General features: G+C 38.2%; 1 protein-coding gene and 4 pseudogenes across 1 annotated transcript; 3 read left to right on the forward strand and 2 right to left on the reverse strand.

Annotated features, from left to right (window-relative positions):
• Window positions 1–1485: 1485 nt before the first annotated feature.
• Window positions 1486–102022, reverse strand: LOC143674124 (uncharacterized). The gene is made up of 6 exons (XM_077149449.1): window positions 101515–102022; window positions 23186–23270; window positions 21454–21580; window positions 19430–19525; window positions 18843–18925; window positions 1486–18410 (listed from the first exon to the last, which is right to left on the reverse strand). Exons 2-6 carry the CDS (start codon window positions 23195–23197, stop codon window positions 17049–17051), a joined length of 1680 nt encoding a protein of 559 aa, XP_077005564.1. The 5' UTR covers window positions 23198–23270; window positions 101515–102022; the 3' UTR covers window positions 1486–17048.
• On the reverse strand, window positions 69121–75314 carry LOC143657701 (putative monooxygenase p33MONOX pseudogene; annotated as a pseudogene).
• LOC143657710 (forkhead box protein I3 pseudogene) lies at window positions 90045–102916 on the forward strand (annotated as a pseudogene).
• A 21675-nt stretch (window positions 102917–124591) lies between these two features.
• LOC143654370 (BAR/IMD domain-containing adapter protein 2-like 1) lies at window positions 124592–126172 on the forward strand (annotated as a pseudogene).
• A 15505-nt stretch (window positions 126173–141677) lies between these two features.
• LOC143654378 (transcriptional coactivator YAP1-like) lies at window positions 141678–143794 on the forward strand (annotated as a pseudogene).
• The last annotated feature ends 385 nt before the right edge of the window (window positions 143795–144179 follow it).

The raw sequence follows: 144179 nt of genomic DNA on the forward strand, positions 1-144179 counted from the left end.
GGCAACTTGGCATTAGCTTCTGTACACTTATCCATCTTTTGGCAGACAAAGACGAAACAATTGAGATGAAATAAGCCCAGACTAAAAGTACTAAGCATGCGATTTTGTTGCTTTAGTCTACAAAATATAATTCCATGTGTAGGTGTGATTTTCTTATGGCCTTCATGATTTGAACACAAGTTTTTCTATTCTTTGATTTGATCTCTACTGATGGTCAGAAGGACCTGCATGTGGGTCATATGCTTCTGGAACAAAATGACAGGGGTTGTAAGTGACTGGCTGCTATTTGCTTGAGTACTGCTACTTAGAAATGATGTTGGGGAAGACGTAGAATTCTCAGATATTATAGAAATGTTCTGCTTGGCTGCATGTTTCTGTTTTCTGCTGAATATGAAGTTTTAGTGGCATGTAAAATAATATTATTCCTCTTAATGTTTGTAATTAAGAAGAAGGTTTCAAATGAAATAGATTTTAAACTGGCTTCCCATGATTGCTAATTGTTACATCTGCACAAACATCTTAGATGAGATGGTGTTTAAGTTCACCACACTACCAACAGCCCATATTTTGAGGTACTTGACTTTCCATACATTTTGGTGCTTGGAAAATGACAGTTCCCAAAATGTTTTAGAGCTCTTAGGAGAACATATTGCAGCCTCAGCCCCTGAGGGGATTTTTCTTTTCTTAGTTTTTGTTCTAGTTTGCAAGCTGCCAGAATGTGATATACCTGAAATGGAATGGCTTTTTTAAAAGGGAATTTATTAAGTTGCAAGTTTACAGTTATAAATCTGTGAAAATGACCAAATTAAGGCAAAGCTATGGAAATGTCCAAGTTAAGGTATTGAGGGAAAGATACCTTGGTTTGCAAATGCCAATGACTTTCAGGGTTACTTTCTCAGCTGGAAAGGCACATGGTGATGTCTGCTAGATTTCTCTCCAGGAATTTTCAATGGCTTCCCTTGGGCTCTGTCCATTCTGTTGACTCTGTTGGTTCTGGTGGCTCTCATGGCTCTCTATCTTTTTCCAAAGTAGTTCCCTCTTAAAGGGCTCTAGTAAGCAACCCCACCTTGAATGGGGTAAGACACATTTCCATGGAAACCATCTAATCAAAAGTTACCACACACAACTGGTGAGTCATATCTCCATGGAAACAATCAAAAAGTTCCCACCCAGCAATACTGAATTAATATTAAAGAGCTTGGATTTTCTGGGGGTACACATCAGATTCAAACCAGCAGTTTTATACTAGTATAGATGACTTAAATTTATAAGTACAAGTGACCTCTGCCTGAGAAGATCCCAATTTAAGGCCTGTATTTCTTATCATCTTAGCATGAACTGAAAACAATACTATGAGAAGTCTAATTATACTATATAATTAGAAATAAATAGTTTTATTTCTAATATCTCATCAAACAAAAACCAGTTCCTTCTTGCTAAGAGAAATGTTAAACAACTGGAAAGTGTGTGAGACATCGCAGGAAAATTACTTTCCTAGCTTTAAAAATGGAAAAGAAGAAGTGCATTTCAAGAAAGCATTCATTTTGATTTTGACATAAAGGAACTATACCTTCTTCCCAGAAAGACTGGATTTTTTTGAAAGCCAATTCTCAAATGTGCCAAAGGCTATATTAACCACAATCACATCATTTACAACACAAAGAAATTTACCATAAGAAGTGGCATTTGGAGACTTTAAAGTATGACTATATCAATATCCTGGGGAATTCACCAACCATGCCTACCTTATGTTGAAGAATGCCTAGACATAAGATATGCTCAGTAAAAAATGTTGAATGAGTGCACATGTATTGTTGGGAAAATCCCAACTATTATTCAAGCAATTACATGGGATATGTTATGTATGGTGGAATAGAGCTTTGAAAAGATACTTGGCAAATTTCCTATCTTTGTCAGTGTTGTAAGTTTTTGAAGTTCCTAATTTACAACCATTATCTTGTGTGTCATAATTTTAAAAATTAAATTTTTATTAAAAAAAATCTGTTTTAAGATATATTCACATACCATACAATCCTTCCAAAGTATACAATCATTGGCTTTTATAATATTCACAGAATTGTGCATTCAGCACCACTATCAATTTTAGAACATTTTTATAACTCCAGAAAGAAAAACCCCATACTCCTTAGTAGTCACTTCTCAATCCCTTTATCCTTTTCTAGCCCTACATGACTACTAATCTATTTCTATCTGAACAAACACTTTTTTCCCATCTCTATAATTTTTTTCATATTTATGAAGTCAAACAATATGCAGTGTTTTGTGTCTGGTTTCATTCACTTAGCATAATGTATTTTTTGCAATTGATGGAAGAATATTCATGTATTACTATTCACTACAATCCATAGTTTGTTTTAGGTGTATTTTTACACATTAATATTTTACCATTATTTTTACCCACCCTGTTATTAGCCCCTTGTATTAGTATAATAGATTTGTTCTAATTTATAGAAGAACATTATTATATTTGTACTACTGATCACACTTATCAACCACAAGAGGGTTTACTATGTTATACAGTCCCATCTTTCATCCTCTACCTTTACTTCTATTGATGTGCACAACCCTAAACTTTCCCTTTTACCACAATCACATCCACATATCATTGTACAAACAAACATGTCATGGGTGTTCAAGAAGGAGAAAAGAAGGAAAATGGGAAAAAAGACTATTTGAGGAAAATAATAGTCAAAGGTTTTCCAACTCTTATGAAAAGCATAGATATCCATGCCTAAGAAACACAGCATACTCTGAACCAAATAAATCTGAATAGACATACTTCAAGACATATACTAATCAGTATATATATATTTTAGAATACTGAGAGAATTCTAAAAGCAGCAAGAGAAAAGTGATTCATCACATACAAGGGATGTCCAGTATGTCTTAGTGCAGATTTCTTATCAGAAACTATGGAGGCAAGAAGGCAGTGGTATGATATACTTAAGATACTGAAAGAGAAAAACTGCCAGTCAAGAATTCTCTATACAGGTAAACTGTCCTCCAAAAATGAGGGAGAGTTTAAGATATTCACAGATAAGCAGAAACAGAGAGTATTTGTTAGCAGTTGACCTGCCCTACAAAAAACACTACAGGGAGCTCTGCAGGCTGAAAGGTAAAGACAGGAGTGAGAGCTTTGGAGGAGATGTAGAAATGAAGATTATCACTAAAGGTAATTAAAAGGGTTAAATAAGAGACAAAGATGAGATATGACATATAAAATCCAAAGGATAAAATGGTTGTTGTAAGTATTGCCCTTACAGTAATAACATTGAATGTTAATGAATTAAACTCCTTAATCAAAAGACACAGATTGGCAGACTGGATATAAAAGTATTACCCAACTCTACGCTGTCTACAAGAGACTCACTTTAGACCCAATTTTATTCCTTCTGATTAAGTTTTAAAGGCTAGAGGCCAAAAGTCAATATGTCAGTAAAGCAATTCTTAATCCTGTGAACATGGCATTGTGGTAATGACAATCTTTTGTTATGTGGTAATGCCCTAGAATCCTCCTGTGGCTTTCTCCTACTGACTGTGGCCAAACTTCTAGTTATATGGGACACAGAAAATGGATTCAGGACCCCCCACCCTGATTCATTCTGGTGGTACCTAAGCAGGATCTTAGAAAATCCTGTTCACAAATGGTCTGCACTTAACTGATAATACATCCTTAATGGATTCTATATACAAATAGGTTCACATGCACAAGAACAGCAATGAAGGATAAGAATGTGTCTCTTTTGTGCATATGTAATTCAGTCTACTGAAAACATGTCTTTCAAAAAATCTTAAAGCTAGTATTTCAAAATGAAAAGAAATTACTCCAGACAGGGACCCAAATCCACCAGAAGAAATGGAGAGCAGCAGAAATGATAATATTTGGGTTAATATAAGAGGTTGTACAGTTTTACCTTTTCTAATTTCTTGTCTTAATTTCTTTAAAGGACACAAGATTGTATAAAGTAATAATTATAACATTATATGATGGATTTATGTCATACAGAGATTTAACATATAATGACAACATGAAGAAAAGGGGTAAGACATGCATGGAACTTCATTGGAGCAAAATTTCTATATTTTTCTGATTTTAAGTTAACATTGATCTGATGTATACTATGATAAATTGAGAGATATATATTATAATCTTTCAACTACTAACCATAAAGAATAACTAAAGAGCAATCTGAGTCATACAAGTAGCTACGTCCTCCCTAAGGGAGGGTATCCCAAACCCTTGGTTGCCACAGTCCACTACCACACAGCTGTTTGTGTTGACTATAGGGCAGACACTGCATCCATACCATATCTGTCCATACCATAGATAAAAGGAGCATCAGACACAGATTTTCAAAATCACACAGTCATATTGTAAAAGCTATATAGTTATACAGTCTCCTTTAAGAATCAAGGTTATTGGAACACAGTTCAACAGTTTCAAGTACTTCCCTCTAGCCGCTCCAATAAATTATAAATTAAAAATGGATATCCACATAATGCATAAGAATAACCTTAAGGATAACCCCCAAACTCTGTTTGAAATCTCTCATCCACTGAAAGTTTATTTTGTCTCATTTCCATCTTTCCCCTTTTTAACAAGAAGCCTTTCTCATTTCCATGATGCCAGGTCCCAGCTTATCCCTGGGAGTCAGGTCCCATGTTGCCAGGGAGATTTAAAATCCTGGGAGTCATGTCCCATGTAGGGGGAAGGGCAGTGAGTTCACCTGCCAAGTTTGCTTAGAGAGAGAGGGAGGCCACAACTAAGCAATGAAAGAGGCCCTCCAGAGGTGACTCTTAGGCATAATTATCAGTAGGCTTTGCCTCTCCTTTGCAGGAATAAGCTTCATTGAGGTCAGCCCCAGGATTGAGAGCTCAGCCTATTGAATCTGTTGTCCACATTGCTTGTGAGAATATCAGAGTGGAAGTTGACTATTTCCTCCTTTCTCCCAAATTACCTATTCAAGGTTCAAGATTCAAGATTGCATGTAATTATGGTGTTCAAGTAAACTGACCATACTAAATTAGATACTGTGCTACCCAAAATATAAATTTTGCAAAAAATAAACATCTCTCCCCTATGGTCTCACACAGAGGTTGAAGTTTGAAAATATGGGCCATATCATCTTTTATAGTGTGGGACATTTTGATTAACTTGTTTACATGGAGATGCGACCCACCCAATTGTGGGTGGGACCTTGTGATTAGGTGAGTTCCACTGAGATTTATTTCCACCCATTTAAGGTGGGTCTTAATCATTTACTGAAGTCCACTAAAAGGGAACCATTTTGGGATAAATATAGGAACAACATAGAAGCAGACATTTGGAGTCACCTGGACTGCTGACAGTGATGCTTGGATAACCAATACAGAGAAAGCTGAAATGCAGATGTTTGGGAATGCAGAAGTCCCGGGAGATGCATCCAGGTCTAAGCTCTCTCTTCTGATTCCTCCTTTTAAGGCTCACTCATTGCAGAAGGCTCTCCCCCTAGCCAACCACAGATGGAATCAGCCACAGAGGAATTGCACATGCTCATGATTTAAGTCCACAACAACAGAAAAATTGGACACCATCACCTGGTCAAGTTGACATCTAAACTTAACTACTATATATGTATATATACTCCTCTAATATTGTACATACAAATGCACATTACATATATGTTAACGTTTTGACAAAATCAAGTTAATATTTGGAAAGTGGGATGTTCTTTTAAATTAGGGCATTTGAAACCATGTATTTGTGTCTAAAATTAGATATAGCACATGTAGTACTTTAAACTGTTGATCTGTGTTCCAATAGCCTTGAATTGGGTCTTCAGAAGACCATTCCATTGTTCTATCAATCCACCTGCTTCAGGGAGATGGGAAATATGGTAAGATCAGAGAATTCCATGAGCATATGCCCATTCCCACACTTCATTTGCTGTGAAATGTGTTCCTTGATCAGAAACAATGCTGTGTGGGATACCATGACAGTGGATAAGACATTATGTAACTCCATGGATGATAGCTTTGGCAGAAGCATTGCATGCAAGGAAGGCAAACCTACAGGTAAAGTATGTGTCTATACCAGTTAGAACAAATCACTGTCACTTCCATGATGGAAAGTGGTCCAATGTAATCAACCTACCATCATGTGGCAGGCTGATTACCTTGAGGAATGGTGACATATGGTGGGTTGAGTGTGCATCTCTACTTCTGGCATACTGGGCACTCAGCAGTGGCTGTAGCCAGGTTGGCCTTCATGAGTGGAAGCCCATGTTGCTGAGCCCATGAATAACTTCCATCCCTACCACCATGACCACTTTGTTCATGAGCTCATTGGGCAAAAACAGGAGCTGCTGAGGAAAGAGGCTGAGTAGTATCCACAGAATGGGTCAACTTATCCACTTGATTATTAAAATCTTGCATTGCTGAAGTCACCCTCTGGTACACATTCACATGGGACACAAAGAAGTATCATCATGTTTTTTTCCCACTCAAAAAGGTTATCCATATACCTCTTTCTCAAACCTCTTTGATACCAATCCTCCAGTCAAGCTCCTTCCAAGTCCCTGACCATCCAGCCAAACCATTAACAGCAACCCATGAGTCAGTATACAGATGCACATCCTGCCAGTTCTCCTTCCAAGCAAGATGAACAACCAGGGGCACTTCTCAAAAGTCCATACACTGGGAGGATTTCCTCTCATCACTGCCCTTCAGGGACATCTTAAAAAGTAGTTGCAGTGCTGCAGTTGTCCATTTTCAGGAGGTACTTGCATATTGTATGGAATCTCTGTAAACCAAGCCCAAGTTTTCTTTTCCTCAGTCAACTGACTGTAAGGAACTCTCCAAGAGACCATAAGAGAAAGAGAAGGTAATGTGGCAGGAGTGGGGACAATAGGCATTTGGGCCACTTCCTCATGTAACTTAATTGTGCCTTCAGCCCTATATAATATATACCATATTCATTTTATTATGGAGTGCTGCCATGCATACCCAACTTTATGGCTTCTTGGGTCAGACAACACCCAGCTCAGGATCATTAACTCAGGTCTAAAGGTAACTTGTGGCCCATGGTGAAGCATTCAGTATGTACTAAGGCCCAGTAGTTTCCCAAAAGCTGTTCTCAAAAGGGGAGTAGTTATCTGTAGATGATGGCAAGGCCTTACTCTAAAATCCTAAGGGCCTGCATTGCAGTTCTCCTGCAGAGGCCTGCCAAAGGCCCTAGACCACATCTCTACTTGCCACTGACACTTCCAGCATTACTGGATCTGCTGGATCACATAGTCCAAGTGGCAGAGCAGCTTCTACAGCAGCCAGGACCTGCCATAGTACGTCCTTTTGTCTAGGTCTCCACACAGTATTAACTGCTCTTCTGGTCACTCGGTAAATGGGCTTTAGTAGTACACCCAAATGGGGAATATGGTGTCTTCAAAATTCAAAGAGACCATCTAGTCATTGTGCTTCTTTTTGGTCTTAGGAGGGGCCAGATGGGATAGTTATCCTTTACCTTAGAAGGGATATCTCAACATGACCCACACCTTTGGACACCTAGAAACTTCACTGAGGTGGAAGACCCCTGTACTTTTGTTGGATTTATTTCCCATCTCCTGACATGCAAATGCCTTACCAATAAGTATAGAGTAGTTACTATTTCTTGCTCACTAGGTCCAATCAACATGATATCATCAATATAATGGACTAATATGATATCTTGTGGGAGGGAGAAATGATCAAGTTCCTTGCAGACAAAATGTGACTTAGGGCTGGAGAGTTGATAAATGTGCTGGTTTGAAAGGATGCATGTATCCTAGAAAAGCCATGTTTTAATCCTAATACCATTTGGTAAAGGCGGCAGTTTCTTCTAATTCCAATTCAGTATTGCATGTTTGAAACTAATTCGATTATCTCCCTGGAGATGTGATTTAACCAAGAGTGGTTGTTAAGCTGGATTAGGTAGAGGCATGTCTCCACCCATTTGGGTGGGTCTTGATTAGTTTCTGAGGTCCTATAAAAAAGGGAACATTTTGGAGAATGAGAGAGATTTGGAGAGAGCAGAATGACATAGCCATGAGAAGCAGAGAGTCCATCAGCCAGCAACCTTTGGAAATGAAGTAGGAAAACGCCTCCTGGAGAGCTTCATGAAGGGAAGCCAGGAGAGAGAGCTATCAGATGATGCCATGCTTGCCACATGCCTTTCCAAATGAGAGAGAAACCCTGACCCTGTTTGCCATGTGCCTTCTCACTTGAGAGAGAAACCCTGAACTTCATCAGCCTTCTTGAACCAAGGTATCTTTCCCTGGGTGCCTTAGATTGGACATTTCTATGGACTTGCTTTAGTTGGGACATTTTCTCAGCCTTAGAACTGTAAACTAGCAACTTACTAAATTCCCCTTTTAAAAACCCATCCCATCCCTGGTATACTACATTCAGGCAGCTAGCAAACTAGAGCAATAAACCCCTGAGGCAGGACAGTGAAGGTATGCTGCTGGCCTTGCCAGCTGAATGCATATTTTCTGGTGGTCCCTACTGACAGCTATTGAGAAAAAAGCATTTGCCAGATCAATAGCTTACCAGGTACCAGGCAATATGTTGATTTTCTCAAGCAATGATACCACAACTGGAACAGCAGCTGCATTGGAGTCACAAACTGGTTAAGTTTACAATAATTCACTGTCATCCTCCAAGCCCCAGCTGTTTTCTGCACAGGCCAAATAGGAGAGTTAAATGTGGATGTGGTGGGAATCATCACCCCTGCATCCTTCCAACTCTTAAGAGCAGCACTAATCTCTGCAGTCCCTCCAGGAATACAGTATTGCTTCTGAGTCACTATTTTGCTAGGTAGGGGAACTTTTAGTGGCTTCCACCTGGTCTTTCTACCATTATAGCCCTCACTCCACAAGTGAGATAACCAATGTGGGGATTATGCTAGTTGCTGAATATGTCAATTCCAATGATAAATTCTGGAACTTGGGAAATGAACATAGAATGGGTCTGGGGACCCATTGGACCCACTGTGAAATGAACCAATGCTAAAAATCCATTGATCATCTGATCTCCATAAGCACCTACTTTGACTGGTCGACCAGAGTAACATTTTGGGTCTCCTGGAATTAGTGTCATTTTTGAGCCAGCGTCCAATAATCCCTGAAATAGCTGATCATTTCCTTTTCCCCAGTTCACAGCCACTCTGGTAAAATGGTGTAGGTTTCCTTGGGGAAGGCTGGGAGGGAGATTAGCAGTGCAAATTTTGGGTAGTGCAAAAGAGTCCTTGCCCAAAGTTACCCAGCCCTCCTCTCATTCAAGGGTCTCTGGGTCTGTAAACTGTCTCATGTCTGGGAATTGATTAGGGGCCATGGCTCTCAGTTTTTGTAATTTAAGTTAGACTTCTGTTCAATTGATCTAGAATTATGCTTATATAGCTCGAACAAGAATTTAGTTGACTGCCTATCTATTTTACTTCTAGGTACCCAATGATCTACCAGCCAGTGCCACAAGTCTCCGTGAGTCAGATTATTTTGACTGCTGCTTTGAGTCTGCTGTCCATTATGGTGGCCATGCCAATTTTGGGTATGGTGATTAACTGTCGCCACATGGCTTCTGCCATATAGGGATCCAATCACCCCTATTGTGTTTAAGGATTCCAGCTCAGCAACAGCAGTTCCCACAGTAATATCTGATGTACAGAGAAGGGTGACTACAGAGCTCTTCAGGGAAGATGGATCTAATGAATTTATTTCTCAAGGTTCTGGTGAAATGTGGGTCCTCTGGACATTCCTGGGGTGTGTGAGAAGCTCTTACATGATAAATCCACTTTAATATTCCAATCTCTTTAAGCCTTTGGATCCCCTCATCTGCATGACACCAGGGCAGTTTGGTATTTTAACCTCAGGTAATGCTGGCCCCCTTTAGATCCATGTTTCAGCCACTCATTCAAACTGTCAATGCCCTTTCTAACTCCTCAAGCTAAAACATTGAATGCAGAATTTGTTTAGTGGGCCCATATCAATACATTCCACATATTCCAACTTTGTATTCCTTCCAGCATTATTCCACACACTTAATATGCATTCTCACACACATTCCCCTGATTTCTATCAAGGGGTTGGAAAACTCATGCAGTTATTTTGGAGTATAGTGTACCTTCTCATGGGCCACACTTTATACCTCATATTTCAGGGCCTGTTGGGACTTTAGTTATAGGTCTTGAAGAAAAGTGGGGCAGTGGAGGTGGTTCATGAAAAGAAATAGTGTCTTTTAAGCCAACTACCTCAGGGCATTCATTGCAGTTTCATCTGGTGAAACAGGATTAGTCACTCCAGACAGGAATGAGGGCTGTTTCTCCAGGGGAAGTGGCTACAGGGTTAGCAGGCACTGAAGGGTTAATCTTGCTTGGTGGAGGTTGGATGTCAGACTCCTCTGGGGAGACTGGAGGTCGGAAAGCTGTTTCCTTAAGTCAGGCTGGAGGTCAGGAAGATCTTTACTCAGCACAGTTTATTACATGTTTATCTAGGAAAGGCTCAGCAGATTTCAGGGATCCTATTTCCCCATTAACATCAAGCCATATACCACCATCTCATGTTTTGGGATTCCATTCTTTTTCAATCAAAGCCCTTACTCCAACAGCAGACACCCTGCAAGGTTGAGAGTTTGGTTTACATTGTAAATCTGCTTTTTGCACAAAGAGGCTTTGTGTCAGGTTTTCAGAGATCTCAAGTCTGTGACTACAGAAAATAAGATTTTCTTTCAGGGCAAACATAGAAAGTTTTCCATCATTTATATGTACTTAAGGTGCAAATTTAAAGTCCTTAGCTCATCCCTCTCCCTCATCACTGTATCCAGCAAATCTAACAATGAGCCAATATTATTATACCTCTCAATTCCATAAAACTACATAAGTTTCAAAAACGTTCTCACCCAGACCCTTGCCTCATACAAGTGTTCAATTGGCAGAATCTAATGATGATATTTTGAGTATCTCTTCTACCAACTCACCCCATGGACTATCACTGCCATCTTGATTTTTGGAAACAGAGTCGTTAGTGCCTTTGAGTCTAATCAGAGTAGAAAACCAATTTAAAAAAAAAACATTTTTAAGATTCTGTTTCTCAAGAACCACTCATGGTACCAAGTTGTGTTATTTAGGGTTCTTTAGAGAAACAGAACCAAGAGATGAGATGTGTAAATATGAGATTTATAAAAGCATCTCACACAACAATGGGAAAAGAAGAGTCTAAAATCTGTAGGGAAGGTTGTAAAGCTGGCAGCTCTGATGAAGGGTCTGAATGAACTCAAGAGAGGCTTACTGGCTGAAGAAGCAGTGAAAAAGTCTCTTTTCTCCCTTAAAAGCCTTCAATGGATTGGATTATCTCATTGTGGGAGACATGCACAGGGGATTGCAGATGTAACCAGCCACAGATACAATCAACTGATGATTTAATCCACCAGCCTTACAGTTTATCAACCAGCCACAAATATATATTTACAGCAATGGTCAAGCCGGTTCTTGCCTGACCAGACAACTGGGCATAATCACTTGGCCAAGTTGACACCAGAACCTAACCATCACACAATGCATACCACAAACAACTGCAAGTTGGGCAATCATCCCATACAAGTTCCAGGTTAGTACCCAACAGGAGCAGTTTTTAGTAGCCACTTCTGCTGGAAATCAGAGGTGCATACCAAGGTCAAATACAAGCCATTGTCATTAGCAACTCCCATTACCAAGAGTAGGAATTGTCCCACATCTTGGCATTCTTTTGGGTCTTCTAGTTAATGTTATTGTTATTGTTCGCTAAAGCTAAAGCTTCTGGAATGCAATATACCAGGATTGGCTTTTTCAATGGGGATTTATTAGCTTACAAATTTACAGTTCTAAGGCTATGAAAATATCCAAATTTTACCAAGAGTAAAATGCCTTCTCTGGGTAAAAGCTGCTAGCATCCAGGGTTTCTCTGTTACATGGGAAAGCACATGGATACATCTGCTGGCCCTTCTTGCCTGGTTCTGGTTTCAATGGATCTCTCCAAAATGTCTCTGGGGGTTTCCTTCTCTCTTGATACTCTCCCAGTTCTCTGAATTTCATCTGTCTTTTATCCTCTCATAAGACTACAGCACAGGGACTAAGACCTACCTTGAATGGGTTGGTTCACATCACCATGGAAACAGCCTAACTAAAAGGTCCCATCCAGAATAGGTCTGCCCAAGACTAGGTTTGAAGAACATGACTTTTCTGGGATGCTAACAGATTCAAACCAGCAAAGTCAACCATAAGGTGTCCACCTCTGAATGGGATTCCCAACAAGAGTAGGCTTTAGAGGCCAGGCCCTGGGGGTGATTTTTAATCTAGGTGGTAGTGGGGATACTACTGCAAGGACTCTCCCCTAATTCCAAGCTGGAGGTGATGAAGATGCATCCCTCCTGTGAAGTTCCAGTGTAACTTGGGTAGGGGCAAACAATGCCAAGGCAGTATGCTTCTCTTGTTGCACCTGGGACTCCTTTCAGTACAGGTAGGCCATATCATTGGCTGTAACAAATTTGTTCATGATAAGACTTCCCCTCCAAGATTTGAAGATCAGGGCTGGGAAATCTAGGTTAAACAACAGAGGTAATGGGTTCCTGAAAAAACCATGCTTCAAATCTCTGGCAGATGACCCAAGTGGCCATTCTTGGCAATGCACTGGGCAACAGTATTGTGGACCACAGGAATGGGGAGAGGTTAAATGATATTGTCCCTATGTCCCCACGTTATTTCACAGTGATGGATAAACTCCATATTCAATGGCCTCAAAGATACAGGCTTTTGCTGGAGCCACCAACCTATGCAACCTTGTCAGTTCTGTCAGCATTTATCCATTACACCACATCCTACAAACCAAATTGTCAACATGGTGGACCACAATGACCTATTGGATGTATGGCCATTTCAAACGAAACCACTCTATAGACAAGTAGAGTAGACTTCATTGGCCATGGGAGATATCTTTTGGAGGCAAAGCGCTCCCCATAGAGTGCCCCATCCTTAAGGGAGAACTGCTCCCCTGTATAGAAACACTGTTACCAGGCCATCCATGGAATAAATTACTAATGACTACTGTAACAAAAGTGGTGTGGTTTGAGTGTGAATTTTGTTTCTTTTGAGCCCAAATTTAATGTTGCTATTGGCAAAAACACAATTGTAGGATATGACAAAGTAGACCAATGTACAATAACTCATGCCTACAATGGGCACACTGGAGAAATTAATATGCTCAGTAAGTCAGGAATACACTAGAGGTCACCTCTCAGAATTTGCCTCTGTCACCTTGCTTTCTATTGTGTGAAGATGCCTCAGTATCATCCACAATCCCATAGAAATGTTAGGCCTAATGGAAAGACCAGACCACAATTTAAATCCAGACATTGGGAACATGCAGCCCCACCTGCTTATCAGGGTGAGAATTTTCAGTGGCAGGTCTCCATCCTGCTGGCAGATATAAATACTCAACACTCAAACAGCACAGAGTCTGTCCTCTCTGATGAGAAGGTCTACATGCTATGTTGTAATCTACCAACAATGGCCAAGCAGCCAACCTCACTGGTAGACCAGCCATGATGGAATCTTTTCCTCTGCTCTTTTGAACTATTTGTGCTGTGCATGTAATAAAGTGTTCATTAATCGAAAGTTTTTGTTCTGCATGAGCATGTGTTCCCATAATGCATTATACAGCAACTTGCCTCACAGATTTGGGCACTGCAAGCGGAGTGCATGGCAAAGAATGGAGTAGAGTAGGTTCATTTTTTGGTCATTCTTTTCATCACTCTTGCATTCCATTTGTGCAAGAGCATCTTGAGCAAAACAGGACTGATGGCTTTGTGAACTAAACTGAAGTCTTGCCCCTGACCTACCAGCTTGGGTACTGGGAACAGCCTACAGGTGGGGGACCTAAGGCATCCTGCCTCCATCCTCTATGGAAAAGTAGCAATAAATGGACTTTGAGAATCCCATGATTTCAGGGAGTTGGCTAGCTGGTTCTGTGCTGAGATCAATGAGGTTGGGGCTTCCACTACTTGGCATACACCCCCCTGAAACATAGCTTCTTATTTCTGTTCTCATTCTGGAACCCAGCATACCCACAATCAGGCCACCCAGACTGACCTTGTAGTTAGTGTGAGGCCAGTCATTATTCAGCAGACTATTAGAATTGAAGATGGAGAAAATGAAACCATGAGGTTTTACATAGGAGATATAGGATATTAAAGGGAGATGTGGACAGATGCCTAAAAGGGATCTTCCCTCTTGGTTGTCCTGATGACACCACTACCACCCTAATCAACCAGACAGATGAAAAAGTCTTAGCTACTTCACATCCAACACTGTCCTCCAACAAACCCTGTTGCAGTTAAGATAGGTGGGGCCTGGGGAGGGAGGAGTTAGCAAAGTGGCAGCAGACTCTATTAACTGAATCTGTCAGGGAGTCATACAAGAATATTCCACTCAGGGTGACTTCACCTGAATTCCAACTAGGGCTTGCAGTAGTAAGGTGAAGCTGTGGTCATGCTGAGAAAACTTTTAGCACATGGATACTCCACCCTACCCTGGTGAGGGATTTAACCTCTCACCAGATTCCCAGTTTGTGGTGGGATATTCATTATTTTATTAGAAAGTCTCCTCCTGAGTAGGCTGCAAGCTGGTTCTGATCCTTACCAAGAGGTGCTATTGAACATGTATACCAGATCCTTCCTGCTCCAAAGAATGAGGGTGGCTGCTAAGGAAACTGACAAAAGATCCAGATTGATGGGCAGTAGGCACATGCCTAGTAATCCAATAAATACTGAGATTCACAGGATGCATCAGCAGCTACCCCTTCCTCAGAGCCCACATGTACCAAACTATGTTCTTGTGACTACTATACCAAGGGGTCCCAAATGCCATCATATATGGGATCTCCAATGGAGAGCCTTGAGAAAATATAAGTTAGGAGATCATGAGCTCGATAGGGATAATAAACCCATTCTTGTTCTGCCACCCTCCCTCAATCCCCAGATATAGACAATAGAGGAGGAGGAACTTGACAATCTCCCACCTCTCCCTTTGGCTGCGACTGAGGCTGGTCCATGGGAAAGACCTTTTTACCAAGAAGTGATAAATTGAAAATTGCCTAAGGTGGCGCCAAGGACCCTGATATCTTCCCCACCCAGGCCCCATAGGCGATATGTCCCAGTGTGTGTACTATTTGGGAGCATTGAACAAAACTTTATAGCATTTTTGATACAGGCACCAAGGTCACTATCATTTCAGGAGATGCAGAGGGGAGGGGGTGATTAATAGCATAGTGAAATTTTGGGCCTCTCACACAGGTATAGGGATGGAGGTTACTGCTACCCTGTGTGTTGGTCCTTTGGTACTCTGGCCTACCTCTGTGATCATCCTTCCTACCAGGGAATACATTGTAGGAAATTGTATGTTGCACCACTGTATATCCAAATGGTGACTACAAGTATATGCTCACCCCATACCAATAAATTCTGGCTATCATGGTTGGGGGAGAACAGACTGCGCACACCCTGTGCTCCCATCTCCTTGCATTATTGAACAATACTGCCTACTTGGTGGAGTAAAAGTACAGAACTTATAAAGGAGAGTCTATCTGCAGCTGTCATCCACTCCACCATCTCTGCATATAATAACCTGGTGTGGCCAGTGGAAAATGCAAGTGGAGCATGGTGGCTAATTACAGAGGTGTTTAAATGCAGAAGTGACCCTTTTGGCACCAGCAGTCCATGACACTGTGATTCATGGAGCCATTATGGCCTCCACCAGGGCAAAGACAATGATTGGACATCTGCATTGCTCAGTAAACTACTGTGTGTAAGACCCTTCCACCAACTGATAAAGATTCTAGTCACTGAGATGAAGTATTGTTTCCTCCAAGATCAGAAACAAAGCAAACATATCTGTTGCCACCCTTTGGGTACTTGATTACTGACCCCCAAAATGTCAATCACTAACAAATTAGAGGTAACTACAGAGCCATATTCATCAACCCTAGATGACTCCCAAATCACAGAGTTCACACTTTCTCCTATCCACAAACCTACAGCACTTCCGCCATTGATCTCCATACCTCAGCTCTTAAATAACCAATAATTTACCCAAACTCCTTAAACATTATCCCTTACAGAGACACAATAACGATGCCCATAACCTTCCCAATCTCTGAATAAATGATTTCTCACGATTTTCCCTTTGAACACATTTTCCATCATCAATTTTCAGGAATTCCTTAAGGGAGTTCATCCTCCTAGTAAGAATTTTTCCCTCTTATTTCATATTTTCATAGTTAATCCTAAACTAAATTTTCCTTATTTAGCATGTATTTAGCTAAATGATAGTGCATAATAATACAGCCCTAATGCTTCACCCTTATGGAGTTCCCTCATTTTATTTAAAGAATAAATTATCAATTAAGGCACTCCCCACATTAAGTACAGACACAGAATTTCTCACATGCAATTTATCTAGTTTGCTTATCAGAATGGTAGGTGAGGACTCCCCCCTTCCCTTAGATTTATTTTGTGAGTTCTCTCATATGGTATATCATTCAAACCATCTCCTTTCAGGCTTTGCTATATAGATGACATTCATATGAATTCTCTCATATGTGATCTTCCTTAGATTAACTGAAGTAGTATGAATGACTAAAGGCACTTCCATACTGATTAAAAACATAGTGTTTCTTCAGTATGTGAGTTCTCTGGTGCATCTAAAGATTAAAGCTATGGCTGAAGTCTTTTCCATATAACATTTATAATGTGAGTTCTCTCAATCCATCCAAGGTCAGAATATTGACTGAAGGCTTTCCCAAATTGATGGCATTCATAGGATTTCTTTTCAGTTTGAATAATCTCACATTGTCTAAGGTTAGAAAATGTAATGTTTCTCCATGTAAATAATATTATTACACTTTATGTCTAGTGTCTGTTCTCTCGTATTGCCAGAGAGCAGAACTATGAGTGAAAACTTTCCCAACTGGATGATATTCATGGGATTTCTCTCAAATGTGAGTTCTCTTATGTCGTCTGAGATTACCATTTTGACTGAAAGCTTTCCCACATATATGGCATTTATAGGGTTTCTCCCCAGTATGAGTTCTGTCATGTTGTCGAAGATAAGACCTTTGACTAAAAGCTTTTCCACATAGATGACATTCATAGGGCTTCTCTCCACTGTGAGTTTTCTCATGTTCTCTAAGATATGAATATCGCCCAAAGGCTTTCCCACATAGGTGGCATTCATGGGGTTTCTCTCCAGTGTGAGTTCTCTCATGTTGTCTAAGGATATACTGTTTAATGAAGGCTTTCCCACATAGATGGCATTCAAAGGGTTTCTCTCCTGTATGGTTTCTCTCATGTTGTCGGAGATAAGAATTTTGACTGAAGGTTTTCCCACACAGATGACATTCATAGGGCTTCTCTCCAGTGTGAGTTCTCTCATGTCGTCTAAGGATGAAATATTGACTGAAGCTTTTTCCACATAGATGGCATTCGTGAGGCTTCTCTCCAGTGTGAGTTCTCTCATGTTGTCGCAGGATATACCGTTTAATGAAGGCTTTCCCACATAGAAGGCATTCATAGGGTTTCACTCCTCTGTGATTTCTATCATGTTGTCGAAGATATGAACTTTGACTGAAGGCTTTTCCACATAGATGACATTCATATGGTTTCTCTCCAGTGTGAACTCTCTCATGCTGTTGAAGATAAGATCTTTGACTGAAGGCTTTTCCACATAGATGACATGCATACCGCTTCTCTCCAGTGTGAGTTCTCATATGTTCTCTAAGATTAGAATATTGACTACAGGTTTTCCCACATAGATGACAGTCATAGGATTTCTCTCCAGTGTGTGTTCTCTCATGTTCTCTAAGATAGGAATATCGACTGAAGGCTTTCCCACATAGATGACATTCATGGGGTTTCACCCCAGTGTGAGTTCTCTCATGTCGTCGGAGGCTAGAGCATTGACTGAAGGCTTTCCCACATAGATGACATTCATAAGGTTTCTCTCCAGTATGAGTTCTCTCATGTCTCCTGAGCGTAGAGCATTGACTGAAGGCTTTTCCACATAACTGGCATTCATATGGTTTCTCTCCAATGTGAGTTCTATTGTATTGTCTGAGGTCAGCACTTTCCAAAAAGGCATTAGCACTTTGATGACATTCATCTGATTTACTTCTAGAGTGGTTCTGCTTATGTTGATTAAAAGATAATGGATCACTGAGGACTTTTGCAAGTGGTTTGCAGAAATATGTTTTTTTCATCATGTGAATTAATGCATGTTGAGACACTATCGATCTGTGAGTGGAATCTTCTTGCAAATAATTACACTTAAAGGAATTCTTTTGAGTGTGACATCTCTGCTGTGGAGAATAAGATGAGAGACTATAAAACTTTGGGCAGATACATAAACTTTTTCATTTCCCTACAATATGAAATCTAGACTAACCATACAGTGCTGGTCTCCAATTAAAACCTATCCCATGTTAGTTTCACATACATATGATTCTACTTCATGACCAGACATTTTATCTCTTATAGTATCCCAATTACAGAGCTATCTAATCAATTTCAAAATTCATGCTGTTTCAGAGATTATATATATGAATCTTTTTATAAGTTCAGGTAAGAGTCTTGTGTTGCAGTTAATTTTTCCATAACTTCAAACTATCACATTTTTTTATTAACATTTAATCCTAACATTAATTACAGTCACATAATTGTACTGAATTCCTAGTTTATTACATTACCAAGTGTCTATTTGGAAAACCAGGGTTCACACCAAAGAAGCTTACCAATGACATGAAGTTAGAAGTGTCTTTCTTGCAGATAGGTTGCATGAATATCATTTTTTCTTTTTTAAAGGCCCTTTTCCTGTCTGTAATAATTAGAAAAAACACAATAAATTGTTAGATTAGCATGAAGGAAATGAAAATGTTGGAAAGCCCCAAACATCCCTGTTAGTATATTTCAAAAATTGACATTAGCTGGGAAAGAATATCTAATTAATGAATACTCTGGGCAGAAAAAATCATTACAGGACTTTAAAATCAGAAATGCTTTCAGGATTGAAATAAAAGAAAAATAAAAAGTTGGGATGTCAGGGAATTAAGGAAGGAAAATTTTCAAGGACAAGTACAACAATCATTATATGAAAGTTTAATTCCAATAGTACACAAATATCCCTTTATCCAAGTAAAAGACCCTTGAATAGAGCTAGATACATATACTGAATAATGACCACATATGAAAAAAATTTCCCTAATATTCTCATCTACATTTCAGAAACCTTAATTCACTTATCTGAAATTGACATTTCCAAGGACCTATTCCTAACTGACCAGGACCCTCCTCTATTGATGCACAGGTCCCTAGAGCTCACCTGGACTCTGGTTTTGGAGAAACCCTATTTCTTCTCTCCACACTTCCTCTTCTAGTGGCATATGGGAAAGTGCATCTAATTTGGAGACCTGATATCCTGTTTGTAGGAAAAAAGATATGTGGATTTTAGTTGGATTGATAACCATGAACTAACATCAAGTCCATGGCAAGCTACTAAAGAATAAAGTCTGCACTGAAAGTCAGCAAGGCAAAAGTACTTTGAAAATATTTTTACCAGCAACAGGGTAATTCTGGTTGTTGCAGCCCAGGAATAGTTTCAGAGACTGTAAGCTCTTCCAAATTCTAAATGGGGAGTAGTTCTGTTTCCACAGTGTTTGATAATTATTTTTAAAAATAATACAATAAACATAAACTCCACAAGAACAATATAAATTCCATGCAGAAAACAACACATGATAGTTTTACTACTGTGTTCTGAAGATTCAGCATAGCCCATGGAATAGAGTAATTATTTTAAAATATTTAGCCAGTTACTTATCCACACAATTACTCATGGAGTTCACAGCACTACTACAACAGATGGAGATTGAGGTTCAAAAAGATAATGTTTTGCTCAAGATTACATTCTATTAGGGTGAACTAGATATAAGTAAGATGTAAGGAAGCAGAAATTCTGTACAAATGTGAACTCATATTTGTTAGAAATTCACAGAATTAGAATTTAGAATGCAGTTTACCAAGGAATGATTTGGGCATAGAGAATGGGGAGTGAATGCTTAATAAGTAAAGAATTTCTATTAGGTTCATTGTGAAGACTTGAAATGAATGACGGCGGTGGTAGTACATTATTGCAAATGTAATTAACAGCACTGAATTTACATGAATGAGGTTAAAAGGGGCTAAAAGGGGAAAAGTGTAGGTCATATATTACTAAAATAAAAATTAAAAGTTAAAACAGGATTGTTTAATACAGAAATTCCTGTTATAGTTGATGGAATATAATAAATAGTATAAGAATGTTTTTTCATGAATTATAATAAATATATGACATTAATACAAGATGTTAATAATAGGGTGATATCATGGTCAGGTTCATGTGTCTACTCAGCCAGGTGGTGGTACCCAGTTTCCTGGTCAGACAAGTAATAGTCTTTCTGTTGCTATGAGGACATTTCATGGATTTAAATCATGACCATGTTGGCTGCATCCACAGCTGATTAAATTTGTAATCAGCTAAGGGGAGTGTTTCTACAATGAGTGATGCTTAATATAATCTATAATCACTGGAAGGCTTTTAAGGAGGATTCAGAAGAGACAATCACTCTTCCTGCTTCAGCTAGCCAGCCTCTCCTAAGGGTTCACTGAGGACCTTTATTGGAGCTGCCAGCTTGTAGCCTCCCCTACAGATCTTGGATTCTTACACCCCCATGGTTGCCCAACCAGCCTCTACTGAGAGTTTGTTGAGGACCCTCATTGGAGCTGCCAGCTCACAGCCTGCCCTACAGATCTTGGACCTATATCCCCATGGTTACATGAGACACTTTTATAAATTTTATATGCTGATTCTGTTTCTCTAGAGAATCCTAGCTAATAAGGTGGTATATGGGAAAATACATCAAATGCATGATATTTAATAGTACTATTTTAATAATATTTCATCAAATTTAATAAAGGTAGCTGCCATTAAAAGAGTATAATTATTAAAAAGTGTTATTGGTTGTAATAAATGTCCACACCACCACATGGTGTTGGTGGTGGGGTGGTGTATGAGAATCTTGTATATTATGCATGACCATTTGGTAAACCCACAACTTCTCTAATAATTTATTCAACAAGTAAGGAAACAAATTTCTTTTAGATGCATGTTATAAATTGACATAAAATAACAAATATATTAAAAATGCAAATGAATAAACAAAGATTATACAACTGTACAGAGAACCTGAAGTAGATATTTGAATAAATAATTAGATGATATACAATCAATACATAGGTATTTGGTAGATATATTAGATACATGATAGAGAGTTAGACATTGATGTTAGAAAATTTTCTGATACTCACCCACTGAGAACAGATGATTGATATTCTCCACCATCACTTCTCTAAACAGCTTTCTTTGGGATGTGTCTAGCAGGGCCCATTCTTCCTGGGTGAAGTCTACAGCTACATCTTTTAAGGTCACCAGTTCCTAAATCACAGTAATTTGGATTCACATAGGGTCATCCTTACCAAAGTCCTGAATGTGAGCCTCAAAATGAAAGCACTGAGGAAGCAGAGATGTTATATAGATAAAGCTCCAAAATGTGCTTGGAGTTGCAGTAAGATCTGAACTGCCATCTGCCTTTCAGACACTCAGACACACACACAGCCTGAATATATAAAACTCCATTGAAAGGAACATCACATAATATGTGGTAGGATATTCACTTTGAAATTTCCCATTACTAGTAATACGAACTTTCTGGTGCTGATTATAAAACTTGGACTTGAGCATTCATAACTAAAACATTCTTTTACACCAATTTCAAGTAAATCTACAGACTCACCAGAATGCAAGCAATATCCATAATGTGCCATTTTCAGCAATGACCATGGTTAGATTATTATCCTATATAGATGACCTCATTTGTCTCTCATTTACAAAATTGTTTAATAATACTTAGGGGCTTTGACAGATCCAATTAAGTAATGTATGAAATGTTTGCTATAGAAACTCCATCCACATATATGTTTATTCATTAAAAAGGCAAGGAATTTGAAGCAATATCCAGAATTCTGCAAAACTGAACAGGGTTCACACAGAACTCTGGATCAGTAAGTGCTGCCTCCCTGAATCCTAGATAAATTATGTATTCATTACAGTGTATAAGTAGAGATGACTCAAGATAACAAGTAGGGAAACTTGAGATAGTTGTTCTGAAAGACAGCCCTAGCCTGATCATTGCTGTGAGGGAGACTCCCATTCTCACCTTTATCTGGGGCCTATGAACACTAGTTTCATTGTCAGTCTTGTATATTCACTTCATCTGTCTGCTCAAGATTAAAAGAAGCCCCTTCATTGCTTCTGACCTCTCAAAACCTTGAAAAGTTTTCAGAAGGGTATAAATTTTATTCTACTAAATATATTCCTTAACAACACACAGCCAAAATTAAGGAAACAGTTGCATCCATTTATAAAATTTGAATAAAATTGATATTCAGAAATTGAGGTTGGGTAATTGGGAACAACATTGGTAAGGAGAATTTTAGTTTTCCTATTTTGAGTCTTTCAAAATATATGCATATATTCTGTCATAACTTTAAGGAATTTATAACTGGGGAAATCAATAAACAATTTCTTCTTTCTGTTAATTTGCAAACTTACTTTCTTGTTTTCCTGTCAATAATGCACAGCCCTACACCCAAGCAACTTTAACACTGAATGCACCTGCTGAAACAACAGCCCGCCTACTAGTAGTTAATTTCAGGCACTAAACATAAGCCTGCCTACTGATAGTTAACTTCAGGCACTAAACATCAGCCTGCCTACTGAGGGTTAATTTCAGGCACTAAAATGATCCATGAGTATATGACTCTCCAATAAGGTTACAGGTTGCATGAGAAAAAGAAATACTATTTTACTGTTATCTTATTGATGAGTGCCAAAATGATGATAACTATTCTAGAATCCTGGGTAAACTCAGACCCTTGAATAATTGAAGAAGGTACATGGAATATCCATCTAATAGGAGAAACATGCTTATGTGCTGGCAACAGAGGTGTAATTTCAATTAAAAAAGAATTCTCTACTCACGTATGGTTGCATTGTCAAAAGCTCAGCTGACAAGTGCTTTCTCTGGGTTATCTCTCACAACCTGACCAACAGTAGAGGAGCCAACCTGAGAATGAAGAAAGAAGCATTCAGATTCAAGTCTTGACATAATTTCCAGACCTAGTTGTTATGAATTCCAAACCCTTCCCCTGGGAGTAACTCCAGCCCAATCAAAAGGAACATGAAGTGTGCTTCATGAGAAGTTGGGGTAGTACTCACCTCTCCCAGACTCGAAAGGTAGGAATTCGTAGATTTTCTACATAAAAAATTATGAAAACTGCTCTTGTACAGATTAAAAAAAAACATTGTAATGTATGTATTAATTAGCCAATGGCATTGAGAGATTTTTCAATATCTTCCCTGGTTCCAAATTAAGAATCCTTCACTCATGTCACATGTGGAGTTGGGTGTCCACCAGAGAAAGCAGTCCAGATTTGTTCATAAATAATTATTATTGGTTTATGCATTAGCACTTGTTGTACAACATCTACTCCTGTCCTATGGACTCCACTCACTTCCTGCTCTACCCTGCACCTGCCCTTCAGAGTGCACTTGTCCTAAATCATCTTGGTTCTTCCACATACGATGTCTAATAATTTAACTCCCTCAACATCAAGTTCTACATTGCATGCTAATGGACTTGGATATAAACCAAGAACCTTAAAAATGTTTTATTATGGGGTTGATTAATTCAAGTTCCTGGTCAATTTAGAAGAATCAGTAGCTTCAATCATGCAAAACTATCATGAAAATATCCTGCTTCATATATGAAAAGCCAAGACTTAACATTTTAATGGTTGAAGATTAACAGGTTACCCTCTAAGATCAGGAGCAAGACAAGGATGCCCACTGCCACTACTTTTATTCAACATTGTACTGGAAGTTCTGGCTAGAGCAATTAGGCAAGAGAAAGAAATAAATGGCATACAGATTGGACAGGGAGAAGTGAAACTTTCTCAATTTGAAGAAAATATGATGCTATACACAGAAAATTCTGAAAAAAAAGTACAAAGCTCCTAGAACTGAGAAGTGAATTCAGCAAAGTAGAGGGTTACAAGATCTAAATCCAAAATACAACAGTGTTTCTATACAGCAATGAACAGGAGAAGAGATCAAGAAAACAATTTTGTTATAAGTGTAATTAAAAATTCAAATATCTAGAAATAAATCTAATCAATGATATAAGGAATTGTAAGCAGAAAACTACAAAACATTGCTAAGAGAAATTAAAGATGACATAAATAAATGGAAGGACATTCAATGTCCATGGATTATAAAACTAAATATCAATATCTCAGTACCACCCAAAGTTATTTTTAGATTCAATTCAATCCCAATTATAATTCCACCAAACTTCTTTACAGAAATGGAAATGCCAGCCATTAAATTTATATGGAAGGAGGGTGTAAGGGTAGTTGAATGGTAGAATTCTTGCCTGCCACGCAGAAAATCCAGATTTGATTCCTGGCCCATACAGTTCCCCCAAACAAACAAGCAAGCAAACAAAAGAAAAAAAAAACAAACAAAAATTCAACAAATGGTGCTGCAATGACAAGATACTCACATGGAAAAAGAATGAAATGTGATTCCCTACCATACAGCATGCAAAAAAATATATATGGAAGGATAAGGGGACTGAATTAGCTAAAGCCCTCCTGAAAAAGGAAATGATGTTGGAGGACTCACACTTCTGGATCTTAAAACTTATTACAAAGACAGTATAAAAGCAGCATTATGGGAGAGGTGAGAAAAATGGCAGCATAGTGAGGTGTGGAATTTAGTTTGTCCTCTAGAGTAGATAGTAAATTTTTTTTAGAGTAGATAGTAAATAGCCAGGACTACATGGAAAAACTGCTGGGGCAACATCAGTGACTTGACACAAACAGTACACAAGTAAAAGAAAGTATTGTCTTTACAGTAATAATATTAAATATGAATGGATTAGGGAGAGTGCCAAGATGGCAGCATAGTAAGGTGTCGGATTTAGTTCATCCACCAGAACAGCTACTAAATAGACAGGAACAGTACAGAACAACTGCTGGGGCCATGTCAGTGACTGAAAACACAGTGTACCCCAGTCAGGACCAGCTGGACCGGCTGTGAGCACCCCCAGAACTGTGAGTGCCCCAAGCTGCAGAACCCAGTGTCCCTCCCCCACATGTTACTTCCCAGAGGGGAAAGGAAAGGGACTTTACCAGCAGCAGGGGCTGAGCTGAACTAAGCTTCAAATGTAGAATTAATTCACAAATTTTGACTACTAAAAATAGGCCCCCAGCTCTACTGAACCTGGTCAAAGCGGAAGAACTAATTTTTGCTCCGGTGGTGAGGGGGCAGGGCTGATGGAAAAATAAAAAAAAAAAGAAACATATGTTTTTTGGATTGGATAGCACACAATACTTGAAAGGGTATGGCCATGAAGGAAAGGAGGGGGTGCATAAGATCTGAAAGTACACAAAGCAACATACCAACTTATGCTCTTGATTGGCAAACCTGAGGAACAGGGATCCTGCTCTGAGAAGGATTTTTCTTTCTTTTTTATGGCTGTTTCTACATAGGCTTGGATGACTTTGGATACAGTGGCAGGGCTTTTCAAGCTGCACCTGCCCCAGGCATAGGCAAAAACAAGTGTGTTTGAGAGCTTCTGTGGTGCCTGTGCCATCCCCAGGGGAGGGGACAGGCCCAACTCATGTGGATTCACATTCTCAAGGAATTCAGACCCCAGGGCTTGGAAATTTGAAGCCATTAATGCTAGCCTACAAACTCTCCTCTGTCTCTACCACACCTCCAGCAGGGAAAGTCTCCAAAGTTAAAGGTACTGCATCATCTTATGCTGGTGGGACCCACAGGCAGAAAAGTGCCACATACTGGGCAGGATAGGATAATCACAGAGTCCAGAGACTTCATAACAAAGTCTTTCAACCTGCTGGGTCTCACCCTCAGGGACAAGAGGCCAGTTGGTCTGGGAAAACCTATCTGGGGTCTATAATACCTAAGTAGACCCTCTAAGGCGGGGGTGGGGGGTGGGGGTGGGGAAGGCACCATACAGGCAGGGCAAGACCAAGAAAACAAGAACTGAAAAATACTGCTCTGTTAAACAAAACCCAAGATAGCAGTCCAGAATAAGCTGAACTGAATGTCGAAGAAAAGATAGACAACAAAGACATCCAGCAAGAAAATCCTAGGTAAAAGAAGTGAAAACAACCTCCAGAATAAACTAATTAATGTAACTAAATGCCTAGACACCATAAAAAAATAATGAATCACACTAGGAAAATTGAAGCTATGGTTTCCAGTCAAAGGAACAAACCAAGAATTCAAATGAGATACAGGAGTTGAAACAATTAATTCAGAATGTTCAAACAGACATTGAAAACCTCATCAAAAATCAAATCAATGACTTGAGGGAGGATATAAAGAAGGTAAGGAAAGAACAAAAAGAAGAAATAGAAAGTCTGAAAAAACAAATCATAGAACTTATGGGAATGAAAGGCACAGTAGAAGAGATGGAAAAAACAATGGAAACCTACAATGTTAGATTTCAAGAAGCAGAAGATAGGACTAGTGAACTGGAATGGAACAACTGAAAAGAAAACACAGGGAAAAGAGTGGAAAAATATGAGCAGGGACTCAGGGAATTGAATGACAGCATGAAGCACATGAATATACGTGTTCTGGGTGTCCCAGAAGGAGAAGAGAAGGGAAAAGGAGGAGAAAAACTAATGGAGGAAATTATCACTGAAAATTTCCCACCTTTTATGAAAGTCAAAATGACAGATCCAAGAAGTGCAGTGCACCCTGAACAGAATAGATCCAAACAGATGTACTCCAAGGCACTTACTAATCAGAATGTCAGATGCCAAAGAGAGAGAGAATCTTGAAAACAGCAAGAGAAAAGCAATCCATCACATAAAAGGGAAGGATAATAATACTATGTGTACATTTCTCAGCAGAAACCATGGAGGCAAGTAGACAGTGAGTCAATATATTTAAATTACTAAAAGAGAAAAACTGGCAACCAAGAATTCTATATCCAGCAAAACGGTCCTTCAAAAATTAGGGGGGAAATTAAAGCAATTTCAGACAAAAAATTATTGAGAGAATTTGTGACCAAGAGACCACTTCTGCAAGAAATACTAAAGGGAGCACTAGAGGCAGATACTAAAAGACAGGAGACAGAAGTGTGGAGAAGAGGGTAGAAATGAAGACTATTAGTAAAGGTAAAAAGAAGAAAAATTAGATATGACATATAAAATCCAAAAGACAAAATGGTAGAAGAAAGTACTACTTGTACAGTAATAATACTAAATGTTACTGGATTAAATTCCCCAATCAAAAGACATAGACTGGCAGAATGAATTAAGAAACAGGACCCATCTATATGCTGTCTACAAGAAACACATCTTAGACCCAAGGATACACATAGGTGGAAAGTGAAAGCTTGGTAAAAGTTATTTCATGCAAATAAAAATCAGAAAAGTGCAGGAGTAGCTATACTGATATCGAACAAATTAGACTTCAAACATAAAACTGTTAAAAGAGACAAAGAAGGACACCATGTATTAATAAAATGAACAATTCAACAAGGAGACATAACACTCACAAATATTTATGCACTGAACAGAATGCTCAAAAATACATGAGGCAGAGGAGGTTCCAAGATGGCAGCTTAGTAAGGTACATGCGTCTTAGTTCCTCTGACTCCAAATCAACTAATAGGTGAACAGAAACAGTGCAGAACAGCTCCCGGGGCTACGGCAGGGAATGGATACACAGCGTAACCCAGTCTGGACTGGCTAGTCTGACTGCGAGACTCGGCTGCGGTGAGATACCCGAGCGGCGCGCGATTTCCCGAGCAGCGGTAGCTGCGGCGGTTGGAGCTACTCCCTCCCTCCTTCCCGGGCCGGCGGAGAGTCTCGGAGAGGCAAGTTTCCCAAGCCGAGGCGGCCGGCGCCCCTCTTTTGCGGGCGGCTTCGAGTCTCGGCTTCGAGTCCGCAGCTACGAGTCTCGGATCAGAGAGCTATCCAAAGTCTGGACTGGCTAGTCTGACTGCGAGACTCGGCAGCGGTGAGATCCCCGAGTGGCGCGCGATTTCCCAATCAGCGGCAGCTGCGGCGGTTGGAGCTACTCCCTCCCTCCTACCCGGGCCGGCTGAGAGTCTCGGAGAGGCAAGTTTCCCAAGCCGAGGCGGCCGGCACCCCTCTTTTGCGGGCGGCTTCGAGTCTCGGCTTCGAGTCCGCGGCTACGAGTCTCGGATCAGAGGGTTATTCAAGCCACGGTGGCCCACCCCCCCCCGCGGGAGTCTTCCTGGTCCGGTGGGGAATTCCCCAGGCCCGCTGCGGCCGGCGACCAGCCACAGGGTCCCCTCAAGCTGCGGCAGCTGACGCCCGAACCATGCACGGCCCCTGAACCAATGGAGAGAATTGGATCGGAAATCCCCAGGCTGCAGAGATCGGTGACCGGGGGGGACCCATTCCAAACACTTGAGACAAACGTGTGCCACGTGTGCCACCTACTGGGCAGGATAAGAAAAACAGAACCCAGAGATTTCACAGAAAAATCTTACAACCTTGCTGGATCCGACACCCAGAGAAATCTGAATAAATGCCCAGATGCCAGAAGCAGAAGATAACTGTCCATGCTCAAAAGATTGAGAATATGGCCCAGTCAAAGGAACAAACCAATAGCTCAAATGAGATACAAGAGCTGAGACAACTAATGCTGAATATACGAACAGAAATGGAAAACCTCTTCAGAAATGAAATCGATAAATTGAGGGAGGACATGAAGAGGACATGGGCTGAAAAAAAGAAGAAATAGAAAAACTGAAAAAACAAATCACAGAACTTATGGAAGTGAAGGATAAAGTAGCAAAGATGGAAAAAATAATGGATACCTACAATGATAGATTTAAAGAGACAGAAGATAGAATTAGTGATTTGGAGGATGGAACATCTGAATTCCAAAAAGAAACAGAAACTATCGGGAAAAGAATGGAAAAATTTGAACAGGGTATCAGGAAACTCAAGGACAATATGAACCGAACAAATATACATGTTGTGGGTGTCCCAGAAGGAGAAGAGAAGGGAAAAGGAGGAGAAAAACTAATGGAAGAAATTATCACTGAAAATTTCCCAACTCTTATGAAAGACCTAAAATTACAGATCCAAGAAGTGCAGTGCACCGCAAAGAGATTAGACCCAAATAGGCATTCTCCAAGACACTTACCAGTTAGAATGTCAGAGGTCAAAGAGAAAGAGACGATCTTGAAAGCAGCAAGAGAAAAACAATCCATCACATACAAGGGAAACCCAATAAGACTATGTGTAGATTTCTCAGCAGAAACCATGGAAGCTAGAAGACAGTGGGATGATATATTTAAATTACTAAAAGAGAAAAACTGCCAAGCAAGACTCCTATATCCAGCAAAATTGTCCTTCAAAAATGAGGGAGAAATTAAAACATTCTCAGACAAAAAGTCACTGAGAGAATTTGTGACCAAGAGACCAGCTCTGCAAGAAATACTAAAGGGAGCACTAGAGTCAGAAACGAAAAGACAGAAGAGAGAGGTATGGAGAAGAGTGTAGAAAGAAGGAAAGTCAGATACAATATATATAATACAAAAGGCAAAATTTTAGAGGAAAATATTATCCAAACAGTAATAACACTAAATGTCAATGGACTGAATTCCCCAATCAAAAGACATAGATTGGCAGAATGGATTAAAAAACAGGATCCTTCTATATGCTGTCTACAGGAAACACATCTTAGACCCAAAGATAAACATAGGTTGAAAGTGAAAGATTGGGAAAAGATGTTTCATGCAAATAACAACCAGAAAAGAGCAGGAGTGGCTATACTAATATCCAACAAATTAGACTTCAAATGTAAGACAGTTAAAAGAGACAAAGGACACTATATACTAATAAAAGGAACAATTAAACAAGAAGACATAACAATCATAAATATTTACGCACCGAACCAGAATGCCCCAAAATACGTGAGGAATACACTGCAAACACTGAAAAGGGAAATAGACTCATATACCATAATAGTTGGAGACTTCAATTCACCACTCTCATCAGTGGACAGAACATCTAGACAGAGGATCAATAAAGAAATAGAGAATCTGAATATTACTATAAATGAGCTAGACTTAACAGACATTTATAGGACATTACATCCCACAACAGCAGGATACACCGTTTTCTCAAGTTCTCATGGATCATTCTCAAAGATAGACCATATGCTGGGTCACAAAGCAAGTCTTAAAAAATTTAAAAAGATTGAAATCATACACAACAATTTCTCCGATCATAAAGGAATGAAGTTGGAAATCAATAATAGGTGGAGTGCCAGAAAATTCACAAATACGTGGAGGCTCAACAACACACTCCTAAACAACGAGTGGGTCAAAGAAGAAATTGCTAGAGGAATTAGCAAATACCTCGAGGCGAATGAAAATGAAAACACAACATATCAAAACTTATGGGATGCAGCAAAGGCAGTGCTAAGAGGGAAATTTATTGCTCTAAATGCCTATATCAGAAAAGAAGAAAAGGCAAAAATTCAGGAATTAACTATCCATTTGGAAGAACTGGAGAAAGAACAGCAAACTAATCCCAAAGCAAGCAAAAGGAAAGAAATAACAAAGATTAGAGCAGAAATAAATGAAATTGAAAACATGAAAACAATAGAGAAAATCAATAAGGCCAGAAGTTGGTTCTATGAGAAAATCAATAAGATTGATGGGCCCTTAGCAAGATTGACAAAAAGAAGAAGAGAGAGGATGCAAATAAATAAGATCAGAAATGGAAGAGGAGACATAACTACTGACCTCACAGAAATAAAGGAGGTAATAACAGGATACTATGAACAACTTTACGCTAATAAATACAACAATTTAGAGGAAATGGACGGGTTCCTGGAAAGACATGAACAACCAACTCTGACTCAAGAAGACATAGATGACCTCAACAAACCAATCACAAGTAAAGAAATTGAATCAGTCATTCAAAAGCTTCCTAAAAAGAAAAGTCCAGGACCTGATGGCTTCACATGTGAATTCTATCAAACATTCCAGAAAGAATTAGTACCAACTCTCCTCAAACTCTTCAAAAAAATCAAAGCGGAGGGAAAACTACCTAATTCATTCTATGAAGCCAACATTACCCTCATACCAAAACCAGGCAAAGATATTACAAGAAAAGAAAACTACAGGCCGATCTCTCTAATGGATATAGATGCAAAAATCCTCAATAAAATTCTAGCAAATTATATCCAACAACGCATTAGAGAATTATTCATCATGACCAAGTAGGATTCATCCCAGGTATGCAAGGATGGTTCAACATAAGAAAATCAATTAATGTAATACACCATATCAACAAATCAAAGCAGAAAAATCACATGATCATCTCAATTGATGCAGAGAAGGCATTTGACAAGATTCAACATCCTTTCCTGTTGAAAACACTTCAAAGGATAGGAATACAAGGGAACTTCCTTAAAATGATAGAGGGAATATATGAAAAACCCACAGCTAATATCATCCTCAATGGGGAAAAACTGAAAACTTTCCCCCTAAGATCAGGAACAAGACAAGGATGTCCATTATCACCACTATTATTCAACATCGTGTTGGAGGTTCTAGCCAGAGCAATTAGACAAGAAAAAGAAATACAAGGCATCAAAATTGGAAAGGAAGAAGTAAAACTATCACTGTTTGCAGACGATATGATACTATACGTCGAAAACCCAGAAAAATCCACAACAAAACTACTAGAGCTAATAAATGAGTACAGCAAAGTAGCAGGTTACAAGATCAACATTCAAAACTCTTTAGCATTTCTATACACTAGCAATGAACAAGCGGAGGGGGAAATCAAGAAACGAATGCCATTTACAATTGCAAATAAAAGAATAAAATACCTAGGAATAAGTTTAACTAAAGAGACAAAAAACTTGTATAAAGAAAACTACAAAAAACTGCTAAAAGAAATCACAGAAGACCTAAATAGATGGAAGGGCATACCGTGTTCATGGATTGGAAGACTAAATATAGTTAAGATGTCAATCCTACCTAAATTGATTTACAGATTCAACGCAATACCAATCAAAATCCCAACAACTAATTTTTCAGAAATAGAAAAACAAATAAGCAAATTTATCTGGAAGGGCAGGGTGCCCCGAATTGCTAAAAACATCTTGAGGAAAAAAAAACGAAGCTGGAGGTCTTGCACTGCCTGACTTTGGGCATATTATGAAGCCACAGTGGTCAAAACAGCATGGTATTGGCATAAAGATAGATATATCGACCAATGGAATAGAATAGAGTGCTCAGATATAGATCCTCTCATCTATGGACAGTTGATCTTTGATAAGGCAGTCAAGCCAACTCACCTGGGACAGAACAGTCTCTTCAATAAATGGTGCCTAGAGAACTGGATATCCATATGCAGAAGAATGAAAGAAGACCCATATCTCACACTCTACACAAAAGTTAACTCAAAATGGATCAAAGATCTAAACATTAGGTCTAAGACCATAAAACAGAGGAAAACGTAGGGAGATATCTTATGAATCTTACAATTGGAGGCGGTTTTATGGACCTTACACCTAAAGCAAGAGCACTGAAGAAGGAAATAAATAAATGGGAACTCCTCAAAATTAAACACTTTTGTGCATCAAAGAACTTCATCAAGAAAGTAGAAAGACAGCCTACACAATGGGAATCAATATTTGGAAACGACATATCAGATAAAGGTCTAGTATCCAGAATTTATAATGAGATTGTTCAACTCAACAACAAAAAGACAGCCAACCCAATTACAAAATGGGAAAAAGACTTGAATAGACACCTCTCAGAGGAGGAAATACAAATGGCCAAAAGGCACATGAAGAGATGCTCAATGTCCCTGGCCATTAGAGAAATGCAAATCAAAACCACAATGAGATATCATCTCACACCCACCAGAATGGCCATTATCAACAAAACAGAAAATGACAAGTGCTGGAGAGGATGCGGTAAAAGAGGCACACTTATCCACTGTTGGTGGGAATGTCAAATGGTGCAACCACTGTGGAAGGCAGTTTGGCGGTTCCTCAAAAAGCTGAATATAGAATTGCCATACGACCCAGCAATACCATTGCTGGGAATCTACTCAAAGGAATTAAGGGCAAAAACTCTAATGGACATTTGCACACCAATGTTTATAGCAGCGTTATTTACAATTGCAAAGAGATGGAAACAGCCAAAATGTCCATCAACAGACGAGTGGCTAAACAAACTGTGGTATATACATACGATGGAATATTATGCAGCTTTAAGGCAGGATAAACTTATGAAGCATGTAATAACATGGATGGACCTAGAGAACATTATGCTGAGTGAGTCTAGCCAAAAACTAAAAGACAAATACTGTATGGTCCCAATGATGTGAATCGACACTTGAGAATAAACTTGGAATATGTCATTGGTAACAGAGTTCAGCAGGAGTTAGAAACAGGGTAAGATAATAGGTAATTGGAGCTGATGGGATACAGAGTGCGCAATAGGACTAGATACAAAAACTCAAAAATGGACAGCACAATAATACCTAATTGTAAAGTAATCATGTTAAAACACTGAATGAAGCTGCATCCGAGTTATAGGTTTTTGTTTTGTTTTGTTTCGTTTTGTTCTTACTATTATTACTTTTTTTTTCTCTATATTAACATTCTATATCTTTTTTGGTTATATTGCTAGTTCTTCTAAACCGATGCAAATGTACTAAGAAAGGATGATCATGCATCTATGTGATGATGTTAAGAATTACTGATTGCATTTGCATATGTAGAATGGTATGATTTCTAAAAAAAAAAATGATCAGCACAATACTACCTAATTTTAATGTAATTATGTTAAAACACTGAATGAAGCTGCATCTGAGCTATAGTTTTTTTCTTTCTTATATATTTTTTTACTTTTTATTTTTATTTTTATTTTCTCTCTGTATTATCATTTTATTTCTTTTTCTGTTGTCTTGCTATTTCTTTCTCTAAATCGATGCATATGTCCTAAGAAATGATGACCATACACCTATGTGATGATATTAAGAATTACTGATTGCATATGTAGAATGGAATGATTTCTAAATGTTGTGTTAGTTAATTTTTTTAATTAATAAAAAAATAATAAAATTAAAAAATTAAAAAAAAAGAAAGAACCTCAGTGGAAAGTTAGCTGCCTTTCCTCTGAAGAACCAACAAAATAAATCCCCTTTTATTAAAAGCCAAAAAAAAAAAATACATGAGGCAAACACTGAAGAGAGAAATAGACACATCTACCATAATAGTTGGAGACTTCAATTCCACACTCTCATCAATGGACAGAACATCTAGACAGAGGATCAATAAAGAAACAGAGAACTTGAATAATACAAGAAATGAGCTAGACTTAACAGACACTTATAGAACATTACACCCCACAACAGCAGGATACACCTTTTTCTCATGTGCTCATGGATCATTCTTAAGGATAGACCATTTTCTGGGCCACAAAGCAAGACTCAATAAATTTAAAAAGACTGAAGTCATACAAAACACTCTCTCAGATCATAAAGGAATGACACTAGATCAATAATAGGCAGAGTGCCAAAAAAATTCACAAATATGTGGAGGCTCAAGAACACAGTCTTAAACAGCCAGTGCATCAAGGAAGAAAATTAAAAGAGAAATCAGTAAATGTCATGAGGCAAATGAAAATGAAAACACAATGTATGCAAATTTATGGGATGCAGCAAAGGCCGTGCTAAGAGGGAAATTTATTGCCCTAAACGCCTATATCAAAACAGAAGGAAGGGCAAAAATTGAGGAATTAACTCTACACTTGGAAGAACTAGAAACAGAACAGGAAACTAACACCAAAGCAAGCAAAGGGAAAGAAATAATGAAGATTAGAGCTGAAATAAATGAAATTGAGAACATGAAAACAATTGAGAAAATGAACAAAATCAGAAGTTGGTTCTATGAGAAAATCAATAAGACTGATGAACCCTTAGCGAGATTGACAAAAAGAAGAGAGAGGATGCAAATAAATAAAATTCAGAAATGGAAGAGGAGACATAACTACTGATCCTACAGAAATAAAGGAAGTAATGAGAGGATACTATGAACAAATTTATGCTAATAAATATGACAATGTAGATAAAATTGACAACTTTCTAGAAAGGCATGAACAAAAAAAGACTTGAACAGACACTTCTTAGAAGAGGAAATACAAATGGCCAAAAGGCCCATGAAAAGATGCTCAACTTCCCTGGCTATTAGAGAAATGCAAATTAAAACCACAATGAGATATCATCTCACACCCACCAGAATGGCCATTATCAATAAAACAGAAAATGACAAGTGCTGGACAGGATGTGGAGAAAGAGGCACACTTATCCACTGTTGGTGGGAATGTCAAATAGTACAACCGCTGTGGAAGGCAGGAAGAAGTTAAAGGAAAAATCAATAAATAACTCAAGGCAAATGAAAATGACAGCACAACATATCAAAATTTATGGGATGCAGCAAAGCCTAAGAGGGAAATTTATTGCCTTAAATGCTTATATAAAAGAGAAGAACAAAATTGAAAGAGTTAAATGTTTACTTAAACTAGAGAAAGAACAGCAAACTAGCCCCAAAGCAAACAAAAGGAAAGGAATAATGAAGATCAGAGCAGAAATGGATGCAACAGAACATGAAAACAATTGAGAAAATCAACAAAACTAGAATTTAGTTCTTTGAGAAAATCGATAAAATCTGTGGACCCTTAGCTAAGTTGACAAAAAGAAAAGAAGAGGATGGAAATAAATAAAATCAGAAATGGAGGAGAACCATAACCACTGATACTGCAGAAATAAAGGAGGCAATGAGAGGATACTATGAGCAACTATGTGCTAATAAAATAGACATCAGAGATGAAATACACAAGTTTGTAGAAAGGTATGAACAACCAACACTGACTCAAGAAGAAATAGATGACCTCAAAACACTAATCACAAGTAAAGAGATTGAATCAGTCATTAGGAAAAGTTCAGGACTAAATGACTTCACATGTGAATTCTACCAAGCATTCAAGAAAAAATTAGTACCAATTCTGCTCAAATTCTTAAAAAAGAACTGAATAGGAGGGAAAGCTAACTAACTCATACTAAGAAGCCAAGATCACCCTAATACTAAAACCAGACAAAGATACTACAAGAAAAAAAAAAAAGATTACAGGATAATATCTCTAATGAATATAGATGCAAAAATTCTGAACAAAATATTTGCAAATCAAATCCAGCAGCACATTACAAGAATCATACACATGACCAAGTGGGATTTATTCTAGGTATATTAGTTATGGGTCTCTAGAGAAACAGAATCAACAGGAAATACTTGCAAATATAAAATTTATAAAAGTGTCTCACATAACTGTGGGAATACAGTCCAAAATCGGCAGGGCATGCTGTGAAGCCAGTGATTCCAATGGAGGATCTAGATGAATTCCACAAGAGAGGCTCACCAGCTGAAGCAGAAAAGAGCCTGTCTTTTCTGAATCCACCTTAAAAGGATTCCAGTGATTAGATTAAGCCTCACTCACTGCAGAAGACACTCCCCTTGGCTGATTACAAATGGAATCAGATGTGGATGCAGCTAAGGAGATCATGATGTAATTCTATGAAATGTCCTCATCACAACAGGTAGGCCAGCACTGCTCAGCCAGACAAACAGGTACCACCACTTGGCCAAGTTGACACGTGAACCTGACCATGACACATGAACCTGACCATGACAGTCCACCCCTTCACAACTTGGCAGCCATACATATCACCTTAAACTATACCTAATTTCTAAATAAAAAAAACAGTAAAACACACAATTTTTTCTTTCACCTAACAATACTCAACTATCCTGCATATAACTGGAAACACATTAACTCCCTCCAGAATAGGGTGCAAGTCCTTGGGTAATATTCATCCTTAAACTTGGTATCTTACAACTTAAATAGTATAACATGAACAAAACATCATTACCGTCCTCATTTCTGTAACTGATCAAGTGGTCATAGTTCATATTTATCACTATATTTTTCCACTATCCATGCCATGTTCCCTTTACCCTCATCAAACAATTCAGCTGGCCATGGTTCTTTGCCTTGTGGGGTTCTTTGGCCTTGAGCCAAACCTTCATTCTTGACATTTCAGAGCCATTGGTAGTCCTGCCTGGATTGAGTTGTTGTGGTTTTCCATTGATTTTAATCACAGGGCATGGTAGTATTAAAAGATGCCCTAGGGGATCTACTATGTTCCAGAAAAACTCTTTTTTTTACCTCCATTGTGTAGTTGCAGTCTTATTTCCCCCTGATAGTCAGGGTCAATCCCCCCCACCCAGTAATGTAATCCCCTTCTTGGCTTGTTGAACCAGGGGCATGAGTAGCCGAAAGTGACCAGACAGCAGTCTTAGATTCCAGTTCAAAGTAAGCACTGTTGTTTCTCCTGGTGGAAGCACTTCCCCTTTTGGAATTAAAACCTGTAGACCAGCAGAGCTCAATGTTGCAGGGACAGGGAGCAAAAATTTTCCTAGTGGATCACTGGAGATAATAGTGAGTGGTACCACTCCCATTTCCACCCCTTGGATCCTGGCTATGGGAGAAACAACATGATACAGTGGACGTTGATTCAGAGCATACACAGCTTCCTGGAGAATATTACCCCAGACTTTCAAGGTATTGCCACCTAGTTGGCACTGTAATTGGGTGTTCAAAAGGCCATTCCACCGCTCTACAAATCCAGGTGCTTCTGGATGATAGAGAACATGGTAAGACCAGAGAATTCCAAGAGTATGTGCCCATTCCCACACTTCAATTGCTGTGAAGTGTTTCCTGATCAGAAGCATTGCTGTGTGGAATACCATGATGATGGATAAGGGATTCTGTAAGCCCACGGATGGTAGTTTGGCAGAAGCATTGCATGCAGGGAAAGCAAACCCATATCCAGAGTATGTGTCTATTCCAGTTAGAACAAATCACTGCCCCTTCCATGAAGGGAGTGGTCCAATGTAATCAACCTCCTATCATGTAGCTGGCTGGTCACCTTGGGGAATGGTACCATATTGGGGGCTAAGTGTGGGCCTCTGCTGCTGGCAGATTGGGCCATCAGTGACTGTAGCCAGGCCAGCCTTGGTGAGTGGAAGTCCATGTTGCTGAGCCAATGCATAACCTTCATTCCTAGCACCAAGACCACTTTGTTCATGAGCCCATTGGGAAATGACAGGAATTGCTGGGAAAAAAAGGCTGACTGGTATCCACAGAACAGGCCATCTAATCCACTTGATTATTAAAATCTTCCTCTGCAGAAGTCACCTTTTGGTGCATTCACATGGGACACAAATATCTTCATGTTTTTAGTCCACTCAGGAAGGTCTATCCACATACCTCTTCCCAAGACCTCTTTGTCACCAATTTTCAAATTATAGCCTTTCCAAGTCCCTGACCATCCAGCCAAACATTAGCAACAGCCTATGAGTCAATATACAAACGCACCTCTGAGCAGTTCTCCTTCCAAGCAAAATGAACAACCAGGTGCACTGCTCGAAGTTCTGCCCACTGTCCTTCAAGGACATCCCAGAAAGGGGTTGTAGTGCTGCAGCTGTTCACTTTTGGGTCTAATTGCATATCATACTGAACCATCTGTAAATCAGGCCCGAGTTTTCTCTTCCTCAGTCAATTCACTATAAGGAATTCCCCAAGAGGCCATAGCTCTGGTCTGGGAAAGAGAAGGGAATGTGGCAGGAGTGGAGACCATGGGTATTTGGACCACTTCTTCATGGAACTTAATTGTGCCTTCAGGACCTGCTCTGGCCTACCTTGTATGTGCCATTTACAATTTATGATGGAGTGCTGCTGGGCACGCCCAACTTTATGGCTTGGTGGCTCAGACAATAACCAGCTCATGATAGGCAACTCAGGTCTCATGGGAACTTGGTGACCCAAGGTTAAGCATTCAATTTCTACTAAGGCCCAGTAGCAGGCCAAAAGTATTTCTCAAAAGGAGAGTATTTATCTGCAGCAGATGTTAAGGCTTTGCTCCAAAATCCTAAGGGTCTGTGTTGTGATTCTCATATAGGGGCCTGCTAAAGGCTCCGAACAGCATCTCTATTTGCCACTGACACTTCCAGCACCATTGGATCTGCTGAATCATAAGGTCCAAGTGGCAGAGCAGCTTGTACAGCAGCCAGGACCTGTCACAGAGCCTCCTCTTGTTAAGGTACCCACTCAAAATTAGCAGCTTTTCTGGTCACTTGATAAATAGGCTGCAGTAGCACACCCAAACGAGGAACATGTTGTCTCCAAAACCCAAAGAGACCAACTAGGCATTGTGCCTCTTTTTTGATTGTAGGAGGGGCCAGATTCAGCAAATTATCTTTCACATTAGAAGGAATATCTCAACATCCCCCACACCACTGGATACCTAGAAATTTCACTGAGGTGGAAGGGCCAATGTATTTTTGTTGGATTTATCTCCCATCCTCTGACACACAAATGTCTTACCAGTAAGTCTAGAGTAGTTGCTATTCTTGTTCACTAAGTTCAATCCACATGATGTCATCAATATAATGGACCAGTGTGATGTCTTGTGGGAGGGAGAAATGATCAAGTTCTGTGCGGACAAGATTATGACATAGGGCTGGAGGGTTCATATACCCCTGAGATAGGACAGTGAAAGTATATTGCTGACCCTGCCAGATGAAATAAAATTGTTTCTGGTTGTCCTTACTAACAGCTGTTAAGAAAAAAAAGCATTTGCCAAATCAATGGCTGCATATCAGGTACCAAGGGATGTATTGATTTGCTCAAGCAATTATACCATATCTGGAACAGCAGCTGCAATTGGGGTTACCACCTGGTTGAGCTTATGATAATCCACTGTCATCCTCCAAGACCCATCTGTTTTCTGCACAGGCCAAATAAGAGTTGAATGGGGATGTGGGGGGAATCACCACCCCTGCATCCTTCAATTCCTTAAGAGTGGCAGTAATCTCTGCAATCCCTCTAGGAATCTGGTATTGCTTCTGATTTACTATTTTGCTAAGTATGGGTATTTCTAATGGCTTCCACTTGGCCTTTCCCACCATAATAGCCCTCACTGAACAAGTTAGAGAGCCAATGTGGGGATTCTGCCAGTTCTTCAGTATGTTTATTCCAATTATGCATTCTGGAACTGGGGAAATAACTACAGAATGGGTCTGGGGGCCCACTGGACCCACTGTGAGACAGACCTGAGCTAAAACTACATTGATCACCTTACTTCTATGAACCTCCACTCTGACTGGTGTACCAGAGTGACATTTTGTGTCCTGTGGCATGAATGTCACTTCTGAACCAGTGTCTAATATTCCCCATAATATCTGATCATTTCCTTTTCCCCAATGCACAGTCACCCTGGTAAAAAGCCATCAGTCTCCTTAGGGAAGGCTTGGAGGAAGATTAATAGTATAAATTTTTGGCACTGCAACAGGGTCCTCACCCAAAGGGACCTGTCCTCCCATTCATTCAAGGGGTTCTAGGTCTGTAAACTGTCTCAAGTCTGGAAATCGGTTAAGGGGCAGTGGCTCTGTTTTTGTGATTCAAGTTAGACTTCTGTTCACTTGACATAGAACTCTTTTGTTTATACAGCTCAAATAAGAATTTAGTAGACTGCCCACCTATTGTACCCCATGATTTACTAGCCAATGCCACAAATCTCTGCAAGTCAGATTATTTTGACTTCTGCTTTGAGTTTGCTGTCTATTATAATAGCCACATCCACCTGTCTTTGGCAATTAAGTGCTACCACCTGGCTTCTGACAACTCAGGATCCAGTCATCCCCATTGTGTTTAAGGATTCCAGTTCAGTGACAGCAGTTCCTACAGTAATATCTGACCTACAGAGAAGTGCAACTACAGAGCTCTTCAGGGATGATGGCACTAGTCTCACAAATTTATTTCTCACTGTTCTGGTAGAAGGTGCATACTCCAAATATTACTGGGGTGTAAAAGCAGGCTTTGCATGATAAATCCACTCTAACATTTCAATCTCTCTAAGCCTCTGGATCCCTTCTTCTACGTTATACCAGGACAGTGCTGGCATTTCAACCTCAGGTCATGTTGGCCATATTTTGATCCATGTTTCGGCCGATCATCCAAACAAACTATTAATGCCTTTTCTAGCCCCTTGAGCTATAACACTGAATGCAGAATCTCTGGTTAATGGGCCCATATAAATAAATTCAGCCTGATCTAACCTTATATTCCTCCCACATTATCCCACACCCTTAAAATCCATTGCCACACATATTCCCCTGATTTCTATCTATATAAATTGGAAAACTCACACAGTTCTTTTGGAGTGTGATACTTTGTACCTAACATTTTGGGGCATGTTGGGACTTTAGTCTAGTTATAGATCTGGAAGAAATGAGGGGTGGTGGGGGTAGGCCATGAAAAGAATTAGAAATACCTTCCAAGCCATTTGCTTCAGAGCATTCATTTGCAGTTTCATCTGGTGAAACAGGATTAATTACTCTCAGGTTAATCCCTTCAGGAGGAGGTTGGGTGGCCAACATCTCAAGGGAGGCTGGAAGTGCAGCAGCTATGTCCTCAGGGCTGATGATTAAAGGGTTATCCAGAGAAGACTCAGCATGACCTAGGGTTTTAACCTCACCACAGACATCATTATCCATCTATATGTCATCATCCAATTTCTCAGGGTCCCACTCCTTTCCAAGCAATGCCCTCACTTTAACAGCAGACACCATGCAAGATTGAGATTTCAGTTTATGTTGTAAAGTTGCTACACTAACAACAAGGTTCTGAGTCTGATTTTGGTCAGACAAGACTTGGTCAGAGACCTCAAGTCTACAGCTACAGGAAATAAGATTTTCCTTCAGGACACTCATAGAAATATTTACATCTGTCAGTTGGTGCTTAAGCTTCTCATTTCAAGTCTTAAGCCCATCCCTTTCACTCATTAATGTATACAGCATATCTAACACTAACCAGCCAACATCTCTATACCTCCTATTTCCACAAAACTCATTAAAGGTGTCAAAACATTACCCACCAGAGTCTGGCTTTGTACAAGCAAAGCATTACAAGAATCGAATGATATCTTGACTATCCTTCTTGCCAACTGACCCCATGGATTGGCAGCATCCTTCTGAATATGGGAATCAGAATCCTTAGTTCCTTTGAGTCCAGTAAGAGCAGAAAACCATTCCTAAAAACCCATTTTTAAGATTCTTTTAAGAACCACTCCTGGTACCAAGCATATTAGCTGGGTTCTCTAGAGGAACATAATCAACAAGAAACATTCATAAACATAAAATTTATAAAAGTGTCTATGTAACCATGGGAACATAGAGCACAAAATCCATAGGGCAGGTTGTGAAGCTGATGACTCTGATGGAGGGTTTGGATGACCTCCACAGGACAGATTCACCAGCCAAAGCAGAAAGAGAGACTGTCTCATCTGAATTCTCCTTAAAAGACTTCCAGTGATTAGTTTAAGCATCACTCATTGCAGAAGACACTCCCCTTGGCTGATTACAAATGGAATCAGCTATGCATGTAGCCAACACGATCATGATTTAATTCTATGAAATGTCCTCATGGCAACAGACAGGCCAGCAGTTGCTCAACCAGACAAACAGGTACCACCACCTGGCCAAATTGACATATGAATCTGACCATGACAGTAAGGTGATGAGATATAAAATCAATGTACAAAAATCAGCACTGGTTCTGTATAAGCAAAGACCTAGCTGAGGAGTCTAGTCCTGACTGAGGAGTCACTTATGGAAAAAATTCCATTCAAAATAGCAACTAAAAGAATCAAGTACCTAAGAATGAACAGAAAACTACATAATGTTGTTAAAAGAAATCAAAGGAGATATAAATAGGTGGAAAGACATTCCTTGCTCATGGATAGAAAGGTTAAATGTAATTAAGATGCCAATTCTACCAAAATTGATCTACAGATTCAACACAGTACCAATCAAAATTCCAACAACCTACTTTGAAGACTTGGAAAAGCTAATAACAAAATTCATCTGCAAGGGAAAGAGACTTTGAATAGCTAAAAGCATCCTAAAAAAGAATGAAGTAGGAGGATCAATACTCCTTGACTTTAAAACCTATTATAAAGCCACAGTGGTCAAAACAGCATGATACTGGCACAAAGATAGAAGCATTGACCAATGGAATTGAACCAAGAGGGCAGAAATAGACCACAAATTTATGGTCAACTGATTTTTGAAAAATCCTCTGAACTGGGACAAAATATTTTCAATAATATGGCATGGAAGAACTGGATATCAATAGTCAAAAGAACAAAAGAGGACCCCTATCTAACACCCTATACAAAAATTAACTCAAAGTAGATCAAATGCCTAAACATAAGAACTAGCACCATAAAGCTTTTAGAAGAAAATGTAGGGAAACATTTTCAAGACCTATAATAAGAGGTAGCTTCCTAAATTTTACACCCAAAGCACAAGCAACAAAAGAAAAAAATAGATAAATGGGAAATCCTCAAAATTAAAGTCTTCTACACCTCAAAAGACGTTGTCAAAAAGGTGAAGAGGCAACCAATTAAACAGGAGAAAATATTTGGAAATCACATATTGGACAAAGATTTGATATACTGTATATACAAAAAAATCATATAACTCAACAACAAAAGAACAAATAACCCAATTATAAAATGGGCTAAAGATATGAATAGGCATTTTTCTGAAGAGCAAATACAGACGGCTCAAAAGCACATGAAGAGATGCTCATCTTCATTGGCTATAACAGCAATGCACATCAAGACTACAATGATGGGCGGGCCGCGGTGGCTCAGCGGGCAAAGTGCTTGCCTGCTATGCCGGAGGACCTCGGTTCGATTCCCGGCCCCAGCCCATGTAACAAAAACGGAGAAACAGAATACAATAAAACAAGAAAATGTTTAAAAATGTTTCCCTTTCTTCCTTCCTTCCTTCCTTCTATCCTTCCTTCCTTCTCTCTGTCTTTCCTTTAAAAAAAAAAAAAAAAAGACTACAATGAGATACCACCTCACATCTATAAGAATGGCTGCTATTAAACAGAAAACTATAAATGTTATAGAGGATGTGGAGAAATTGGGACTCTTATGCACTGCTGGTGGGAATGTATAACAGTGCAGTCATTATAGAAGACTGTTTGGTGGTTCCTTAGGAAACTAAAAACCTAGCTGCCCTATGACCCAACAATAGCTTGGTATATACCCAGAAGAGTTGAAGGCAATGACATAAACAGACATTTTCACACTGATGTTCATAGCAGCACTATTCTAATTGCCGAAAGATGGAAACAAACTAAATGCCCATCAACAGATGGTGGATCAACAAATTGGGGTATATACATACAATGGAATATTATGCAGCAGTAAGATGAAATGATGTCCTGAAGCCCATGACAAGATGTATGAGACTTAAGGACATAATGCTGAGTGCAATAAGCCAGACACAAAAGGATACTGTATGGGCGGGCCGCGGTGGCTCAGCGGGCAAAGTGCTTGCCTGCTATGCCGGAGGACCTCGGTTCGATTCCCGGCCCCAGCCCATGTAACAAAAAACGGAAAAACAAAATACAATAAAACAAGAAAATGTTTAAAAGATGTTTCCCTTTCTTCCTTCCTTCCTTCCTTCTATCCTTCCTTCCTTCTCTCTGTCTTTCCTTTAAAAAAAAAAAAAAAAAAAAGGATACTGTATGATTCCACTTTTAGGACCACCGTAAAATTAGAATCAGAGGCTTATAAAGTACAATATAGGGGACTTAGAGGTACATAGAAGTTAGAGATGGGTGAATGGTTAGATAATGAGATTGAACTACAATGTAATGGAATAGATAGAAGTGAAGATGGTTCTCTATGGGTCTATAAGTAATGTTACCATATTGAGATGAACAAGATTGAAAGGGGTTGTATAGACCTACATGTCCCACTGATTACCACTAAAAATATGAATTAGTTCTTGGAAGAATTACTTCAAAGATATGATTATTGTACAAAGAGTATTTAAGTCCAGGGTACAGGGAGAAACCTGCTATTGCATGCTGTGGCTATGTTCAAAAGTAAAACATCAGCACTAACACAGCAACAGCAGAGGTAACTAATGGGGGGAGGGACAAGAGTTAAGAGGAGGTTTAGATTTCCTATTTGGCAAGGGTGTGTTTATTGGTTTTCTTTCTCTTAGAAACAATAAAATTACTTAAAATTGAGAATGTTGATGGACTGTGGACTTTGGGTATTATACATGATGCCTGATGAATGCAGGTGGTTGAAAGATGCACTGGCTGAGAAGTAGATTGGTGGTGTATGATGGTGTATACTTATGAACAAAGGTTGTGCTGCTAGAAAAAGGAACTAAGTTATGAGACATGCAATGATATGAATAAACACGTGGGACATTTGGTGAGGAAAAATAAGCCAGAAATGAAAGAACAATTATTGTATGGTCTTCTTTAGAAAATGATTATAAGGAAACAGGGGCCTAGATAGTACACTTTTATAGCAAACATATTAAGTCTGGAGTGGTGATTAATATTTCTGGATTTTGAGGGGCTGTTATATATATAAGCTTTAGGGACACCCAAATCAATAGGCCATGGCCTTGATCCTGAGGTTTACTCTTGTGAAGTCTGTGTAGGTAGCAGAAAAGCTTAAGCATATAAGTATACCTAAGAGTTACTTTGGAGGACCACTTTTGTTGCTCAGATGTGGCCTAACTCTCTCTAAGCCCAACTTTGCATTGAAATCATTGCCCTACCCCTACATGGGACATGACATCCAGGGGTGAAAGTCCCCCTGGTGACATGGGAGATGACTCCCAGGGATAAATCTGGCACTGGCACTGTGTGATCAACAATTCCATCCCGACCAAAAGGCAGGAAAGAAGTGTACCTAATAAAGTATCAGTGGCAGAGAGTGTTCAAATAGTCAAGAGGCTACTCTGGAGGTTGCTTTTATACAAGCTTCAGTTAGAAGCTGCTACCTATCATAACTTGTCAAACCCCAACCAAGACCACTCCAGCCAATCCTAAAGAACACCTAGGGCAATATATAAGATTCCATGTGCTCCATGCAGTAGAGTAATTTTCCAGAAACCTATAACCTCTAGATGAGTGTCTGGTCCAGATAAGTCTTGAAACCTAGAGTGCCCAGCCTCTCTGGAACATCAGATAGTTCCATCTCCCTACCCCATATTAGTGACAGACCCTTCCAATATGGAAAAGTTAGAATGACCATAGCCCTAATATTCCTAAAGAGAGGAATGGAAAGATCAAAGGTGATGGTGGAGTTATATAGTGAATATAGGATTTAACAAATGAATATTAATGCTAGATATTAAATTGATATCTCTTTTAGTCTCCAGTATCTCAGAGCAGCTAGAAGTAAAAACCTAAAATTGTGGAATTGTAACCTATGTCAAAGTCTGAACTAATTGTGGTGCTGTGTTTTGAAATTTATTGCTTTTTTTGTATATATGTATATATGTTATTTTTCACAAAAAAAGAAGAAAAAAAGTCACTTGTAATGATGTAAAAATATTTAAACCTTCTAGCCTCATATATTCTGGAGCAGCTAGAAGGAAAAATCTGAGAGGGTCGTATGGCAGCCCATGACAAACTCTGGGATCTGTTCTGTAACTACTTGTTAAAGAGGGCTTTGAAAACTTGCTTTTTCATTGCTTTGCTTTGTATATGTTTTATACTGTACAATAAAAAAAGTTCTTTTAAAAAAGGGAAAAATACATGAATAGACACTTCTCAGAAGAAGAAATACAAATAGCTAAAAGGTACATGAAAAGATGCTCAATTTCCCTGGCCATTAGGGAAATGCAAATCAAAACCATAATGAGATATCACCTGACACCCACTAGATGGCCATTATCACAGAAACAGAAAATAATAAGTGCTGGAAAGGATGTAGGGAAAAAGGCACATTTATCCACTGCTGGGAATGTAAAATGGTACAAGTGCTCTGGAAGGCAGTTTGGCAGTTTCTCAGGAAGCTAAGTATAGAATTGCCGTATGATTCATCAATCCCATTACTAGGTATATATTCACAGGAACTGAAGGCAAGGTCACAAATGGAGATTTGCACACCAATGTCTATAACAGCAAGAGATGGAAACAGCCCAAAATGTCCATCAATGGATGAGTGGCTACACAAGCTGTGGTATACATACTATGAAATATTATGCAGCTGTAAGACACAATAAAATCATGAAGCATTTAACAATATGGATTAACCCTGAAGACATTAGGCTTAGTGAAATTAGCCAGAAACAAAAGGACAAATACTATATGGTCTCATTAATATGAACTAACATTAATGAGTAAACTTTGAGACTTAAAGTTAAGAACACAGGCTATTAGTGGGCAAGGTGGTGACTTACTGAGGTGTGAAATTTAGTTCATCCTACAGAGCAGCTAGTAAAATGCCAGCAAAAGTACAGAACAAATGCTGGGCTATATCAGTGACTGGACACCTGACATACAGCAGTCTGTACCAAGTGGAATAGCTAAGACCCCACACAGAACTAAGCCTCTAAGCCATGGAGGCTGGTGCCCCCACCCATGGACACAGCAGACTGGTTCCCTGAGGGGAAAGGAAACAGACTTCAGTAGCAGCAAGAATTAGCTCAATCAAGCTTCACATGTGAATTAATTAACAAATTGTGACCACTGAAAAAGTCCTCCAATACAGATTAACCTGGAATAAGCACTAAAGTTACTAGGAGTTTTTGTCCCAAAAGAGAGGAGTGAGGCTGATGGAAAAAAAAAAAAAGGCTTTGTGAGTCAGACAGCACAAAAGACTGCAAAGGGGCTGGGCCCCAAGAAAAGGGGGCAAATACAGTCTAGAGATACACAGAACAAGTACCAATGTAAGCTCTTGATTGACAAACACAAGGAACAGGGGTCCCACCCTGAAAAGGCTTTTTTGTTTGTTGGTTTTTGCTTTACCTCTAGCTCTTAATATCTCATCAGCTAGAACTGGAAGCCTTCTCAGCCTCCACCAGTGCCTGAGGAAAGGGTGAATTAAGCTTGTCTGTGAGACAAAGTAACTAGTCAGGCGAAAGGTATTAGTTCTCTAAAGGGTGTATCTTCCCCAAGAGAAAGCTAGGACCCAGGTCAAGTGGAATTCCTCCTTTAAGGAACTCAGGCCCCAGGAATTGGAAAACAAAGCCATGCTACAACCTCACCTCCATTTCAACCATGACTCTGGCAGGGGGAGTCTGCTGAAATTAAAGGCCCCACATCACTTTAAGCTAATGGAGAGCTGCAGGCAGACAAGGCCACATGCTGGACAGGATAGGAAAAGCACAGAGTCAACTGACATCTTAGGAAAGTGTGAAAATCTCTTGGGTCTCACCCTCAGGGAAAACTAATGCTGACAACTCTTTCCTTCTGAGATGTGGGCAGCCCAGTTTGGGAAAATCTGACTGGGGACTATTATACCTGAAAAGACCCTCCTGAAAAAAAAAAGCTCTAAATAGGCAGGGCAAGAAAAATATAAACAAGAACTGAAAAATTCTGATCAGTTAAATAGAACCTATGCTAGAGGTCTGAATGTCAAAGACAGACAGAGAACAAAGCCATCCAGCAAGAAAATCCTATGTAAAAGAGTTAAAACAACCCTCAGAATAAAGTAATTAAGTAAATCAAATGCCTAGATGCCAGCAAAAAACAATGAGTCATACCAGGAAAATCAAAGATATGGCCCAGTTGAAAGAAAAAAACAATTCAAATGAGATACAGGAGTGGAAATAACTAATTCAAGACATTCAAACAGATGTGGAAAATCTCATAAAAAGTCAAATCAATGAGTTAAGGGAGAATATTAAGAAGACATTGGATGGACAAAAAGAAGAAATAGAAAGTTTGAAAAAACAAATCACAGAACTTATGGGAATGAAAGGCACAATACAAGAGGATAAAAAAAAAACAATGGAAACCTACAATAGATTTCAAGATTAGTATCTAGAGGACTGGACATCTGAAATCTGAAACACAAAAGAAACTATAGGGACAAGAATTGAACAATGTGAGCAGGGCCTCAGGGAATTGAATGACAATATGAAGCACATGACTACTCATATTGTGGGTGTCCCAGAAGGAGAACAGAAAGGAAAAGGAGGAGAAAGATTAATGGAAGAAATTATTCCTGCAAATTTCCCATCTCTTATGAAAGATAAAAATTACACATCCAGGAAGTACAGTGTACCCCAAACTAAATAGATCCAAATAGACATACTCCAAGACACTATCTAATCAGACTGTCAGATGTCAAAGACAGAGAATTTTGAACGCAGCAAGAGAAAAGCAATCCATCACATACAAGGGAATTCCAATAATTCTGTGTGGATCTCTCAGCAGAAACCATGGAAATGAGAAGGCAGTAGTATGATAAATTTAAGATTCTAAAACAGAAAAACTACCAACCAAGAATTCTATATCCATCAAAGTCATACTTCAAAAATGAAATGAGGGGTAAGTCAAAATATTTTCAGACAAATAATCACTGATAGAATTTGTCACCAAGAGACCAGCTCTGCAAGAAATACTAAAGGGAACACTACAGGCAGATAGGAAAATGCTGGAGAGAGAAGTCTGGAGAAGAGTGAAGAAATGAAGACTATAAGGAAAAGTAAAGAGAGAGAGAAAAAAATTAGATATGTCATATAAAACTATATGCAGTCTACAGGAGACTCATTTTAGACCCATGGACAAAAATAGGTTGAAAGTGAAAGGTTTAGAAAAGATATTTCATGCAGAAAACAGCAGGAGTAGCTATACTAATATCCAACAAATTAGACTTCAAATGTAAAACAGTTAAAAGAGACAAAGAAGGATACTATGTATTAATAAAAAGAACAATTCAAAAAGAAATAAAAAGGCAGCCTATGCAATGGGAGATAATATTTGGAAACCACATATAAGATAAGGGTGTACCATCCACAGTATATAAAGAGATTCTACAACTCAACAACAAAAAGACAAAGAAACCAATTTAAAAATGGGTAGAATACACAGACACTCTACAGAAGAGGACACACAAATGACTAAAAGGCACATGAACAGATGCCCAACTTCACTGGCTATTAGGGAAATGCAAATCAAAACCACAATGAGACATCATCTCACACCCACCAGAATGGCCACTATCAAGAAAACAGAAAACGACAAGTGCTGGAGAGGATGTGGAGAAAGAGTCACCCTTATTCACTGTTGGTGGGAATGCAAAATTGTACAACCACTTGGAAGGCATTTTGGCAGTTCCTCCGGAAGCTAAGTATAGAATTGCCATATGACCTGGCAATACCATTGCTAGCTAGGTATCTCTTCAAAGGACATGAGGGCAAGGACACAAGTGAACATTTGCACACCAATGTTTGTAGAAGGGTTATTTACAATTGCCAAGAGATGGAAACAGCCAAAATGTCCATCAACAGATGAGTGGCTAAACAAACTGTGGTATATACATATGATGGAATATTACACAGCTGTAAGACAGACTAAAGTTATGAAGTACATAACAATGTGGATGGACCTTGGGGTCATTATGCTGAGTGAGATTAGTCAGAAACAAAAGAATAAATACTGTATGATCTCACTGATATGAACTAACATTAATGAGTGAACTTCGAGAATTTCAGTTAAGGACAGAGGTCATCAGGGGATAGAAATAGGGTAGATATTGGGTAATTGGAGCTGAAGGGATACAGATTGTGCAACAGGACTGATTGTAAAAACTCAGAAATAGATAGCACAATACTACTTCATTGGTGTAGGTACACTGAATGAAGCTGAATGTGAGAAGGATAGAGGGAGGAGGACTGGGGGCACATATGAAACCAGAAGGAAAGATAAATAACAAAGACCAAGATGGTATTATCTAGGAATGCCTAGAGTGTACAATGATAGTGACTAAATGTACAAAGTAAACAATGTTTTTGCATGAGGAAGAACAAAGGAATGTCAATGTTGCAAGGTGTTGAAACTAGAGGGCCATTCATATTTTAAAAATAAATTCTGTGTGAGACTAGAGCAAAAAAATGTTTATTTGCTACAAAATTTTTATTTTGACTAGTGCATTTCCTAATATACATTATATGGGCAGGTTACTTGAACACCATAAGTACATGGAACCTTGAATAGGGCATGAGGTTTTGTAGGTTCATCCAGTGTGATGCCCTGATAAATTCCAGAGTCATTTGAACAGTGAATAAAGAAGTATTTGCAAAGTCCCCTTGGGGGAATGGGGAGAAAGGGGGAAAATTCAACTTCCCCATTTGGAGAATCCCTGATATTCTCACAAGCAGTAGGGACAACCAAATCAATAGAGTGAGCCCTCAATCTTGGGGTTTGTTCTTATAAATATTATCTCTGCAAAGGATAGGTTAAGCCAACTTAAAATTAGGCCTAAGAGTCACTCCCAAGAGAACCTATTTTGTTGCTCAGATGCGGTCTATCTCTTGCTAAGCCAACATGGCAAGCAAACTCACTGCCTGCCCCCTCTCTACATGGGACCTGACTCCCAGAGGTATAAACCTCCCTGGCAATGTGGGACATAAATCCTAGTAGGAGCTGGGACTCAGCATCAAGGAATTGAGAAAACCTTCTAGACCAAAAGGGGAAAGAGAGAAATGAGACAAAATAAAATATCAGTGGCTGAGAGAATTCAGAGTCAAGAGGTTAGCCTAGAGGTTTTTCTTATGCATTATAGAGGTATCTCCTTTTTAGTTTAAGATGTATTAGAAAGGCTAGAGGAAGTGCCTGAAACTGTAGAGCTGTGTTCCAGTAACCATTTTTCTTGAAGAAGATTATATAATGATATAGCTTTCACAATGTGACTGTGTGATTATGAAAACCTTGAGTTTGGTGCTCCTTTCATCTATGGTATGGACAGATGAGTAAAATATATGGACTAAAAATAAACAAATAATAAGGAGAACAAATGTTATAATAAATTGAGCAGATTGAAATACTAGTGATCAATGAAAGGGAGTGGTAAGGGTTATAGAAACAAAAATAGGGGGATCAAAGGTTAAAATGTATTGGATAGTTGGAAATCCTAGTGTTCAATGAGAGGGAATTGTAAGGGGTATGGCATGTATGAGTTTTTTCTTTTTCTTTTTATTTCTTTTTCTGGAGTGATGCAAATGTTCTAAGAAATGATCATGGTGATGAATATACAACTATGTAATGGTATATATCACTGATTATACACCAAGAATTGGAATGTTCATATGTTAAGAATGTTCATTTTTATATGTTATGTTTTTTCAAATAAATATAAAAAGAAAATGCTCTGCACTCTGAAATCACCTGGGACCTTTCATAAATTCTAATGCCTGGGTCCTATCATCAGAGATACTGATTTCACTGTTCCTGCATGTGGCCTGTGTTGAGAGTTTGAGAACTCCATGTGTGATTCCAATAGGCATGATAGTTTGAGAACAAATTCTCTAAGGAACATGAGAGCTCAAACAGGGCCTTGGTACTCACAGCATGTGGTAAGTGGATCTGCAGCATTAGCATGTCTGGAAGCTTGATAGAAAAACAGAATGAAAGGTCTCACCCTAGGCCTATGGAATCAGATCTGTGGAGAATAAAAAGTATTTGCAAAGTCCCCTTGGAGGATTGGGGAGAAAGGAGGAAATATTCAACTTCCCCATTCATAGAAGTACTGATATTCTCACAAGCAGTGGGGACAACCAAACTGAAAAGCCTGAGCCCTCAATCTTGGAGTTTGCCCCTATTAAACTTATTCCTGCAAAGGATAGGCTAAGCCTATGTATAATTATGCCTAAGAGTCACCCCCAGAGAACCTCTTTTGTTGCTCAGTTGTGGCCTCTCTCTCGCTAAGCCAACTCAACAGGTGAACTCACTGTCCTCCTCCCTCCTATATGGGACATAAATTCTGAGGGGCATAAATATCCCTGGCAATATGATAGAACTCCCAGGATTTGACAGGACCCAGCATCATGGGATTGAGAAAGCCTTCTTGACCAAAAAGGGGGAGTGAAAACTGAGATGAAATAAAGTCTCAGTGGCTGAGAGATTTCAAAGTCAAGAGGTTATCCTGATGCATTATACAGATATCTCTTTTTAGTTTATGGTGTATTGGAGTGGCTAGAGGGAAGTACCTGAAACTGTTGAGTTGTGTTCCAGTAGCCTTGATTTTTAAAGAAGACAGCATAATTATATAGCTTTTATGATGTGACTTTTTGATTGGAGAAACCTTGTGTCTGATGCTCCTTTTATCCAATGTATGGATAGATAAGCAAAAAATAATAATAAAGATAAAAATAAATAATAGGGAGATAAAAGGTAAAAAATTAGGTAAATTGAAATACTGTGGGTCAATGAGAGGATGGATGTATGAGTTCTTTTTTTTTTCTTTTCCTGGACTGAAGTAAATATTATAAAAATGGTCATAGCGAGGAATACACAACTATGTGATGATATTGTGAGTCACTAATTATATAATATGGTTGGACTGTACAGGTATGGATATTTCTCAAGAAAATATTTTAAAAAAATTATGGGACTGGAAGCTGTGCTGATCTAACGAATGGCATATCTCACCAGAGACAACCTAGGATTTCAATGTCCATTATGAGGAATGTCCAATTAGACAAAATTACTTATCACAAAAATGTACTGCAGAAAAATAACATTCAAACTGAATAGCTAATTGGAATGCCTATTTTATTTGGTACTCAGAGTTTCCTAAGAAATTAAAAGATTCAAGTATAGCTTATTAAAGGATTCTTTGCAAAAGGCAAATGAGAAGTTGTCAGCTCAGGAGAAATCAATATTTTCTTTATTCCTATGATTATATGTATGAAAACTGGCTAACTTTTTATAAGCTCTATATTTGATGTATATTTTCCTACCACTGAATGGTGTTATCAACATTTTCAGGCACTTCCCTCCAGTCTCTCCATTACAACTTGACTAACAAGGTGATATCTATTTAATGCATATGAATAACCTACAGAATAACCTCTCACCTCTGTAATCTCTCAGCCATTGACACTTTATTTTGTCTCATTTTGCTCTTCCCCCTTTTGGTCAAGAAGGCTTTCTCAATCGCTTGATGCTGAGTCCCAACTCATTCTATGATTTCTGTCCCACATTGCTAGGGAGGTCCACACCCCTGGGAGTCATGTCCCACATAGACAGGGGGAGGACGGTGAGTTTGTTTGTTGTGTTGGCTGGGAGAGAGAGGCCACATCTGAGCAACAAAAGAGGTTCTCTTGGGAGTGACTCTTAGGCCTAATTTTAAGCAGGCCTGACCTAACCTTTGTGGGGTTAAGTTTCATATGAGCAACCCCCAAGATTGGGGGCTCAGCCTATTGCTTTGGTTGTCTCCACTGCTTGTGAGAATATCAAGAATTCTCCACTTGGGAAAGTTGAATTTTCCCCTTTTCTCACCATTTTCCCAAGAGGACTTTGCAAATACTTTTTTATTCACTGTTCAGATCACTCTGAGATTTACTGGGGCATCACTCTGGACAAACCAACAAAATCTCATATCATACTCAAGGTTCCATGTACTTATGGTGTTCACTTAAGCTGTTCACATAAGTTATATTAGGAACTGCACAAGTCAAAATATAAATTTTGCACCAAATAAACATTTTTTTGCCTTAGTCTCACACATAAGTTAAGATTTTTAAATACTGATTACCATCTATTTTCAACACCCTGCAGTACTGACATTCCTTTGTTCTTCCTCATGCAAAAACATTTCTAAATTTGTACATTTAGTCACTATCACCATACACCCTAGGCATTCCTAGATTATAACATCTCAGTCTTTATGATCTATCTTTCTTTCTGATTTCATTTGTGCCCCCAGCCCTCCTCCCTCTATCATTCTCACATTCAGCTTCATTCAGTGTTCTAACATAATTTTGTTACACTTAGGTAGTATTGTGGTATCCATTTCTGAGTTTTTACAATCAGTCCTGTTGCACAATCTATATCCCTTCAGCTCCAATTATGCAATATCTTAACCTATTTCTATCTCCTGATGGTCTCTGTTACCAATGAAATTCTCCAAGTTTATTCACTGACATCAGTTCATATCAGTGAGACCATACAGTATTTGTCCTTTTGTTTCTGGCTAATCATTCTCAGCATAATGTCCTTAAGGCCCATCCATGTTGTTACATACTTCATAACTTTATTCTATCTTACAGCTGCATAATATTCCATCGTATGTATATACCACAGCTTGTTTAGCCACTCATCTGTTGATGGACATTTTGACTGCTTCCACCTCTTTAAAATTGTAAATAATGCTGCTATAAACACTGGTGTGCAAATGTCCATCTGTGTCCTTGCCCTCATGTCCTCTGAGTAGATACCTAGGAATGGTATTGCTGGGTCATATGGCAATCCTATACTTAGCTTCCTGAAGAACTACCAAACTGCCTTCCACAGCAGTTGTACCATTTTACATTCCCACCAACAGAGGAAAAGGGTGGCTCTTTCTTCACATTCTCTACAGCACTTGTTGTTTCCTGTTTTATTGATAATGGCCATTCTGGTGGGTGTGAGATGATATCTCATTGTGGTTTTGATTTGCATTTCCTATTTTTTTTTTTTTTACATGGGTAGGCACCGGGAATTGAACCTGGGTCCTCTGGCATGGCAGGCAAGCATTCTTGCCTGCTGAGTCACCGTGGCCCGCCCAGTTGATCATCTTTTCACATGCCTTTTGGCCATTTGTATTTCCTCTTCTGAGAAATCTCTGTTCATGTCTTTTGCCCAATTTGTAATTGGGTTGTCTGTCTTTTGTTGTTGAGTTGAACAATTTCTTTATATATTCTGGATACTAGACCTTTATCTGATATATCGTTTCCAAATATTGTCTCCCATTGTGTAGGCTGCCTTTCTACTTTCTTGATGAAGTTCTGTGATGCACAAAAGTGTTTAATTTTGAGGTGTTCCCATTTATTTACTTATTTATTCAATGCTCGTGTTTTGGGTGGAAGGTCTAGGAAAACACCTCCTATTATAAGATTTGTAAGATATTTCCCTACATTTTCTTCTAACAGTTTTATGGTCTTAGCTCTAATGTTTAGGTGGTTTGGTTCATTTTGAGTTAATTTTTTTATAGGGTGTGAGATACAGATCCTCTTTCATTCTTTTGCATAGAGATATCCATTCTCCAAGCACAATTTATTGAAGAGACTGTTCTGTCCCTCTTCATAAAGACTGAGATGTTATAATCTAGGAATGCCTAGGGTGTATGGTGATAGTGACTAAATGTACAAATTTAGAAATGTTTTTGCATGAGGAAGAACAAAGGAATGTCAGTACTGCAGGGTGTTGAAAATAGATGGTAATCAGTATTTAAAAATCTTAACTTATGTGTGAGACTTATGTTGGTTTGACCACCTTATGAAAAAATCAATTGTCCATAGATGAGAGGGTCTGTATCTGAACACTCTATTCAATTCCATTGGTCAGTACATCTATCTTTATGCCAGTACCATGCTGTTTTGACCACTGTAGCTTCATAATATACCTTAAAGTCAGGTAGAATGAGACCTCTGACTTCATTTTTCTTTTCCCCTCAGGATACTTTTAGCTATTTGGGGCACCCTGCCCTTCCAGATAAATTTGGTTATTGGTTTTTCTATTTCTGAAAAGTAAGTTGCTGGGATTTTAATTAGTATTGCATTGAATCTGTAAATCAATTTAGGTAGAATTGACATCTTAACTATATTTAGTCTTCCAACCCATGAACATGGTATGCCCTTCCATCTATTTAGGTCTTCTGTGATTTCTTTTAACAATTTCTTATAGTTTTCATTGTATAGTTCTTTTGTCTCTTTAGTTAAATTTCTTCATAAGTATTTTATTCTTTTGGTTGCTACTGTAAATGGGATTTTTTTTTTATTCCCCCCTCAGGTTGTTCATTACTAGTATACAGAAACAATACAGATTTTTGAGTGTTGATCTTGTAACCTGCCTCTTTGCTGTACTCATTTATGAGCTCTAGTAGTTTTGCTGTGGAATTTTCAGGGCTTTCAAAGTATAGTATCATATCATCTGCAAACAGTGAGCTTTACTTCTTTCTTTCCAACTCTGATGCCTTGTATTTCTTTTTCTTGTATAATTGCTCTGGCTAGAACTTCCAACACAGTGTTGAATAAAAATGGTGATAGTGGATCCTTGTCTTGTTCCTGATCTTAGGGGGAAAGTTTCCAGTTTTTCCCCATTGAAGATGATGGTAGGTTTTTCATATATTCCATTCATCATGCTGAGGAAGTTCCTTTCTATTCCTATCCTTTCAAGTGTTTTCAAGAGGAAAGGATGTTGAATTTTGTCAAATGCTTTTTCTGCATCAATCGAGATGATCATGTGGTTTTTCTGCTTTGATTTGTTGATATGATGTATTACATTAATTGGTTTTCTTATGTTGAACCATCCTTGTATACCTGAAATGAATCCTACTTGGTCATGATGTATAATTCTTTTAATGTGCTGCTCGATTCAATTGCTAGAATTTTGTTGAGGATTTTTGCATCTATATTAATTAGAGGGATTGATCTGTAGTTTTCTTTTTTTGCAATATATTTGTCTGGCTTTGGTATGAGGGTGATGTTGGCTTCATAGAATGAGTTATGTTGCTTTCCCTCCTCTTCAATTTTTTTGAAGAGTTTGAGCAGGATTGGTACTAATTCTTGAATGTTTGGAAGAATTCACATGTGAAGCCATCTGGTCCTGAACTTTTCTTTTTGGGGAGCTTCCTAATGACTGATTCAGTTTCTTTACTTGTGATTGGGTTGTTGAGGTCATCTATTTCTTCTTGAGGCAATGTTGGTTGTTCATGCTTTTCTAGAAAGTTGTCCATTTCATCTACATTGTTGAGTTTATTAGCATGAAGTTGTTCATAGTATCCTCTCATTACTTCCTTTATTTCTGTGGGGTCAGTGTTTATGTCTCCTCTTCTATTTCTGATTTTATTGATTTGCATCCTCTCTCTTCTTTTTGTCAACCTTGCTAATCTTATTGATTTTCTCATAGAGCCAAATTCTGGTTTTGTTGATTTTCTCAATTGTTTTCACGTCCTCAATTTCATTTATTTCTGCTCTAATCGTCATTATTGCTTGCTTTGAGGTTAGTTTCCTGTTCTTTCTCTAGTTCTTCCAAGTGGACAGTAAATTCCTCAATTTTTACCCTTTCTTCTTTTTTGATATAGGTATTTAGGGCAATAAATTTTCCCTCTTAACAGTGCCTTTGCTGCACCCCATGAATTTTGATATGTTGTATTTTCACTTTCATTGGACTTGAGATATTTACTGATTTCTCTTGTAACTTCTTCCTTGATGCACTGGCTGTTTAAGAGTGTGTTGCTGAGGCTCCACATATTTGTGAATTTTCTGGCACTCTGCGTATTATTAATTTCCAGCTTCATTCCTTTATGATCTGAGAAAGGATGTCTAAGATGTGTTTCCTGTAGACAGCATATACATGGGTCCTGTTTTTTAATCCATTCTGCCAGTCTATGTCTTTTGATTGGGGAGTTTAATCCAGTAAGATTTACTGTTATTACCGTATGGGTAGTACTTTCTTCTACCATTTTGCCTTTGGATTTTATATTTCATAGGTAATTTTTCTTCTTTTTACCTTTACTGATAGTCTTCATTTTTCTCCATACCTCTCTCTCCTGTCTTTTTGTATCTGCCTCTAGTGTTCCCTTTAGTATTTCTTGCAGAAGTGGTCTCTTGGTCACAAATTCCCTCAGTAATTTTTTTTGTCTAAAATTGCTTTAATTTCCCCCTCATTTTTGAAGGACAGTTTTGGTGGATATAGAATTCTTGGTTGGCAGTTGTTCTCTAATTTTAGTAATTTAAATATATTATCCCACTGTCTACTTGCCTTCCTGGTTTCTGCTGAGAAATTTATGCATAGCCTTATTGGACTTCCCTTGTATGTGATGGACTGCTTTTCTCTTGCAGCTTTCAAGATTCTCTCTTTCTCTTTGGCATCTGATATTCTGATTAGGAAGTGTCCTTGGAGTATGTCTATTTGGATCTATTCTCCTTGGTGTATGCTGTACTTCTTGGAACTGTAATTTTGAGTCTTTCATAAGAGTTGGGAAATGTTCAGTGATAATTTCTTCCATTAGTTTTTCTCCTCCTTTTCCCTTCTCTTCTCTTTCTGGGACACCTACAACACGTATATTCATGTGCTTCATGTTGTCACTCAATTCCCTGAGTCCCTGCTCACATTTTTCCATTCTTTTCCCTATATTTTCATTAGCTTGTTGGATTTTAGATGTTCCATCCTCCAGTTCACTAATCCTATCTTCTGCCTCTTGAAATCTAACATTGTAGGTTTCCATTGTTTTTTCCATCTCTTCTACTGTGCCTTTAATTCCCATAAGTTCTGTGATTTGTTTTTTCAGACTTTCAATTTCTTCTTTTTGTTCACTTCTTGTCTTCTTTATATCATCCTTCAATTCATTGATTTGATTTTTGATGAGGTTTTCCATGTCTGTTTGAGCATTCTGAATTAATTGTTTCAACTCCCGTATCTCATTTGAATTCTTGGCTTGTTCCTTTGACTGGGCCATAGCTTCAATTTTCCTTTCATTATTTTTGCTGGTGTCTAGGCATTTAGTTACATTAATTAGTTTATTCTGGAGATTGTTTTCACTTCTTTTACCTAGGATTTTCTTGCTGGATGACTTTGATGTCTATCTGTTCTTTGACATTCAGTTCAGCTTATACTGGACCACTAGTTTAGGTTTTGTTTAACAGAGCAGATTTTTTAAGTTCTTGTTTTCTTGTTTCTTGCCCTGCCTGTATGATGCCTTTCTCTCCCCACCCTTAGGAGGGTCTACTTAGGTATTATAGACCCCAGCCAGATTTTCCCAGACCAAACTGGCCTCCTGTCAAGAGGAAACAGTCACCTGCATCAGTTTTCCCCGAGGGTGAGACCCAGCAGGTTGAAAGGCCTTCTTATGAAGTCTTTGGGCTCCATGTCTTTCTTATCCTGCCCAGTATGTCATGCCTTCCTGCCTGAAGGTCCCACCAGCATAAGGTGATGTGGTACCTTTAACTTCAGCAGACTCTCCCTGCTGGGGGCAGGGAGATAGGAGAGATTGTAGGCTGGCTTTAATCATTTCCATTTTCCAAACCCTGGGGTCTGAATTCCTTGAGGGAGGGATTCCACCTGAGCTGGGTCCCACAGCTTTGCTGGGGAAGGCACAGGCTCCAGACAAACTCTCAAACAAGTTTGTTTCTGCCTATTCCTGGGGCAGTTGTAGTCTGAGAAGCCCTGCCACTGTATCCAAAGACACTCAAACCTTTGTAAAAACACAGTCACAAAAAAGAAAGAGAAAAAACAATTCTTCTCACAGCAGGACCCCCATTCTTCAGGTTTGCCAATCAAGAACATAAGTTGGTATGTTGCTTTGTGTACGTTCAGATCCTATATGCCTCCTCCTTTCCTTCAAGGCCCAGACCCTTTCAAATATTATGTGCTATATGATCCAAAAAACCTCTGCTTCTTTTTTTCTTTCTTCTTTTTCTGTCAGTCCTGCCCCCTCAGCACTGGGGCAAAAATCAGCAACCTCTGCTTTGACCAGGTTCAGTAGACATGGGGGCCTATTTTTAGTAGTCTGAATTTGTAAATGAATTCCACAATTGGAACTTAGTTACACTCAGCCCCTGCTGGTGGTAAACTCTCTTTTCTTTCCCCTCTGGGAAGCAGCCTGTGAGGGAGAGGTGCTGGCTGCCATGGCTTGGGGCATTAATGGTTCTGGGTGGGTTTGCAGCTGACCCAGCTGGTCCAAACTGGGGTACACTGTGTGTCTGGTCACTGATGTGGCCCCAGAAGTTGTTCTCTACTGCCCCTGGCTATTTAGTAACTGCTGTAAACTAAATCCCACACCTTGCTAAGCCACCATCTTGGCACCATCTCATATATGTCTTCTTGATTTCAAGTACTCATTTGGGATTTTCCCAAAAATTGCAAAGAATTTTCTCTTTCACCTTATAAAAGCAGTTGGTTTTATTTGATAATTTTATCAGTTGAATGGGAAATGTTATCAAATAAAGAAGGATTTTTGTAACTTTTTGTTGGTTAAATTTACAGAATAAAATGTTATTAAAATAAAGATTTCAGAAATTGTATCTTAGAGATTTGTCAACATCTTCACTGCCCATGATATGTCTAAGTACTGATGTGAGATGCCTGATATTGGAAAACAATAGTATTATTGGTCATAAGTTCAGGTGTTCTTAAAATGTTTCATGAGCACTCAACAGACAGTTCATATTTGTAAACCAGGAATAAATGGCCATTTACAGTGTTTTTGTCATCCTCAGTTTTTTATTCTGATGCTTTCTTGAACACACTTGAGTCAGCTACAAGCCAGTGCACTTCATCTTCAATGAAAAGGACTGTCTCAGAGACCTATGGAAAAAAAGAGACTAAGCTAAGTTCTCTGAAGCACCAGCTTCTAAGCACATTGCTTAAAAAACTTTGAGAGCATACCATTTGACTGAGTCAAGATCCTGAGAATTCTAGTGAAGAAGCTGATGGGTTCATGAGATTGCAAACAGAAGATAAAATAATACAAAGATTAATTACCTAGGGTTATATGAACTGATAAAGAATGATTATAGTTTTGCCTGGATTATTGCTAATATTTTACTGCCAATGGGTCCAGAATAACTGTCAGCTGGAAAGGCACATTGTTGGCTTTTACTGATTAACTGACTTCTGGTTTCAAACAGCTTCCCTGGGGCCATTTTTTTTCCTGCCTCTCCAAAGTTCTCTGTTTTTGTCAGCTCTGAAACTTATTCCAAAATGGTTCCCTCTTAAAGGACTCCAGTAGGCAGATTAAGAATCACCTTGAATGGGTGAAGATACAGCTCCATGAAAACAACCTAATCAGAAGGTCCCGCCCACAAATGGATAGGTCACATCTCCATGGAAACAACATAATCAAAAAGATCCTGCCTTTCAACATTGAGTCAGGATTAAAGGACATGGCTTTTCTGGGGTATACAACACTGTCAAAACAGCACAGTACACCAGTAATGAATGGTGGACAAGTAAATTATCTTCTTTCTGCCATTTTCACCCATCTATAGTTGTCATCATTACAGAGGCACGCACAAAAAGAACTGTCTGAATATTTTTTAAATGTTCTTGCAGATTCTCATATGAAAACAGACACTACCATAGCTAAGATAATAGACATAAGTTAAACTATTTAAATTATCTGAAGAAACTGCCCTTCCCTGGGCCACAATTTTACCTTTAGACCTGATGATCACTCATAGCATTCCCTTTGGGAAACAAACTCTCTCCATATGAACTGTTACTTCTAAACTTATCTCTTGGAATAAAATTGACAACTGGTCACTTATTTTTGTCACAACATGACATTACCCAGTTTGCAAATTCTTACTGCATTATATCAAAGATTATCTTCAATAAGTAAAGAATACCTTTCCTGAACAACATGACAGACACCCCTTTAATCATAATCTGGCACCAGGATACTGGCTCTACAGGAAATGTCACCAATGAAAGACAGCCTTAGATCCTTATTACAAGGAACCCTGACAAGTGCTTCTAACTTCTGACACTGCAACTTGATTACAGGGTATTGAACCATGGATTCACAACACAACCAAGAAAGGCTCCATCAGACTCCTAGACTTACTCTAACTCTGGTGACTTAAAAATCAAACTAGCCAGTTAGTGAACTAGATGATGTCATGAGGTAGACTACTTATTCCCAAGGTGACAGATCAAGTTCTCAAACAGACTTTATCTTACTAACACCTATAATACATAAAATCTTATATATCCACATTTTGCCCCTGCACTGGCCTGGAAAGACAATGTTATTGCTCACTTTTCCCAGGTCATGTAAAAAGGAGATAACCTTTCAGAATGTTGGATTTGTCACCATAAATCCCAATATATGCACATTGCAGGTCCCTATTGCTCTACCCATAACATGTTTATTTCTTAACCCAAATGCTTCCATCTCTTTGGATCAAACTGCACCATTTCTTTCATGTCAAACACCAAAACTAGACTCAAGGTCCTCTTTTTGCTGCTTTAAGCTTCCTTGGACACATAACTTCATTCTAGATATAACTGGTCTTGACAATTATTCAGATATCATTGGAAAGTTTGTTGACCTTACTGTAATAGCCCACATACCTCCTTAGACTACAGCTTACCTTAACAATGCATGTCTACTCTCAGGTGCAAGACTCTAGCTCTATGAAACATTCGTAACACAAATAAATCTTGGGCAGTTCATCATTTGTACTCTCAATACCACAGACCCTTGGTTACTGAGAACAAATAATAATATTCTTAGTAACAAATGAATATATTCTTAGTAATATTGTAATATTCTATAAACAACAGCACTTGGGTCAATTTATATTGCTCTTCCAGGCCATATTTTTATTGTGAAGATATTGCCTGTGCACTAAATTGCCTTAATTGCTGGCAAATGTCTGGACATGTGTACTTGGTCTCTTCACTGTTCCCTTAGGGTTTATAATCAGTCTGAAACTTCCCACTGGACTACTCCCATCAGTCTACATTCAAAGGCAAAGCAGGATTTACCCAGGGAGTTTATGATTCTAGGCTTGCCTCCTTGGACAGATTGTTGCTACCTTGGCTTTGGATTAACATAAATGAAAACACAGTTAGAAATCAATCACTCACAAGAGGAGAAATCACTTAATTGATTGCTAGTATGATAACAGTCATTAGATTTATTAGTTAAACTTGTTTTAAACAATATCATCGCCAAATTTGATTACTTACTGGCTGAACAAGGAGTCATTTTTGTCATTGCCAACAGCACTTATCATACTTTTGGGTGAACACTTCTAAGAAAGTCAAGAAACAATTGCCTGAAATAATTAAACAAACCACATGGTTTAAACAGGTAAGACCTTCCTCTTAGGGCCCCTTTCTGACCACTTTGATTTTAGCTGGTTTAAATCATGGGGATCTGGGCTTAGGAGCATACTAAAAGATGGACACTTGGATATTTTGTTAGTCAGAGTACTCATTACAGTCTCCCTGGGGCACTTTTCTCTCAAGAGTTTTGGGTAGCTTTACCAAGCCACTTGTTTAGCAGCAAATAATTTATTTATGCCTGGGATGATAAAAAAGAATGAACAAGTAAAAACTAATATGATCACCTATGACTTCAACATGAAAACAATACGCAAGTTACTACTCCAAAACTTTAGGCCTTAACTAAGAATGGAATTCAAACCTTAAATTTCAATCATATCTGTCAATTACTGAGAGTCAGCTCAAAATTGGGGAAATTGTTAAATAAATTAAGTAGGCCCAAGATGGAGTCCCTAATGCTAACCCTTATGTGAGCAAATTGAAGCTTAACTAAGTTTCTATTTCTTATAAGTGCTCCTTTTCCCAGAACCTGAAACCTGAGAATGACCAATCAAAATCAGCCAGTGTCTTTTTCCTTCTGGAACCTAGACCTCTAACACACAGCTAAGCCAAATAAGAAAACTTTCCTGTACCAATCAATAGGATTATTTTCATTAAGGCTTCCTTATCCTGCTTATATAAGATTTGCTCTTCTTCTCGTCACAGCTTCCTTTCTTTTTATGGACTGGATGATGTCCAATTCATGAATTGCTTAATAAAGATGTGAGACCCAAAAGACTAATTTCATGTGGATTATTTTTTACTTTAGGCACAGAAGATACAAATTAATAAAATTAATAATTGTTCTGATTATCCTAGACTCTCAGATCAATCAAGGCATTGTCAGCAACATATGCAGACTAGATAATAACCAAAAAATAAAACTGCAGGAATTTGAGACATGGTTCAAGAAGATGATGAACACGTACACAGTGAAGAGAAATATAAAGGCAGTTTTGCTCTTCTTTTATGAGTAAGGTGTGTATGTGTATAAAGGCATGAGGCTCATTTTGGGGAACAATGCTTTTAAATAGCAAAATTTTATTTTCCTCCATGCCCCAGAAAAAGTGGTTTCAGGTCCTGGGCTGAAAAAAGGAAATCACACTGTAGTGACATTAATTTCATACAAACTTCAAAACTATAATATAACTGTGGTTACCAACTTCTTTAAAAAGTTTTAATATCCTTTTATTTATATCAGGCGAATACACTGAGTATTTTCCCTTACAAAGTTTTCAATCAAATTGCAAGGGAGTGTTCATGAACAGATGAGTAGATTAACAAAATGTGGTATATGCATACCATGAAATATCAAACAGCAGTAAGATGAAATTACATCCTGAGGCACAAGACAAGATGGTTGAGCCTTGAAGACATAATGCTGAGTGAAAAAAACCAGACAAAAGGTTAGATACTGTATGACTCCACTTTTATGACCATGGTAAAGGTAAAAACAGAGGCCTATAATATAGAACATAGGGGACCTAGAGATACACAGAAGCTAGAGATAGGTGAATGGTTAGCTAATGAGGTTGAACTTAAATGTAAGGGAATAAACAGAAATGATGGTGGTTCACTAGTGGTTCTATAAGTAATATTAACATATTGAAAGTGAACATGGTTGAAAGGGGTTGTATAGACCCATATGTCCCTCTGATTAACATTACAAATATAAATAAATTCTTGCATAAACTACAGCAAAGGTATGGATCTTGTACAAAGATGTGTTTAAATTTAACACAGGGGTTTAATAGGGTAAAACTGCTATTGCATGCTAAGGGCTATGTTTAACAGGAAAACATCAACAGCACCACAGCAAAAACAGGGGCAAATAATGGGAGGAGGGACAAGAGTTCAGGGGAGGTTTAGATTTTCTTTGATGAGGGTGTGTTTATTGATTATCTTTCTTTGGGAACAATGAAATTATCCAAAATTGTGAGTTTTGACAGACTGTTGACTTTGGAAATTACACATGATGCCCAATGAATGGAGGTGGCTGAAGGATGCACTGACTAAGAAGTAGATTGGCGAAGGATGGTGTATACATATGACAGAATATTGTGCTGTTACAAAAAAGGAACAAAGTTGTGAGGCATGCAACACTGTGAATGAACCAGTAGTTTAATGAGGCAAAATAGCCAGAAACAAAAGAGCAAATATTGTATGGTCTCATTTAGAAAATACTTATAAGAAAACAGGGGCCTAGATTGTCAGCTCTTTTCATAGTCACATTTAGTCTGGAGTGGCAATTATTTGTGGATTTTGAGAAGCTGTTTTATATATGTATATCCTGATATTTAGAGATAAGAACAAAGACAATCAAGTCAGGATTAAGGTTATTCAGAACCAGGGGTAAGGAAGACATTGTCTATAATTTAGAAGTTCATCTATTCTTTGAGACCAAAGGAAGAAAGGTTTATTTTGTCCAGAACCTAAATTTTCCATAGCACATAATCTAACTCAACCTTTCTGGATACATCATTGAAACAATTCAAACACAGGGAGAACAGAATAAGAATGAGGGGCTTTAATCCTGTAGCTTAATGTAATGCCTGGATACATCCCAGAGTACATCAAGCAGATAATCAAAAAGTAGTGGCAAAGTCCCTTGAGCGATGGGAGAAAAAAGAACTATTGAACTTTACCATCAAGGAAACCCCTGATACTGTGTCAAACATTAGGGTCACCAATTCAACAGGCCAAGCCCTTGATCTTGAGGCTTGCTCTTATGAAGCTTATGTATGCAGCAGGGAAATAGTCTACCTATAGATATGCTAAGAGTTACTTCTGGAAGACCTTTTTTGTTGCTCAGCTGTTGCCTCAGTCTCTCTAATCCCAACTCTGCAAGTGAAATCATTGCCCTCCCTCCTACATGGGACATGACATCTAGGGGTGAAAGTCACCCTGGTGGCATGGGAGATAAATCCCAGGGATGAGCCTGGCCCTGACACCATGTGATCAACAATGCCATCCTGACCAAAAGGGGGAAAATAAGTGTAAGAAATAAGGTACCAATAGCTGAGAGAATTCAAAGAGAGTTGAGAAGCTTCTCTGGAAGTCACTCTTACACAATCTTCAGTTATTAATTGCTACCTATCATATGTTGCCAACCCCAACCAAAACTATTCCAGCCAATCCAAAAGAACACAAGGCATCATATAAGATTCTACAAAGGTTCCATGCACTAAGGTAACTTTCCAGAAACAAACAGCGTCCTGATGGGTCCCCAGTCCAGATATGTCCTGAAATGCAAGGGGCCAGCCTCTGCAGTACATCAACTAGTTTCATCCCCCTATCCCATATTATCAACAGCCCCTTCCAACATGAAAAAATTAGAATGGCCAATGCCCAAATATCCCTAAAGAGTGTGAGAAAGATCAAAGTTGATGGTGGAGTTATACAGAGAAGGTAGAGTCTAGCAAATCAATATGACTGCTGAATCATATATTGATATTTCTTTTAGTCTCCAGTATCTTACAGCAGCTAGATGTAAAGACCAAAAATTGTGGAATTGTAACCCATACCAAACTCTGAAATCTCTTCTACAACTAATTGTTGTGCTGTGCTTCAAAATTTATTGTTTTTGTATATGTTATTTTTCACAAAAGAGGGAAAATGTTAAGATAATGCATGTACAACTATATGATGATATTGTGAACCATTGCTTGTATACTTTGGTTGATTACATGGTATACGAACATATGATATATATCAATAAAAATATAAGGAACAATATAACATCTATTTTGGTTTGGATTTTGTATTATGTGAATATATAACTATTAAAAATGCAATCATAAAAAAATATAAGGGAAAGAAAGGATAGGCAGACTAGTGTTTGCTGTGTGACACATAAAGGAGCCTCCAAGAGCACTGGCCCAAGAGGTACTACTTGAACTGCTGACTGTATAATATGGCAACCCACTAGGACTATCAAAAATGCAAGGACAGCACAGTTTCAGCATATGAAGAGGGGTCCCTGCTAAGTCTGGCATTTAATTGTACTCAGATCCTAAACAGATCTTAGTGTCCCCTCATTGACAAGGCCAGAGAATATTACCAGCACAGTGTCAGGAGAACAAACATTGTTTAAACTAGTCAGTGAATACCACTACTCCATGATTTGAGAATGCTTATGTTGTTAGTAGTAAAGGAATCAAGAAGCCTGAGCTCTGGAACATTACAAACATTGTTTACCCTAGTAAACAATAATTAATGTTCTTGTCTAGGGAAAATGACATGAAATTAGGTAATGAGGTCCCCAAATACCATTGATAAGATTATTTAGTCTAACTTTAAAGCAGTATAAAATGGTTTCTTCACCACAATAAAGGCTAGTTTTGTATTTTTTCTAAAAAGTCAATTATGTTACCAGCTCTAGCCTCAGTTTAACAGGGTTTTATGTTTGTTTGGTTTTTGTTTTGCATGGGCAGGCACTGGCAATCACACCCAGGTCTTTGGCATGGCAGGTGAGAATTCTGCCACTGAGCCACCATCACACTGCCCTTAACAGGTTTTCATAAAATATAGCTTGAGTATGTCAGAATCAAGGTAAAAAGGGAGTGAGGAGCAAAACACCCTCTGTCCAGAGTCCCTGGAATAAAAACTACTTTAGAACCCAGTGAGCATTCAAGTTATAGGGTTTAAGATTATGAGCCCATGCTAATGATTTATTCCCTTCTACTACATGTCCATCTAGCATGACTTGAAGGTGTCCTGGACATGGATCAGTTCTATTGGAGAGGCTTTTGCACTCCTGTATAGCCCTGGGCAGACAAGTCTCCTGAATCAGACTTCTGGAAGGATCTAGTCCAAAGAGGTTTGTTTTTTTATGATGAGTTTCTGTCATTCCCAATTCCAGATTCTATAGTGCTAGAATTTGGGCCAGAAGTGTATCAGCCTCTGGGATTTGCTTTAGTGAAGAGTGCGTGTATGTGGGGGGGGGGGGGGTACTGCTAGGAATAGTCTGGGCTGATGTCAGCTACTTTTCTTCCACTGTTTCTCCATTTGCAGCTTTAATTTTCTTAGTGCTTCTGTCATTCAAAGTTACTTAGTCACCTTGGTGGAAAAGGCCTGTGGGGTATGTATCCAGCATCTTTTAGGCCTGCTTGCTGCACAAATTGGTAAATGCTCTCTTGGATCTGTTTTGTTGTCAAATAATTTATGATGACATTTGGTAGCATTAGCCTTCATCACCACTGGGAGTGTCAGTGGCCACTTTCAGGGTAATTGCAGGGAAGGATACACTGGCCTCTCCTTCCTCCACCTTGGTGAGGTACTGAAACTTGTGCTCTGGAATCTCTACCTTCCAGGAGATGCTGCCCTGGAGGGCATATCTGATGGAAGAGAAGTCATTAGCATAGGGTCCTGAAGGGTACCATCATAGCTGAATATCTGGGCAATACATTCCAATGGGCAGGGACATCTTATCTAGAGGTCTGCTAGGTTTGAGAGCTGGCACTCTGGTTGTCTGAAAGCCATTGAAAGATAGGGATCTGAGTGTTTTTTCTTGATAGACTTCCAGAGTTTAGTCCCTGTCACCATTGTGAAATGATGTAACAACCATAATGCTGACAGATATTAATGAGGAAGATTTTCTAGTTGCTGCAAATTAGCAAAGCTTCCCCCAGGAAGAGTTCATCCACAGATTCTGTTCCTCCACCACCATGGAGCTGTTGGTAGCCTAAGCTCTGGCACTAAAGAGGCTCCAAGGACTCCCATCTCCCTAGATTCTGTGGCACAGTCCAGATTCAAGACATGTGGTAGGTGGCCCTGTGCAGGCAGCAACAATGAAGGTCTTGGGTAATGACCACAGTACAGGCTGCTGGGCATGGCAGCTTCACAGTGAAGCCTGGAATTCATTCTACTTTCATCATTACTGAGTTTCTATGGATATATTTGATGTTGAACATCAGAAAAGGTTGTTTTGATATATGATCCAATCTGATATGGTAGGTTACCATTTACAATATTAATTGGCAGATATATTTGTTTACATTCAATACTTCTTTTATTCTGTGGCTTGTCTTTGCATTTCCATGTATTGCTCCAATGTAACAGCAAGAAGGTAAGAATATTTCTTTTTAACTAGGATATTTTTGGTGCTGGGATTTGAGAGCACCTATTAAATATCTTCTCTTTTTCTCACTGCATATCTGAACATAAAGGAAGACTAATATTTGTATAAGCATCAGATATATTTTTTGTTGACAGAGCTTTGGGAGTATATAGCTTTGTTGTGTGAAAATAAAGAGGACCCTAGTAACACATCATAGCACCAAGTAGGTATTTTCACACAGCCCTGCAAGGGCTGGGCAATCAATAGAGTGCCTCTGCATGACAGGTAATGCTCTTAAATGTTAATGCCCAAATTAGAAAGCAAAATGCCTGCTTCATAGTGGCTATATAAGAGGCCTGAAGGGAGCTCCTGAACTGTGCACTTACCCATCCTAATGGCACCAAAGCTATGTCTCTTAGTTAGGTGTACTAGTAATACTGATTTTTTCAGTTGTGGGTCTGTCTTCAATAGCTTTCAATTTTTCTGCTCATTTAAAAAGATTTGATTTAATTTGTTTTCCTTTTGCTAAATTTCAAGTTTGCGCTTCATGCATGAGTGACTTTTAGCAGTGTCTGTTTCACATTCTTTTACAACCTAATGCGGTATTATTTGGCTTTTCCTTGATGTTTTTGCCCTGTACCATGTCGATTTTCCATTAGTTTCTCACCTTCACATTTCTTACTTGTATTATTTTAACTCTATTTTGTTATTTTATTTATTAAAATTTTTCTGATTTTTTCAATTTGTTATTATTAAGTTAATGAATGATAGAAATTAGTATCATCTCAATGACATCAATGGCTTGAAAGAAACCATGCTTTTTTTACTTGTTGAGGAAGGGATCATTGGGGTCAAAAGCATATCACACTGGTGTGTTAGTAACTCAAACTCTGAACACCACACTACCATAACTTGGCTTTACAGTAGTTGCTGATTTCCATAGTGTGTGTGTGTCTGTGTGCATATATATATATATATATATATATATATATATATATATATATATATGCTTATTTCAAGCTACCAAAGATTTCAAAACTTTCTTACGAATCTGAATATTTACTTACAAGCTCTTACCAGTCAGTACATGCCTGTGTGGGGATACCACTGCATGAGAAATTGAAGGACTGTGTTGAAGGTACTAAGTAACTCTCCTGGGCTATTCCTGAGCAGGAATGTGCTGGCAAATTTAATTCAGACTAGCATAACCAGGCCACCAGGCTCCACTTTAAGGAAGCCAATTAGGGTATTTCCTCTCACCACTGATTCAGTGACTCTTTGAGTGGACCTAACTTTTAATAGACAGAAGTAGAGGAAAGCAACATGATCCCTTTCTCTTGTGACTCCACCTTGTCCACCATGTTTTCTTCTGCCTGAGGAAGAAAGGTTTAAGTGGCTTCACTGCTTCCCAATATGGATATCAGAGTTAGAGAATGAGCCTCAATGACTGAGAATAATCAAGAACTGGGACAAGACCCTGGTCATGAAGGAGATTCTTGCTGCTTTTCTAGTATCATCTCATTTTGGAGTGAAGTGGGATAGACCATTGAATGAATATTCAAATGTATTCTAAGAGTCTGTCAGGCTGGAAATCCTACAGTACCAGAAATCAGTTTCTCTGTTTTCTATAGAAACTGAAATTTATTTCTCAATCAGGTGATCTAGGGAGTTTAGACTTCTTCCAACTTTACTTAGTCACCAGGCTGAAGACCAGAAATTGTCCTGACTGATACATCAAGATATGGAGGGTGAGGTAAATGGTAGTATAAATTAGATTTTCATTTTAATTGTGAGTGAAATCCATGGCCCATGTAAATTAGAAAAGTTTACCAGATGATAGTATCTGGATGAATGATCCAGATATTTCTATTTTTAATTATAACTACTATTGCCATCATAAAGAAGGGAAATGCTTAAGCCTAGCAACATCAGTACCTGATTTCAACAAAAAAAAAATGAAGAGGACCATGTCACTGTACAAGCATGATGTAAGGATCTTTCAAAATGGGAATTGACTAAGGAAAATGAAGTGCAAGTCCAAACATTAAAAGAGAACAGAGTGTTTGCATAGCAACTCTCTCAAAACCTTGCCATTGCACACGTGAAAATAGGAAAATCTGCTAGTGAAGGATTAAATGAGTAGGTGAGAGTTTTTGTAGTGGGGCTTAGCCTTTCTATGCTTGCATTTTTCAATTTATGAAGTGGGACGAACCTAATATTTGAGCTTAAAACTCCTGTTCCTCTGAATCCTTGAGAGTGAATCTGAGTGGCAACTTTTATTGTCAGAACTTGTTCATGTTTCTTTCCTGTCTTTGCCTAAGATTTCCCGTTTTTCAATATGAACTATAATTATGACTACCACCTATCCAATATTTTGTGAAAAATAATGAACTAGTACATTCAAAGAACACAGACATGTCTCATGTACATTAAGACTGCAAGTAAGATTTATTACCACCTGATGACCTTCCCTTGCTTTCAAAATAAAGGCTAATTCCCATTTGGAAAACTGTTATCCAATCAGAAAAAAAGATGCTGTTCCAATTTGTTAGCTGCCAGAATACAATATACCAGAAAAGGAATGGTTTTTAAAAGGGGAAATTAAATAAGCTGCTAGTTTACAGCTCTAAGGCCAAGAAAATGTCCTAATTACAAGTCTATAGAGATGTCCAATCAAAGGCATTCAGGGAAAGATATCTTGGTTCAAGAAGGCTGAGGAAGTTCAGGGTTTCTCTTAGGTGGAAGGGCACATGGCGAACACAGAGTTTTTCTCTCATCTGGAAGGGCACATGGCAAACACGGCATCATCTGTTGAGCTTTCTCTCCTGGCTTCCTGTTTCATGAAGCTCCCTAGGAGGCATTTTCCTTCTTTATCTCCAAAGCGCTGGCTGATGGACTCTCTTCTTCATGGTGCTGCAGCATTCTCTGCTCTCTCTGGATCTCCTTCATTCTTCAAAATGTTTCCTCTTTTATAGGACTTCAGAAACTAATCAAGACCCACCCAAATGGGTGGAGACATGTCATTACCTAATCCAGCTTAACAACTACTCTTGATTTGGTTACATCTCCAGGGAGATGATCTAATTATGTACAGTATTAAATAGGGATTATTCTGCCTTTATGAAATGGGATTTTGATTAAAACATGGCTTTTCTAGGGGACATACATCCTTTTAAGCCAGCAGAGATGCAAATTGATAAGGACCATAAAGAACAATTGAAGTAGCAATCCAAAAAACCTCTACAAGTATCTTCAATTACCTGGAATTTGTGGGAAAGATTATTCACAATTTTCTTCTCCCATTTCATCTTTCTGAAATCTGAATGATTATTACAACAGTAACAATGCTACCAAGTAGATTTTCCTTGACTGAAAACAAATTAACACAATTTAAAATTTTTCCTACCTAATGTGAAAATGGACATTTGTTTTCCAAAGAAATAATAGCCCCAACAGAAATGTAATTAGAAATTATAAATCACATCATTCCATATCCTTAAAAATGATAAATTAGTCCAGTGGTCTTTAATACATAGATTTAAACTTTGAAAAGAAGTTTACTAAAGCATAATTAAAATTCCCATTGAGTTATCTAAAGTGTTCAAGGATTTATAATTACTTGTCCATAGAAAATGCATACTTGAAGAAAGGTTATCCTTATGGACTAAATCTTTAAGTCAAATATTCTGTACCTACAACCAGAGTCTAAGAATTCCTCAGATTAAACAATGAAGAGGAAAATTCTTCTCTTTGCCCTAGCATTCCTTCTTCGGCTGAACAGTAGCATTTCCCTACTATACAGAGAGTGGTAGGACCCCATACAGTGGAGTTGGGAGTCTCCAACCATATTATATAATATGACAAGGGTAAGTGACAGGGAACAGGGAGGACACATAATTCACCTCCTATACTGGAGTATAGCACACTTCCCCTATCTTCCAACAATCTTCTCAGTATCATTTGATTGAACAAGGCCCTGGGACAATTCTGTGGACCCAAAGTAGACCTCTGCCTTTAAGTCTCCTCATGTATTTTTTGTAGAAGTTGGTACTTACATCAGTTTGTAACTCTAATCACTGAATTGAGAAAAAGTCCCATAAGAAGACAGGCTGTCATCAATGAAAGAATTTGTCACCGTGGAAACAGAGTCCTTATATCCTGAAACTTCACTTAGAGACCTTTTGGTTTTTAGAAGTTTTTGGTGGCACAGTCCAGGAGGATGTTCCCTCAATGTTCTGTCCATTTGGATTTTAGGTGGAAGATTTGAGCATTTCCCATTCCTTTGTTAGCTAGAAGGGTAGGCAGAAATATTGACCTCAAAGGGCCAAAGTATGGTTCAATGCTGATATGTCTAAGACAACTTTTTCTATATATTATTTATTCATTAATATATACAAAGATCATATTTGTTGAGATACTTCATATGGCATATACTTTGTGGGCACTTTGGTCCAAGTGTGATCCAGACAGATCATATCCCTGTTCTATTCAGCTCATGCAGTCTGAAGAAGGAGAAAGTCAAATTCAAAATCAGAGTAAAAAGTGGTGCATACCTTGCTGGAGTGATGGGGAGATTTGAAGGAGTACAGAACAGACACCAATGTTGCCACTGAATGTTGTGGAGATCTAAGGCCCCAGGATCCCCCTCCATATGACAATAAGTTACTGCACATAGCTGTCTATGTGACCTTAACAGAAAGTTAGAGCTCAACAGATCTCCTCAGGGAGGAAAATAATGTATAGATACTATCATAAATGACTTATCTTGTAAAGCATTAAAACTCCTCTCCCCTGATATATTGATAACAAATCTCCAAACCCTAGTGTCATAAGACCCTGCTAAAACTCTGTTCTCATAACCTATGAAATGTACTGTACTAAACCATTTTAAGCTGCCCTGTTGCATTCCCCACCTTTGTAGAGTGCAGACTTCCATTTCCAAAATGGTTGCCATCGGGAAGAATCCTCTCTTGTTCATAAGTCCTAATGTCTAACTCCATGCCTGTTTTGTTTTTTTTTTTATCTTAAGGCTGGACCAACCCAAGACCTCTAAGAAATGTTCAGGAAAGGTTCCCAAGATGATATTTATAAGTATATTCCTGAAGAATGAGGAAAAGTCCAACAAGGTAAAATTGTAAATATGAGAAAAGTCATAGTAAAATGGAAATGTTCAAACACAAGAGAAAATAGGCTATCTTGTGGCCCATAAATGGTATGCGTGTTCAGCTGGTATCTTAAATTCAATGAAAGGCAAAGTGAGTACCTTGGGAGTGAAAAACTTGGCCATGTTGATGGGGAACAGAACTATATTAAGACTTGGTCTTTAGCTTGTCAACCACCCTTTCACAATGTTCAAGATTCCAGCCCAGATCAGAATCCCTGGTTCACCTGTCACAAATGTAGATTCCTGGTGTCCATACCTGAGAAGAGAGGAAGAACCACTATGTGAGTGTTCTCATTTCCACAGTGTCTAGTGGATTCCCTAGCATGTGATATCTGTGGCTCATGTTAGTCAGGAGCTGTTGCTGTTGTACTTTTTTTCCCTCACTATTGTGTTATAACTGGATTAAATTTTATTGTGCCCCACAGATTTTATCAAGACATTTTTAGCACATTTTCTGTATTATACAAAGCAATATTTTTTCATATAGCTTTTCTCTATCTTCACAGCTTATTGTTATTTACTGGGTTATAGATCTATAGAAAATCCACCTAGTCAATAGAGTAAGACAGACTCAGAAGGAGTGACACACATGGGAAAGGAGTCATAAAGACATGGGTTGAGGAAAATGTAGAGGGAGGGTCACTGACATATCCAAAGCACCCTGAGCTCTTGCCCTTATGCCACTTATCAGCAGAAATCTGCCTTTATTGTCCCCAATATGAAATATCCCTAAAGATTGGGAGAAAGATCAAAGGAGAAGGAGGAGTTATAACAAAGAAAGTAGGACTTAACACATAAGTATGGCTACTGAATCACTATACTGGTATTTCTCTTTTGTCTCTGGGGTGGTTAATGATTCAGGCTGAGGATCAGAAAGAAAAAAAAAGAATTTAAGATAGCAAACAAAGCTTATGAAACCTGTTAGAAACCATCAGGTATACCAATATATGCATTATGGGACTCCCAAAAGGAGAAGAACAAGAGAAATTGGCAAAAGGAATATTCAAAAAAATGTCAGGAAATGTCCCCAATTTAATGGAACACATGAATATACTCTTTCAAGACTAACAAACTCCAAACAGGATAAACTTGAAGAGTATGGTGCCCAGATAAAAGTCAAACAGTCAAATGCAAAGGAAAAGGAGAAAATTCTGAAAGCTGCGAGTGAAAGCAACATTTTAGGTACAAGAGAATTCCAACAAGATTAAATAGCAAAGTCTCATTAGAAAAAAAAAGGAAGCAAGACAGAAAAACAAAATATTTACATTGCTTAAAGAAGACAATTGTTAAACAAGAATTATATATTCAGTAAGGCTAGCTTATGATAATGAGGGGAAGATTAAGATATTCACAGATAAAAGATGAATGAGACTGTAATCACTAGATCTGCCCTGTAAACAGTGTCATAGGGAGTTCTTCAGACAGAAAGGAAAGGACACTAGACAGTGGATTGAAGCCATATAAAGAAATTAAGAACTCTGGTAAATGTACCCATATGGGCAATTATAAATGTCAGTATTATTGCATTACATATTATAGTATGTAACTCCACTTTTTACTTCATATGTGTTCTAAATACAAATGCATAAAATTAATGATAAACTTACAGTTTTTAACATACAATGTATAAAAATATAATCTATACCAGTTAACAACAAAAAGTTAGGGAACAAAGGGGTATATCAACATTGTCTATGTGTGCTATTGAAGTTAAGATGGTAACAAATCAAATGTGATTGGTAAAGATTTAAGATGATAAATTTAAGTCCTATGGTATCCACAAAGAAAATACTTGAAAAATATATACAGAAGGAAATGAGAAGACACTCAAAATGGTACAATTCAAAAACATCAAATAAATATGAAAGTAGGCACTATGGAAAAATTTAAGGACAAAGGGACTAATGAAGACCAAAGAGCAAAAAAGGCAGGAGAAAGTCCTGCATTATCAGCAGTTATTTTAAATGTAAATGGATTATAAGGGATGGGGAATGTAATTAGTTGACTATCTTGGAGAGGATGGTCCCTCTCCATTTCAGGATTTATCCAACTAGGAACTTATTGACACACCTTATCAATAAAAAACAGAGTGGGCACTCTCCAAAGATCCTTATAGACCGGGAGAAGGATCAAGGGAGATCCTTTATAATTATTATAATAAAAGAATTATAATAGAGAAAATAGGATTTAACAAATGAGCATGATTGCTGCATTACTATATTGATATTTCTTTTAGCCTCCAGTGTTTTTGGACAGCTAGAGGGCAAAACTCGAAACAGTGGAAAGGTAATCCATAACAAACTCTGAAATCTGCTCTGTAACCTTTTTATGTATTATATTTTATAATAAAAAACATTAAAATGTAAATGGGTTAACTCTCCATTCAAAAGACATGAGATTGGCAGATTGGAGTAAAAGGTATGACCCAACTATATAATGTTTATAAAAGACAACACAAATTCAGAAACACAAATAGTTTGATAGTGAAAGTATGGGGAAAATATATCATGCAAATGGTAACAAAAGAGAGCTGGGGTAGCTATCCTAAAATAAGATAAAATAGACTTTTGGCCAAAAATATTCTCAAGAGGGACAAACATATAACACTAATAAAGGGTACAGTTAATTAGAGTTAAAAATTAAAAATCTATATATCCCTAACGGCATAATCCCAAGAACAAGAGACAGAACACAACTAATTAAAATCACAAATGTCAGGTGGGACATTACCACTGACCAAAGAGAAATAAAAAGGACTATAAGGGAAAATATGGACAATTATGCATCACAAAATTTGATAATCTGGATGAAATGGACATATGCCTAGAATCACATAAACAACCTACACTGGCTCAAGAAGAAACAAAAGATTTCAGTAGATCAATGTTAATGAGATCGAACCAGTAATCAAAAACCTAACCTCTAAACAAAGAAACACCCAGTTCTTTCTGGCTTCACTGTTGTATTTTGCAAAATACTCCAAAGAAGAATAAACAACCTACTCAAGCTCTTTCCAAAAAACTGGAGAGGAAGGAATATTTCATAACTTATTCTATGAGGAAAAAATCACCCATACCAAAAGCAAACAATGATAACTCAATAAAAGAAAATTACAGAGTAATGTGCCTTAAAATAATGATGCAAAAATCCTCAATAATTCTGCAGACTCCAACATCACATTAAAAGATTATACACCATGATCAAGTGGGGTATATTCCAGATATGCAACAGAGGTTCAACATGAGAAAATCAATTACAATAATTGTGGCAGTTTGATGCTGTTATGTACACCAGAAAAATGCCATATTCTTTTCATCCATTCCTGTGGCTTAGAGCTATTGTGGATGGGACCTTTTGATTAGGCTATTTCAATTGAGATGTGACCTGCCTCATTCAGGGTGGGCCTTGATTCTCTTGCTGGAGTCCTTCATAAGAGGATAAAACACATAGAGAAGCTATGAGATGAAATTAAGACAAGTTCAGAGAAGGGCACCAAAGAAGCTGAGAGAGGGAGCTACTGAACCCAGAAGTTCAAAACAATGACACCCAAGAGAGAAGGACCAGCAGATGTCACCATGTACTTTGCCATGTGACAGAGGAGCCCTAGATGCCAAGAGCCTATCTTGAGAGTTGAGATATCATCTACTGATGCCTTGGGTTGGAAATTTTCATAGCCTAACAACTGCACATTTTAATTTAATAAATCCACATTGAATAAGCCAACCCATTTCTGGTATACTACATTTCAGCAGCTTTAGCAAACTGAAACAGTAATATATCATATTAATATATTAATAGAGTGAAGGGGGGAAAAAAACATGATCATCTAAATTCAATGCAAAAAGGAAACAGAAAAATCCAGAACTCTTTCATGATAGAAATGTTTAAATACCTAGGAATAGACAGGTGGTTCAGTGGCAGAATGCATGTCTTCCATGCAGGAGACCCAGGTTTGATTCCTTGACCATTCACCCCCCTCCAAAAACAAAACAAAACACATATCTAGGAATAGAAGAAAACTTCTTCAACATGATAAAGATAACTTATGGAAAACTCAAAGCTAACATTATATTAAACAGAGAAATATTGAATGCTTTTCCTCTAAGATCTGGAAAAAGACAAGGATGCCAATGACATGTCTGTTAACCAGCATTTCACTGGCATTCCAAGAAGAGAAACTAGGCAAGAAAAGAAATAAAAGGCATTCAAAATGGAAGGGAAGAAATGAAATTTTTCCTATTTGCAGATGACATGATACTATATAGAGAAAATCCAGAAAAAATCCACAAAAAAAAACCCTACTAGAACTAATAAACAAAATTGGCAAAGTGGCTGGGTAGAAGACCAACATGCAGAAATCAATAGTATTTCTTTAAACTAGTAAAGAACAACCTGAAGGAAAAATTAAGGGGAAAAAGTCCATTTACAATAGCAACTAAGAGTATCAAATATCTAGGGATAAACATAGCCAAGGAGGGAAAAGAATTGTACATGACACACTACAAAACATTGCTAAAAGGAATTTTAAAAAGACCAAAATAGAAGGAAGGATTTTATACATTCATGGATTGGAAGACGAAATGTTGCTAAGACGTCAATTCTACCCAAGGTGGTTTACAGAATATATATAGAATACCAATCAAAATCCCAACAATCTTCTTTGCAAAAAATAAAAAGCCAACCATCAGATTTACATGTAAAAGGCCCCAAATAGCCAAAGCCATCTTGAAAAACAAGAATGAAGTTGGAGGATTCATACTTCCCAATATTAAAATTTATTACAAAGTCAGGATAATCAAAAGAGCATGGTACAGGCACAAGGACAGACATATAGGCCGATGGAATCAAATTGAGAGTTCAGAAATCAACCATCATATTTATGGCCAACTGATTTTTGATAGGGGTGCCAAGTCCACTCAACTGGGGAGAACAGTCTCTTCAATAAATGGTGTTAGGGAAATTGGATCTCCATAAACAAAAGAATGCATGTGCATCTGTACCTCCCCATATAAAATATCAACTCCATCAATAAATATCAACTCAAAATACATAAAATATACAAATGTAAGAGCTAGAGCTGTCAAACTCTTAGAAAAAACATGTTGAGAAGCACCTTCAGGACTGTGTCTTAGTGAAGGGTTAAAAGAAAAAGAATCTTCAATGTCTCTGCAGTGACTTTTATAAATGCATGGTTAAAATCATTAAATAGGTTGTTTATGCATATTCCTTCTCAGAGAACTGGCTCTTCCCCCAGAAGGAGGTGTACTTGATAAAGATGTTTAGGCTCCAGGAAATATCCCTGAGAGCCTAGCCAGCTCCCTGGGATTGAGTACTGGAGGACAGTCATATAGGACATTGGCAATCAGTCACCTTTGTTCCGAAATGATATTTAATCCCCAGAGCATGAAATAGAAATTGGAATCTCATCTAAGAGAAGGACACTTTGCTTGGGACTCTGCCAGTCAGACCCTGAATGCTGTCTCCAGGATTCCCTATCACTCCCCTTTGGGTGTTAGTATTGTCCAGCCTGGTGATGTAATTATGCCATATTTCTAACAATCTTTTAATTACTTTCCTAATAAATTTTGTCTTTATATCACTGAAATCTGTGTTGTCTGCATATTTGGGCCTCTAAATTAAGTGGCCACAAATATCACATTGCGTTTTGTTCAATAAAATTGGCCTAGTCAGCAGGATTTGCATTTCAGTATGACTTCATAGTGGTGAATGTCAATAAGACAAGTTTTAGAAAATCTGGGTAGAAAATAAAGACGGTGCTCTTCTGAATATTGTAATGCTTTGTTAGGACCACTCTTCATAGATTTAAAATTGCTAGTTTCATGTTCTTTTTGTGTACAGAATATTGTTTGGATTTGAACATTTTGTTTCCCTGGTTTGTACTATAAGACATTTGGGAATTTGTAATTTGTTAACCTCTTTTCAGGATTTACTCAAAATTGTTCAATATCAAAAACCCACATCCCCCCATTGAACTGGTTTTGAGGAAGGCTCCTCCAATTCCTTGTAAAGTGCACTTGCAATAAATTTTCACAGTGAGAGGTAAATCACTCCTTTGCAACACTGGGTCAGGTGAACCCTTCTATGGAAGGTGCCATGCTTATGAAAACAATTTGGAGACTCTGCCAGGATCCCCCATTATGCTCTGAGATGTGACCCTGATCTATGTCTCATCTGCCATATAGTTTTCCCAGATCTCTCAGCTCCATGCCTAGCAGCTACCTGAGGATTTGCCTAGAGGACTGAGGGCTGAGGTTCCAGGGAGCTTTCTGCTGTGGGTAGATACTAGGCACCTTCATGTGATGGTGATTTTAAAGTTCAGACTTTCCCTGGGCTACATAAGTGTATAATATTGTCTCTTCTGATAGGTATTTGCTTTCACTTTCTCAGTCCTTTCATGCTATGTTTACTTTCACGCTGACAGACTGCTAATGAGGCAGAGACTATTGAATTGGCCTCGGTTCAAAACTGCAGATTCAGTGGGTTTGAGCCCCACTATCCATGATCCCAGATTTGTGGCTCTCTGTTGGTTTTGTATTTTGTATTTTTGAATTGGGAAAGCCATTTATTATTGAGGAACTCCTTTTTATGCATGTTTGTCTTCACAGTTTTTCTTTACTTTTAAGTTGAACGTGCTGACTTTGAGGAACTCCTTGCATTTTTGTCTTTGTGGGGTTTTTTGGTTTGCTTTTAGGTTGAAAAATCTGTCGACATAGAAAAAACTCTTGTCTTGATATTTTTTCTTCCTAATTTTTATTAATGTTGCCCAGTCATGAGAAACTCTCAGGATGTGTGGCTATGTCTCCTTTAAGTTATGTTCTGAATAAATGGTCAAAATTTGGAGGGGGTCCTCTTAAAAGAAAGAAATTGATTTTCTCTTATAATGCTGCCTAGCCATTGTAAAAATTGGATATTGGTGAGAAGTAGGCTAAGAATGAAATTTTAAATTTCAATAGCATCTTGTAATTAAATTCATTTTGTAAAAGAAATCACAAATGAAATGAGGTACCTTATACTCAAGTTTTTAAAAAAAATTAGTGATCATGAAACTTTAAAAAAGTGCAATTTTTGAGAAAACAAATGTAATATCTGTATGTGCCATCAATTCTTCTTAAAAATTGTATATTAATATTTCAAATACTCATTGACTAAAGCATTTTAAGTATTTGACATTATTCTGAAAGGTTTGATTTTGATAATTTTATGTGGTGAGATGTTTACTTGAAGACAGTTTCCAAAATCATTTTGATAACTTAATTATGAAGGATATAAAAATGTTTTTTTATTAAAAGGAAAAAAGAGGGTAGTTTTGTCCTAAGATAAAATAAATCATTGTTACAAAATGAGGAAAATGTAGGACAAAGCCTAAATAAATATAGTAGATTGCCAAAGGTTTGTGGAAAAGGAAATTATGGTCAAAGTTGGGAAAAGATTGGATGGATCTATCTACAAAATTTTTGAAAGCTTTAATATCAAATAATATATTGATGCAAGACTAAAATTTAGTTTTCTGTCTGTTAAAGTAACAACGTTTTCCTAAATTATGGTCTGTTTTTAGTAAAGAGCTATAAAAGTTTTTATTTTAAATAATCAGGGTTAAAAAAGTGTTGCTTTATCAGAATAATTTCTTATACTTTATGTTGACATTATCATGTCCTTGGTTAATAAAAACAAATCTCATTTTTGAAAAGGGCAAGTCTCAGCTTTAGTTAAATAAGGAACCAAATATTGATTCAAACCTGATAACTTTCAACATTTTGCTTTCTCAAAGTCAAACTCTGAAAAATATAATTTAATTCCAAATAGTTGAAAAATTTGTTCTTTAACTTGGTAAAAATAAAGTGCTAAAAATAAACTTCATTTGATACGTTTTAGGTTGCATAAAAATGTTTAGAAAATGTTACAGAAATTAAGACATTTTCTAACCTTCTGTCAGTAACTGATCTGCATAATATTAGACAACAATATAATGTTGCTAATCATAGTTTTTTGTTTAGCCAGACCTTCTCAGTTCTGCTTACAAAAAAAAGATAACAGAACAGCATCAAAAACACCCTGTGGTCCAGTGAATCAGTGGCTTCCTCCTCAAAAGACAAAAGTTTAAAAAGAGTCATGAAGACCCTGCATGCAAGAGCTCACACAATATCTAAAGCTAATCACTGACAGTGGAACAAGACATGCTTGAGACACCACAGGATGAGACATTTGCTCATGCCTTTCTCATGAAAACCCAACATCATCACTGATCTGATAAGAATGAATCATACAGACAGTACTTAATTTTTGACCCCTAATCCCTTTCCTTTACCTATAAAAACCCTAACCCACATCCTCACCAAAATGAATTAAATTTTGATAATTCATGAAAGTGTTTAATAAATCTGTTTTAGCAGGTTGGAAAATTAATACCAATGTTAACTAAGCTATTTAACCGGACCATTTGGTTTCTGCAAAATTTATATACTCTGATGCAAAAAGAAAATGTTCAATGATTACTAACTACTAATTCTTATGGTATGTGGAAAGCTATATTTTCAAAATACATAACCAATATGTCTTGGGTACAATTGGACAACCCTAAAATAAACTGTACAAAAGTTGCTTATATAGGACAGGTTACTTATTTCTCTAAAACTTCTGTACAGACAGTATGTGCTTTTAATGTATTGCCTTTTATCTTATCTTCTAAATATTATGCTTTTTTCCTAAAATATATGGGAAATTCATTAATAATGAAGATGTTACCTATGACTTAATTGATTGTGTATCCACTTATAAAAGATTAACATGTACTGGGTTAATTCGACAGACGGAACCGTGTATGTTATAACATTCTTCTAATCTCTGTACTCAACTTGTTTCCACTAGCAAACCTTTCAATTCTCTATGAGATTGAAGCACAGCATGTATATATTGTAAGCAAAAATGTGACTAAATTGGCCACGATGGGACTAGCTGCTCCCTTCTCTGGATATCTATAGCATCTAGAGATGCTTTATTGGCAGGGTGCAGTTTTCTATTTATTCCCTGACCATGTGGAAGATGTATCTCTCTTGGGTACTCAAACCCTTGCCTTTTGCCCAATGTTTATGTTTCCTTACAACCCCTTATAAATATAATAAAAAGTTCTACTATATTAACTAATTTAATATGAACTAATCAAAATTAGCTTACTCAGCACAGAATACAGACATTGTTGCTGGAAAATTGTTAAAAGCCTCACATGTTATAGTTACTGACACTAATCATCATTGGTATGATTTATTTCACTCTGTAACTGCACAGAAATATTGAAATGCTATATTTCACCCTATCTTAATCATTATTATCTTAATTATATTACTGTTTTATAATTGTTACATGTACCAAAAATGCATAAAATATATTTGACAATAACCCCCAAAGTGTTAACAAATTATATGGAGGACATTTCAAATTCTAAGACCAATTAAAGGGTTAAAAGAAAAAAATCTTCACTGTCCCTGCCTTTATAACTAGTGGTTAAAACCATTAAATGGGTTGTTTATGCATATTCTTTCTTGAACAACTGACTTTTGTCCCAGAAGGAGGTATACTTGATAAAGATGTTTAGGCTCCAGAAAATATCCTTGAAAGCCTAGTCAGCTTCCTACTAGGATTGACTACTGGAGGACAGTCACATGGGATGTTGGCAATCAGTCACCTTTGTTCCAAAATGATGTTTAAGCCCCTGAGCATGAAACAGAAATTAGAATCTCATACAAGAATAAGACACTTCACTTGGGATTCTCCCATTTGGACCCTGAAGGCTGTCTCTGGGACTCCCCAGTGCTCCTGCTTAAGTGTTGGTGGTGTCCAGTCTGGTAATATAACTATGTCTTATTTCTAACAATCTTTTAATTATTTTCTTAATAAATTCTGTTTTCAGTAATAAATATCACTGAAGTCTGTGTTGTCCATGTATTTGATCCTCTAAATTAAGTGGCCACAAATATCACATTGCCTTTTGAGCAACACTTAGTCGAGGATTTTTAGACTTCACACCCAAAGTACATGCAACAAAGGGAAAAAATTAATGCGAGCTCATCAAAATTAAAAACTTTTATGCATCAAAGGACTTTATCATGGAAGGTAACTGGCAACCTATTGAAAGGGAGAGAATATTTGGAGCTACATCTCCAATGGGGGTGTTATATCCAGAATATATAAAGAAATCTTACAACTCAACAACAAAAAATCAATCCAATTTAAAAAATGGGCAGAAAGCTTGCATACATATTTCTCCAAACAGCATATTAACCAATGGCTAAAAAACACATGAAGATATGCTCAACATCATCAGCTATTATGGAAACACAAATTAAACCACAGTGAGATATCATTTCACACCCAGAAGAATGGTTACTATTAAGGAAACAGAAAATTACAACTATTCGGAAAGGATGTGGAGAAAGAGAAATACTAATTCATTGATGTTGGTAATATAAAATGGTGCAACTACTTTGGAAGACAGTTTGGTGGTTAAGTATAGAATTACTATATGAATTCTATGTACTGGCAACCCTACTATAGGATATATAAGCAAAAGAATTGGAAGTTGGGACTAAAACAGATAGGCGCACACCAGTGTTCATTGGCATTATTCACAATTGCCAGAAGATGGAAGCAACCCAAGTATACATCAACTAATGAATGCATAAATAAAATGTGGTTCATACATACAATTGAATATTATTCAGCCATATAAAAGAATGATGTTCTGGTACATGTGACAGCAAAGATGTACCTTGATGATGTTTTCTGAAATACTCCAGAAACAAAAGTAGAAATATATATGATCTCACTCATGAATTAATTAGAAAAATCAAATTCATACTTTCAGAACTTGAATAGATAGTGTCAAAAATAGAGAACAGTCAAAAAAATTGAGAAGAGGTTACCAGGGACTGAGGTGTTGATAGGAAATGTTGAATTAATGCCTAATTTGTACAGAATTTCTCTTTGGGGTGATAGAAAATTTTGGTAATGGATGGTGGATATGGAAGCACAACATTGTGAAAATAATTACCACTGCTGAATTACATATTTTAACATGGTGATAATGGGAAATGTTAGGTTGTATATATGAAACAAGAATAAAAATTTTTAAAAAATACCTTAAGGATTTACAACACAAACAGTGTACCCTAATGTAAACCAGGAACTATAATTAATGTGGTAATTGTAATAATATTGTTTCAAAAACAGGAACAAAGTTAGCAAACTAATGCAAAGTGTTAATAATAGGGAAATCTGCGTGCAAGAGGGTATGTATGTGGGAACTCTATATTTTCTGCATGATTTTTCTGTAAACATACAACTTTTCTAATAAAAAACAAAGGAAGAGAGGAGAAAGGAAAACTACACATCAAATTTTGCAAACTTAGTCCCCCCTCCGATTATACAACGTTTCATTAATAAATTTTATGTGGATTATATGTTGCAATGATATTATTTTTAATATGTTTGCCTAAATACTATATTTTATGACAACCCAAAAAATAAGATATGACTCTACAATTTACCTCAGATTTTAAAATGTGGGAAATGTTTGGGGAAGAGTGTTGTAGTTTGCTAGCTGCCAGAATGCAAAATACCAGAAACAGAATGGCTTTTAAAAGGGGGAATTTAATAAATTGCTAGTTTACGGTTCTAAGGTCAAGAAAATGTCCCAATTAAAGCAAGTCTATAGAAATGTCCAATCAAAGGCATCCATCCAGGAAAAGACACCTTGGTTCAAAAGAAGTCTGATGAAGTTCAGGATTTTTCTCTCAAGTGAGAAGGTACAAGGCAAACACAGTCAGGGCTTCTCTCTCAGCTGGAAAGGCACATGGCAAACATGGCATCATCTGCTAGCTTTCTCTCCTGGCTTTCAGTTTCACAGAGTTCCCTGGGAGGCGTTTTCCTTCTTCATCTCTAAAGATTGCTGGCTCATGGACCCTTCGCTTCGTGGTGCTGCAGCATTTTCTGCTCTCTCATTCTCCAAAATGTTTCCACTTCTATAGGACTCCAGTAAACCAATCAAGACCTACCCAAATGGGTGGAGACACATCTCCCCTAATCCAGCTTAACAACCACTCTCGATTGGGTTACATCTCCAGGGAGATTATCTAATTACAGATTTAAACATAGAGTATTGAATAGAGATTATTCTGCCTTTATGAAATGGGATTTTGATTAAAACATGGCTTTTCTAGGATCCATACGTCCTTTCAAACCAACACATTCCACCCTCTGGACCCTAAAAAAGACATGTTTTCCCTATATACAAAATACATTCATTCCATAACAATATCAGAGAACCTTAAACCATTTCAGTAGTAGTACAAATGAAATACAAAATTAGAAACAGTACAAACTCCTATCAAAGTTAGTTATGGGAATGGTCTTTCTGAGGCAAAATTATCCTCTGGCTTTGGACCTGTAAAAACCCAAGACAAGCCATTTGCTGCCAACATACAAAGGAGGAACATTCATAGGACACATATACACATTTCCACAGGAAGGAAAGAACACAGGGGTCACCAGACCCATACAGTTTCAAAAACCTGCAGGGCAAAGTCCATTAGATTTCAAAGTCTGAGAGTTATCCTTGGAGCTTCTGAAAGCAGCAGTCCCACCTTTTCCAAGGGCCTATGCAGAGGCCTGCCTCTCTCTGAATGCAAACTTGGGGGACATTGGGGAGACCACCTTTTTCTCAGCTCCACCCTCTCCAAGCATAGGGGCTGCACCTGGGGTCTCTGCCATCTCTGGGGCACACACTCAACCCCACCATGTGATGGCAGCCAGGCTCTCCCCAAACCCCAAGGAACATGCTTCACCCTCTCCAAGGCCTGAAGCAACATGACTCTTCCACTGCAACGAGGTGGGAGGCCTAACCTCTGCCTCTGGGGCAAACTCACCCTCTACACAGCCTTAGATGGGTCTGCTCTCCTGGCCCAAGGCTTCTTAACTTCAGACCCCTGCCTCCATGGTTTTGCCTCTGAAGTTATTTTTCCTCCAATTTGTCCCTTTTCTGAGCCCGTCAGTCCAGACTGGCAGTGGTTCTGTTTATACAGGTCCCACAGCACTTTTGTTGGCTTTCTATGCAGTAGCATTGGATCATACCCATCAGACATAAAGAATTTCCACAAATCCTTCCTGGATAACTCCATGTCCAATCCTGGCTTTCTCTGAAATGGCTGTCTGGTTCCACATTTGGTTAAATCCTCACACAGGGCACTATTCTCTGGGGTCTCCCTTTCTGGAGGCCCAGAATTTTCCATAACTTCAATTTCTGGTTTCTTTTTACCCAAGAGTTCAGTTTTCAGCTTATCTTTTTCCTGTTGCATTTCACTATAAGCTGCAAGGAGAAACCAGGCTGCTACTTTCCACATTTAATTTGGAGATCTCTTCTGCTAAATATCCAAATTTACGGCTTTTAAAATCTGCCTTCCAGCCAAAGCCACTAGTTAATTTTGCCAGATTAACTGCAATTTTAAAACAAGCTTGCTTTCCTTCCAGTCTGAAATAATACATGTCTCGTTTCTGTCTACAGCTTCGTCACAGGTAGCTTTAGAGTCCACATTTCTACCCACAGACTTTTTAAAGCATTCTAGGGCTTCTCTATCAAGCTCCTCACAGTTCCTCCAAAATCTTCCCCTTATCCATTTAAAAAGCTGTTCCAACATGTTTGGTATTTGCAAACTGCAGCAGCTCCCCACTCTCCAGTACCAAAATCTGTTCTAGTTTGCTTTATGAAATGGGATTTTGATTAAAACATGGCTTTTCTAGGGTCCATACATCCTTTCAAACCAGCAAAAAGATAAATAGGAAAAAAAAAAAAAAGAAAGACCTTCAGGCCTTTGTTCCATTGACAGCTTCCCAATCACCAACATCTCCTCAGAATTGGCCCATCATATGGAATTCCCAAGTACATGCCCCCTTTCTCTGAGTAGAAAGAAACTACTGTCATGTTGACTGCTAGACCTCAGGTTATAGGTACTGAGTGAGTCTTCACCTACATCCACTGTAGTCCAGCAAGGGAAACTCTAGATAGAAGGGAAAGAAGAATAGATCTGAAGTTTTGGTCAAAGGGTCCTGCTGCTTCCCAGGCAGCATGTGATGGGAGACAAGGTCAGAGCTACCAAGTACAGAGGTCTGTCTCCCACTCCTCATATACAGAAGTCAAGCCCTAGGAAATGATACCTTTTTATGGAACTGACACCCCCATTTGGGCTCTAAGAGGGACATCTTTGTTTCTTCTCCCATCCAGATAAGTACTATGTCCCTGTGGGTGTCCCTAACCCCATACAGTTTGAGGAGTTGGGTAAGACAGTAACGGGCTAGGTCTCAGAACCCTCTCTTGGTGGTAAAATGGGATTCCTCTGCCTTCCCATACACTCCAGAGGTGGCTCATAAGTGAAGCATGAAGGGGGGAGGGGTTTTGAAAGGGGGAAATTAAGGGCCTGATTCAGAAGCTACCAAGGTGAAGACATGAAATTTCTGTGTCTAGGCTTTCAGTAGGATTGCTGAGTAGCTAAACGGTGCAATGCCTGGGTCTAAGGAACAGAATGAGGAGGTGAGGCTGATTCCCAGGTACAGAGTGGGATGGCTGAGAAACACATCTCACTGTGAGTGAGAGGAACAAAGAATAACAACTTTAATAATCAGTGTGAAAACATTCTTAGGAGTGTATAAATGTAAATCTGTTCTTACTCAGAACAGATGAGGAAACACAATCTGTTCTTACTCAGAACAGATGAGGAAACACAAAAAGGACTCATCACCCTTAATCACCTTTGCTCTTCTATAAGAATGTAAACCTTAGTTATTGGCCTCACCTGTCACTCACTGATTCAGTAAAGAAACTTAAATGCAGAGGACAATACAAATTCTCTGTTCCACATGGTAACTGCCTTCTATTAATCATCAATAAAGCCCAGTATTAAGTAATGCTGATCTTTTGATATGGAACACTTTTCCCTCTTCCCCTTCTATTATCCACAACAGATTTCCAGAATTATGGAAATTATATATTATTATATCATTAGGAATTATGATCATCACAATTATCATTTTTAAATAACACTTTAACAAAGAGGATTTTACTGCCCCTTCCTAATCAAATATAAAATATAAAATTCAGTTCTCCTATAAAGCTCTGTATTTTATATTCATATACTAACATAATTTGTAATTTAATTGTAATTTGTTTATTTGGATTTTAAATACATTAAGTCTAAAAACTGCAATTTTTCACAACTGCATATACATAGCATATCAACTACAGTCAATGATATCTGGATTAAACAAATAATCAAGCTTTGTTAATTCAGCTTTCTCCTAATCTCTCTTACATATACTTTCCTTTCCCTAATTTCACTAATAAATATCCTATGTCAGACAACCACCATATATTTCTTAAAATTCCTTCTTAATTACTTCAGTCTACTCTGCCACAAAGGCCAGTATACAAAACCAAACATAATTATATCATCCTCCTTTAAATTCTTCAATGGATTTCCACTAGCCTTAGATGAAGAACCCTGGACCTACCATGGCCTTCAGACCCTGAAATCAACTAGCCTGCTAACCTCTCTGCTGCAGTCCACCCCATGATCTGTCTTCCAGTCTGCTCTCAGTTTCTGGAGCAAGGCAGGGGTTATGACATTGCAGACCTATTACACATGTTTCTTAATCCTGAAAAAAATCTCTAAAATTACTCCCATCTACACCAGTATTTTGAGACTTTGTCCAATCTTATTTTTAATATATTAGCTACAATTTCTGTAATTTCCAAGAGAGATTTCCCATCTCCACAAATGAAGTCCTTCAGGATTATGTACACAAGTTATCCTTGAAGTTATTGCTCTCAATGAATGTGGCAAACACTTCAATCACAGAGTGTATCTTTATTATAGACATGCAGAAGAGAAACACTATCTGCAGTAAATGTGGAAAACAATTCAGCTGTAGCTCTTATTTCCACAAAATAATTCATAGTGAAAAGAAAGCATATATATGTAATCAATGTGGACAGGCCATCAGTCATCTGCAATCATCAGTCATATAAGCAAATTTACAATGGAGAAACTCACATACCTCTGTGGGATAAGCTTTGGTCAAAGCTTTGGTCTTAAAAAGCATAAGCATATTAATTCTTGAGGGAAACCATATGCCTGACTGTCAACAGCATGAGAAAAATTATGCTATAAATGGAATAAATGTGGAAGTTTGGGAATCACAATTCTAATCTTTAAACTAACCAGTGAATTCACACAGAGGAGTATATCTATGTCAGTTTAAGCAACGTGGAAATCCCTTCATTTAGAATTTATCCTTAACCAATATGAGCAAAGTTCACTTGGAGGAATCCTATGTTTGTTGTCACAATGTAGGAGACTTCACATCAGCTTCAGTCTTGGTGCGAAGAAAAAAAAACCAGAGTAGGAATAATCACTAAAACAAAGCATCAGACAAGAAAGTCTTTACTAAGAAGCGGTGATTACAGAGGAATAATAAATCATTAATGCTGGATATAATTCAATGAATAAACATTCAAAATCCTTACTCACAGAGTAACTTTCAGTTTTCCTGACTGCTCAAGCAAACACCATGCAATGGTTTGGTTTAAACAATAGGAATTTTTAGCTTATATTTTTCAGGCTAAAGGAAAGTCTAAATCAAGTCATTACCAAAGTGATGGTTTGTTCCTTAAGTCTGGAATTCTGGTCCTGACTGTCAGCAACCCTTGAACCTTGACTCCTCTGTGACATGACAATGGACATGACACCTTTTCCTGGTCTCTTCATTCTCTTCCAAGTTATGCTAAATTTCAGCTTCTTGCTCTCCATGTCTTTTTCTTTGAATTTCATTCCATTTATAAAGGACTCAGTTATAGAATTAAGATCTACCCTTACTGAGGCTGGCCACACCTTAATTGAAGTAACCTCAATTCTCATTTGCTAGCTGCTAGAATGCAATGTACAAGAAATTGAATGGTTTTTAAAGGGGGGAATTTATTGTGTTGCAACTTTACAGTTCTATGGCCTTGGAAATGCCCCTATTAAAGCAAATCTATAAAAATGTCCAAATTAAGGCACCAACAAGAGGTCATGTCCACTCAAGAAAGGCCGATAAAGTTCAGGGTTCCTCTCTCAATTGTAAAGTCACACAGCAAACATGGTGACATCTGCTAGCTTTCTCTCCAAGCTTCTTGTTTCATGAAGCTCCCCCAGAGGAGTTTTCCTTCTTCATCTTCGAAGGTCTCTGGCTGTGTGGGCTCTCCTGGTTCTCCTGACTCTCTCAAAAATATTTCCTTTTAAACTCTTCCAGTAAGCTAATCAAGACACATCTAGAATGGGTGGAGCCACACCTCCATGGAGATAATCTAATCAAGTTCCCAACATGTGGTGCTGATAAGAGATTAAGAGAAATCCTCCACAAGTGGATCAGGATTAAAACATGGCTTTTCTAGGATACATAATCCTTTCAAACCAGCACATTCCACCCTCTAGACCCTAAAAAAGGATGTTTTTCCCATATACAAAATACATTAATTCTATCAGAATATCAGAAAGCTTTAAACCATTTCAGTAACAATACAATTGCAATACAAGTGAGAAACAGTACAAAACCTTAAAGTTAGTTACAGGCATGGTCTCTCCTAAGGCAAAATTCTCCTCTGGCTCTGGACCTGTAAAACTCAGAACAAGTTATTTGCTGCCATTATACAAAAGAGGGACAGTCATAGGACGAATACACCCATTTCCACAGGGAGAAATTAGAAGGAAGACATGGGTCACTGGACCCAAGCAGTTTCGAAAATCTGCAGGGAAAACTCCATTAGATTTCCAAGTCTGAGAGTCATTTATCTTCAGGGCTTTGGAAAGTCCAATCCCACCATTTCCGAGGACGTATGCAGTGGCCTGCCTCTCCCCAAATGCAGCCTTGGGGGACACTGGGGAGACCACCTTTTTCTCAGCTTCAACCACTCCAAGCATTGGGGCTGCACCCAGGCTCTCTGCCATCTCCAGGGCACACACTCAATCTCTCCATGTGCTGGCAGCTAGGCTCTCCCCATTCCCCAAGGAATGTACTCCACCCTCTGCAAGGTCAGAGGTGGCACAACTCTTCCAATGCAAGGAGGTAGAGGGCACATCCTCTGCCTTCAGGGCAAACTCACCCTCTCTATGTGTTTGGGTGGGTCCACTCTCCTAGCCTGAGGCTTCTTGACTTCAGATACCAGCCTCTATGGTTCTGCCTCTGAAGACATTTTACCCTCACTTTTCCCCTTTTCTGAGCTCCCCAGTTGAGACTGACAGTGATTCCATTTATACAGGTCCCACAACCCTCTTGCTGGCTTTCTATGTAGTAAGCAAGGATTGTGTCCATCATACAGAAGGCATTTCCACAAATCCTTCCTGGATAACTGCATCTCCAATCCTTACTTTTTCTGATATGGCTGAGTGGTTTCACATTTGGTTAAATCCTCATATAGGGCACTATTCTTTGGGGTCTCCCTTCTCAGAAGACCAGAATTTTCCAAACCATCAATTTTTGGTTTCTTTGTACCCCAGAGTTCAGTTCTCAGATTTTCTCTTTCCTGTCACATTTCACTATAAGCTGCAAGGAGAAACCAGGGTGCACTTTCCACATTTAGTTTGAAAATCTCTTCTGCTAAATAGCTAACTTCATGGCTTTTAAAATCTGCTTCCAGCCTGTTCTAGTTTGCTAGCTGCAGGAATGCAATATACCAGAAATGGGATGGCTTTTTAAAATGGGAATTTAATAAGTTGCTAATTTACAGTTCTAAGGCTGAGAAAATATCCCAATTAAAACAAGTCTACAGAAATGTCCAATCTAAGGCATCCAGGGAAAGATACCTTGGTTCAAGAAGACCAATGAAGGGCAGGCCACGGTGGCTCAGTAGGTAAGAATGCTTGCCTGCCATGCCCGAGGACCCAGGTTCAATTCCCGGTGCCTGCCCATGTAAAAAAAAAAAAGAAGGCCAATGAAGTTCAGGGTTTCTTTCTCAAGTGGAAGGGCATGTGGTGAACACAGAGTTTCTCTCTCATCTGGAAAGACACATGGTGAACATGGTCACGGTTCCTCTCTCATCTGGAAGGGCACATGGCAAGCATGGCATCATCTGCTAGCTTCTTTTCCTGGCTTCCTGTTTTATGAAGCTTCCCGAGAGGCATGTTCCTTCTTCATCTCCAAAGGTCTCTGGCTGGTGGACTCTGCTTCTCATGGCTATGTTATTCTGCTCTGCTCTCTCTGAATCTCCTTCTTTTTCCAAAATGTTTCCTCTTTTATAGGACTCCAGAGACTAATCAAGACCCACCCAAATGGGTGGAGACACACCTCCAACTAATCCATCTTAACAACCACTCTTGATTAAATCACATCTCCAAGGAAATGATCTAATTACAGTTTCAAATATTCAATACTGAACAGGAATTAGAAGAAATGGCTGCCTTTACAAAATGGGATTAGGATTAAAACATGGCTTTTCTAGGGTCCATGCATTATTTCAAACCAGCACACAGCCAAAGTCACGAGTCAATTTTGCCAGATTATTTGCCATTTTAAAACAAGGATCACCTTCCTTCCAGTTTGCAATGACACAAGCCTCATTTCTGTCTAGAGCTCATCAGAAGTATCTTTAGAGTCCACATTTCTAACAGTAGTAGAGAAAGCACTCTAGGCCTTCTCTATCAAGCTCCTCACAACTCCTCTAAAATCTTCCCCTTATCCATTTAAAAAGCCATTTCAACATGTTTGATATTGGCAAACTGCAACAGCATCCCACCCCAATACCAAAATCTGTACTAGTTTGTTATCTGCCAGAATGAGAAATACCAGAAATGGAATGGTTTTTAATGGGGGGAATTTATTAAGTTGCAAGTTTACAGTTCTATGACCTTGAAAATGTCCTAATTATAGCAAGTCTATAAAAATGTCCAAAGTAAGGCACCAATAAGAGGTTACCTTCACTCAAGAAAGGCTGATGAAGTTCAGGGTTTCCCTCTCAACTGGAAAGGCCGTGGTGAACATGGAAATGGCTGCTAGCTTTCTCTCCAGGCTTCTTGTTTCATGCAGCACTCCCAGGGGTGTTTTCCTTCTTCATCTCCAAAGGTGTCTGGCTGCGTAGGCTCACCTGGTTCTTCTGGCTCTCTCAAAAATGTTTTTTTCTTTTAAAGAATTCCAGTAAACTAACCAAGACCCACCTGGAATGGGTGGAATCACATCTTCATTTAATCTAAAGTTAATACCCACAATAGGGTGAGTCATATCTCCTTGGAGATAATCTAATCAAGTTTCCAAAATACAGCACTGAATAGGGATTAAAAAAAAAAAACCTGCCTCCACAAGTGGATCAGGATTAAAACATGGCTTTTCTAGGGTACATACTCCTTTCAAACCTGCACACTTATCAAAAAGTCCTATGTACAAATGAAGTTCTGAGCCATGCAACTTGTGATTGAAACTTAAGGACTGCATGTTGAATGAAATGTCAGAAATAAGACAAATTGTTACCCTGCCTCACTCATATGGACTAACTATAATATAAAAATTTGATGAACTGAAGTCAAGAGCATGGGTTATCAGGTTGGGGCCTATTATAAATAGTCCTAGATTATAAGCTCTTATAGCAGTCACATATATTCAGGATTTGTAACTGTTATTTCCAAATTCTGAAATACTGAGCTGTTTGCATACAACCTGGTCATTCCCAGAAACTTCAGGTATTTTTGTGACACCTAAAACTCAGAGTTAGAGTCCGAAGCTATGAAAGCCAGCACTACCCAAATACAGACCTGTTTAAAAACTTGAAAAGGGGATCAGATATTGACTAGAGATATGAAGGAAGCTGATATGGATAGGACTGGGGTAGATCAGAATACAGGGTAAATGATGATATCATCCATATTTCAAAACTTCAACTTCTGTGTGAGACCAAAGGGAGAAATGTTTATTTGGTGCAAAATTTATATTCTGGTTACCTAATTTAACTTGCATGGTCAGTTTAGTTGAACACTATAAATACATGGAATCTTGAATAGGGTGTGAGATCTTGTTGGTTTGCACAGGTTACTGAGATGCCCCCAATAAATCCCAGAGTAACTTGGGCAATGAATAAAGAGTATTTGCAAAGTCCCCTTGGTGGACTGGGAAAAAACGAGGAAATATTCAATTTCCCCATTTGCAGAAAGCAAGATTCCTTTGGCTGCTCAAACAAATACTACGAATGGGGCAGCCTAAACAAAGGGAATTTATTAGCTCATAATATTGAGGCTAAGAGAAAGTAAAAATCAAGGTGTCTTCAAGGAAATTATTTTTCCCTGAAGACAGTGTGCATTCTGGGGCTGGCTGCTAAAAATCCTATGTCATACAAGTCCTAGGTCACACGCCAAGGCCTATATAAATGGAAATATATTCCATTGAATTGAAGATTTAGTATTGCTAGAATGTCAATACTACCCAAAGCATTTACAGATTCAATGAAATCCCAATCAAAATACCAATATTAAGGGTGAAAAGGTAGTTCAGTGGTAGAATTCTCATGGGCCACGAGACCTGGGTTTGATTCCTGGCGCACACACTTCCAAAAAAAAAAATCAACAAATAGAGTTTCCATAACAGGATACTCACATGCAAAAAGAATGAAATGTGACCCCCACCATACAGCACACACACAAAAAAACCCTAACACCATGTCCACAGAAACAGAAAAGCCAATCATCAAATTCATATAGAAGAGTAAGGGACCCTTAATAGTTAAAACCATCTTTTAAAAGATAAACAAATTTAGAGGACTCATTTTCCCTGATTTCAAAACTTATTATAAAGCCTCAGAAATACAAACAGCCTAGTACTGCACAAGGACCAATATATCGACCCACCAACGGAACAGAATTGAGACTTCAGAAATAAACCATCACATCTATGGCCAACTGATAGTTAACAAGGTTGCCAATTCTTTTCAATGGGGAGTGAATAGTCTTCAATAAATGGTCCTAGGTAAACTGGATATACATGTGCAAAAGAACAAAAAGTGGACCCATATTCCACACCATATATAAGAAGTTAACCCAAAATAGACTAAAGTCCTAAATACAAGGACACAATCTTATAAAATTCTTAGATGAAAACATAGGGGAACATCTTCAAGATCTTGTATTAGGCAACGAATTCTTCAATTTTATACCAAAACCACAAGTGAGAAAAGACAAATTAGGGAAATTGGAACTAATAAAAATTAAACATTTGTGCATCAGAACACTTTGTCAATATACTGAAAAAGAATGGAGGAAAATGGAAACCACGTATCTGATAAAGTTTTAATATACAGAATATATAAAAAACTCCTAAACTCAACAACAAAAGTCAACCACCCCAATCGAAAAATGGGTCAAGGTCTTGAATGAATATTTTTCCAAAGAACCTGTTAAAATGGCCAATAAAAACATGAAAGGATTCTAAGTATTACTAGCCATTATGGAAATGCAAAAGAAAATGTGATACTACTTCACAACCACTAGAATGGCTATTGTTTTTAAAACAATATATTTTTTAGTGAGGATGCAGAGAAATAGGAGCACTTTTGCATCTTTGATGGGAATATAAACTGGTGCATCCACCATGGAAAAGAATTTGGCGATTGCTCATAAAGCTAAACTTCATATTATCATATGACCCAGAAAAAACACTTCTAGGAATGTACCAAATATTGAAAGCACTGACTCAGACAGGTATCTGTACACCAATATTCATAGTAACATTATTCATAATAGATAAAGCATAGAATCAACTGTAGTATCAATTAATGGACAAATGAACAAAATGAGGAATATGCATACAATGATACATTATTTAGCCATTAAACAGAAAGAAGGTCTGAAAGTTGCTACAGTAATATCAAATAAGCTTTAAGACATCATGTTGAGTGAAGTCAGCCAGGAATAAAAGAACTAATGCTATGATCACATCTATAGGAAATAATTAGAATATGTAATTCAGAAAGAGTACGGGTTACCAGGGGTATGGATGGAGGTGGAGCATTAATACTTAACAGATACAGATTTTCTTTGAGGAAAATGTAAAAGTTTTGGTAATATAGTGGTATGGCGGTGATTACATTCAACACTGTGAATGTAACTAACACCACTGAATTGTATACTTGAAAATGGTTAAAATGGGAAAATGTTATGCTGCATATATGTTACCACAACATAAAATTTATAAGAAGATATAATGTTACTATCTGCTCAGAATTTATATCCTATTGAAGGCAATGAAAAAAAAAACTCAGCCAAAAAAGTGTCATATTCAAGTATGATTCAGGATTCTGGGGAATTTCCCTGCCAGTGTTTTCACAATGTTCCAGGGCTGATGCCATCTTGAATACCAGCACCTATAGCGCCAAACAGATTGAACACACCTTTGATAGCTCTGCCTCCCCAACTAAACTGCAACTTCTGCTCTTTATCTCTAGCTCCTGGATTTATGACATTCCTAAACACATTCTAGCTACTTACTGTAGGATACTTGTTCCCTGCAAGTCTAAGAACTCGATGAGAAAATGGACTACTTTATTTGTGAATACACAAATTACAGAGGCTGGACTGATTAGTAAAATGTTACAAGGCCAAGTGATGAATTACACTGTGTAGCCCACTTATAACATGTTCTTGGTCTTGATCCACATCCCTGTGGATGCAAAGATATTGTATGTAGTAACTTTCATAAATGGTATTTTTAGGAAGTATGGCTTAACTTAATGAGGGTGGGCCTTGATATGGATTACAGGAGTACTTTATAAGAAAAATAAATTTAGATATATTTAGAGAAAGCTACAGGAAGGATCCAGAAGCCCAAAGTAAAAGAAACTGGAAGAGAAAGGACAGGTCATCATCATGTAACAGGAAAGCCAAGGATCTCAAGGACTGCTGGGCAACCAAAACACTACAGTTCCTGGGAAGAAGCAAATCTTTTAGCCTCTTAAATGGATAGAAGATAAATTACCATTATTTGAGCCAACCCACTTAGTGGTATTTGTCATAGAAGCTGGAACATGAAGGCATGGGGTAATTTTTTATGTATGCCCCGATCCTCACCCTGGATCACAAAGACATGGGGAAAAACAAAAATGAAAATCATAGAAAATGGTGTGACACAGAGTAGGCAGCTTGATTAACAATACTTACTTATATCTGTAACATTAATGTGGGGAACTTACATCCCTTGCAAACAAATGCACACATAAAGGAAAAGAGAAGAGTCCCTATTCATAAATTTTTCTCATTGACCTTAATGCTTTATAAGAAATAAAGGACTACAACTATTAAAAATAAAATATTTTTCTTACTTAATATTTCCATTTGATCCTTTCAGTTACTTTTTCATATTTCACATGGTTAATGTTTCATTTGTGCTTTTGTATATTTGACAGTGTATATTATTATTATTTTATAATTTTGTTCCCAATTTCTGCTTTCCATGTCAAATGCTGTCCCATCATTTTTCCTCTTTGAAGGAGCTGCAAGGCTCAGTTGTCTCATATCTTGGGTTCTTAGCTCATTGCCTATCACCCCATGGTATCACTTATCCTATATATATATATATATATATATATATACACTAGGTGAGGATGGAGGCCAAGACTCTGTCCTGTGTCAGGGAATGGTGAGTTCTTAAAAGAGGAAGGAAGTACCATTTCTTTTTTGCAACATGCCAAGTTGGCAGGAGTCTGCAAATGTGAAGACCCTGTGTCCCTTCATATATGGGGCCTTAGATACTAGGGAATTTTTTCAGGTCTGGGCTCCCTTCAAAGACCCCCAAATCAGTGGAATTGAAAATAAACTGTAATTCACCGGTTCTGGAAGCTTGGTGAAATCATGACCTGGGCACAACAGGGATTTACTGCTGTTCTGACTTAGTGTACAACAGGGATTTACTGCTGTTCTGACTTAGTGTTGCTGACATCCACATCAGAGGCCTGGCCCTTTGCCAATGACTACTGATCTAAAGGCGAGTACAAGAGGACGTCAATGAATTCACCAGGCAATATTTAGAGCCCAGCACAGAACTGAAAACACTTTTCTTTAGCTTCATATTTGGGCTTCAGGAGATGCCCTATGTATGCTCCAGGGTGCTGCCACCACCTCCACTAAACACAAATGCATACATCCATGCACATACATATGTCATGCAAAGATTCAAATACAAGCATGTGCACACACACTCACACGTGTATGTACACACACTTGCATATTCCAGGCCAAAATCACCTACTTTTCTTCTCAAAGTTTCTCATTATTGAGGGTCTGTAGGTGTCTGTTTTTCCTTTACATTGTCCTTCAGGGACACGTTTCATGCCGCCAGAGGAAGCAAACTGTTAATTTAGCATCATGGTTGGAAACGGGTCTCTCTTTTGCTTTGTGTTTTCAACCCATTTTGGTATCTCAAATATTTGCCACAGGTTGACAAGTGCTGGGATTCCTGAGATGAGTCACTCCTGAACCCTGCCATCACAGAACATCAGGGTGACTCTGTGGGCTTTTCCATATTACAAAATATAAACCCTCAGTCCACCCTGATTACCAAGCCTGCCCTCCGAAATTACTTTCTAAGGCCCAACTCTGCTTGTGCCTCTCCCAAGTTCAGGCAGCTTTCAATGACCTCATGGACTTCACTTTAAGTTTAACATGCATTTAAAGCGCAGCCCGCACTCGGCGAGGGCAGTGGCGGAACGTGGATTGGTCCCCAAAGGGATGCGGTCCTCTCGCGCGGGCGGCGGCGTAGCCAGCCCGGCTTGTCGTCACCCGCGATCGCGCTGCACCACCCAAGGTCGCCTGCACGGCCCTCTACTGCAGCGACAACTTCGGCCTGTAGTCGCAGCCCGGCCTGTCCCCATTAGCCACTGCCGCCATCAGCCACCTCCCACCGCCGCCACCCCCTACTAGTGTCTCAACCGGCCCAGTATTGGCGGCTCACGCGCAGCTACCGCCTACCTGGGCGTCCCTCCGCCACCGCCCCCTGGGGGCGCGGCCGGGTCCTGGCAAGCGCTGCCGACTGCAGCCAGCACCTTCCGGGCGCGCGCGGGGCGACCGGCGAGCAGACGGGCTGTCCGTGGCCAGCCAGAGGACCTCAGGAAGCTGGTGCACCCGCCCTTCTTGCCATGGCCATCCAGCGCGCGTGGAAGCGCAAGCTCACGCTCACCAAATCCACAAAGTCCTGGCCCACAGCTTCCCCTTCTGCCAGCGCAGCAGGGCCGCCTGGCACAACTCCCTGCGCCACGACTTGTCGCTCAACGACTGTTTTGAGGAGGTGCCCCCGACGAGGACGACCCAGGGAAAGGTAATTACTGTACCCTGGATCCAAACCGGGAGAAAAGGTCTGACAGTGGGAACTTCCGCCGGAAGAGAAAGCGCCTCTCGGAGGCCAGAAGTCGAAAGAACAACTCTCCTCAGGGTTGGGGCTGCGGTGAGCTGGAAGCCCTAAGGAAACAACCCCTCCTCTTTCCTAAGGACTTGTCAGCCCCCAAGCCTTCCGAGGTCACCAGGAGTCCTGTCTCCTCTCCAGGAGGAATCATACTCCCCTCCACCCCTCGCCTCTACTCCTCCTTCAGTAGTCTTAGCACCTTAAGTGTGAGCAGCTATGGGAACCCCCAGCCAGCAATCCCTGCGGCCGCCACCAGGGCATCCAGCTGCACCCTAGTAGCACATTCCTCCCCAGCTCCAGCTCAGAGACCCCTCCAGACACTTGCAGCTAAGTAACAACAGGGGTCATAGCAACAACCAGAAGTCTTCCTATTTCAGCCATTACTCTGCCAGCACCAGCGGGAGCCAAAGCAGCCCTTTTTAGAATAGCAACATGGTCGGCAGCCTCCTCAGGACGTGGGAAGACTGTGAGGTCTAGGGCGGTGCTTCATGTGCACAGCTGAAGAGCTCTTTAAAATACAGATTCCAGTTCAGTAGGTCTCGGGTAGAGCCTGAGAATCTTCGTGTCTGTGGCGCCCCATTACTGCACTTTGAGTAGCAGGGTTGCGGATAGCTCTACAACCCAGCACGATTTTGCTGGTTTCTCTGGGTAAAGGGCCTCCTTAGAGAGACCTTCATCTCATTCTATTCTGAGACAGCAGCCTTAAGCCCTGTAAGGGCATGAACCGTGTTGATTTTCTTCATCACTGTATGCCAAGGTTACAAGCACAAAAGTGTATAGGAGCCGGATCGATCAATGTAACCGAATGAAGTTGTTGGGTAGGAAAAATAACAGCAGTTACAAAGGGCAAGTAAAGCAGTGGGGAGTGGTTGGGACTGAGGAGCTGAATTCTGCTGTAGGCAGCTGGTTATCTCCTGCAGAGCAGCATTCTGATTTTTCTAGAAAAGACAGATATCTGAATTTTTATATGAAACCTCCAACTGTTTGTTCTTTGCCTCTATTTAAAGTTTTTAAAACACTGTACTAGGAAATATTGCCGATCCTTGAGCTAAATCCCACTCGAAAAGGGTCTGGTTCATGATAGCAGCAATGAACTGTCAACTCCAGCCACACACATCTGTGTGTCAGACACTGTCCCAGATACCTCAGAAAAGCCTTAGGAGACATATTATTGTGACACCTCATTTTCCATTTGGAGAAAGTGAACCGCTGAGATGATAGGTAACTTGCCCAGACAAATAGTAAATTATGGAACCAGTATCAAATCCAGGCAGTCTAACTCCAGAGTGGTGCTCGTAACCTCTGCCTTCTAGTTCCTAAAACAAACAAACAAAGAAAACAGCATCCACAAGCAAACATAAATGTACAGGGTCAGGAATAAAGCTAGATCCCATCTGAGTTGTTTCCCTAAGCAGCAAAGGGAATCTTGTGTCCTTGTAAGAACTTTGTGACTAGCCTTCACTTGTATGCATTTATCCAGTTTTTTGATTTTAGTATCTTGTGATCTCTAAAGACAGCTGATAATGTTTATTAATGAAGGGTTTTGGGTCAAGCCAGAACTGACACCCCTAGTCTAAAGTTATCTTGATAACCAAATCTGTATCTAACCAATATGGACCCACCTGACATGCACAGTAGCTTAGACGTTAGCCTATAAGTGACCTATAGCTCATTATAGTACTACAAATCAAGCCTATCATCATATTAAGGCTCAAGTTTTCTTACGTATATTCTGCGACTTAAGCTTGTAATCAATCTCAATAATTGTTATTATTCAGTGCATGCTCAATAATTAGATCACCTCTAATTACATCATCTAGAAACACTGTGCTATTATCCTAAAACCTGTTCATCTTTTGATTCTATAAAATTATCAGAATTACAGCAGTTCAGAAAGACAGATTTTGTGCTGATATGCCATCTGATCTTAGGCTTCGCACCTAGAAAAAACTGTTTCTCTCTTTGAAACCCCAGTATCTCAGGAATTGGTCATTGGAGGACATTGGGCAAAAGAATCCACTGTCTTTGTCGGGTAACACTCAGAAGTTTCTCCGTCTTTAAGATTTTTGTGGTCACCCTCCCAGTACACAGCAGAGGCCAGGTACATGGTGAACATGCAGCCATTATTTGTTGAATGAAAGAATTTATTCAAAAAGTGTTCATTAAAATATGGATAGTTGAATTTATTGCTTTTTTGTATATATGTTATATTTCACAATAAAAATATTAATTAAAAAAGCCTCAAATATACTAAACCAAAAAAAAAGTGAATATATATAGCTGAATTTATGAAACAGCATTCCACTATGATGAAGTAATGTTTTTGAATTGCTTTTGTATCATGCTTTTGGGTCTTTCATATAAATATTAGTAGTTTTTAATTTTTCCAGAAAAAAAGAGCACAAACTAAAAAATTTAAACTTTTCCACATGTTTTCTAAAATAGAATTACTTAAAATGTTCTTTTTTATTTTGAAATATACATTCAGAAAAGATCTATTATAAAACAGTTTACTGAGATATAAATTATATCAGCATTACTTAAAAAAAAATCATGAAGAAAGAAAACCAAAGAGACTACATAACCCCACACTGTGTATTTAAAAAATGGTTTGTATGGATAGTTTTGGATATGATAAGTCATATGGACTATTAATATTGTTTTTAGCACAATACTATATTGTAGATTAATGTATAATGCAAATTGGGGCAAAAGGTCTTTATTTTTTCAACAAGAAAACAAACTGCATCCTACAAATCATGTAAAATGAACTTTTAAGTGGTATGACTTCTTGCCGTTTTAGTAAAAAAAAAGTTTATTTTAGCTTCTCATAGCCACCAGAGATGGAAAAGTATTGTCTGGGAAGAAATGTGCCAGGATTGACCAACTTTTACTCATGATGTCATCCAATTAAGAACCAAGGGAAAGATCAACAACAGTACAGGAAATCCAGAAAGGGGATGAATCAGCCCCTTCTCACTCCCTCTGAAGCTCACTGGTTCCCTCTACTTTTTCTCTTTTGTCTTTCAAGTGCCACTCCTTGGGGTTTCCCTTCTTGAGGCCCACTCAACAAAAATTCAGCTAGAGGTGTGTGCCACAGTGTACCACAGTGTCCAGAAGTTCTGGACTTGACTGGCTTCAAAAGAGAAACTGCTCCAAGAGAGCTATCAATCTGGGAAATTTGGGATGAGAATCTCAGTGGCCATGTGGTCACAGTCAATTCTAAGGAAACTTAGAGGAATTGAAGTGGGAAATCCTAATGATTGGTGACATTTATGTTTCTTATTACATAAGATGGCCTTACACAATGGGGACAGATGTATGCTGCTTAGTATGATATATGTATCTATTTCTGACAGGCTTTCTCTACTAGATTGAGGCTGGCTTATTATGAAGTATCAAAATGTTTCTCAAACTGCAGGTCTACCTGAACTTAAAAAGCCCTGTCCCTGTGATCAATTGTTTTGTGCTTTAGAAAGGTCCTGTCATTTTTTGAATAGGGTTCACCCCTAGCAAAACCAAAGCATGTGGCCATTCTATTTTATTTTATATAGGAAAAGAATGCATGGAACAATATCACTATAAATTATGCTTAAATAGAATATAATAAAAGGTGACTTGCTTCAAAGAACCTGAAATATTCAAAATTAGAAATTACATCATAAACACAGCTGGGTTTATATTAATTTGCTTCTGATGGATGCAGATAATGATTCTGATAAGAATAAATTAGGTAGTCCTTACCATAACTTGATTCTATTACAAAGTGCATTGTATTAACACAGATATATGCTCTAGAATGCCACTTCATTCATAATTGTCTAAGACAATATATAGTCTACAATATATTTGCTAAAATGAAATTTTCCAAATTCTACATCATAAATACAGCCAACTTACCCTTCATCAAAATCACTGAAATACCAAAAATTATTTTTCTTAAGTATAAATATATTTGAAAGGTAATTGATATTTGGAAACAATTTTAAAAATTGCAATGCTTCTGCCAAAACTACCATCTTTGTACCTACAGAATTCCTTAACTCCCTTCATGGCATTCCATACAACATTGCTTCTGATCAAGGAACCCACTTTACAGCAAATGAAGTGCAGGAATGGGTACACACTCATGGAATTCACGGGTCTTACCATGTTTCCCCAAATGCTGGGTTTATGGAACGGTGAGATGTCTTTCTGAAGGCTCAATTATGGTGCCAACTAGGTGGCAATACTTTGACGGGCATACGTCAATGTTCACTAGGAGGCTGTGTATGGTTGAAGTCAGTGTCCACTCTATAGTGTTGTTTCTCCGGTAGCCAGGAATCAAGGGATAGAAATGGAAGTGACATTGTTCACCATTAGCTCTACTGATCCCAAAGAAAAAATTGTGCTTCTTATTCCCACAGGAACAAGAATTTCCTACAGAATTAGGATTTGCCAATCCCAATAGTTTCATTAACCAACTCCTATAAAAAAGTCATAATATTTTCATTATGTAAGTATTATGTATACCTATGTATAGGTATAGATAGCTAGATATTGATATAGATATAGGTTCTGATCCATATATTTTATTGGCTCTGCTTTCCGGGAAAACCCTGACTAATACACTAGGTTCCCATCAATAGGAGATTAGATAAACTGTCGTAATTCATATCATTGAAGATTACTAAGCAATAAATATAATTTCTTGTAGAAAATCCTTATGCTGAATGAAAGAAGCCTTAAAGTACATACTGTTTGATTTCATTAATATGAAGTTCTAGAACAGGCAAACATACAGGGTGAATAAAAACATCAGGGCATTGGCATCTTTGTAGGGAGAGAGGGGAGGTTGACTTTTGTGGAAGATTGAATTATATACTCCAATTTAGACATATTCTTAATCTACATTTCTATGAATGTGAACCCATTGTAAATAGGACCTTTGAAGATGTTATTTTAGTTAATAAATTGTTAGCCTAAATGATTGAGGGTTGCTCTATAACTAGATTACTGGAGGCTTCTTTATAAATAGAACCCCTGCTCCAGCTAATAGCATAGTGCAGGAAGTTTGGGACTCACTTCTCACTTGGGAAGGTTGTGCCTACCTTCTGGCCTTAAGGCTTAATCACGGAAATTTTGTTCAAATCATTCAATTCAAGAGATTGACCCCAAGTAAAAGGGACTACTAAACAGACCTAACATCGAAGACATCAAGAAGGAGGGGGCAGCAGAAAGAACAGGAGACAGAGTTTTTTTTTCATTCTGTGTTTCAAACTTAGTCTCCATCTAAGTCTCAGCCAACTCCTCCTCTATTATCTAACCTCATGAGTAATTAAATTCAGCTGGAGTACCTATGCCCACACCCTGTAAGGTGTTATCAAGTTGATTTGGATCATGGCAGTCTGAGTTTTAGTCCCCAGCTGTTACTGGACCTAATCTGTGTATTGAGGTTGTGTCTTAAATGCCCCTTGCTTCTTTCTCACCATCTACTTAGAAATAGGAGGAAAACAGACCCTGACTCAGGGCTACTGTGAGGTTAGTGCTGGGGCCAAGTAAAGCACTCTGATTAACTCTGCTCCTAATTCTTTTACTCCAATTTTAGGATTTAAAGTCAAAATTTGCCAAATGATATTTCCCTCTCTCAATTTCTTTTACCAGAATTCTTATTTCGGAGATACCATTTGTGGGGTTCTTCCATGTTTTCCATTATCATCTTTTAAGTAGCAATAAGGAAAACGAAATCTAATGACAACGCTACTACTGAGGGTGTGTGATAGTGAGGCTATCCAGTGGAAAGCAGCTTGGAATACAAAAATGATCATGTAAAGATTAATTGTGAAGGGCAGGCAATGGTGGCTCAGCATGCAGAGTTCTTGCTTGCCATGCGGGAGACCCAGGTTCAATTCCCGATGCCTGCCCAGGCAAAAAAAAAAAAAATTAATTGTGCAAACCTACACAAATAAGAGGACTTTGCATTAGGAGTGTGCTAGGTCCAAAGCCAGAGTGGATGATCAAGACCATATGTTACCACACTTTGGTCCTTACTTCTTCTCTCCAGAATTTTTTGGATGAACTTGAAGATAAAAAGATAATCTAGCTCTGGAGGTGCAGTGATTGGTAGCAGCTCCCAGCCCGCGGTATACACGCTAGAGTCGACAGGGTGAGATTGCTTCTGGAGTAGTTCCCTTCCCTCTTCCAGGCTGCTAGAAGTAAGAGGCTGCGGCAGTCAAGGGAGGGGAGGGGAGAGGCCTGAGGTGAGAACCTACCTAGTCTTGCAGGGATCTGATACCGTGGGTGACCCCCGAACCAGCAGCCGCATCAATGCAGGATTCCTGAAGGAGCGGGAGGGGAAGTTTGAAAAGATGCGAGCCAAGCAGAGCGCCCTAACTCGGACGCCTGGGCCAGGGGTAGCAGTGGGGTTGCCGGGAAGCTCCCAGCAGGGACGCTTGGCAGCTCAGCGGCCACAGCAGCCCACAAGCTCCACAACCACCTCCCGGTCGCACTTGCAGCCCACGGCTTGGAGCGCGAACCGGGTAATCGGCCCCTGGTGCTGGCCTGTGCTTGCCCCTGCCCGCAGAGGCTGGAGGACAAATTCCCCAGCCAGCGATGGCTTGAGTACAGCACCATTCTGGGGCAACAAGGAGGAGCAGCCCCCCCCCCCCCCCGTAAGGGGCAGAGCTCGGGCCCCAGTGCCAGGGGCCTTCACAGACATAACATTCTGCCAAATTTCAGCCAGAGTGAAAACCAAAGCTATTTCAGGGTCTTGTATTTCTTCTAAACTATTTTGTTTTTCCAATTAAAAAAAATTGTGGTAAATTATACATAACACAAAGTTTACCTATCAGTGACGTTTCCTACATTCACATTAATGTACTAGCATCACCACTATCTAGTTCCATGACTTTCATGACTCAGAGGAAACCCCATAACCATTACACAGTCACTCCTGGTTTTGACTTGTTTTCAGGGGTTTATAGGTAAAGATCTGGGCAAGTGAGTCCTAGATAATTTGCTCAGACTGGTGGGTTCTGGCCTGCTTTCCTCTATGTCATTTTCATTTAAGTCCGTGAGATATTTTTCTGTCCCTAATGGGTGTATGGTTACACCTCCTTGGGCTGTGGTTAATCCAAAGGTTAATGTTCCAATGACAGTAACTATAATTCAACCCCAAACTCTTTTTTTTTTTAACATGGGCAAGTGACCCGACCCGCAGGACAGTCGAACCTGGACCTGAGGGAGGGAGCGAGAACAAATGTGACAAAAGACACAGAGAATGGAGACAAGACAGGATTCTGATCAAGTCTCAATTTATTGAGGGCAAATCCAGGGTATTTATCCTTGTCATTTATCCAAGGACAGGGGAAGTGCCTTGTATCAGGCGTTTAGCAGGTGATAGGCATTGCACGGTGGCTAGGCCAATCCGCAGAAACTAAGATAGCAAAGGTGGCTCGGCCCCGAGGCTAGTCAGCAGATTTCTGGGCAGAGCAGAACAGACATGAGAAAATAGAAACTTTACTTGAGATAAAAACTTAACTTGAGTTAGTATCCAAGATGGTGTTGGACCACAAGGTGGTCAGTAGATGGCGTCAGACACCAAGATGATGGCCGGCACACTACCGGTGCCCAAAGCGGCTCCCCACAGGCAGGCACCAAGAATCAAACCCAGGTCCTCTGGCATGGCAGGCAAGCATTCTTGCCTGCTGAGCCACCGTGGCCCACCCCAACCCCAGACTCTAAATATGTCTATAGTTTGGAAAAGTATTTTTTCTGGGGTTATGACTCAACTCCTCAAAATTTGGCAGAGGAAAGAAATTTCACATTCTGTGGCCCCTAGCTTAATCCATGGTCAAAATTTGCCCTTTTTCATAAACCATATTTTTATAGTTTTGCTTTCCAAAATGGGCAGCTGTTTATTGGCTTTTACAGTTAAAATAAAACAAATGTTGAAAACTTTCCCCCCATTCCAACCCCCCTCTAATAAGCTTTTAATAGTTCAAAAATAGAGAAACAAATGGATAAAAATAACAAGACAGCCAAACTAACCACACCCAAGCATCCCTTTTCAGTGGCAACGTCACCTCAGACCTCATTCGAATGGAAAGGGGGTGGGGTGGCAGAAGGTGTGTGTGTGTGTGTGTGTGTGTGTGTGTGTGTGTGTGTGTGTGTGTCCCGACTGCCTTTTGAATGCACAAACCTGCCCCTCGGGCTCCTGAATAATCAATGAGATATTTCTGGGCAGGGCAAGCTGCTACCTCACGAATAACTCATTACTTCTCCATGGCCTACCAGAGCAGCAGGCCTCTCTGACTCATGAATATGCAAAGAGGGGGCCAGAGGCCAATAAAGAACTCCTCAGAGTCCTACCTCTGAGCCAGGCAGGTATGGCTCCAAGTCCTCTTCCCTGCCTGCCAAGGCACCAGGTCAGGGCAGTGGTACAGACTAAAGGGATGTAGGACTTAATGTGGATGAGAGGAAACCGACATGATTCTTCTCTCCTGTGATTCATCTTTGTCCACGTTGTTTTCTTCTGCTTGAGGAAGGAGGAATCGAGGTTCTTCACTGCTGCCCAATATGGATGACGGACATAAGGAATGAAGCTCACTGACTGAGAAATATCAAGAACCAGGAGAAGAAGATTCTTGGTGCAGTCTTAGTCCTCATTCTTCTTTAGTGTTAAATGGGATTGAGCATTGATTCAAGTATTTCAGTGTGTTCTGGGAGCCTGGCAAGGATGTCAGTCCTCAAGTACCTATCCAGGAGACACAGATGTCTCAGTCTCACCAGCATTTACATTATAAAGACTGAGATTTATTTCTCAGTCTGGTGTTTTAGAGAGTTTATACTTCTTCCAACTACCCTTGGTTGCTAGCTTGAAGACCAGAAATTGTCCTGATTAATATATCACAATGTTGAGGATGGAGTGAATGGTAGTGTAGATTAAATTTTTTATTTTAGGTATGAGTGAAACCTATGGCCCATATAAATTAGAAAAGTTTACCAATGTACAGTATCTGGAAGAATTATCCAGATATTTCTATCCTTAATTACATAATTATTTTTGTCATCATTAAGAAAGGAAATCCCTAAGCCCAGACAACTTCAGTACCTGATCTCAAACAAAGAAATCATGAGGAACATTCCATTGTAGAACAGGATGTAAGGAACTTTCAAAATGGGAATTGGCTAAGGTAAATGAAATGCAAGTACCAAATGTCAAAAGAGAACAGAATGTTTGTGTACTCTGTCAAAACCTTGTCATTGAAAAAATAGAAACAGGATGAGATGCTGTAAAGTTGAGGGATGAATGCATATGTGAGACTTGGGGTGGTGTGATCTTTTCCGCTTTCATTTTCCACTCTGTGAAGTGGAGACAAGGGAAACTATCTATCACTTAAATTTAAAAATCTCTGATCTTCTGAGACTACCTGAGGATGATTCTGTGTGGTAACTTTTATTATCAGACTGTTATCCTCTCTTTGCCTAAGATTTCTCACCTTTCAGTGTGAACAATAATTGTGACTTTCTTCTAACTAACATTATGTGAAAAGTAATGAGATAGTACATTCAAAATACATAGAATTTTATCTGATGTACATTAAGGTTTCAAGTAATGTTTATTATGACCTGATAACATTCCCACACTTTCACAATAAAGGTTAACTCCCTAAGGGATATTCTTATCAAATTAGAAAAAAGTATGTAAATTGATAAGAAGCATAATTAAGAATTGAACTAGCAATCCAATAGACCAACCCAAGTATTTTCTCTTCAAATAACAAGCACTAAGAGCAAAAATTCCACTATAATTCAAAAATTCGCACACTACTACTTTTTTCAAGGCACTTTAAAAACTCAGGAGATTGCTAAAAGAAATTTTTCTTCTGGTATCCTGATATCTTAGGCATATTTCCCCTTAAACTCTTCTAAACTAAACATTGTTAGAACCGTTTTTTTCTGAAAGTTCATTTTCCATGGTACAGTCCTTAGATTATTTTCCTTTTACTTAGAGTCTCTCCCTCATTTTCAGCTTGCTGAGCAGGCAAACAACTGCTTTCAGTTTCCATGGAAACTGGATTCCTGTGTCTGCATGTAGGCATTCTCATTCCACCAACCTTTTGTTGTGTTGTAGGACCTAGTAATTTAGGTGGGAAAGAACATGGTATTCTTCCAAGATGACTATGATATGGTAATAAAGGTTAACTTTGTTCAAGCTGGAAACCAAGGGTAGTTGGAAGAAGTATAAACTCTCTAAAACACCAGATTGAGATAAAGGTACCAAGGGAACTGAGAGACTGGAGGAATGCAGTGTGTTCTATGCAAATTGTGTGCTGTCCTGGTGACTTTTCCATCAGAGCTCTTATAGATCAGAAGTGAAGAATCTTCTGCTGTATAAGTCAACAAGTAGGAACCTTCCTGCAAACTACCTAATTTCTTTAGGATATGTTGGAGGATGTTAAATAAACATGAAATCCTGAGGGCTGAAAGCTTTTCTTTTAAATCTTCTAAGGTAATTTCTTCAAGCAGGAATAGCTTGAAGTAAATGCAACATACCCAAAATAAAATGAGTAATTGAAATGCAACAAATTTTCAGTTCCATAAGTGATAAACTTCACTTTCAGTCAGAACTTCAGCTCCATAACAAGCTTGATACTCCACTTTTGGCAATACATAAACTGGGAATTGTCTTCTGATTTTCTTTGATTTTTTAGAACAGAGTCTTGTCTCGAACTGGATACTGCCATGCATGAGCAGCAATAGATCTTGCAGGGTAAGTAACTTATAAACAATATTTCCTCCCTGAGGTTCTAGTTATTCCAGTGTTTCTTCAAAATAGTCCTGCAGTTCATATGGCAATTGCCCTTTTGGTTTCTGAAACACGGAAAGCCATATAGACTTTGGCGAAGTAGAGGCATCTGAAGAAGTAAAGGATTGCTCAGAAGCAGCAGGCTGTTTAGAATTTTCTAAATTCATTAAGGACAATTCAGTACTTTACTGGAAATTGGCTTTAAGAGTTCATAGAACATTAAAAAAGTTTCCAATTGTATCAAATTTTTCACATACTTTTTTGTATGCTGTATGGCAAGGTCATATTTCATTATTTTTTCATGTGAGTATCCCATTATTGCAGCACCATTTGTTGAATTTTTGTCAGTTTGTTTTGTTTTGTTTGGGGGATAGTGCATGGACTGGAAATCAAACCCAAGTCTCCCACATGACAAGCGAGAATTCTACCACTGAACTACCCTTGCACCCCCACATATTCTTTCTCTTTTTTTTTTGAGTGCTTGATTCACTATACATTTATTGAGAATTTTTAAAAAATATTTTCATTGAAACATATTCATACATGTAGAGTGCAACCATATTATATAATCAGCAGCTCACAATATTATAACAAGTTGTGTATCTTCTCTGTGATCATTTTTAAAATATTTGCATCACGCCAGAAAAAGAAAAAATGAACTCATACATCCCATACTCCTTACCCCTCCTTCTCATTTACCCACAGTATTTCAACCTACGTAGTTTTTATCCTTTATCTCCTACTGTTATTTATTTATTTTTATCCTTTTTAAAATTCATCTGTCCATAATCTGGATAAAAGGAGCATCAGACACAAAGTTTGTGCAATCAGAGTCACATTGTAAAAGCTATAGAGTTATACAGTCTTCAAGAATTAAGGCTACTGGGCAGGCCATGGTGGCTCAGCAGGCAAGAATGCTCGCCTGCCATGCCAGAGGACCCGGTTTTGATTCCCAGTTCCTGCCCATGTGAAAAAAAATGTGAAAAAAAAGATTAAGGCTACTCGAACACAGTTCAACAGTTTCAGGTACTTCCCTCTAGCCACTCCAATAACCATGAACTAAAAAGGGATATCTACATAATGTGTATGAATAACCTCCAGGATAACCTCCTGACTTTGCAATCTCTCAACCACTGATACTTTATTTTGTCTCATTTCTCTTTTCCCCCTTTTGGTCAAGAAGGCTTTCTCATTCCAATGATGCTGGATCCCAGCTCATCCCCAGGAGTCAGGCCCCATGTTGGGACATTTACACCCCTGGGAATCATGTCCCATGTAAGAGGGAGGGCAGTGAGTTCACATGCCAACTTGGTTTAGAGAGAAAGGCCACATTTGAGCAACAAAAAAAGACTTTTTAATTATGCGTGGCCTATCTTTGCATGAATAAGTTTCATAGGGGTGAAATTACTCTGGGAAATATCAGGGCATCATACTAACCTGGACAAACCAACAAAGTCTCACACCCTATTCAAGATTCCATGTACTTATGATGTTCAACTAAATTAACCATACAAGTTAAATTAGGAAATGCACTTCCCAAAATATTAAGTTTATACCAAATAAACATCTCTCTCTTTGGTCTCACACAGAAGATGAAGTTTTAAAATATGGACAATATCATCCCACATCGTAGTCCTACCCCGATCAGCTTCATTCATATCTGTACTTGAAATCTGATCACTTTTTTCAACTTTTTAAATAGGCTAAGCAATTTTTGACAAAGGGGTAAAGCACGCTCAATTCAGAAATAATACTCTTGCCAAAAATGGTGGAGGGTGGGCCATGGTGGCTCAGCAGGCACAGTTCTGGCCTGCCATGCTAGAGACCTGGGTTCGATTCCTGGTGCCTGCCTATGTTAAAAAAAATGGTACTGGGAAAACTGGATCTCCATTTGCAAGTAAAAGGAGGACCTCTACTCACGCCTTTTACAAATATATATACACCCAGAAGAATAGAAAGAAAGGACTCAAATACATATTTGCACACTAATGTTCATAACAACATTATTCAAAAGATGGAAGCAACCCACGTGCCATCAACCAATGTATAGATAAACAAAACTTGGTATATACAGACCATAGAATATTATTCAACTGTAAAAAGGAATGAAGTTTTGATGCATATAACAGCATGGGTGAACACTGAGGGCAATATGCTGAGTGAAATAAGCCAGAATCAAAAGGACAAATATTGTATTCTTTCACTGATATGAACTAATTATAATAAGCAAACTCATACAGTTAGAATCCAGAACATGGTCACCAGGGGATAGATTTGGGATAGAGAACGGGGAGCTGAAGTTCAATTTGTACAGAATATCTACTTAGGTTGATTGTAAAGGTTTGGAAATGGATGGTGGCAGTGATAGCACACTACTGTGGGTGTAATTAACAGCACTGAATTATGTATATGAATGTGGTTGAAAAGGGAAGTTTTGGGTCATGTATGCTACTAGAATGAAAGTTAGAAGATAAAACATGGGACTTTATAAGATAATAAACCCTGTTGTGGATGGTCTAGGGTTAATCATATAAGTATAAGAATGTTCTTTCATGAATTGTAACAAATGTATGACATTAATATAAGGTGTTCATAATAGGGTTGGATATGGAGAAAAACACACCTACTGCAATCCATGGATTAAACTTAGCATTGCTTCAAATACGACATAAAATAAGACTAGTAAGTAGCAGTAAATATTATTAAAAATGCTTGCAAGGAAATAATAGTGTCATTTTAATATTCTTTCATCAATTGAATCAAAGGTATCACATTATTGCAAGTTGTCAACAATGAGGGCTATATGGGAACACTATATAAATCTGCAAATTTGTTTTAAAAAATGTATGTAAGTGAAAAAAACAGACACAAAGTACTACATATTGTATGACTGTATTTATATAAACTGTAAATATAAATAAATCTATAGACACAGAAATAGATCAGTGGTTATGTAGGGCTGGGGAAGGACAGAGGGATTGAAAGGTGACCACTAAGGGATATGGGGGTTTCCTTTTGGAGTAGTGAAAATGATCCGAAATTGATCACGGTGATGAATTCACAACTCTGTGAATTTACTAAAAGCCATTGATTGTACATTTTGGATGGGTTGTTTGTGGAGTATGTCTCACTAAAACTTCTTTTAAAAAGAAAAAAATGGCAAGGGATTTGAATAGATATTTCTCCAAAGAGAATACATAAATGTCCAATAAGCACATGTAAAGATGCTTAATATCATTAGTCATTATGGAAATGCAAATCAAAGCCACAATTAAATACCATTCCACACACACTAGGATGGCTATAATCAAAAAGTCAATAGTAACAAGTATTGACAAGGGACCCTCAGACTCTACTGTTGGCAACATAAAATGGTGCAGTCACTTTGTAAAACGGTTTAGAATTACTACAGAACCCAGAAATTCCATCCTTAGGTATATACGTAAAAGAAATGAAAATATATGTTCACATAAAAAACTTGTATGTGAGTGTTTATAGCAGCATTAGTTACAATCACTAAAAAGTGTGACATGTCTTGGTTTATTTAGGTCGCACTTAAATTTTTGCACTAAATTTTATACTTTTGCTCCTACAGGTCTTATGAATCTTTTATTAGATTTATTCCTGAGTATTGCATATTCTATTTTATTTATATATTTATCCTGTGACAATCAATACATCTTATTTCATTTTATTTTTAAAACTTCCTGCTATTTGTATATAGGAATGCAATAGGTTTTTGTATACTTTATGCCTTTAGTACCTTTCAAGACTCTTCTTTTAAATACAAATAAAACTTTAGGAAAAACAGTACATGAAAGAATTATAGTATTATTTCTGCAATTATAGGACTAGACCTCTGCTAGCAAAAACATTAGAAAGGTAGAATTCCATTAGCTCTACATTCTTGTAAATACTTGAAATTTTCATTCTTTAAAAAAATTTGCTGTTCAGATGGGTATGACAGTGTATCTGATGGAGATTTTAATTTGCATTTTTCTGATGACTCTTGCAGTTGAGAATATTTTCATGTATTTACTGGCTTTCTGGATATTCTCTTTTGTGAAATGCTTGCTCATAATTTTTCCCATTTTTTCTTGGTTTGATTTTTTTAAATTTATTTGTAATTCTTTAGGAATATAAATTGGAAATTATTTAAATATTCTGGAAATTAATCATTTTTGACATTAATTTAAAATTAGTGTAATTCATGGTCAACTGAAACACATCACCTTGTATTTAAAAGCTGTTGTCTATCCCCAAACAAAGCTTCCAAGTTTGTCGTATCTTTCTGGTCAATAGTAATTTTATAATCTCAAGTCTGTCATTAATCATAACCAGCTATGTACCAAATACAACTTTAACTAGCACACATTTTAGGTTTTCTACTAAATCAGTTCAAATGTAGCAAGACATGTTCAAATACAGAGCCTATTATATACCAGGCCTACAACACTGGTTTGACTTGAAAGTGATTTTCATATAAGTTGTCTTTAACAAACCCAAGCTGTCAGCTACTGGACATCCTACCCACAGGTCTTTGCAGTAAGTTCTACTAAAAATGAGTGGTAGAAAAATCGCAACATCTCTAAATTAATCTTGACATTTTGACTTTAAAAATTTCATCTTGCCATGTTAGAAATTCAGGATATTTCTTATATATTTAGGATTTCTTGAAGATATAATCACAGATTATACATGATAAAATTATGTATTATAGCTTATTAATGATTTTTTCATATCCTGAAATATGATTTCTATGGGTAAAAAATAGCCTTAAATACTATGAATAAATAACTGCTGTCATATTATCCTCTTACCCAGCCTCCTATTTCCCTTCAATCCTTTGTATTTTTCACCTTAAATATTATTTTTCTATTCTCAAAATCAGCTCATGGGGCCTCATAACCAACCAGCCCTGTTGCAGGCCTGGAATCAACTCCATGTGGAGTTCAATTCCATGAAGCACCTGGAACAAGCAGAATGGATGAAGGAGCTAGGTCAGGAAAGACCTAGAATGAGATCAAAAGAATTTCAACTGGTGGAGTTGGCCAGGCTAGGCCTTTGGAAATGAGGCAGTGAAGTGCAAGGGGAGAGATTGGAGGATAGCAGTCCCTCAAGTCTTTGTCAGTCCAAACATTTTCAGCAACTTTTTATTCATAATCTTATTAGAGACTCATATTAACTTTATGAAATAGGCATGTAAGAAACTAGTATCACCATTTGTATATGGTAAAAGTAAAAACCAGAGTAGTCTCCTGATTTCCAGTCCAGGGCACTTTCACCTTATATTTCTTTGCCATGATTGTTCCTCCCCTGAGTTCTGCCACAGAGGTTAGGCTGCTGGGTACAGTGTCTGGTACTCAGATTCCACACCTGGGTCATATGCTTTAAAACTACTGAGCAAGCTTTGTGGAATTCATTTCTACCTCTCCTGCCCCTCATGGGTCCATGAGGAGTCACACATGCATAGTATATTTCAGTTTAATGAAGCTCTGGTGGTTATTGAGTGCTTGCACTGATCCCTACTTTTACAGATGAGGAGACTGATGTCCAGAATGGAACCAATTATCCAAGCTCTCACAAGAATTTACTGGTAGAATTAAGACCAAACAGTTATCTTAACTCATGACTTCTGGTCATATTATGTATGATATGTCTTATAAATTTTGTCTGAAGAATGAGGTAACAGAAGTTGCTAGGGTCCCGATGTCAGGATTAAGCAGTGATATAGTTGTAAAAAAACATAAGGTTAGATCTTCCAGGGTGAATCTCTGGTCCCTCCTCATTCTAAAGTGATGGAAGTGAGGGTAGGCCTGCTGTCTAGTCCTGGTGGGGGAATCTTTAACCTAAGTAATGACCCAAGATCTACCCCCCAACTTTCCTTTCTAAACTCTACCCTACCTCAATTCGCTGTCACCAACTGAACTGGATCCAAGAGAGCATAGATGTTGGTCACCTCGTCATGATTATCCTCTATCCTTCTTCAAGTTCTTATTCCTCCATCCACTTTTTTTATAGCTCACCACCCACCTTCTACAGAAAGTAGAAAGTGGCATCTTAATATGCAAGTTTGAGTACCAGAGACCACATGTTTGCCTAAAAGTGTGAGCAGGATCCATCTGGGCTGACAGCTTCATACATATATAAACTAGCTTTTTCACATTAGAAAATTCACACCAATTTTTGGGCCTTTATCAAGTCAGGGTAGAGTTTAGACTTTTCAAACTAATTGTCAAAGAGTTTTCTAACTCCTTAAGTATATCTGAGGGTATTTCAACAACTCTAAATTCAATTAAACATGAGGAAGATTTACAAAATAATTTTCATAGACAAACTCTGCATCTTGTGTGGTTCAATTTAGAAAGAAAGTCTCTTGTATCCTCTTTAAAAACCACACTTAGCAGGTCCTTTTAAGCCTCTTCCAACCCTCTCTTATATCCTGGGTAATGTCTAGAACTAGAAGGGCCAGAGAAATGATGTGGTCCAAACTCTTTTAGTAAATGTGAGCACTGAGGCCCAGAAAGAGGGGAAGTAATCTGTAATCTGTCCAAGGTCAAACAATAAGTGATAGCACTTGGCAGTTTAAAGTCAGTTTCTGATACAATAAGCTGTTTCTCCTATGAATGGATGCCCTGCTATATTCTCAGGCTAGATAGGTGGGGAAAGAGTAGAAAGAACTTTAGCTTTTTCATTCATGGAATGAAATCTGCAACTTTCTCAGGGTCACAAACTCTCAGGATCATAGACCTTCATTCCCCACCCTTTAGTTTTGCAAATATTGGCAAACCTTTTGAGGATATGATTGGAGGTTGACAATCAGTGAATGGAGATTTTCATTTACTCTAGGATGGGTAAAATTTTGTCTTTCCTCTATTTTCCTAGAAGGTTCCATGGTCCTTCTCCATGATCTGTCTTAGGCCTTGGGACTTCTCAAGGATTAAGAAGATTTCTTGCTAAATTTTGACCTTAGACTAATGTTGCATGTGATCAATGTGCCCTTCATTGACATGAGATGCAATGAATTCTCTGGCATACTGACCTCCTTCCAGCCCTAAAATTCTCTTTAAAAACTGACCATACCATTATTTGACATTTTGTGTTATTGTGAGTGTGTATGTGTGTGTGTGCTCCTGGTCAATGCCTTTGCCAGTCTCAACAACTCCTCATGTGAATGCCCTAGTGACCTATAATGATATACCTTTATTTTGTATTTTTCTTCCTTTTCCTTCTATAGAAAAAGACACTGGGCTGTTTCTAAGATGAGTCAATAGGAGTAGAGGCTAACAACTTCTGTAATTTGTAGAGAGTTTCTTGCCCTTGGTAGAAGTTTGAATTAGATGATATCCAAGTCTCTTTTAATTGCATGAATTAAAAATATTTTCTCTGCCACATGAAGATCTAGCCTCCAGCCCAAGGAATTTTCCTAATTCAGTGGTCCCTTGAGTTCCATGACCTATCATAAGTATGTCCATAAACCTAAAACATTCATATTCTCTGCTTTGGTTTTGGAGTATATTACAACTTGTTAGAATCTCTTAAGTGAAGCTTGTCAATAATTATTTTAAAATGGAAAATGAAATTTACTTAATAAATGAAGTTTGTCTATCAGATAGTATGGCTTATGTAAAGTAAAATAATAATAAAAGGACTCATCATATGTAAAAATAGTAGAGAGATCATTTCTTCGCCTTTTGGTTAAATTAAGTGTAAAAATAGTGGAGATTTTCTTCTCTCATTCCCTTCTTTTCTCATTGTATGTAACATATGCTACGTGGTGTATCTCTATATCTCTTCATTTATTTAGGTCTAATATATTGCGATCTTTCAGGTCGCATAATCTATAGATTGTAATAAGTCTGTCATAATCCACTAATACATATTTGTACACAGAATAATGACAGTTTTGGTCTTCATTTCCAAACATTATCTCGTTTATTTGCTTCTTGAGTGTGGCTGCAAAATGTAATGTATGAGGCATGCCGGAATCTGTAATCTTGATTAGAAGTGGTGAGAGCTGGCATCCCTGACTTGTTACCAATCTCGAACAGAATGTTCATATTTACATATGAAATATTTACTATTTGAGTTTGATATTTACCATAATTTTTGAAGATGTAATTTATCAGGTTAAATAAATTATCTTCTATTTCTAGATGGCTTGGAGTTTTCATCATGACTGAATACTGAGTTTATCAAATGCTTTTTCAGTCTCTATTAAGGTGATTGCATTTATTTTTTCATTTCTAAAGAGCTGAATTTGATGATATATTAGATTAATGAGAAAGTAAACATGTATTTTTTGGTATAAGCTCAAGACCAAAATAACTTATTTTCAAGATGGCTGCATTCAGTTCCTGAATGTTCAGCATATTTGTGTCTATATTCAAGATTGAGAACTTATGATTCTCAATAACTAACATAAAATGTAAGATAATATATGACTTATAATTTTCCTTTCTCGTGATATTCATATCAGATAAGTTTGGAGTTGATACCAGCCTTAGTTTGTCCATATCTTTAAATATGTATATATACATACAGACCTAGTATATTAACTAGCCCTTTCACTTCCAGATATATACACGAAATAATTTAAATATGTATCTAAACAAAGTCATATATACAAATAATTCTGTAATAGCACCAAATTGGGAATATCCAAATATTCACCAATAAGTGAATGGATAAACAAATTACATTAAAGTTATATAGCAGAATATAATCCAGCAATGAAAAGAAGTACTGATATAAGCAAAGACATGGATGAATCTCAAAATAATGATGCTGAAAGTATCAACCTAACCCTCCCCCCAAAAACACACATACAAACCAGAATCCATACTATGTGACACCATTTATATAAAATTCTTAAAATTACAATGATCTAACACTTCATACAACTAAAAACATAATGACAAAAAGCAGATCAGTGATTGAGGGAGGGAATGGGAGGATTACAGAAGGGCATGAGGGGTGTGCCAAGGTGGCTCAGCAAGCAGAGTTTATGCCAGAGACCCAGATTCAATCCCGATGCCTGCCCTTGCAATAAAAAAAAGGCATGTGTACTTCAAATCAAAACTACAATGAGATACTATTTCACACCTATTAGAATGGCTGCTGTTAAAAAAAAAACAGAAAATTACAAGTGTTGGAGAGGATGTGGAGAAATAGCACTCATTCATTGCTGGTAGTAACATAAAATGGTGCATCCACTGTGGAAGAGAGTTTGGCAGTTCCCTAGAAAGCTAAGTTTAGAAATACTTATGTGATCTGGCAATCCCACTACTAAGTATATATCCAAAAGAATTGAAAGCAGGGACTAGAACAGATATTTGCCCACTAATGTTCATAGCAGCATTATTGACAATTGTCAAAAGATGGAAGTAACCCCAAGTATCCATTGACCAAACAATGAATAAAAAAATCTGGTATAGACATATGATGGAATATTCAGCCATAAAAATGAATGAAGTCCTGGTTCGTGCAAGTCCTGTTGCATGAAATAAGCCAGACACAAAAGGACAAGTATTATATGATCTCATTGATATAAAATATTTAGAATATGCAAATACATAGAGTCAGAGTCAGAATCTAGACTATAGGTTACCAAGGAATGGAGCAGGGATAGGGAATGAAAGTTAGGCTCAATATATACAGGGTTTCTATTTGGAATGATGGAAAAGTTTTGGTAATGGATGGTGGTGATAGTAACACAACACTGTGAACATAATTAACAGCACTGAAATATATATATGAATGTGGTTAAAAGGGGGAAATATTGGGCTGTATATATGGTGACTGAATGAAAAAAATTAAATAAATCCATGGACTTGCACTACACAACTGTGAACGCTAAGTTAAACTGTGGATTATAGTTAATGGTATGGTTATGAAAATGTGTTATCATCAACTGTACAAATGCTCCAAACCAGTACCAGGTATTAATAATAGGGTGGTTTGTTTCCCGGTGCCTGCCCATGCAAAAAAAAAAAAAAAAAAAAAAGATAGGGTGGTGTATGAGAATCCTGTATTTTATGCATGATTGTGCTATAAACTCACTTCCTTAATAAAAAATAAGAGCATGAAGAAACTTCTTTTTGGAGGAGATATCTATATTCATTATCTTTGCTGTGGTAATGGTTGCATGAGTGTATACATATGCCAAAATTATACATACATTTAAATATGTGCAGTTTATTATCTGTCAATGATGGCTCAATAAAGCTGTTTAAAGTAAAAAAAAACCCACACAATTCAAAATGGATCAGAGACCTAAATATAAGAACTAGAACTATCAAACCCTTAGAAGAAAACATAGGGAAGCAACTTCAGGATGTTGTATTAGACAATGGTTTCTTAGACCATACACTCAAAGCACAAGCAACAAAAGGAAAAATAGATAAATGGGAGTTCATCAAAATTTAAAACTTGTAAGTCTCAAAGGACATTTTGACATTTATTATGAGCTACACAATAGGAGATAATATTTGGAAACCACATATCCTTAAAGCTTAAATAGCCAGACTATAAAAGAAATACTTTAGCATATCAACAAAAAGACAAGCAAGCCAATTTAAACATAGCAAAAGACTTGAATACACATCTCCCCAAAGAAAGTATACAAATGGCTGGGAAGCACATGAAAAGATACTCAACATCATTAATCATCAGGGAAATGCAAATCAAAACCACAATGAGATAACCTTTTCTCACCAATTAGAATGGCTGCAGTTAAAAAAAAAAAACAATGGAAAATAATGTGCTGGAGAGCATTTTAGTTTGTTAAGCTGCCAGAATATAATATACCAAAAATGGAACGTCTTTTAAAGAGGGAATTTGTTAAATTGCAAGTTTACAATTCTAAGGCTGTGAAAATGTCCAAATTAAGGCAAGGCTATAAAAACATCCAAACTAAAGCATCCATGAAAACATACTTTGGCTCAAGAAGACTGATGATGTTTTGGGATTTCTCTCACAGCTGGAAAGGAACATCTCCATTTCTCTCCAGGTTTCTTTAATGAATTCCCCGGGGGCATTTTCTTTATGCATCTCCAAAGGTCTCTGGCTGTGTGGGCTCTGTTGGCTTTTTCCAAAATGATTCCTCTTAAAGGGCTTCAATAAACAAATCCACCTTGAAGGGGTGAGACACATCTCCATGGAAACCATCTAATTAAAATTTACACACCATTGTTCATTGCAGCATTATTTACAATTGTCAAAAGATGCAAGCAACCCAAATTCCATCGACCAATGAATAAATAAACAAAATGTTGTATAGACATCCAATGGAATATTATTTGGCCATAAAAAAGAATTAAGGGGCAGGCCACAGTGGCTCAGAAGACAGAGTTCTTGCCTGCCATGCAGGGGACTGGGGTTTCATTCCCCTGCACCTGCCCATGCAAAAAAAAAAAAAAGAAAGAAATTAAGTACTGGAACATGCAACAACATGGATGAGCTGTGAAGACATCGTGTTGCATGAAATAAGCCAGACACACAAGGACAAATATTGTATTATCTCACTTTTTTTTTGGAAATAAGTAGAATAGGAAAAGTAGTATAGAGTCAGAATATAGAATATAGGTTACAAGGGCATGGTGTGGGGATTGGGAATGAGAAGTTAATGTTTAAAATACACATAATTCCTATTTGGAATGAAAGAAATGGGAAGTTAATGTTTAAAGTACACATGATTTCTATTTGGAATGAAAGAAATGTTTTGGTAATGGATGGTTGTGATGGTAGGACAACATTCTGAATGTAATTAACAGTACTAAAATATAGACCTGAATATGATTAAAGGGGGCATGTTAGGCAATTCACCTGGCAACAGAGGCTGCACCCCTAGTTTTGACATGTCGGTATCTGGTGGAGGAGCACAGGCACTCCTGGTCAACGGCTGTGCTAGTGGCCAGGAGCCTCTCAGCCACGCACCAATGCTCCCAAGTTCCCGTGTCCGTGGTGTTTAGTGCTTACTGACCTGGTGGCCACAGCCATGTCATGAGGGCCTGAGGAGGTGAACCGGCTGACCAAGAACACCTACTGGCTAAGATCCTGGCAGGAAAAGACTACTACATTGGAGTGGCCAAGATTGGAGAAATCGCCACCGGGACCCTGTTCGACAAAGCTTGGACATGTTATCATAGAGATGTTGGGTACACAGAAGAAACTCAATGACAGTCTTGATGAAAGTTTCAGAAACTTCCACAAAGAGATCATACATGAGCTGGAGTAGAAGATGGAGCTTGATGTAAAATATATGAAAAGATACCAAATAGAACACAGGAATAAATTAGAATCTTTGGAGAAATCTCAAGCTGAGTTTAATAAGACCAGAAGAAAAGTCAAGGAGGATGAAATATGAGCATTAAAAAAATTGAATTGTAGCAACTGTTATTTCTCACCAGAGTGAAATCCAGAAATTTATTGCAGATGGTTACAAAGAAGCTCTCCTTGATGAGAAATGTGCTTCTATTTTTTAGTTCACAAACACTGTGGTTTTGCAAATCATATACATTATTTATCACTTACAGTCTGCATAAGTACTCGATTCCAAACTGCCTAAGTGGTTGAAAACCTGTAGTGATACCACCAAAGTACCAGAGAAAATCATGAATATGATAGGATAAATAAACTCCAGCCCCATCCAGACACCATCTCCAGCCCCAACATACAGAATTCCTCAGCCTTCTCCAATGACCCAAAGAAGCAACATGTTTGGGGATGATTATGACACTGTTTCTAACGTTTCAGTAAAGATACCCCCAGCTCCTTCAGGTAGAGCACATGCCCATCCTTTGATCAGTATGTTTAATAACCCAGCAATAGTTAGAATTCAGAAAGAAAAAGAATTTGACAGATACCCCAGAGTATTCTAGTTCACAGCAATCGGTTTCTATTGCCACTGGCTGAAACAGGATGAATAAACAGAAACTAAAAACCATTTTCCCACACACTGCTGGCTCTAACAAGATCTTACTTAGCTTCAGACAGGGAGAGGTCATCATGATGCTCATCCCTGAGGAGAAAGATGGTTGGCCTTACCAAGAACATGATGACACCAAAGGGAGGCATTGCCTCCCATTGTCATATACAACATTGGTGCCTGAAAATGCAAAGAGAAAAGTGACTGTGCCCACACTGAGCCCTGCACCAGTAAGAAGCATCTGCATGATGAATTTATCTGAAAACGAAATACACTGTTGTCATCTCTTCACCAGATTATTTGGAATGTCCATCCACAGGAGCAGCTGCAGATAAGAAAGATGTTTCCAAAAGTACCCTCTAATGTACCAGTGTCCAAACCAGAAATCTCATCTCCTAGTGATGCAAAAAGGACTGCAAAACCACATTTTTTAAGTGGAGAAAATCCCTTTACTACTGTGAAACTCCAATGGATGGTGATAAATGATTGATCAGCACCAGTCATCCAATGAGAAGATGGTGAAGGAACTCTTCTTATTCCTCTAATGTTAAATTTGCACTTTAAAACATGATGGCTATAGGGGGTGCAAGGGTAGTTCTATAGTAGAATTTTTGCCTACCATGAAGGAGAACTGGGTTCAATTCCTGGTCCATGCACTTCCCCTCCAAAAAACAAACGAACAAGCAAAACAAACAAAAATTCAACAAATGGTGCTGCCAAACAGATACCCACATGGAAAAAGAATGAAATGTGACTCCACCATACAGCATACCAAAAACATGATAGCTATATTTTCTTTAATATGTGCAAAACTTAGATTAAATGCTGCCTGATTTTAAGTGGATTCTAATTGACCAAATAGGTGCATTTTCGCAATTTAACATAGTATGTTTTACACATTTCTGTCTTTAAGATAAAATTAATTATAGTTTAATGATCAACTCACTCAGTCATTTAAAATATTTTCTTCCTTTTCAGTTTAAATTTGGTTCCGGTCCTTACTGTATTATTAAAAATATATTCTATGATTTTTCTCTATAAGGAGCCAGAATAAAGGATGATCTCTGCTTTATTACTGACTTTCTGCACTTGAATGCAAATGAAACCACTATTTATTTTATTAATCATGTGCAATACAATGTTTATTTAAAAATATTGTGGAAGTTTGCATCTTAGAATGAAATCATAATTTTAAGAAATGTGAATTATGAAAGTATTATGTAAAATATAAGTTCAACTTTAAAACTATTTTAATTTAATCAAATGTAGAGCTAACTTGGAGAAATTCCAAGCTTTCCCCCTACAATTTAGACCTAGCTGCAGAATGCTGAGGCATTTTGCCTATTCTTACAGCCATGGTATTTAGTACATAAGAAATAATTTCCAAGAACTACTGCATTTGGTAGCTAAGGCTCCAACTGGACTCACCCCTCAGCATCATGCCACTGCCAGCCTCGTTGCATGCCAGGTCATGTGTATTGGCCTGGCTCTTGGGGGTGCAGGTGTGACTGATGACTCCATAAGCAGAGACCTGTGGTGCTCTCACCAAGGTGGCTCACCAGAGCTGCTTCCATCAATAATTTTCTCTGAAATCTCATGAGAGCCGTGTGTTCCCATTTCTGAATCAGGTTCTGACCTGCCAAAACACTTGTAAAGCCTAGGAGTCCTCCAGAAGCCTATCTAAGTCTTGTAGTCAGGGGTCCTATGTCTCAGCTGAGGCAGTCACTGTGCACTAGCAATCTGTGCTTTTGGTTCTGAGGTTGTCAGGTCTCTGCAATGTGAGTCAGTAGCCAAGTTCACCTCTGGCTTCCATGGATTTTCTAGAGTAAGTTTGGCTTATTGTCTCTCAGGAGGAGGAAGCACCTTAGAGGAAAGATAGAAGAACTGAGAATATCTGGTCTGGGATGAGTGGAAAATCATGATTAAAATTCACCCCAGACCACTTGTGTGTGTGTGTATGGGGGCGGGGGGGTACGGCGGGGCGGTGGTGGATGGTATCTGCCTGCTTGTTGTTCATCACAGCTCTTTGATGCCACCATAAATGTATTGTTTTCCTGTAAGCTTGTAATTGGTTAAGGTCAGATGCTGGCAAACCAGGGTGAGTATGTGCCACTTCAGGCTATTGGGCCTGACTCCTTCCTAGGGGTTTGAACAAAGTCACTAATTGCCCAAGGGTTAATGACACAGGGCTGCTTAATGCGACCCCAGAACTGCAAATTTGAGTCACACTAAATGCATTTGTCAGGCAGCACCAGCCACCTTCAAGGAGGACACTCCTATAAATGGCCCATTGCCACTTAGGCAAGAGCAAGAGAGTGGAAATAGCAGAATTCCATTATTTTCAATGGTAGGGAGTGAGAGGTAGGTTTTGTGAGTGTATTAAGAAGGGGCAATGGTGGTTGTGTGTGTGTGGGGGGATTGTGTGCACTGTGTCCCTTTAGATGTCCTTTTTTGGGATCTTCTGGCTTCCTTACAGATATATAAAAATAGGCCCTGGGATTATTAGATTCCACTTACACACTCACTTGGGTCACCCCAAGCCCAGTTTACATCTTCACAAAATGAAATTATAGTGATCACTTCCCTTCCTCTCATGGGACTTGAGGGGCTTGTCTTTAAGACAATGCACTGAGGTGCATTCTCTGTAATAAATGTCAAGGCATTACCTCAATTATAATAAAAAATAACTTGAAAAAACACAAAAAGGGCATGTTAGTTTATGTATGTGGTAACAGAATAAAAAATTTAAAATATCTATTGAACTACACTTCACAAACAGTGAATCATATGTCAAACTATGGACTATATTTAATAGTACAATTATAAAAATGTGCTATTATTACTTGTATCATGTTCCACACCAAGGTAAGTTGTTAACAATAGGGTGGTATATGGGAATTCTGTATTTTATGCATGCTTGTTCTCTATCAAAGAAAAAAAGTTATCATTTTGTTCATATATCATTTTCCTGATGTCTTTTATTTTTGTCCATGTTATCCTTTAGAACTTTTAGCATATTTAAGGAAGTTTTTAAAAGTATTTTGTCATGTTACTTCAATCCTTTAACTGGTTTCCAATACTCTGAGAAAGATGGGGGTGTTTTGTTTTGCTTGTTGCTTCAAACTTCTGTTTGGGGGATGGTGCACTAGAATTTCTCATTCCATGTTTTTTGGCTTGCTAAAGCTGCCAGAATGCAATATACCAGTAATGGGTTGGCTTTTAGAATATAGATTTATTAGCTTATAAATTTACAGTTCTAAGGCTGTGAAAATGTCCCAATTAAGGCATCAACAGTGTGATATCTGTTGAAGATATCTCTGAAGATAGGCTCCTGGCATCTGAGGGGTCTTCTGAAAGAAAGCACAGCATAAGGTCAGTGTCTGCTGGTCCTTTGCTCTTGGGTTTCATTGCTTCCAGCTTCTGGTTCCAGTAGCCTCCTCTCTGAGGTTCTGTGGGACCTGTCTTAGCTTCTCCAGGGCTTTCCCTCTGTGTTTTCTTGCCTTTTTCTCTCCTTTATCCTTTCATAAAGGACTCTAGAAAAAGGATTAACTTGAATGAGATGGGTCACGCCTCAAATTGAAATAATCTGACTAAACGGTCCCACTCACAATAGGTCTGCATTCACAGAAATGGATTAAAAGAACATGGCCTTTACTGGATTACATAACAGCTTCAAACCAGCACAATATCTTGATGATATACCCATTTTTTTTTATTTTTAAGAGCTTATGGTGTCTATATTGTTTTTCTTAAATGCAATTTTATTGGAATATATTCAGGTACCATGTAATCATCCAATGTGTACAATGAATAGTTCACAGTATAATCATATAGTTGCACACTCATCACCACAATTTTTGAATATTTTCATTTCTCAAAAAAATGAGAATAAAATTAAAATTAAAAAGAACACCCAAAGCATTCCATACATGCTTATCCTTATTCCCTATTATTTATTTATTTATTGTCCTTAATTTTTACTTATCTGTCCATACATTGATTGATGGGAGCGCAGCCAAAAGGTTCTCGCAATCACAAGGTCACACTGTAAAGGTTATATAATTATACAGTCATCTTCAGGAATCTCAGCTACAGTGTTACTGTTCAAAGTTTCAGGTATTTCCTTCTAGCTAACCTAATAAAATAAAAATGAAAAGGGATATCTATATAATACATAAAAATTATCTCCAGAATGACTTCTCGACTCTGTTTGAAATCTCTCCACCACAGTAACTTTATTACATTTCTCTTCCCACTTTGGTCAAGAAGTCTTTCTCAATCAATGATGCCATGTAAAAGGCTCATCCCTGGGAGTCTATGTCCCACATTGCCAGGGAGATTTACACCCCTGGGAGTTATAATCCACCTAGCAGGGAGGGCACTGAGTTTACCTGATAATTTGGCTTCAAGAGAGAGGCCACATATGAGCCACAAAAGAGGTTCCCTGAGGGTGACACTTAGGCATAATTCTAAGTGGGTTTAGCTTCTCCTTTGCAGGAATGAATTTCATAAGGGCAAGCACCAAGATCAAGGGTTTAGCCTACTATATTGATAATCCCCAATGCTTGTGAGAATATCAGGATTTTCCTAGGTGAGAAGTTTAAACATTTCCATGTTTTTCCCCAAGGGGGCTTTGCAAATACTTTTTTATTCTCTACCCAAATTATTCTGGGATTTATCAGGGCATTATACTAACTAGTACAAACCAGTAAGAACTCACTCCATATATTCAAGGTTTCATGTAATTATGTGTTTGAAAAAACTGACCCTACATGTTGAATTAGATAGAGTGCCACATAAAATATCAATTTTCCACCAAGTAAACATCTTTTACTTTGGTCTCACACAGAAGTTGAAGTTTTAAAACACAGTTAATATTCTCTACCATTTAGTCTGATTACCTTAGTCCCAACCAGATATGCTTCATTCATCTTTCTAATTGAAGTCTGATCTCTTTTTCAGCTTTTTAAACACTTGCTCTATGAGGTAATGCTACAAGGTAATGCTGACTTTCATAGCTGCAGAACTCTAACTCTCAGATATCACACAAATCTCTGAAGTTCCAGGGAACAACCAGGTTATACACAAAGAGCTCAGCATCTCAGAATTTAGAAATAATCATTACAACTCAGAAATAGATGTGAGTGCTGTAAGAGCTTACAATCCAGGAACTCTTACAATAAGCCTCCCCCTGCTAAACTATGCACTTGGATTCAAACCTAAGAGTGCAAATTATAGTTAATCCACATTAGTTAAACATTATAATGTTCGTCTTCTCATTTCAGGCTGATTTTACTCAACTTACTGTCTTCAAGGTCCATTCACCTAGTTGCATGCCTCACAACTTCATTCTTGCAGCCACTCAATATTCCATTACATGTATTCACCACAGTTTACCTTTCTGTTCTTTAGTCAATGTACCTGTGCCAGTTTGAAACTGTCATGTACCCCAGAAAAGCCATGTTTTTAATCCTTGTTCAATATTGGTGTGTGGGATCTTTTTAATTTTTTCCATGGAGGTGTGGTCCACCCGATTTTGGGTGGTGTCATGGTCAGTTTCATGTGTCAACTTGGCCAGGTGGTGATGCTCAGTTGTCTGGTAGGGCAAGTGCTGACCTGTCTGTTGCTATGAGGACATTTCATGGACTTAAAGCATGATCACATTGGCTGTATCTATAGCTAACTACATTTGTAATCAGCTAAGGGGAGTGTCTTCTGCAATGAGTGGTGCTTAATCTAATCGCCTGAAGGCTTTTAAGGAGGATTCAGAAGAGACAGTCAGTTACTCTTCCTGCTTCAGCCAGCCAGCCTCTCCTAAGAGTTTGTTGAGGACCTTCATCAGAGCTGCTAGCTCATGGCCTGCCCTACAGATCTTGGACTATACATCCCCATGATTATGTGAGACACTTTTATAAATTTTATATTTATGGATATCTCCTGTTGATTCTGTTTCTCTAGAGAACCCTAGCTAATACAAGTGGTAAATTTTATGAATTTTGGTTAGATGGTTTCCATTGAGATGTGTCCCACCCGTTCAAGGTGGGCTTGTTTACTGGAGGCCTTTAAAAGGGAGCCATTTTGGAAAAACTTCAGAGCCAACAGAGCTCACACAACCAGAGACCTTTGGTGATGCCAAAGAAAAATGCTTCTGGGGAAGACTTATGAAATGAGGAGAGAAAGCAAGCAGACATCACCATGTGCCTTTCCAGCTGAGAGAGAAACCCTGAACTTCATTGACCCTTTCTTTGGAGTTAAGGTATCTTTTTCTGGAAGCCTTACTTTGGACATTTCTATGGCCTTAGAACTGCAAACTTGCAACTTAATAATTTCCCTTTTTAAAAGCCATTCTGTTTCTGGCATATTGCATTTGCAGCTTTAACAAACCAATACAGTACCCTTAAGTCACCTCCATTGATTACAAATCATGAACTCTCCCACCATAAAAAAAAAAAAGGGTGCAAATGTCCATTCATGTCCCTGCTTTTGATACTTCCAAGTATATTCCTAATAATGACATTGCAGGATCAAATGGCAACCCTCCTGTGGAACTAACACATTGCTGTCCAAATGGACAGTATCATTTTCCTTCTCTACCATAAGTGAATAAGTACATCCCTCAGCCCCCTTTTTCTCCACCACTTGTATCTTTCTGTTTATTTTTTAAACAGTTTTATTCACACACCATACAATACATCCTATGTAAATAAACAATGATTCCCTGTATAATCACTAGTAATACATTCACCACCACAATCAATATAAGGACATTTTCATTTTTCCAAGAAGAAGAGGAAGATGGAAAAAATGTAGAATTAAAAATAAAGGTAAAAATAAAATATAAAGGAAAAACAATAACACCCCCAAGAATCCCACACCTCTCCCTTATACCACCCTCTTATTGACATTTAGTTTTGGTATATTGCCTTTCTTACATATACTGGAAGCATATTACAATATTACTGTTAACTATAGACTCTAGTTTACATTCACTGTATTTTTTCCATATGCCATTCCATTTTCAGCATGTTGTGATGCTGACATTCATTTGTTCACCATCATGTAAAAACATTCTTATATTGGTACATTTATCAACATCATCGACCACTCTAGGTTTTGATAAATTATGTAGTCCCAGTCTTTATCTTATAACTTTCCTTCTAGTATCATACATGACCTTAGCCTCACTCTTTCAACCATACTCACACTCATCTTTGTTCAGAATACTTACAATATTGTGCTACCATCAGATAGGATTATTCTATCCATTTCTGGAGCTTTACAATCAATCCTGCTGAACAGTCTGAACTCTTTCAGCATCAAATGCCTGATCTCTATCCTCATTCTATCTCCTGATAACCCACGTTCTCAACTTTAACTCTCAAAGTTCACTCATTAATGTTAGCTCATATTAGAGAGACCATACAACATTTGTCCTTTAGTTTTTCATTAATTTCACTCAACATAATGTCCTCAAGTTTCATCCGTATTGTTGCATGTTTCATGTCTTTATTCTGTCATACTTCTGCTTAATATCCCATCATATATGTGTACCACAGTTTGTTTATCCACTTGTTCATTGATGGACACTTGTGCTATTTCTATCTCTTGGCAATAGTGAGTAATGCTGCTCTAAACATCTGTGTATACAAATGTCCATTCCAATCCTTGCCTTCAGTTCCTCTGAATATATACCTAGTAATGGGATTGCTGGATCATATGGCGCATCTATACTTAGTTTCCTGAGGAACTGCCAAACTGCCTTCCAGAGTGGTTGCATAATTTACATTCCCACCAACAGTGGACAAGTGCGCCTGCTCCTCCACATCTTCTCCAATACTAGTAATTATTTTTTTATATAATAGCCATTTTGCTGGTGTGAGATGATATCTCACTGTAGTTTTGATTTGCATTTCCCTAATAGCCAGTGAAATTGAGCATCTTTTAATATGCTATTGAGCCGTTTATATTTCCTCTTTGGAAAAGCATTTGTCCATGTTTTCGGCCCATTTTTTTTTTATTGGGTTGTTTGTCTTTTTGCTGTTGAGTAGTAGGTTCTCTTTATATATTCTGGATACTAAAGCCTAATCTGATATGTGGTTTCCAAATATTGTCCCATATTGTATAGGCTGAATTTTTACTTTTCTGACAAAGTCCTTTGATGTACACAAGTGTTTAATTTAGAGAAGATATCATTTTCTTTTCTCATCACTTGCACTTTGGGTGTAAGGTCTAGGAAAACACCTTCTCTTAAAAGATCTTTAAGATATTTCTCTACATTTTCTTCTAAGTGTTGTACATTCTTAGCTCTAATGTCTTTGATCTACTTTGAGTAATTTTTGTATAAGGTGTGAGATATGGATCCTCCTTCATTCTTTTGCATATGGATATCTAGTTCTCCAAACACTATTTATTGAAAAAGCTGTTTTGTCCCACTTGAATTGTCTTGATCACCTGATCAAAGGTCAGAGATGAGAGGGTCTATTTCTGAATACTCAATTTGATTCTATTGTTCAGTATATCTTTATGCCAGTATCATGCTGTTTTGACTACTGTAGCTTTGTAATATGCTTTAAATCAGGTAGTGTGAGCCCTCCCTCTTCATTCCTCTTTCTCAAAATATATTTAGCTATTTGGGGCACACTGGTCTTCCACATAAATTTGGTTATTGGTTTTTCTATTTCTGAAAAATAAGTTGTTGCAATTTTAATTGGCATTGCATTGAATCTATTAATCAATTTAGGAAGAATTGACAACTCTATTTAGTCTTCCAATCCATGAAAACAGTTTGTCCTTCCATTTATTTAGGTCTTCCTTGATTTCTTTTCACAATTTCATGTAGTTTTTTGAATATAGGTCTTTTATGGCCTTGGTTAAATTTATTCCTAAATATTTGATTCTTTTGGTTGCTAGGGTAAACAATTTTTTCTTGATTTCTTCCTCAGATTGTTCATTACTAGTTCATAGAAACATTAATGATTATAGTGTCTTGATCTTGCACCATGACACTTTGCATATTTATTAGGTCTAGTAGCTTTGCTGTTGATTTTTTTGGGGGATTTTCTACATATACTATCATACCATCTCAAAACAGTTAGAGTCTTACTTCTTCCTTTCCAATTTGGATTCCTTTTGTTTCTTTGTATTGTCTAACTTCTCTAGCTAAAGCTTCATGAATAATGTGGAATAACAGTTGTGACAGTAGGCAAACTTGCCATGATCCTGATCTTAGAGAGAAAGCTTTCAGTCTTTCCCCCATTGAGTGTGATATTCCCTTTATCATGTTGAGAAAGTTCTCGTTATTCCTATACTTTGAAGTGTTTTAATCAAGAAAGGATGTAAAATCCATAAATTCAATTAAATTTTATTACAATTCCAAAAGATTTTTCCATGCAGATGATAAGTTAATTTTAAAATACCCATGTATGAGAACATGGAACAGATAGCCAAAAGAGTTTTGGAGAAGGAGAAGAAGGTGGTAGTTGGGGAGTGATCATTTTCCTACTAGCTATCATGGCTCATGAAGTCATAATAATTATGACAATGTGGCAGTATGAAAGAATGGGCAATAGCTCGTGAAATAGAATAGGCAGTTCAGAAACAAATCCATGCATGTATGGAAATTGCATAAATGGAAAGGGTAACTTTGCCATGGAGAAGGATAGATTATTCGATAAATGGTTCTGGAACAATTGTTTATATCACAACATGCATAGTTTAATTCCAGGTGGAATAAAGATCTAAATGTGAAAAGCAAGCCTTTATTTGTTCTTTTTAGGTAAAATTCAAAACTCATACATGATGAAAAATCTTAGCAAACCAGTAATAGGAAGAACATCTTTGACCTGATAAAGCGTATCTACTAAAAACTGTAATTAAAACCATACTTAATTGTGTGCTGTTGAATGCTTCCACTTGAATTTAAAAATAAAACAAGGATGTTGCTTGGATAGTGAATGTATGTTTTACTTAGATTATATCAGAAGTTATTTCGATAATTTGTAATATCAAAAGTAGGAAAGTTGTTTTACAATGGTCCTGAGTAATCTTCTAAATTTGTTCTTTTCCATATGAAAATGGGATGAAACAGCTGTCCAGTATTGGAAAATCAAAGCATCACCAATGCTTAGTGCAGCATGAGTTGGTGTACCTGTGATCCAAGAAGTTAGCAGTAATAATTTTGGAGGCCCCTAAAATAAGCATATCTCCCACTGTAAAGGATTGTTTAAGACCTTGTAAGGAAGTCCTTTCCAAAATTTGTTTTAGAATCCTGTGATGCAACGCATAGTGCTGCTGTTAAAGCTACATGCAGGGAAGTCATATTCAAGAATTATAACTGTTATTTCTAAATTCTGAGATGCTGAGCTATTTGTGTATAACCTGGTCATTCCCTGAAACTTTGGGTATTTATGTAACACCTGAGACTCAGTGTCAGAACTCTGAAGCTATGAAAGTCAGCATTACCCCATACAGCAACTGTTAAAAAGTTGAAAAAGTGATCAGACTTTGACTAGAGAAATGAATTAAGAGGATATGGATAGGACTAAGATAAATCAGACTATAGGGTAAAGGATGATATGGTCCATATTTTAAAACTTCAACTTTTGTGTGAGAACAAAGGGAGAGATGTTTATTTGGTGCAAAATTTTCATTTTGGGTAGTGCATTATCTAATTTAACTTGTATGGACAGTTATTTGAACATCATGGAATCTTAAATAGGGTGTGAGGTCTTGTTGGTTTTTACAGTCTATTTATAATTATGTCTAAGACTCACCCCAGAGAACCACTTTTGTTGCTCAGATGTGGCCTTTCTCTCTAATCCAACTCAACAGGTGAACTCACTGACTTCTTCCCTATGTGGAACATGACTACCAAGGGTGTAAATCTCTCTGGCAACTTGAGACAGAACTCCCAGTATGAGCCAGACCCAGCATCAAGGGATTTAGAAAACCTTCTTGAACAAAAGATGGAACAGATGAATAAGACAAAATAGTTTCAGTGGCTGAGAGACTTCAGAGTCAGAAATTATCCTGGAGGTTACTGTTCATTATGTGGATTTCCCTTTTTAGTTTATAGTATATTGGAGTGGCTAGAAAGAAGTATCTGAAATTGTTTAGCTGTGTTTCAGTAGTCTTGATTCTTGAAGAAGACTGTATAGCTTTTACAACATTGTGTGATTGTGAAAACCTTGTGGCTGATGCTCCTTTATCCAAGGTATGGCAGATGAGTAAAAAAAAATAGGAAAAATAAATAATAGGGGAATAAGGGATAAAGGAAAATTGATTAGAATGAAATACTAGTGGTCAACGAGAAGGAGGGGTAAGGGGTATGGGATATATGAGTTTTTTCTTTTTTTTTTTTTTCAATTTCTTTTTTCTGAAGTGATGTAAATGTTCTAAAATGATCATAGTGGTGACTACACAACTATGTGATAATATACTGGGCCACTGGTTGTACACTATGGATGGACTGTGTGTGAATATTTCTCAATAAAAATATTTTTTACAAAAGGAAAGGATGTTGAAATTTGTCAGATGACTTTTTTGCATCAATTGAGTTGATCATGTTGTTTTTCTAATTTGATTTATTGATGTGGTGTATTACATTAATTGATTTTCTTGTGTTGAACCAGTCTTGCGTACCTGGAAGAAATCCCACTTGGTCACGTTATATAATTCTTTTGATGTGCTTCTGGATTCAATTTGTGAGTATTTTGTTGAGAATTTTTGCATCTATATTTATTAAAGTGACTTGTCTGTACTTTTCTTCTCTTGTGGTATCTTTGTCTGGCTTTGGTAATAGGGTGGTGTTGGATTCATAGAATAAGTTAGGTAGCTTTCCCTCCTCTTCAATTTTTTTGTAAAGTTTGAGAAGTATTCATACTAATTCTCTCTTGAATGGTTGGTAGAATTCACAAGTGAAGGCATCTTGGGCTTTTCTTTTTCTGGAGCTATTTGAAGACTGATTCAATTTCTTTACTTGTAATTGTGTTATTGAGGTCATCAATTTCTTCTTGAGTCAATATTGGTTGTTCATACTTTTCTAGGAAGTGTTCCATTTCATCTTCCAACTATAGCTTATTAGCAAATAGTTGTTAACTAATATTTTTTATAATCACCTTTATTTCTGCAGGGTCAGTGGTTATGTCTCCTCTTCCATTTTTTGATATTATTTATTTGCATTCTCTTTCTTTTTTGTCAGCTTAGCTAAGAGTCCATTAATTTTATTGATTTTCTCCAAGAGCCAACATCTGGTTTTGTTGATTCTCTCTGTTATTTTTATGTTCTCAGTTTCATTTGTTTCTGCTCTAATTCTTATTTCTTTCCTTCTGTTTGCTGTTGCGCTAGTTTGCTGTTCTTTCTCTAGTTCCTCCAGGTGAACATAGAATTCTTCAATTTTTACTCTTTCTTCTTTTTTCATATATGCATTTTGGGCAATAAATTTCCCTTTCATTGCTGCCTTTGCTGCATCTCCTAAGTTTTGATATGCTGTGATATTCATTTTCATTTGTCTTGAAAGATTTACTTATTTCTCTCATAATTTCATCCTTCACCCACTGGTTGTTCAAGAGTATGTAGTTTAAAAATAAAGTATCCATGGCGAAGAGAGTTCAAATAGAGTTGAGAGGCTATTCTGGAGGCTACTCTTATGCAAGCTTTTTACCATGCTAATTACCATGGCTTTGCCAAACCACAACCAAAACCATTCCTTTTAATCCTAAAGAATACTAAGAGCTCTATCTGTGATTCTATTAAAGTTTCATGCACGAAGATTACTTTCCAGAAACCTACAACCTCCAGATGGTTCCTAGGCTAGATAAGTCTTGTAACCCAGAGGGCTCTACCTCTTCAAGAACATCAACTAGTTCCATCCCTCTATTCCATATTATTGACAGCCCTTTCCAACATAAAAAGTTAGAGTGGACATAGCCCAAAAAGCCCTAAAGATTGGGAGAAGGATCAAAAGAGAAGGAGGAATTATAACAGAAAACATAGTATTTAACAAATAAGTGTGACTACTGAATCGTTGTTTGATATTTCTTTTAGTCTCCAGTGTCTTGGAGCAGCTAGAAGGAAAATCTTGAAACTGTGGAATTATATCCTATAACAAACTCTGAAATCTGTTCTATAACTACTTGTTACAATGTACTTTCAATTTTTCTGCTTTTTTGTATATATGTTATATTTCACAATGAAAACTATTTTTAAAAAGCCAAAAAAAGAGTAAGTTGTTTAGCCTCCATATATTTTAAATTCTTCTGCCTTCCACCAGTTATTGATTTTTAACTTCATTCCATTGTGATCTGAGAAAAATTTTTGTATAGTTTCAACCTTTTGAAATTTATTGATATTTGCTCTATGACCCAACATGTGGCTTATCCTGGAGAATGAACCATGAGCCCTTGAGAAAAATATGTTTATCTGTGCCTTGAGCTAGTATTAAGCAGTCCAAATTTGTTAATTAAAACCACAACTGGAGCTTGTCTGAGCTACCTTCCCTTTCTGTTAGTATTGATTGCTTAAAGATATACCCTTAAAAAAAAAAAGATATACCTTTAAGGAATTATCTCCTTTACCTGACTAGTTACTTTGTCTCTTTAGACACCCTTGCCTGGGGTAGTGCTGAAGCCTGAGAATGACCACAGCTCTATCTAATGGTTTGTTGGTAAAAAGAGAAAAGGAAAGAAGTGGGAGAGAAAAAATCCTTTTCAGAGTCACAGCCCAGCCTCCTGGGTTTGCCTATCAAGAGCTGGAGTTGGTACCCAGCTCTATTCTATGTGTCCCTTTTCTTGTGGTCCAGTCCTTTTTCAGTATTATGAGCTTGTCAAGCTTCAAAAGCCTGTTTTGTTGTTGCTGTTGATTTATTTTTGTCAGCTCACCTCTTTTCTGCTGGGGAGATATTTCCCGGTTCCTTCCATGCTTGATTCAGATTTATCTGTGCTCTGAGCTTGTATTCAACAGTCCAATTTTTTGTTAATTCTGTGACTGGAATATCTTTGAGCTACTCTCTTTGCTTCTAGTAGAGAAGTCTTCTTTTTCCCTCAGAAAACCTCCTCCAGAACATCTGGCTGTGCCAATGAGGGAGGAATGCCACCCTTGGGAGATTTACAGTTCTGTGCTGTGATCTTCACCATTCCACCCATGGCAGACTGGTGTACAACGTGTGTCTGGTCACAGAATTCTCTCAAATAGTTGTTCCAGAAAGTTCTTGGCTGTTTATTAGCTGCCTTAGAGAACAAAGTTACTTCCACATATTGCTCTACCACCACCTTGGCCTGCCCTCTGCCGTAATTTTCTTTTAAAGAGATTAATAATCACAAAAAAATGTCTTTACCCACATACTTACTATTTATGATATTCTTCCTTTCTTTGTAGAAATTCAAATTTCCATCATATATATCCATTCCTTTCTGCCTGAATGATCTACTTTAATTTCTCTTGTAATGCAGATCTGCTGGTGATTAATTGTTTCAGTTTTTAATGTCTGAAACAGGAGTTTTCCTTCTGTGCCTTTTGAGGGTTTGTTTCTTCAGTTTCAGATAGTTTTCTCATTAGTTTGTGCTGATCAGTACTCAGCTGAAGATTCCAGGGGGCCCTGCTTCACTTCTATAGAGCTCTTTCTCTGTGCACTCTCCGTTCTCTTCCTGGCTCTTTGTCCTGAGAACTTTGGCTGGCTTGTCCTCCTCAGATCCCAAGCAGACCGTTTGGCATTCCCTAGGTTTCCCCATTTTTCACTTCATCCTGAAAACTTTCTCCAGGCTGTAAGCAAGATGATGACAGTACTCACCTCATTTGTTTCTTCTGTTTAAGGGACCTCTGAATCACACAGCCTGATGTCCAATATCTGAAAATTATTTTCAAATATTTTGTCTGGATTAGTTGTTTTTAGCATGAGGCCAAATCCAGTCCCTTTACTCCATCTTGGATGGAAATGAAAGCCAATAATTCACCAGATATAGTAAATAACATATATTATAATTCATTTAAGATGGATCTGGGATTTGTAATAAATCAAATGTCCATAAATGATAACCAGTTAGTTCCATCCTATACCAAGATATTCTTTCCAGCCATCTAAAAAATTTCCTAGGGGTTTCCCCCCTAAATTATATCACAGCTTCCCTCTTTTTTTTTTTGCTCCCTCACTTTCTTCCTCTTAGAATTGAGATAAATTGATTGATGACTCTGTGTCTTGTCAAATTCATCAGTAAAATGGGATGATGATCCCTACTTCTCAAGGTCATAAATATCAATAAAGTAATATTTATAAAATGTTTAGTGCCTGAGAAATAGTACTATCCTAGTTAACAGAAACTGTTAGAAGGAAAATGTTTCTCAGGTGGAACACAGATATGAAGGAGAAGGAAATCTCTTTCTTGATTTGGGCTTTGGGAATCAGTACACCTAAAGAAACTCTCATGGATTATGATATTATGAGATATTTCTGCCCTTAAAGAGGAAGTCTGAATATGGAACCATGGTCTTCCTATGTTTTCTTCTTGGTTCCAATATGCAATAGAATTGGGCCTGAATCCCAGAAGCGGAACTCTAATTTTTGAACTAGGTTTCTTAGATTCCTTATAATGTATTACTATTTTTATTACCAGATAGTACCACACATTCTATTTTTCACTTTTTTTGCCTTTATATATAAAAGCAATTCAAACCTCAGTGGCATATTTTGGCACCATAAAATTTTTGAGTCTATTGAGCTTTGAGCTACTTTTACAGTGCCCAGCACAGACCCACCCACAACTCTTAGATCTTCAGCACAGACCCACCCACAACTCTTAGATCTTCTCTTATTTTGACCCATTGGCCTGGGATAGCTGCCCAGAGCCCTCATCTATCTGGTCACAGGGAGTGCATCAGGAGAGTCAGAAGCCAGAATCCAGGGCAGCTGCTACAAACTCAACTGGCACTCTAGGACCTAGGGCAGATCCCACCTCCATCACACAGATCCCCCAGGGATAGGGCCCACAATAGGGACCTGGGCAGCCAGAGACCAGGGTTCCCAGATGGCACTGCAGGCCCCTCCCACAGGGCACCATGTCATGAATCCTGGGATCAAGGGTGGGGAGGTGGTGGTCCTCAGAGACCAATCTGGAGGTGCCCTTCAATGCAGTCATGAACCTCAACACAGCCATCACGTGCCCCAGAAGGTTACAGGTACTACTGGACTCCTTGAAGCTGTAGGAGCCCATATTCCACTCCCAATAGGACAGTACTGATGTAAGCACTCCCTAACATGTTTGAACTCATTCCTCTTCAGCTTCCCTGCAGCTGGGAGCAGGTTCTCCTTGGACAGTGATCCCCACCAGAGTAATCTGTGTCTGTTTACAAGCTTCTGGGATGAGGTACACCAGAACTGGAGCAGCTTTTAAAAAGGGGAATTTAATAAATTTCAAGTTTACAGCTCTAAGCCTATGGAAAGGTCAAAACTAAGGCATCCAGGGAAAGATATCTTATTTCAAGAAAGGTCCATGGGTCAGGAACACCTTTGTCACCTGGAAGGCATGTGGCTGGCATCTGCTGGTCCCTTGTTCCTGGAATCCATTGCTTTCAACCTCTGTTTCTATGGGTGTTCCTCACTTTGCTTCTCTGGGGCTGGCTTTGATCTCTTGGCTTCCCTTGGCTCTCTCCAAATTCTAGCTTGCTTAACAAGCTGGTCTCCAAGTGTCTCTGCTGGGCTCCAACAATCTCCAAACATCCATGTTTCTATTCTCTAGTGCAGCTGTTCTCCAAGTGTCTACATCTACTCCCTCTGTTAGCTCTGTCATTTCTGTCATGAGGTTTCTGTCATTTCTGATTCTCTCCAAAATGTTTCCTCTTTTAAAAGGATTCCAGTAAACTAATCAAGACCCACCTGGAATGGGTGGAGTCACATCTCCATCTAATTCAAAGTTTTCACTGACAGTTGGGCACATCATACCCCTGTGGAGATAATCTAATCAAAAGATTCCAACCTACATTATTGAATCAGGATTAAAAGAAGTTCTGCCTCCAAAAAACTGAATTAAGGTTAAAACATAGCTTTTTTTGGGTACATAATAATTTCAAACCAGCACACTGGCTTAGCAGCTACATCTATTGCTCAACACCTTTGACTGTCTTCTTTTGAAATTCCTGATGACGTACCTCTGTCAACAGTATGGGAGAAGGCAAAGACATCTTCAGGTCAGAGATATTTCTTAAATCACATTGGTGAGACAAGACATGGAAGGACCCCAGGAAGATCATGGTCTCTCAGGTGAATGAGATGCCTCTTCCAGTCCAGCAGTGCAGCAGAATATGATGAACTTGGCCTCATGGGCAACTTCCTGATAGTTGGGAACAAACTATGACATGGGATAGGTCGGATTTACTCTATAGGAGCAAGACCACCTTTTGGTTGAACCCAAGGTTTGACCCTTATTTTGCCATACAACAGAGATTCAATCAGAGTGTTCCAGTGAAACAACCACCACCCCTGGTTCCCCAGAGCCCACAGGGAGGAGTCTTAGGTGGTGGCAACTCCAACCAGCAGTCACAGATGAGGCTTAAGCAACTGCAACTGGAGAAAGAAAGACTGCAACAGAGGCAGGAAGAACTGCTTCAGAAGACAGTAAGGAATATCAATCTCAGTATAGCAAATTCCCCAAAATGTAGGAATCAGCATTCTGCAGCCAGTTACCAACACTGGAGCAGGATAGAGGGACTCAAAATCCAGTATCTACTCTAGCAATGTCTCAGGAACTGAGGACACTGACAACAAATAGCTCAGATACCTTTCTTAACAGTCACAGCTAGAACTCACAAGTGAGAGTACTGACAGTGTATGAAGCATCAGCAGTTACAGTGTCCCTGAAACTTTATATGACTTCCTGAATGGTGATGATAAAATGGCTACAGGAAATAATATCAATCAAAGTACCCTACCCTTACAGCAGAACCATTTTAAAGACTACCTTGAAGTCATATCTATGTGGGCCTTGGAACCCTGGAAGGAGATGGAATGGACAGAGAAGGAGAGGAATCGATGTCAAGTCTTCAGGAAGCTTTGAGTTCTGACATCCTTAATGACATGGAATCTGTTTTGGCTGCCACCAAACTAGATGAGGAAAGCTTTCCTACCTGGTTACAAAGTCCTAGGTAGTCTGAATTCTAAATGTGTGAAGGATCTAAGGAGGGAAGATATATATATACACACACACACATATTCATATTTATACGAAATTCCAAAATAAGTCAGTTTCAATCTTCTGGTAAATACAGAAAAAGATGAACCAATAGCCAGCAAGATTCTTTCATCCTCTCTTTTGCTCTTCCTGTTCATTGCTGCTATAAATATAGTGCTGACCTCTTTCACAGTTGGTGCTAAAGAATTTTTTTTAGAAAAACAGCAATCTTTTTTGTTTCTTTTGCTATTATAACTACTGTTTGTTTGAGGGGGCTGGAGAAAGTGAGCCTGTTTGGGTGAGGGATGTCACACATTTTTCTCAGTTAAATGTTCACCCATCGTTTTAACAAAATACTCAGAC

This window comes from Tamandua tetradactyla, chromosome 2 (assembly GCF_023851605.1).
Source record: "Tamandua tetradactyla isolate mTamTet1 chromosome 2, mTamTet1.pri, whole genome shotgun sequence".
Classification (NCBI taxonomy): Eukaryota; Metazoa; Chordata; class Mammalia; order Pilosa; family Myrmecophagidae; genus Tamandua; species Tamandua tetradactyla.

What these genes read in the sequence shown, in the direction of transcription:
- LOC143674124 (XM_077149449.1), bottom strand. An exon ending in CAATCATCTGTTCTCAGTGG is followed by an intron (nt 19,526 to 21,453) that starts GTGAGTATCAGA and finishes TCCTACAAACAG; the next exon opens with GATATCAGGTCTCCAAATTA. An exon ending in CTTCTAACTTCATGTCATTG is followed by an intron (nt 18,411 to 18,842) that starts GTAAGCTTCTTT and finishes TATTCTCCACAG; the next exon opens with CAGAGATGTCACACTCAAAA.